The 143,317-nt window shown below is 44.9% G+C and overlaps 6 protein-coding genes and 1 long non-coding RNA gene across 15 annotated transcripts in view; 5 read left to right on the forward strand and 2 right to left on the reverse strand.

Moving 5' to 3' along the window:
- Window positions 1-3,617: 3,617 nt before the first annotated feature.
- Window positions 3,618-17,530, reverse strand: LOC147142912 (cathepsin K-like). Its single transcript, XM_086037902.1, has 9 exons — window positions 17,395-17,530; window positions 10,923-11,162; window positions 8,818-8,944; window positions 7,202-7,324; window positions 6,931-7,083; window positions 5,556-5,774; window positions 5,154-5,319; window positions 4,265-4,373; window positions 3,618-4,180 (listed from the first exon to the last, which is right to left on the reverse strand). Exons 3-9 carry the CDS (start codon window positions 8,941-8,943, stop codon window positions 4,081-4,083), a joined length of 996 nt encoding a protein of 331 aa, XP_085894028.1. The 5' UTR covers window position 8,944; window positions 10,923-11,162; window positions 17,395-17,530; the 3' UTR covers window positions 3,618-4,080.
- Window positions 17,531-19,957: 2,427 nt separating this feature from the next.
- lingo4b (leucine rich repeat and Ig domain containing 4b) lies at window positions 19,958-32,147 on the forward strand. Its single transcript, XM_086037901.1, has 3 exons — window positions 19,958-20,170; window positions 28,468-28,579; window positions 28,662-32,147. The coding sequence occupies exon 3, from the start codon at window positions 28,674-28,676 to the stop codon at window positions 30,483-30,485; it is 1,812 nt and encodes a 603-aa protein (XP_085894027.1). The 5' UTR covers window positions 19,958-20,170; window positions 28,468-28,579; window positions 28,662-28,673; the 3' UTR covers window positions 30,486-32,147.
- A 3,713-nt stretch (window positions 32,148-35,860) lies between these two features.
- On the forward strand, window positions 35,861-56,995 carry LOC147142914 (semaphorin-7A). Its single transcript, XM_086037900.1, has 14 exons — window positions 35,861-36,197; window positions 38,598-38,737; window positions 39,140-39,202; window positions 41,054-41,149; window positions 41,952-42,057; window positions 43,324-43,431; window positions 43,871-44,010; window positions 44,514-44,692; window positions 44,813-44,921; window positions 45,640-45,841; window positions 48,974-49,089; window positions 49,336-49,508; window positions 50,407-50,462; window positions 52,381-56,995. Exons 1-14 carry the CDS (start codon window positions 36,080-36,082, stop codon window positions 52,725-52,727), a joined length of 1,953 nt encoding a protein of 650 aa, XP_085894026.1. The 5' UTR covers window positions 35,861-36,079; the 3' UTR covers window positions 52,728-56,995.
- On the reverse strand, window positions 38,114-85,431 carry LOC147142915 (uncharacterized). 4 transcript variants are annotated; one of them, XR_015087832.1, is made up of 11 exons: window positions 80,124-80,695; window positions 78,792-79,048; window positions 76,990-77,116; window positions 76,653-76,778; window positions 74,701-74,900; window positions 74,404-74,607; window positions 70,688-71,858; window positions 68,466-68,619; window positions 43,300-43,403; window positions 39,128-39,326; window positions 38,114-38,211 (listed from the first exon to the last, which is right to left on the reverse strand). It is a non-coding gene; the product is annotated as an uncharacterized LOC147142915 (long non-coding RNA). The 4 variants fall into 4 exon arrangements; XR_015087831.1 differs by lacking the exons at window positions 76,653-76,778; window positions 80,124-80,695 and adding an exon at window positions 85,285-85,431; XR_015087830.1 differs by lacking the exon at window positions 76,653-76,778 and having other exon boundaries at window positions 80,124-80,608.
- Window positions 59,811-69,557, forward strand: tlr18 (toll-like receptor 18). Its single transcript, XM_086037899.1, has 4 exons — window positions 59,811-59,940; window positions 64,735-65,733; window positions 66,200-67,382; window positions 68,277-69,557. Exons 2-4 carry the CDS (start codon window positions 64,745-64,747, stop codon window positions 68,685-68,687), a joined length of 2,583 nt encoding a protein of 860 aa, XP_085894025.1. The 5' UTR covers window positions 59,811-59,940; window positions 64,735-64,744; the 3' UTR covers window positions 68,688-69,557.
- Window positions 70,905-74,573, forward strand: s100a1 (S100 calcium binding protein A1). 6 transcript variants are annotated; one of them, XM_086037906.1, is made up of 4 exons: window positions 70,905-71,082; window positions 72,873-72,941; window positions 73,887-74,047; window positions 74,362-74,573. In XM_086037906.1, exons 3-4 carry the CDS (start codon window positions 73,907-73,909, stop codon window positions 74,509-74,511), a joined length of 291 nt encoding a protein of 96 aa, XP_085894032.1. In that variant the 5' UTR covers window positions 70,905-71,082; window positions 72,873-72,941; window positions 73,887-73,906; the 3' UTR covers window positions 74,512-74,573. The 6 variants fall into 6 exon arrangements, with proteins under 6 accessions (XP_085894032.1, XP_085894030.1, XP_085894033.1 ...); XM_086037904.1 differs by having other exon boundaries at window positions 70,908-71,082; window positions 72,873-72,907; XM_086037905.1 differs by lacking the exon at window positions 70,905-71,082 and adding an exon at window positions 71,128-71,247 and having other exon boundaries at window positions 72,873-72,907.
- A 55,034-nt stretch (window positions 85,432-140,465) lies between the features above and the next one.
- prdm1a (PR domain containing 1a, with ZNF domain) overlaps window positions 140,466-143,317 on the forward strand; it is a 10,399-nt gene continuing 7,547 nt past the window's right edge. Inside the window, exon 1 of the mRNA XM_086039029.1 lies at window positions 140,466-140,796. Coding sequence (XP_085895155.1) covers window positions 140,770-140,796 — 27 coding nt within the window. The 5' untranslated portion in view covers window positions 140,466-140,769. The remainder of the gene's footprint in view (window positions 140,797-143,317) is intronic.

The following is a 143,317-nucleotide window of genomic DNA, read 5'->3' on the forward strand; positions in this document are numbered from 1 at the left end:
TGGAGCACTCAGAGGATTGATGAAGCACCACGAGTATCCATCGTTGTGGGAATGCTGAAGAGCAGATCTTATTATGCAACTTCATTCTTTACATTTGTTAGGATTATTGTTTTGCTTTTTTGACAGACTAGTCACTTCTCCACTGATTCAAACCATTCCAACTTTAAAATAGTCACAAAATTCAGCGCATCTTGGGAATCACTATTTCCACCTTTCCCAAATTCCTACTTTTGACACCCACTATTCCGCGTTTTCCATGACAATTCATTAAACATTTTATAAATTCAAATCATCCTTGCACATTTCTCAACCAATTCCAACCATTTCAACTTTGAAATGTTCAACACACTTTGGGAGACATTTTTCCAAATCACCAAAATTCCTACTTAACAATTGCACATTTTCCACTGAAATGAACCCCCCCCCCCAGACGAAAAAGACATTTTACAAATTGAACTCATCCTTCCACATTTTCCCGCCGAATCATTTTTTCCATATTTCCTCAATTACTACTTTTCCCACAATCCCGCATTTTCCATAAAAACAAACTCCATCAAGATCAAAAAGACATTTTACAAGTTGAATAGCCTTCCACACTTTTTCACTGATTCAAACCTTTCCAACTTAAAAATATTCAAAAAAAATTCAGCAAATGTTGGAATTTTTTTTCTACCTTTCCCAATTTCTTACTTTTCCTACAGTGAGGCATTTACATGGCAATAAATCCCATTAAAATGAATGAACATTTTTCGAAAGATTGAAGTCATCCTTCCACATTTCTTAACTAATTCAAACCATTCCAACTTCAAAATATTCAAAAGATTCAGCACACTTTGGGAGACATTTTTGCACATCACCAAAATTCCGACTTTACACTTCCACTTTTTCTACTGAAATGAACCTCATTTGGATGAAAAAGACATTTTACAAATTTAACTTAGCCTTCCACATTTTTTCATTGATTCAAACCTTTCCAACTTCAAAATATTCCCCAAATCTCGGCACATGTGGGAAACACTTTTCCATATTTCCCAAATTCCTACTTTATAATTCCACATTTCCATTGAAATGAAGCCCATATAGATGAAAAAAAAAAAGACTTTTACGAATTGAAGTCAACCTTCCACATCTTTCAACCGATTCAAACCATTCCAATGTCGAAATATTCACACGATTCAGGCCATCTTGGGAAACGCTCACCCAAATTTCCACATTTTTCAGTAGTCCAAATTTCCATGACAACATTTTGAAATGAATGTTTGCCTCCTCTTTCCACATTTGTCGACAGATGAAACCCATTCCAACTTCACACTATTCAGCTCAACCATCTTGGTTGGGGAGCATTTTTCACATCCACAAAATTCCCTTTTTTCACAGCATTGCCAAAATGATACGAACATTTTAAACACTTCTCAAGCAATTTCACCAACTTGACACTATTCGGCTTATCCAGCTCATCTTCCGAAGTGTTTTTCACATCCCTCAAATTCCTGTATTTTTGAAATATTTCACATTTTCCATGGAATGATTCCCAGATCAATGGATACTTTTGAAAAGTATACCTCTTATCTTTTCCTTCCAGTCTCACATTCGGACCGGATGAATTTCAGTTCAGCATCAGCTCTTCAGTATTCACACGCAATTTCGACACAAATTGCCGTCTGTAGTATTGATATGAGACAGTGTTATTGTGTTGAAATGGAACTGAGACATTGACTCTTTTGACTGTGTCGCCCCCGAAACGGCACCCAAACCCCCCACTTGCTATTGTGTACACAAAGACTTGACCATCTACCTCAACTGTGTGAGAAGATATTCTGTAACCAAAGAATTCCATGCTGTCAGGGTGTCCGTCTGTCCGTCTCATCCGTCTCTTCTTCTACTTCATGCCTTTATGTCCCAAAACACTAAAAAAAAAAAAAAAAACAAACAAAAAAAAAAAAAAAAACACCACAAAAAAAAAAAATAGCTGGAATCAATCTGTAGCGGCGCCCTAGTGGGCCTGCATCCAGCCAAAGCTTCCGTCCCGTCCATCCGTGTTGTGTGTGTGTAAATAAATTCCTTGTCAAGACCAAAAATAAAGAAAGAAGGAGGTGACAATCCAAGCAAGGAGGTTCTTGCTGTAATCAACGTTGCCTGTTCCTTGTTTCCCCCCCAAAAAGCCGGAATCACGGGACTTTTCCCCAGTAAGTCATCCCGGAATCAAAGTAGGAGACAGAAGCTATTTTTCCACGTTTGTAAGAAGAAGCCAGCCTCGCTCTCTCGTTGGCAGTCCAAAGGAAAAACTTGGACGGACGGGGGAAGGAACGTTCCTACTTGACTGAGTGCGTTTCCTGGGCTCCCGGCCCCGAGTCGGACCAACGTGGCGGCCATTTTCTTTGCTTTTCTTCTTTCTTTTCTATCAGCAACTCAAGAGAATCCCTTTGAATACCTCATGTGAAACTTGTTTGTTGTGATGTTGCACTAAAAAAGTAGAAAAAATAAAAACACTCATTTGTAACCCAACACACTCTCTCTCTCGCTCGCTCAGCTTCTTACGTTGAACGTCATAAAATGGCGGCATCTGTTCCAGTCATCTGAAATAGGGTGAAGTCTTTTCTTGCCGCTTTCAACACATTCCAACTTAGGAAGAGACCAAATAGTCCCAGGTTCCCCCAAATTCGACATTTTTCAACCAAAAATTCGTTCCCAACAGCACGTTCAACAAATCGGATCATTCTCAATTAAAATTCAAAACATTCAGCTAATTAAACTGACCTTGGGGACGATTTTCAACATGGCAAAAATTACCATTCAACAGCAATTCAACGTTTTCACCATTAAAATACCCATTAAAAAAAAATCATTCATTCATTCATTCCCACTGACACATTCAACCAAACAGATTCACATCGTTTGCATTTGAAATTCTAAACCGTCAGATCGTGCAATTCCAAAATTTTGACTGACCATTAGTTAAACAGTTCCCCTACTAAAATCCCCCGAAAAAATCCCTAGGCAGTCTCAGTGACATATTTAACAAAACAGATTCACTTCGTCCCCTTTTCAAATTCAAAAGATTGAGCTCATTCAATTCACCTTGGCGCTGATTTTCAACATGACAAAAATGACCACTGACCAAAATTCCGCCAATTGTTTGTGAAAGTTGATTCAACTTGCCTGCGTGAATCATCTCCGAGTTTGAGGATGAGTTGCTCAAGTTCCTCATCGACCAACGGAATACATTCAGCTTCAAATATTCTTGAAACAATTTTAAGACGCCACCACCCAAATCCAACAAAAACGATCAGCACGTGCAAGACGTGTAAAAACAATTTCAGACTTCCGAAAGGTGACGTCCCCTTTTGAGGGAGTCCAAAACACGATCAACAGCAGCCTCCAGTGGACACCGTGTGTACTACACTCCACAAGTCCCAGATATGACGTCACTAAAACTGTCTTTAGAACTTTAATTTCATTTCATACAAAACAAAAACATGATTTTTACACATTCATAACAATAATGATCACAACAAAGTGCTGAACTGTACGGAGCCCCACACATGACAAGGGGGGAAGTGAAATTGTGACCACAATCTACAAATTTGTACGTTTAATGAAACCCCCCCCCCCCCCCCCCCCCAAAAAAGACACTCACTTCCTCATCTGAAACACTGATTCAGGATTTTTTTTTTTTTTTTTTTAATGAAGATATACTTGACCCAGTTCAAAATGGATCCAGATCATACCAATGTGCCCACGAATAATAGTAGTATTGGTCATTTGTATTTTCTGAAGACATGATACCTACTTCATGGGCACAAACGAGTATTTTGTGGCCACAAATGAGCATTATGTGCGCATGTGATTCTCGTATCGTGTCCACAACGACATCCTTATGTTCCATCTGGGGTTCGGTAGTACTGCGTCGGCCAGCGACGCCGCATAAGTGCGCGCTTTCGAGTCAAAAACATTTCAGCTCACAACAGCTAACAGCCACAAAGACACGAAAACAGGAGTCTGGTCGCCACGGAGACGGAAAAACATCTGGGATGGAGTCGAGGGGCAGGAAGTAGACGAGGAAGAAGAGGCGCCGGGCGCTCACGCGATGGGGTAACTGGCCAGGTTGGCGATGCCGCACAAGTTGCCACGGTTACGCGCCATCTTGATGTAGCCTTTGTTGCCCCAGCTCTCGCTCCAGCTGGCGGGAATAAAAATGTGACATTTTTTTTGGAAAGTGTTTCCATATCGACGTTGTCCATGTCGCACGATGACGGCGTCACACCTGTTTTTGATGAGCCAGTACTTCTTGCCCCTGGCCGTCACGCCGTAGCCCACCGCCAGCACGGCGTGGTTGACGTCGTCTTTGTTGCAGTTGGGGTCGAAGTAAATGCCTGCTCATGTGACAAGGAGAGGCACCAAGTGGCAAGAGGTGACGTGACGGGTGACGTGACAGAGATTGCTGCGGCGCCATGTGGCGCGGCGTGGCACCACGTAACTTTGCGTGACGTGACGTGACGTGAAACGGCTCGGCATGATGTGGTCTAATGCAGGGGCGGAGCCTGTAGTCTAGTCAGTCAATGTAGTCAAATTTACAGACTGCCCACCCAGTGAGATTCACGAAAAAATATATACTTTTACATTTTTATGAAATTGTGTGTGTGTTTTTTTTCTTTTAAATTGAATATTAAGAATGGCATAATTGTGGTTGTCTATGGAAGATCTGAACTTCATATTATTCGGTTTGTCATTTTATTTGAATATACGATGTGTCATGACGCGGCTCGTCATGACACCACGATGTGCCGTGACGCGGCGCGAAACCGAGGAACGTGGCGCGCGGTGGCATGACGTGACTTGGCGGCACGGCATAAGTCGTAAGCACCGGCATGCCGTCGTGGCGTGAGCGAATGCGACTCTGTGATTTGACGTGGTGACGTGATGCGACATGACGTGAAATGCCGTGACATAATGTGGCGCGATGTGAGGTGGCGTGGCATGAGGTGTTGTAATGTAGCGTGACACGATGTCGCGCCCAAAAAAAAAAAAAAAAAAACCATCCGAAAAATTCGTCGATCGTTAGCAAAACGAGCGGTCCGTCACTCTGACGGGATGCCCACCTCTGGCACAACGCGGCACGACACGGTGTGATGTTCCGTGCCGTGTTCACTGACCTCGCTGGTAGAACTGGAAGGTCCCCTGGGAGGCGTCGATGCCAACAGAGATCGGGCCAACCTTGAAGAGCGCCACGGCCAAGGCGTGCTCGTCGCCTTCGGGAATTTCCTTGTAGCTGCGGCACTCGGCGGCTGTACCGGATGAATTGTAGCGGCACATCTGCGCCTGCAGGGGGCGGCACAGGGGAAAAACAATTTCAAAAAAGAATTCAAGATCGGTTTTCTATGGTTTTCACTCGATTTTGAGTAAAGTGTAGCCACAGTTGGCTACAATTTGTACTGGTTGCCGGGGCACATAAAGAAACAAAGGATTCACACATTCACACCGATGGACAATTTCGGGTCCCATCGGGGGCCTATCCCAATGGACTTTTGGCAAAAGAGGTCCACGGTGGGGCTCACCTGTCCCACGTAAGGGTAGGCCTCCTCGGAGTCGATGCCTCCGTTGTCCCTGACGTACTTGAAGGCGTTGGTCATGTATCCTCCTCCGCAGCCGCTGTTCTCCGTCACGCAGTCCACCAGGTTCTGAGGACTAAGATTTCTCAGCTTACCCGTGGTCTTGGCCAGCTGACCCTCCAGGGCCCCCGCCGAGCTGAAGGCCCAGCACGAGCCGCATGAACCCTGAGCGAGAAAACAAACATCTTCCTCTTATTTATTACCCGGATTAGTAGTTCAGTTTGCGACTGCTACACTCAGATGTAGCGTCGTTTTGTTAGGGCGAAGGTGCATTCTTCACCATTTGTCCACTAGAGGCCAGCATTTCATCCCTTTAAATATTGTTCTTGAGTATGGAACGCCTTTTGACTTTTGCTTATTCAGAAAGGTTTTTGCACATGGATCATTAAATAGGCTATGAAATTGAACATATTCTTGGGAAAAAAAAAAATCCCCAAACAAAATTAATACTTCTCTAATCAAACGTATCATTGAGTCAGTCTGGTAAAGGTGCATTCTTCAGTTTCTTCACTTGATGGCAGAATTTCACCACCTTAAAATGTCCATCCATCAATTCGGTATACGGTCGTTGCAGTAGTGTGTGAACAAAACAAATGCAAGCAAAATTACTACGATAGTATCCGCTCGCTACTTTATGTATATTTGATAGTATTGTAAGCCACTTTAACATAATGCGCATTTTAACACTGTGCTTAAATATAGGAACGCAAAAAAACTGCACTTAAACAATGATTCAATTAAAATGTGTTAAAAGTTAAATTGTGTATCCAAATAAAAGCTAAATAACATTGTACATTACAAAAATAAATAGTTCCCGAAGATTACATGGACATGTAGCGATTTGACAAACAAAAAGGTCAACATAACTGAATTGTACTTGGGCAGTGATTCTTTGAAGCATCATAGAGGGAGCTTGCGTGTCAAACAATTCGAGAATGACAATAAATCTCATTCGTTCTGATCAAATCTTTCAGACTATTTTCTCCAATCTCCACGAACGTCAAGATGCACTCTTCCATTTCTCCAGTAGATGGCACAATTTCACCACTATAAATGTTCAATTTACCTTTAGAGTCATCCTTTTGGAATATCTTCATAGAAAATACGGGACTTTATTAGCCCACGTGTTTTGAATTTATCGCGCAATACTTTGGTCAGCCCTTTTTTAAAAGTGCTCGACAAATACATTTGAATTGTAATATTTCAACATTTATCGAGAAACTATTTGACTTTCTAATGTAGAAATATCAACTTTCAAAAATTCTTTCTGAGTGACTTGTCAGTTCCCGCTTGGGTGAGATGACACGTGAGGATGACGCACCTGGTCTTTGACAGGCGTCACCATGCCCATCTTGCGGTAGTCCACCGTCTTGGGCAGCGGGTAGGCCCGCTCCTCGGGACTGACGGCGAAGCCCCGTTCGCGCGTCATGGGCATCTCCAAGCCCATCATCTTCTCCGCCACTTCCTCCGACGTCTGCGGCCGCGCACAGCAAATTCCATCGTGACCAAGACGGCGCGGCGGCGTCATTCGCGGCGGCGTCATTCGCGGCGTCGTCATTCGCGGCGTCGTCATTCGCGGCCGCGTTTCTCACCATGTCGCCCAGGTGGTTCATGCCCAGCTCGTACGAGTGCAGGCCCAGCGCCGCCTCCTGGTTGTGGGCCTCGATCATCAGCGCGTTCTTCTCCCAGATGGCCCGCCGGATGCCCTCCTCGTCCTGCTCCACACAGACCGGGGTTATATACTCTCAGCAGTTTTATTTCGTGTGGACTTTTGTTTCGGAAATGCAGTTCATTTTCATTCGATTTTAGAGCAGGTTTGTTCGTTTTGATTCATTGTTTTCTTTTGGGGAAAATGCATGGTCTGGGTTTAGTGGTTGCTAGTTTTATTTATTTATTTTTTTAATATACGGAGCATTGGTTGAGTGCAAGATTGGGAAAAAAAGGTCACTAAGTATTGTCTCATAGAGTAAAGTAAAGTACAATTCTCAAAGGACTTCTTCTCCTTCTGTGCGGATGCAAAGCAACACCGAATTAAAACATTACAAATGAACCCTGAAAGCCGTTTCTAATATTTTGACCACATTATATTACCAGAGGTGAGGATTATTATTTCCACTCTATTGCGATCGCTGCTTATGATACTTCTTCCACCATTTATTGATTTATTTATTTGAGGGGACCCCACCATGAAATCCAAAACTCACTCAGTTTGTTGGCGATGTCTGGTGCATTCGTTTTCGCCATCTCATGTGGGCGGAGCACGGGGTCAAAGTTTGATCATCGTATTGAGGATTCACCATGCAAAAGGGGGGCGTTCAGTCGTTCGATGGCGTACCCAATAAAGCGAGGTTGTCATAGGAGCGGCGCAAAAAGTCGTGCGGCAACTTGCGCAAAGCGCACAAAGAGAAGCAGACAAATTGAAAGTCATCCATCTGGGCAAATGGGTCAAATTGACATTTTAATTAGCCACAAATGGCCGCTTGATGCGCAGCCTGGATTCTTTAATCAGGGCGATGAAATGCCGATCACATTAGCAGTCCGGGGACGCCCTGGCGCTTTAGTAGCACAAAACGCAGCAAATAAAGACGACGCGCCTGTGACATTGTCACTGCGCTAAACTACAAGCACAGCAAACGCTCGCCAGTAGACCGAAAGGCAATTTTTGGAAGTGAATTCAAAGGTTTGTTTGCATGCAAGTGTTCCCAAACGGATCCCAGGTGGATCATCCTGCAATATCAACGTCTAATTTACAATCAGTGACGGCAACCGACATGGCCCGAAAACCGAGTAGGGTGCAATGGACGGCCAAGAGGTGGCCTAACCTCTGCATGCCCCTGATTTGAAACCCTAATTTGAGACCCTATTAGTCACTGAACTGTTATCAATTGTGACCCTAGTTTGAAAGCATCCCTTACACTAGTTTAAAACCCTACTTTGAAACCCTAACCCTAGTTTGAAACCCTAAGTGGAAACCTTAACCCTAATTAAAACCCTACTTTGAAACCCCACCCTTATTTTAGAGCCCTACCTTACTATGAAACCTGAGGTACCACCGTGTTTCAATTGTCCCCAGCCTCCCAGGAATTTCCTCCACTTGTGTGGAGTTTGAAAGTTTGAAGTTTGAAAGTCGAACATTGGGATCTATTTGCATCCTCACCAAGGAAGCCATGCTAGACGCGCAAAACATAGGAGATAGAAAAACACTGACCATGGCGTTGTATTCCCGCGCGTGCGTGATCTTCCACTGCTCCCATTGGCTGTCCAGGGTCACCTGATCCAGGCGGGCCACGGCCGACACGGCCAGCAGAAACACGGCGAGGCAACGTTGCCACATCCTGGGCAAGCGCAAGCACAAGCACGCTCACCACCACATCAGATTTGACATTTTCCTTCAGTGAATAAAGTTCATTCTGTCGTCGGTCTCCCGATTGTAATTTGAACGGTTGCTTCTTATTCCTCAGACAGGTGGTTTTCTCGGTTCGGATTGACCTGACATGTTACGACTGGGCATCGTTCGGTTCATCCCGCAGCGCCAGTTCTGCTTACCAAAAGTGGAAACCTTCGCCCGCTTCCTGTCCCAGACGTAAGAACCGACCATTCAAATCCCATTTCCCCCTTACCACCATTTGCATTTCATCCGTCCTTTTCTTGCCAGCGTACTTTCGGTCCGTCCGGGTCTGCTTCTAAGCACCGTGTGCAAACGAGATTTCATTCCTTGTTTTTGTCTTTCTGCCTTGGGTAGGTTCCAGTTTCATATTCTTTACTTGTGCCTAGTCAAGGTTCGATCCTGTTTTGTTTGTTGCGACACCTTCCTTCCGCTGCGACCCGATGCACCTCCTTTACTTCCTTATCGTACGTCATTATATTGCTCGTATAGTTCATGTAGACTTTTCAGTTTTCGTGTTTGTCCCACTTTGTATTCTTTTGTTTTGCATTTCTCCTTTGCACGCTCCCACGGTGTGATTAAAAACGACAAAAATGGTTGTGTCTGCTTTGGCATCCGCGTGAGGGCTGAAGCCAACGCTTACACTTTTAATACGTTCAATCATGTGGAAGGGAAGACTAAATAAAAAAATAAAATGAAAAAAATATATATATATATAAAATATATTTGTATCTATATCGTGTTTTTTCCCCATGCGTCTGGACTTTATTACTCATCTAATCAGGGCTTCCCTGAACATGGTTACCGTAACCATGGCAATCAGCAAGGAGGATTGACTCCCGCTTTTGAGGTCCCGCTTTTGCGACAGACGTGGAAGCGAGAACTATTTCCGTTAGCCAATCTGCTGTTGAGTGACGGTGTCAGTTGCCGCTCCCGGCAGGTGTGCTAAGAATGCGCCGCTACGTCCTGCTTTCGCTTTGCGTTTGTTAGCTGAAGCAACTGAAAGATCAGCGGCCCGCTGTTTTGATCTTTCCTCGACCCGAAACATCCGTTGCCATAACCATGTTTACTTTAGCGGAGACATGCAGCAGAGTCACTAACTGGACTGTAGTGTCTGCAAGAAAAAAGAAATAAAACTGTGACGCATTGAGCTCGCAAAACGTGAACTATAGCGAGCGACGTTTGGATCAGAAAATGGAGGAAAAGAATCAGAATCAGGCATCTGAAAGAAAACGCACTGACTACATGTTTCGATGATTCATTTGGAATGAATGCTTGGCACAAACATGCGGTGGTGGAAGATCATGAAGTATTGCTGTACTTAAGTATATTTTTCAGCTATCCGTACTTTTACTTGAATTCATTTTTTGGATGTCCCTGGCTTTGTCTAAATAGGCTTGCTACTTTTTTTTTTTTGGTACACAAAAACACCGAAATAGAGGAAAGGCAAAGTGAACCATGGTTGAGATTGTCATTGAGTGAATGGGCGTAAAAACCAGGGACAGCAGCAACATGTGAACCAGTGACAACAGTTTCGGCTTCTCTTATTCAAAAATGGATGTCCAATCTGAAAAAAGACAGAGTTAAGGTACATTTTTCCATGCAAATTTTTGCAATTTTTGCACATTCGACGTGCCTTTTTTTTTTTTTCTTCTTTCACTATGTAACTTAAGCGGGAAACCCTTTTTTTTGGTATAATTCTTAAAAAAAAAATCTTCTGTACTAAAGTCAGAGTCTTCACATTTTTACGGTCATTTGTCTACAGAACCTGAATCAGCACTTCTACTTGAACTTTTTTTTTTTTTTTTTTTTCACGCAGGTATCTGCACTTCTACGTAAGCACTTTTGAGATCTTTGGTGCTAAGCAAGCGGGAAAAGAACACTTGTGGAGCAGGAAGGCAAACATATGAACATAAAAGTCAGCGTACCTTCAAAGTCCAGAAGTCCGTCAGATTGTGTTCAAGTGGTCCTGTTTGGGTGGCGGGCGGGTCCAATGCGCAAGTAGGTCAGTGTCTGCTTTATATGTAGTGGAATTTTCAGGAAGTCAAAAAGGACTTTGGGCTCCGGGGCGGAGTTGCGCAGAGGAAGGCCGAGGAGGACATCTGGTTTCATTCTGAGAGCCGGCGCGCATGATGTCACTTTGTGATGCAGAAAGTCTGCTGACACGGCTGGAAAAACACAAGCAGGACTGAAATAAGACAACATCGCTGTCGTTCCTCTTCCGAGTGGCTATACTTTGGTCTTTGAGGATGCTTGTCATTTATGATGCATCGCGGCGTCCCGAAAACAACCGAACAAACTCGACATTACAATTAGAATAACCCAAAAAAAAATAATCCAACTACACTGTCGCCTGGTTAAATCGCAATTTATTGTTCACAGATTCACATCAGCGATTTTAAGCGATTGTTTGTTTTTTTTCAGGTTACGGGAAAGTCTAATTTCAGAGTTGTGCACCTTCAGTGTTCCACCACATTGGCAGCACTGAGATCCAATGGAAGTGATGTCACAGAATAAATAGCAAGAGGCAGATGAGGAATGTGCCCGCTTCAAACCAAAATGGATCCAACTTGCTGTTTAGTTTCGGGCATGGGCCCAAGAGACTTGTTTTGTGCCTCTCTTCTAATAGGCATCGGTAAAAACGGTATGATGGGATGTGATCTTTCCATAAATTCAAGAAAAGACTCATTTAAACACACAAACGAACCAACCAACCAACCCTTCACAGCTCCATGTCGCCTACCTATCTCGGATACCTGCTTCCAAATGGGGCTCATTTGGGCAAGTTACATAAGTAGGACTTCATTTAATGAATATTTCTCGGACTTTTCCAGCATTATTGTCTTCATGAAAGCTGAACTTTTGCAAAGAATCTCAATAGATGGTGTTCCTAACCAACTGTCCATTGAGTGTTTCCGTGACTACTGACAATCTATTTGAGAAGAGAAAAAAAAAAAAAAAAAAAAAAAAAAAAACAGCTAATGACACATTTCCTCAGGTGGTCGTCACGTAATGGAAACACGCACATTTATAGAAGCGAGACAAAATGGAGGCCGCACGCTAGCGCTAGCGCTTCCTCGTGGCGTTAGTCACACGCCTGATTTGCACATGAACAACATGAACATGTCTAAATATACAGAAGAACGCTCATGCGTGAGCTGACACGCTGGCCAACGGGAAACTGGGGCAGGGGACATTTTTTTGGGGTGAACCTGCTAATGCAGACATGTTCTTTCATGGCTCACATGTGCTAAATAAATAAATAAATACCTTAAATAAATAAATAAATACCTTAAAAATAACTTCATTCTCTTAATACCTTCATTTATTGTTGGAAAGACACGTTTTCTCCTTTTTTTTTTTTTTCAAAAGATTTTGAAACAGAAAAAGAAAGCTTTTTGGTAAGATGGCAGTTTTGGGGCCAACTGAGGCTTTTAGTGTAAAAAAACGATGACGAAGCTTCCTGCCTTTCAAGGTCGCAAATGATCTCAGCAGCGCGCTAAGTGGCGCCCAAGGGACCGCCGCCGCGTCGCCGCGCTCGTCGCGCTCGTTGCGGCTCTTGATTGATCACGCCTCATCTTCATCTTCTTTGACTCTTCTGCGTCCTCCAAGATGGCGCCAGCACTTTAGATAATGAGATGACGGACGCCGCCACTGATCGGCCGCTAGAGGCGACGGGGTCAGAGGCTTGGTGTGAATGCGTCTGCGGATGATGAAGGGGGCGTGGCTACGGTGCCGATTTATCAGCCAATCAGCCGACGTCGTCTTTGCGCGTGCAGAAGGTTGATTTCGAGGGCCACATAAAACAAAAATACATCGAAAACATTTTGTCATTCTTGTCATATTCTGACTTTTCCTTCTAAAACTATGGGGTCATGTTCCAGAGCCAAATTGAACGTCATTTTCAAAAATGTCCTTTTTTCTCTTGAAAATATATCTAATCTATTAATAATGCACAGCTACTGTACTTTTACGATAAAAATATGAGTATTCACAAAAAAAATTTATAAATTATTCTTGGACAGTATCCTCGAAAATTCCAACTTTGTGCTCCAAATATTGTGGCTTTATTTTGCCCCCAACAACAAAAAAAAAAAATTATTTGAAACTCAGGCTTTATCCTTCAGAAATGTATTTTTTTTAAATGACAAATATATATATATATATATATATATATATATATATATATATTATATAAAAAAATAAGACTTTTCGAAACAACACCAATTTTTCTTCCCTCCCACAAATATGCCCTTTGTCCAATGATAAATTGCGGCCTCATGGTAAAACACCCCCCAAAACATTTATTTGGGTGTTTTGATGTTTCATCTGACTGCCCTGTCCAAATTGAAGGTCAGGCGTAATTCCTCATCCTGCTCATTTTGTCGGGCCGTATCCGCTTCCTGTTCCTGACCGACCCTTGCTGGACTCGCTTTCCACGAGGATCAGGAATTCTCTCCCGTGACCCAAAAGTCATCCATACGGTATCCTGATCCATAGGAGCCGTCGCCGGGGACCTTCCGTAAGCCGAGCGACGTTGTCGCTGAGAAGCTTTTGCGACGGCACTTTTCACCGGCTGCCCGCTCGCCAGATTAACGACGGCCGCAGACACCAAAGAGGGTTTAAGGCTTGTTTCGACCTCGGCGGATTACAAGCGCTCGCCTTTTTTACCTCCTGACCTCTGATTGTGTGCGATGGGACATTCCACAAAAACACAAACGCAAAACAATCCAATGACTTTTTGTCTGATCCCAAAAGTCCCATTACAAATCTCTTTCCAAACAATCCAGTTTGGATTTGTCATGAAGTCATGGACAGAAGGCCGTCAAGTGGGCCAGTCACAGAAAATGTAGACAATTGTGGATTCATTTCCGTGCATTCTTACATAACTGAGCCTTATAAACACAAAGTATGACTTGCTCAATACTGACTACTGTTGGGGATTTGCGGTTGGGGGGGGCCACTTCACGTTGATTCAATCTGAGGACGAAAAAGTCCGACATGACCTTCCTGGGAAGGTCCACGTCCAGGCTGAAGTCGAAAAATTCTTGGACTCCTTGAATTTATTCTTTGGATTTGAAATTGTCCGGTAAAGTTGAGGAGTTGTTCGGCTCTTGTAAGACCGATTTGGGCGCTAAAGCCGCGGAATACCTCCGACTCCCGCAGGAACTCCAAATTGAGATCGTCCAAGTATGTGGGGTCAGCGTCCCAGCGAGCAACCGTCGGTATGTTCGTCTTTCATCGATTTCACCTCGGAGACAAATGTCCTTCCACTTTCCTCCGGACACCTTGATCTGGTGAGGTGATTCCGGTGGCGAACGTCCCAGACAAATTTGTATATGCACGTTTGAACTGTTTTGGTCTCGAAGACAAAATTCCGACACACATACGAGGTGGATCTACTCTGTGACCGATCCAGATGAGGATTATTTTTGTCTATTGTTTCGATTGCTTTTTTTGGGGTTCAAATTGTTATTCCCAATTTGGAGGAATTGCAAATCAGGTGGACATCTCCTGTTCTGTGTTTGATTGGTAATGGAGAATGATCAAAAATGGTTTTGCGTTTCACAGCTTTGAGGGAGATCCACAAGTCTCGGAGCAAATTAATCATACCGCCGTCATTCCCGATGGAACTGATTTGGTTTTGTTTTTTTAAATAGCATCCCAAATTGTGTGTTGAGCCTTCCTCAGCATCTCTTCCGCTTCATGAGAGGAACAAAGCGACTCCTTTCCAGAACACCGGCGAGTTCCATTTCCCAAATGGAACTTTTTAATTGGTGTTTTGCAGCCAGCAGGCAGGCTGCGAGTGAGGCACCATCCATGAGGGTTCTTCAGCCAACCCGTTCGAGTCCTGGCAGCCTTCCGAATGGGTCCGCCGGAGCCGCTGGAGCCGCTGGAGCCCAGCCCGAGGTGTCCGGAGCGTCTCAGATCTTTTGCGATAAGTTTGAATGGGGATTCGAGTGGGCGTAGGGAAACAATGATTGAATCCTAATGTTTGCAGTCGGATCAGAATGAATTTTGGAATCCTAGAGTCCATTTAAAAGAGCTCAATATGCAGTATATGACGTCGCTATTTGGAAAGTGAGCGGTGCGCGTTAGGCGGGGGCAGGCGGGTTTGCCGAGATTGTGGGTTCCTTTGCCCAAAAGTGGATGTGAATACTGAGTTAGCCAGCTAATGGGCTATAAATCAAGTGTTCAGCAGTACGGTCAACGAAGCCCACCTCGGGTGCGTGGCATCAACACCTCTGTGATTAACAAGGAATCACGGCGTCACGCATGGCAAAGGACGAACGGCGTTTGACAAGAAAGAACGTCGCCTCAGCTAGTTAGCTTAGCTTTAGGATGACGTTGATCAACGCGGGCAACGAGGATTTATTTTGGATGACACCAAAAGGTGCGATAGCAGAATAGCACATTCTAGATTTGGCCACAACGTGGATCCGCGTTAAAGTAAGCCGTTTTAAACAAAAAAGTCCAACTTTGGGATGTTTTAGGAGTCCAAACAGCGGCCGGTGGCTGCTTTTTAATCAAAGTGGATTTTTTCGTCTGTTGGACGGTGACGTGTTTTTTGAATATCGCTCGCTGATGTAAACAGGAATGGCAACTGGAGATTTTGGGTGCAAATCCGAACTCTAAGAATGAAGTGACACCCTACATCCTCATAGGTAGCTTCCCAATGCTAGCATTCACATGTCCATTGGATTGTTCCATTTGACCAAATCTTCTTGACGGAAGGTCGAATAAATCGGAAATGATGTTTTCAACCACTTTTTACGGATGAGCTTTCCGTATCCAAAGCGTCCTTCGGCGGCATCGAGAAGCACCGTAAACGGGTTATGTGGCTAGCGGGCGGTGGATCATTGCCGTTCTGCCAGGAACATGAATGTCGCTTGGAGAAAAAGCGCACGAGAGCATGGCGGAAGAAAGACAAAAAGTCAGTCAGGCTCCCCGGCTTCTAATCGCTTCTTGTCGGTGAGCACATGCGCCGCCGTGTTCGCCGGGATTACTTGGGATTCGGAGGCGGGCGAGAGAGAACCCCCCCCCCCCCCCAACCCCCCTAATCACGCACGGCCAAGCCACACAACATGCCGCCGACACACATTCATCATTTTCCTGACGCTTGATCCGCCACATGCTGATTCGCCTCCGACTCGGCCGCGCGTGCGGATTAGCCGTCGGCGTGCCCCGGCGACGCTACGCTCCTGGCCTTCGATTCATATTTTTAGATCGGCGAAAGCGCAGGAGTGAAACACGCGTGCGAGCGTGCGCGCGTGCGTGTACGTGTGGCGGTCGGCATTATATGCACCCTCATTAGAGACGGCAGCAGCTGTGGCCTGAGCATGGATTTAAAACGTAAAAGGTCCATTTCTTGGCGTATTAGCGCCGCGACTTTGAAACGTGGCCCGGCCTCCATTCATGGTGACGGGATTTACATGAAGGTCGCACGCTTCACCGTCAAAGAGGAACGCCGCACATTGGGGGGGCGGCAACTAAGCCGCAGTTACTTCACAGCACCTGCGAGTTCCTAAATGTGTCCTCGGTCATCTCCACTTGCTGAAAAGTCATTCAATTCATCGGTTGATTATTTTTCCCCCCATTTTGGGGGGGGCGGGGGGAAATGATTATTTAGTTCAAAGGCTGCTGATGTGCTCTGCTTACACTAAAAACATGGCTGCAAACAGAGTCGAGCTACTTTACGAAAGCAAAGTCGGTGTTGCCAACTTAGCCATTTGGCTAACGTAGCCATCCATCCATTTCCCATCGTAGACCAATTTAGTGACTTGTCCGACCCGCTAACAAATTTGTGAATTTGATTGCTGCGAAGAAATTAGACAACAGGCGGAATAACTTTGACGTTGTTTTGCATCATGTCAAGAAGGGAGCAGAGTCAGTGGCCTTGAATATTGCCAAAGACATGGTGACACAATCAGTTGAAAAAGCAGTCACAGATTCATTCTTCCTACAAGCAAATCGCCCAAAAAAAAAAGGGCACATCAAATCATGAATCTGAGATTTGTTTTCAAGACCGTATTGGCGAGTCCAAGCGAAAGGTTGAAATGAAAGACTGGAGGACGAGCCAGGAGCTAATCCCCGCATATCATTCATCTTTCTTTAGGGAGGCGGAGCCTGCGGATGGCAGCAGGATGGCCAGATGTTGCTGGCCGCCATCACCTCCTTGCGCACAACCCAACCCTAACCCACTCGCAATAAATCCGCAATATAACACTGACCATATAAAAACACATTTGAAAAATAGTTTCCCCCCTCCCACAGTTTTCAACGCATCCTAACGAAACTTAAAACACTTTGAAGCACATTTGAAATGTACATGAACTAAAAAAAAAAAAAAAACCAACAACACATTGCAAGGATGTCATGTATAGAAAATACTGTACATACTTGTGCCTTGAAGAGGCGGGGCTTGCCGGGCTGCCCCGAGTCCGCATGCGAGTGCGTGGCTGCGAGCCGTGGCCGACAGCGGCTTCTGCGTGTGTTTTTGCTGGAAAGCGCATTGGTGACTGTGGCTCTCCTTTCCCCCATGCGAGGGCATCAGCGAGAGAAGAGGAAAACACAAAGACAATGTCAACAATGGAAACGCTTGAAAAAGAAAATGGGCCCGCGGGTCATACTTTGCCCATCCTTGCATTAGTTGAGAGTTGGCAAAAAAAAAAAAAAAAAAAAAGCCTCTTTCACTGGTCCTGAGGCTCAAACAATGGACAAGTTTTGCTTTTCAAGTGGAGATTTTTTTTTTTTTTTTCCCCCACGAAGCACAATGCTGACGTGCGCACAATGTGTGTGCGCATTGCGTGCTGACTTTTGAGACTAATTGGCTCCCTATTGAGCCCTCATGTCTTTGGCGGGCTGCTGTTTGTTTGAACATCCGGCCGCAAAGGTGAAAGATCACCGTTGGGTTGCTCACTCTTAATTGTGCCCAGTCTAATTGAGCCCCTCTGGATTTGTTGCAGAGAAAAATGGAGAACCACAAGTGAGCGTTTGGACTCGATGCGCCCCGACTGCATGGGAACACTTATTCAATATTTTTTTATCACTCACTCGTACCTGTAAGGCTAGCATCATTTTCTCTTCGAGCGTTACCGTTGGAATAATCAATCACACGAATAAACATAAATAATTCAACTCAGTGTCTCATTTCACACTGGATTTCTTTGTTGTGTTAAAAGGCCCTCTTGAAATCACCGTTTTTTTTCTTCTCGTGATAAATTAATCGCTTTTTTTGGTGGTCATCCTGGTGAAAATAAAATACATATACAGTATTTTAGGGGTTCTGGTCGGAAGCCCCTCCCACAACCTAATCAGTAGAATCGACTTGAAAATCACAAAAGAAAAGTTTCACTGATTGACACAAAAGTTGGCGGGATATCCTCAAAATATTTCTGCCTCTTCCCTCTCGCTACTCTGGTAGTAGGAGATGATAAAATGAGCCCATACATGCGGGATCATATTTACTTCCATGAACACTACGCCACGTGACATTATTTTTTTGGGGGGGGGGGGGGGGGGGTGCACGTCACTCCACGTCCTGCTTTGTGCGCATGCGTGTCACATCGCAGACGCGTTGGGTTCACATTTAAGGTCACATTTGTTTCCGTAACGTGAACGAGTACATAAAAGGAAGGGAGTTGACAAAAAAAAAAAAATCCAAATCGGGCATCACGCCCCTGCAGTGTGAGCGTATACGCATAACGGGCGAGATCTTATTTCTAGCCGACCACGTCGCTCCGGATGGCACCAAGCCGTGATCCAATCCCGAGACTTGGCCGTCCCGACTCTCGCCGCGGGCCGACAAGCTCGTGTAGCATCCGGGCGGCTCGCCAGTGCAGAGAGTGAAAACATCCACACCAAAAAAAAAAAAAAAAAAAAAAAAAAAAGTCACAAATCCTCTCGGAGCTGACAGCTTGGCAATTTTTCCGCCCATATTCTGATTATCTGTGTCACCATCACGGAGGTGTGTGAGGCTCAGAGAGGCTTGAAAGATGGGGGTGGGGGGGGTGTCTCTTTCACGCAAAAACACCCAAAATAACTAATCTGGCATCCGTACAAGAGGTGTGGACAGTTGCCACGATTGTTTGCACATTCCCAAAACAACACGGCGTCATCGATGTCGGAATTGCTTTCAACACAACAGGGCGGGAGAAGTCTGTGATTGTTTTCCACTTTGCTGTCTGTCCTTTAAAGGGGAAGTCAAGCCCAAAAAGGTCTTTGCAAGAATATGTTCAATGGCGGCCCACTAGTCGAAACACGGCATTCTGATGAAGATCGCATTTGTGGAACATGAGCTAAATCGTAAAATCCAGTGGGCGGCCATTGTCACTTCTGAAAAATGACATCACAGTTGCTCAGGTAACGCCCAACCACAGCTCACCTGTTTTCTGAAGCTGAGAATGATTAAAGAAATCATTGTTTTGTAAAAAAAAACCAAAAAAACAAAAAAAAAACCCCAACATTTTTGCAAAACTCTTTGCAAAATACCTTCTTCGTCTTTCTTGCCACGCGCGACGATGACGGCCAAGACTGAGATGCTTTGAGCAGCCTCACCAGCAACACAACCCTGGTCAATAAAAGTGCCGCTTCTCTTCTTTTTCTCCGAGAGGAATTGATAAGCAGAATCGCCGGGCAAGCTGACAAACGATTCCCAGGAATGGAATCGCTGGGCTTTTTCGATTTCCATTCGTAGCAGGCGCAACGCTTTGAAAAATGGTAAATGTAATGTCATTCACTTTCTCAAAAAAGGGATTGATGGGTGAAATCAATTGAGTCATCATAAGCAATCATTCCACTCGCCGGAAGTTTTCGAGCCGTGTCGTCTGATTCCAAAGCGTGCTGTTGCGTTGCGTGTGCCCGACATGCCTCCGTTGTGATTGGCGGATGGACGGGCTCACGTGCTTCCCGCCTCAAACGGGGGGAGGCGGAGGGAGGGAGGGAGGGAGGGAGCGGGCGGGCGAGCGAGCGAGAGAGAGGCAGCAACTTTCTCTCTCTCTCGCACGCGCGCAAAGTCGACCTGAATTCTTGCGGCGCTCCGATCATGACAACTCTCGGCGGTTGTGAGAAGTAAACCAGGACGAGGAGCGCGCGCGCGCGGAGCGGGACGTGACGCCTCACAGACGAGAGGCCGGCCGGAGCCCAACGTAGCTGCCATGGACGCTTGTCCAAAGTGGTAGGTTGGCGCACTTTTTCTCACGCGGCCTCGCTGTGGTTTTCCCGCAGCCGATGCAGCAGCAGCAGCAGCCAGACAGCTTTGTGGCGGGTTTTTGGGTCTTTCGACTAAATCAGCTTTATGGTCATGTTTACGCTTGATTGAGTCAGAACTGGGACAGCACTTGATCTACTTTGGGTTTAATCCAAATAGTTCTTCTCAAGGTTGAGTGAACAATGAAATCATCGCTCGCGTTCATCTTGACTAAAGTCAATCACTTCAAACTTACAGCACGAGTTTTTTTTTTTTAATCAGCAAGCAACCATAATAAAACATAATCTCTTAAATAGTGTCGTTTCAGGTGTTCAAAAGTCTTTGTGCTACTTTTTTTTTTTTGTTAAATAATGAAAGGGTTAATCCTGCAAGCAAATTCTTACTGCGGTGATTCTACTACACTTATTTGAGTTGAAAGGAGACCTGGTGGTGAGTACAAACAAAATGAGGGGGGGAGAAATAACAAACCAAAAAAAAACAATTAATTCCTTTGAATCCATTTTTTTTTTTTTAAGAATCCTTTTGTGTCACACTAAACGTTTGCCATAAAAAGCGCAGCATTACTTGATGACATCCACGTCGTTGGCAGTCACTACACGTCCACAATTTGTCATTTGGCTCACAAAACCATGTTGTATCAACATCGGGGAAGCGATGCTTTGTTATTTGACAGGAAGTCATAAACGGAGTGACAGATTGGAATATTTGTGCCGTTTGATAGCCATGAAGTTGAAATCAGTCCACAGCGAGAGACAGATGTGTGAATTTTAAACCGCGTCAGCGTCCTCACGCAGCGCCACGTTGACCTCCGAGCAGAACTTGTTCCGTGAGCCTAACTCATGTTACTCAAATCATATCAAATTGTTTTGTTCGAAGTGAATATTTGCGTATTTGACTCTGTCGACAAATGCGCCGGCAGCGTCGGAGGCATTGATATGGTACGTTATGTGAATATTTGTGTTACTCTTTACTTCCATGTCGTTATTCACTTGCAATTCGCGCGCCTGTCTTTTACGTGCTCCGTGAATGGAAACACGGTCCTATCGTTTGAAAAAAAAAGATGTAAATATAAAAATATACGGCGTATATTGTTTGGTCCCATGGTGGTTTATTGAGCAGTCACATCAACTATTTGGTGCTAATTTATTGAGCGCAACGGCTAAATTATGGACCGCGTGCTAAAAGTGTCATAAAACTGTGTGATTATACTGCTTTTATTTGCAAAGTCTGACTTTAGACAGGATGTTATGCCCGTGTTTCCTTACTATGCCGCCATTGAACCCTTTTTACACATCTTACAAAATTCTTCGGATGAACATGCATCGATTTTGTGAAATGAATGGCAGAGTTTCATGAAAACTAGGACAAAATTTACACGGAAAAATGTGTCCAACGCTGAATTGTGGGGGGCAGGCAAAAACTGAGGTTCCACCGTATATGGAAATTGACAGCTAACTAAATTGGACACATGTCAAGTCCGGCCCAGTTGTCGCGCTGGTGTGAGTCCAAAGAGAATTTCTGCTGGAGCTAATGTCGCCTGGTTTCGGAGCATGTGACGTGCCGTGACGCATGTGAGCTGGCAAAGTTGTCGCCATTTGTCTGCCGCTGATCGAAGCCTGTTAGCCCCCCCCCCCCCAAATGTACACCTTAATGCTCAAAATGAATCATGCAAACACTTCCTGCTCATAAAAGGCCCCCTGATTAAATGGAGTATTTGGCTGGCTTCCAAGCATCACCACCCGGCCTCGGTGCTTAGGAGATGAAGAGGGTGACCAAGTGCTCTCCGCCGTTAGCTTTCTCCAACAAACTGAGCGGCCAGAAGTGCCGTTGGAGCACTACGAAAAAGACTTAGGACATCCAAGAGTCTTTCCTGATGGATTCACGCCACATTTCAAGTGGCACGTACGCTATCCTTGTGTGACTGTGTTTACATTCACGGAACGTAGCCAAATAACACTGCGATGGGCTGGCCACGTGTCCGCGCTGCACGTTGCCGCTCACCCGTAGCCAGCTGGAATATATTGGCTCCCAAGTGAGAATAACTCTTATAGACTGAATTGAATTTACTTAAAGAGGAAGTCGTTTTTTTCCCAAGAATATGTTCTATGCAAGCCCACGCGTTGAAACGGGGCATTCTGATCAATTTTGCATTTGTGGAGTAAGAGCCAATAAGAGATCAATCACGGCTGACCTGTTTTCTCAAGATGATCCGCGATTGGTCGTTGTGAGCAGTTGTGATGTCATTTTCACAGAAATGACAAAATGAGATGGCTAAAAACGGGTGCATTTTGCTGCTTCACTCATATTCCACAAACTGAATTGTCATGTTCCAACTTGTGAAGCTGCTGGGAACATATTCTGGAAAAAATGTGTTTGGGTTGATTGTCTGCTAGCTTAATGTTGAAGTATAATGTAAAACATCGTGGACGAGCTAATGGAAATTGGCACTGACGTTACGGTAATTATAAACCGAAGAAGAAGAAGAAGTGTTCCTTAACACACGCGGTGCGGCAACACATACAAACAGGATACGACAGGCATAACATTCTCTCTGCTTTCGCGGGAGCAAGAAATTATTTGTATTGTATTAATTCAGCGCTGATGTCATCGGCGTACGGCGGCGAGGAGGTGCCGAGAGTTGGGCGCACAAATAACGAGGAGCTAAGCGGATTATGAAGGGCTCTCCAAAAAGCAATACGCTGAAATGATTAAACAATAGATTATAAAAGATCCTGGCAAAAGCACGTTGGAGTAATCTGTTTTTAAAAGGGATTGGAGCGAGCCGTGGACTTCACGCGTTGCCGCGGCGACACCGACGCGCTCCCACTGTGATCGACAGCACACCAAAAGCGATCGAAACAGCTTTTTGTCTCTTAGCTTTTGGGTCAGACGGCTTCTTTGCCCTGCTCGCGCCGTGTTGACAACAGAGCCTTTGTCTTCTTTTGGTTATTTGTTACATTAAAATTGCACTTTTGAAAGAGCGATTGCTGGAAAGCTTCCTCAAAGAAGAACACTTCAAACTGTCTCAAAGCGCCACTAAAAACATCACTCAAAGAAGAAGAATAGACCGATTATCGGCTCTGATATTCAATGTTTTGACGAATTATCGGCATCGGCCTTTTTTAAAAAAATCTGACGGCCGATAATAAATCAATTTAAAACTGTGTTAACTTTAAGAAACTGTTTATTTACAATTTCAGGTTGCTTTATAAGTGATTCTACTGACCCTGGGAACAGGCTGCGCTTTTTGTTTTCGTTTCAAATCGAAACAAAAGATACGTGAAATTTGAACATTTCTGTCGTTTTGAAATTTGGGAGGACTTCATTTGCCGTAGAAAACTATATGGATTTATTGTTTAAGTTTTTATTTCACTTTTGAAGACAAGATGATGACTCTGGGAGTTCTCTTTTTGTAAGGATTTTACAACAAAGGATTTTAAAAAATGATGCGAATATGAAAAAATTTTCAATAAACACGCTTAAACGCGTTTTAACAAAGTTAAGAGTTTTCGTTTTTTTTTAGATTTTCACGCCAATCCTGAAAAAAACATATCGGTCTATGTCTACTTGAAAGCTTCCTTAAAGCACACTTCCATGAATGACTTTCCTCAAACAAGAAGCACGAGAAACCATCCTCAAGAAACGATCACTGAATCCTGTCTCAGAGAGCTCCTAGAAACGTTCCTCAAAGAAACACCAGAAAAAAAAAAGAACCACTGGAAACCTTCTTCAAATAATCCCAGCAGGTGCGCAAATGATGAACAGCAACATAACAGAGAAATCCTTTACTTGTTTGACTAATGAGCGCACGAATCCAACTTGTGCTTCCCAGAATTACTTTTTGAACTCCAACCTCTGCAGGGTTAAGAGCCAAGGAGCGCCCTGTCGATCAGCGTTAGCCCGCCCGCCTCCCCACACATGGCCGGCGTCGACCTAATTTGGGAGGTGCTGCTGCGCTGAGACTAATTCCCTCGCCTCATTTATGGCTGCTATTCTTAATATTGCCGACACAGCGCTTTGTGCTTTCGGCAATGTTCGGGCGAGTATGAGTCGTTGAGGCAAGCGGATCCATCCAGGAACTGCCTCCAATGCGTTCGCGTCACTCACTGTGTACTTTTTCTTCTTCTAAAGGAGTCATCAGGACGAGAGCAAGTCAAGTGTAGAATTTGGAGGTGAAAACCATTTTAGATCCAGACCGCTATATATATATATATATTTTTTTTTTCATTTATTGAAACAGTATACAGTATATATAATCTTTGACCTTGACATTATTTTCCCCCATGTCATTTCTGGGGTGCTGCAGTCCTGTCTTTTAAAGGGGTACTCACCCCCCTAGCAAACTTTAGCTCCACCCCTCACTAATATTTGCGAACGGTGCTCCAAGGGGGCGTTGCCTGGAGGAGCGCTGGGCTTGTGGGGCTTGGGGGGTGGGGTGGGGTTGTGGATCGTGTTGGGCGTGGTCTGGCTGCGATTGACAGCAGCAAGCAACCTAAATAATTTTTATACTATGACAAGCTATGCTAAATAAACGAAGCAAATGCTATGCTAATAAATCACTCACCGGAAAATGGTTATAAAGTTGTTGGCAAACTCCAACTGGCTACGGAGGCGTGCACGAGACCGAGCCGCTTGTATACCCCGCGGTGGCAGAGTGACGACGTCAAGATTCCGGAAGTGACGTCGGTATTGGCTGCTGGTCCAATCAGAGGACAGAAAGCAAAATCCGCATGCAGTGCGGTGTTGAACCTCAAGATGGCTCCACACAAACGTTTTTTAGCTGCAAATGTAAGATTTCAACAAACATGCGCCAAAATGGCAAAATAATGAGCAGGGCGTGTAGACAGCATTAGTAGACACCCGTTTATCAGCAAAAAAACAAAACAACAACAAAACAGTTGACTGGGGATGAGTACCTCTAAGCTTTTTATGGATGGGCGGGGTAAAAAAAGACTTTTGTTGCAGTTTTGTAACGTCAAGCAGCAGGCTGGTAAAAATCAGTCCCCGGGGAATGGACTTTTGTGGCGCTCATAAAGCAGCTGCTCACTTCTGCAGTGTTCAGCTCGTGTTCTGCAGGCAACCCTTTATTTCGGAATGTTTTTTTTTTTTCTCAAATTTGCTGCTTGCGTGCACCAGGCCTCCGGGGGCCGCCACACTGCGGCAGGTGCCACGAGCTCATAAAGAGAGGCACGCAAACGCGCGCAGCGTTCCAGCCATTTTAATTGGCGATTTGAGGCTCTTGTCGCTCTCACCGCGCCCAGCTAAATATAGCGCGCCGGCGACAAGTGTCACAAGACCCGAGCGGGCCGGGCCGCGTTCCGGGGCCCTGGAAGACGGACGGACGGCTACGTTGCGGCGCACCTGTTGCACTTTTGCTCATCGACAAAATCAGAGGAAGTCATAAAGCGGAGGAGGAGCCGGATTTGAGGAAACGTGAGCAAATGCTGGCTCGGGCAAGACGATGCCTTTTGCTCGCGCTGATCCGACTCGGACGTGAACGGGCATCGAGGCCAAACGAGGCGGTGCGTATTCTATTCGATTGCAAGGGGAGAGGTCAATTAGGGAAAGCGTATTGAGCATCACGTCTTGTGGCACGACGTCGTACACGGACACTTGAAATGCTGTCACTGTATTGTCCTAGAAAGTAGATTTCATAATAGGACGGGCGGCAGGGCATTGTTTTGAACATTGATGTCACATTCAAAACATTTCGTGTTAACGTCACAGTGGGCCTCGTGACCTGATCACAGAATTTTCAAGTTTGTTCAACAAGCCGGACGATGTCAGCACGCATTTAAGTGTTCGTGCCAATACGTAGAACATGCCGGCTGATGGATGCCGTGTTGTGTATTTAAAGTTTAGTCCATAATAGAACATGTCAAATGACATTGAGTTTATGTAATATTAGAACGCTGACATTGTGACATTAAGCAATTCAAGTTGATTTAACAATAGAACCTGTCTTGTGACATGAGGGATGAAGACTTCATCCAACAATAGAACATTGCGAATGACTTGTATTTAGATTGATCACAGATCACAATGACGTTATCGCCTTACGCGTGATTTAATTCTGTGTGATGACAGAGTGCCGCTTATAACAACAACCTGCCGCGTGCGTGCGTGCGCGCGCGCGCGCGGTCATTGTGGCACCTCTGGAACTCGACACTGCGAAACTGACACCAAGGTAGAGTTGAATCTGCTTCGGCTAACGACGCTTTTCACACTTCCAAACAACAGAGTGCCGTGATTTGCAAACATGTCCAACTGGTCAACCAACTGCGGTGAAGCGAAGTGTTACGTCACATTTTGCAGGACGCAGCGCAGTTTGACACTTTTTACTTTTCATTCACCGCGGAGTATTGCGGTTCTCAAATTACATTTGGTATTTAACTCAAGTGGTGCCTTGAGACACTGAAATCTCACTTCGCAACAAGCAACGGCTGAAGTTTAATGTCAAACTAAACATCGGACGAAGAGAATGACACACGGTGTGATGAAAACAACCACATGGCTTTGTCTTAGTCGAGTCCGTTTAGCTTGATGCTAATTAGCAACGCACAACGCCATAGATGTGCTTACGAAAAGAATTGCAGTCACTGTGTTATAACCCTTGTGCAGTATGTCTGTATATCTGATTATACTGCCCCCAGGTGGCCAAGAGCACGAGCAGCGCAATGTCCATTGAACTGAAGCAAAACGCGTGGCCGAAACGGCGTTCATTCTTTACATTTCATTTCACGATGTAATTGCTGTATGTGTTTATAAAGGACAATATTATGTAGTGCTATTCTTCCTTATTAACAAACTTTCTTTTTTTTTTTTAGTTTTTTTTAGTGGGAGGCCGGGATGGATTAATATCATTTCCATTCATTTAAGTGACGGAAAGAGTCGCGGAGATGTTGCAGTGACGAGCTGACTCGACTTGGGTGAAATTTTGCGGGGACTTGACTTGCTTGATTTTTGCCACAGTAACTTGGGACTTGCTTGAAACGTCAATTGAAGACTTGCGACTTGCACATATGTAACATGCACCCTCCAGTACATGGACTTTATGCTGGATTTCGAGGATCAAAAAAAAAAAAACAAATGCACAAAAGGATTTCCATAAAAGGGGCAAAATAAATAAATAAATAACCTCATGCATGCAAAAGTTGCTTTGAACTCTTTCCAACTGCAAATAGATGGCACACATAGGCAGTGGCACTCTCCAGATGCCGGCCTCCAAGCGCCGCGCGGAAGCCTCATGTGCGCGCTTGCAGGCGACACTTGCGGCTTTTAGCGTCAGGGCGGGTTCTGTCTCACGTGGACGCCTCCGAGGATCTTAAGTGCTTCTTAAGCCTCTTTTTGGCGGGATGAAGTGACCTCAAACAAGAAAAGAAAAAAGGAAAAAGTGAGAAATGGTCTTTGATCGTCAGCCGTGCGTTGGCTTGGTTGTTGGCTTGTCCTGAAATTGTGCGGAATTCTCTCATTTGCCTAACATCTGCTTCGCACTCGACCTACATACATGCGCATCTTGCGTTCTTTATTTTCACTCAGCACGAAGCAGGCTCGCCATGTAGCCTTTACTGACTTCATACACAGCAATGTGGAGCAATATGGCGATTTTTTTTTTTCTCTCGATATCCTTCACCTCCAGTAAGCTCTTTGTCCTCACTAGTAAGACAATTCAGCGTACTAGTGCAACGATACTAGTTCCTTTGCTCACACACTCGTAGCCCACCGGACCCTACTAGAAGCACCGAAATGCCCGCTGGTCATTTTGTCCCACTGGTACCATGTAGTTGTCTTCCAAGTATTCTAAATTTGTTGCCATTGAATAAATGTCAAACAATTTTGTGGAAATCCATTTGATTATGTCACGGATGCCCTTGATAGTCATCTTAAGGTCCAAATACTAGTATAAGCTTTGTCATCCACTTTGGCAAAACTACAAGTGGACACTAGTAGGGTCCAATAAAACAGTGCAGTAATTGCTAACTGCGGACAAATAGCACTAATAATAAGATTTGTACAAGTAAAAGATGAAGCGATTGGCACAGTGCATAAAAACGGAAAAACTGCATTCGAGAAGAGGCCACTTGCAAGCGATATGGTTCATCTCGTGGCTGTCATTCAAGCGAGTCAAGAAAACCTGTGGCCAGATGTCAAGGGAAATGATTTCACAGTGAAGTGAAGTCACTGACAAAACGTCAATGTTGTCATTCCCACTTCAGTGTTTCATGCAGGAACTGAAGACACACCTCTCTCTTTGTTTGCTCCAGGCAACGCTAACGGCGATGCCAATGACCAGGATCACTCAAGCCGACCAGACCCAAGACCGAGTCCGACTTGACTGGTGCTGGTTATGATCCTCTGCACCCCGGCGCTGACGCGGTACTTTTGTTCGCAAGAACCACTCAAGAATCGTACGTCCGGATCAGCATCCGCCTGACGTCCTGTCTTTGTGTCTTTTCAGAAAGGGGGAAAGATGTTTGTGGAGTCTGTGGGTCGATGGGTGGCATGGGGCATCCTGCTCCAGGTGGCACTGGGCGTCTCCGCAGGAAGTTGCCCGCTTCGCTGTTCGTGTCGGCCCGAGACCAAGGAAGTCATCTGCTCCGGCAAACACTTGAACTCCATCCCAGAGGGCTTTTCCGGCGACTGGAGGCGTGCGGATTTGTCCTACAACAAGATTCGGACGGTGGGGCGCCGCCAGTTCTCCGGCCTCCACGAGCTTCAAGATCTGGACCTCGGCGACAATATGATCTCCATGATTGAGGTGGAAGCGTTCCAGGGACTGCAGAATCTCAGGACGCTTCGGATTAAGAATAATCGTCTCAAGATCCTCCCCGTGGGTGTTTTTTCAGGCTTGTCCGGTCTACGGTTTCTAGATCTAAGCCAGAACGAGATTCTGGTCTTCCTGGACTACACCTTCAGAGAGACGGTGAATCTGCAGACGCTGGACGCCGATGAGAATGACCTGGTGTTCATTTCCCAGCGAGCTTTCTTTGGTTTGCGGAGTTTGCAGGAGCTCCACATCAATCGCAGTAATTTGACGTCCATTCCCACTGAGGCGTTGTCTCAGCTGCAGAGCCTGACGTACCTTCGCATGCTGCGCCTCACCATTTCGACGCTGCCTAACAATGCTTTCCGCCGCCTGCACCGGCTGCGCAGCCTCATTCTGGCCAACTGGCCCTCACTGGACACGGTGGCCAGCAACAGCCTGATTGGACTCAACCTGACCGCTCTGGTCATCAGCAGCTGCAACCTCAGCGCGGTGCCATACTCCGCACTGCGTCACCTGGCGCACCTGCGCTTCCTGGACTTGTCCTACAACCCCATCACTCTTATTCAAGGTAATCTGTTGCGGGACCTCCTGAGACTCCAAGAGTTGCACCTAGCCGGTGGGAACCTGCTGCGAATAGAGCCGGGGGCCTTCAAGGGCCTCGCCTCGCTCCGCATGCTCAACTTGACATCAAACCAGCTCACGACTTTGGAGGAGAGCACCTTGCACTCGGTGGGCAACCTTCAGGTGCTGAGGTTGGACGGGAATCCGCTGTCCTGCGACTGCCGTCTGCTCTGGGTGGTCCGTCTGCGATTGCGCTTGAACTTCGACGGCCGCCAACCCGCGTGCTCGTCCCCCGACACGGCGAGGCAGCGAGAATTCAGGGACTTTTCCGAAAAGGAGCTGCCAAGGGCGTTCACTTGCCGGCCCGCTCGCATCCTGGACCGTCGGCCGCAGGAGGCCAGGGTGGAAGACGGCACCACCGTTCTCTTCTCCTGCAAGGCGGACGGGGATCCGGCGCCATCCATCACCTGGGTCTCCTCCCACAGGAATGTGGTCTCTCCAGCAGGAAGAATCAGAGTTTTACCCAACGGTACCCTGGAGGTGCGGTTTGCGCAGGTCCATGACAGCGGCACCTACCAGTGCCTTGCGGGCAACGCCGCCGGCAACGACAGCATTACGGTGGGCCTCTTTGTAAAAGGGGGCCCACGCAACCGAACCATCCCCTTCTTCACGGAGGAGGACTGGTTAGAGCCCCCGATTCCTCAAGCCACCAACTCCTCGGCCCAACTGGCAAAGCCGTACCCCTTTGACGCCAAGACGCTGATCATCGCCACCACCATGGGCTTCCTGTCTTTCCTCAGCTCGGTGGCCATCTGCTTCATCTTCATGTTCTTCTGGAGCCAGAGCAAAGGCCAGATCAAGCACACGGCCACCATCGACTTTGTCCCTCGCTCCTCCGTGGGCGGAGGAGGGGACGGTGGAGACGGCGGCAGGTTCACCATGAAACTGATTTAAAGCCGACCAAGCGCCGCCGTTTCCAGGACGATCTTTCGGAGATACTTTTTGGGACTTGTTCGAACTTTAGAGCAGGGGTTCTCAAACTTTTAGGGTCTAGCCTCGTAAGGCAAATTAGGGAGATTAAAGTTGACTGTTTGAGAAAAAAGTCACGATTACAAATTCACATTTTTTCGACCCCCCAAAAAAAGCGCGGTAGGGTTATAAGCATAATGAATCGAAAAGTGAATCGTTTACAAAAAGCCTAGTTTTGTCAAGATAAAAAGTTGGATTCTTACGATAATAAAGCAACTAGTGACCTAGCTCGTAAATCAACATACTCATTGAAAGAAAATGAAATGCTACTGAATTAATCCATTCCAGCCCCCCCCCAAAAAAATCCAAACTTAAAAAAAAAATTTTCTTTTTTATTTTTAATTGCACTGTTTTGTAAAATATTAACACCACACAAAACATAATAAAAGTGACTACAAAGACAAACTGGTTTTAAGTGTAATTAGTCACACACACAAACACACAGTAGTACATTTGTGTGTTGATGTGTGCAATAAGGGGCGTGGCCTTGTAAGCGACATCAGGACCTACAGTCACGCCATTAGTACAGTTTTTAGCTGCGGTCTCCATAATCCTTGAGAGTGTTTTCATTTTGTATTGGTTTATTTGACAGTTTCTCTGTTCAGTAAAATGGGACAATTACGATATTAAGTTTAACAAGGAGTCAAAGTTTTAACAAGTGAATTTCAAAAATACAACTTTATTCTCATAATATTACGCCTTTGATTGCGGAAAAGACACCTTTACTGTATTGTCAAAATAGATCCCAAGCAAAGGTAAGGAGCCTAAGTTGGTGGTGCACACTTTGATTTTCGTCAATGAAAGGACTTCATGATGCATTGCGAATCATTTTGCCAAGTGACGTTTGAAAGACCCCAGTTTGAGAACCGCTGCTTTTGAGCCATGTTTCCTGCTCTCACCATTCAAACACGTTCAGATGCTAATTTTTTGGGCTCCCCCAAACCTTTCAAGTGCTTGTTTCAGCGTCCATGTTGTAACGTTTTCATTGCCAACACGAGTAGCCACGCTCACTGTGAACACCAGTCCGAAAAAAAAAAAGCAATAAATAGAGTAGGTGGAGTAGATTAGCTCTTGAGTAGCAGCTCTGATGCTTCGCGTTGATAGCAATGTGCCCTTTAGCATTTGAAGCTTAGGCAGGCTTGTCAGGATCGTTTCTGACTTTATGATGACACTTGTTTTGTTTTTGATAAGTAATAAACCAACCAAATGTTGTTTTGTACCTGCGCCACACTCGAGAATATGTGCCTCACTAACTTCTTTTTGCATGGGAATACGCTCCCAAGCATCACCGTTTTGTAAATATTTAGGTCTTTAGTGTGTGTGTGTGTGTGTGTGCTGGGTAACTTTTCGTTAGCCTAATAGCATAATTGCACGCGTAATTTACTTACTAGCGCAATAGCAATAAAATAACATCAATTTGCTTGCTATAAATTGTTTTTTGTCGGAGTAGATTCTCAGTTATTCTAATCGGCACACGTTTGTTGTTTTTCAAAAATGACTTGGGCCTTTATGCTATTAGACTAACATTGTGTCATTAGTCTGACAATTACTTTTGATGTGTGACAACAATTAAATGCTTTAACAATGCACAGGTGTAGTGTTTTTCTTATGTTGACAACCTGTTCAAGAACACGTATCCAGCTTTGGAATAAAAGCTCTTACACGCTTGTGGTCAAAATCCACACGAAACATCCGCTTGACGCTGCTTGAAATGTTGCTACGCTTGGCCACTTTTCCTACACTTCAAGTGAATACTTTTTGGAAAAGCGACTAGCAACACATCTAGCCCCTTTTCTGGCGTAATTGGAGACTTGTGTAAACTCTGACACTGCCTGAGCAGGAAAGGTTCAACCCAATGACACAAAAGTTTAATTAAACAATTTCCCTCGCATAGGTGAGCACCTATTGGATCATATTTTCACTGTGGTCGTTACTGTTTAGAATAGCCAAGGAGTCAAATCAGAAGAAATTCGAGTGACCCGACTAACTAAGATGCGAGTAGTTGTTCAACCGATTTTTTTATGGCAGTGACTCAACTCACTTCATAACAATCAGCACTTTGGCACATAGAATTAGTAAATATTCTTCAAAAAAGAGGCTTCAGGCTTCAGTTTAGGTTTATTGTCAACCCAAAAACGTAAAACAGAGCGAATGGAAGGTGTATATAAAACAACCACTAGCTATATGCTAACACATAATGGGAAAAAACATATGCACGGGCTAACGATTAGCATTTATGTGGCGATGTTATAACCCTTTAAGCAAATTAAGATTTGAACACAAATGGTGCAGCAACACATCTGGACAGAGTATTAAAAAAAAAAAAAAATCACACCGGCATCTATTCTTTATCCTCTGTGAAGAACAACTAATATAGCCGTATGTATGTCGGTCTTATACGGCCCCCAGATGGCCAAGGTGTACCAGAATGAGCAAGAAAATGCGCATTGAAATGAGGGAGAACGTGTGACAAAAAAATGTTGAATTCCTTGTAACTCTACTCATGTCATTACTGCAAGTTTTATTACGTGTACTATTAAAGAGAGCTCTATCTCAAGGAACCACTGTACTTGCTTGCTTTCACACTCATCAATTTCACACTTGATGGATGGCAAGCCACCCCAGAGACACAATCATTTGTTTACAAAACATTAAAAAGTCACTTTTGCCTAATAAATCCTCTTTACGGCGATTAAAGACTGCAGTTTCATTCTGCCACGTGTGTTTCCTGCCTTGCCTTCTTCTTACCCAACAGCAAAAAAAAAAAAAAGAAAAAGAAAGATGAAAAAAAAAAGAATCAGATCTAATCATCTTAAAAGCAAATCTTCCTGCGGTGAGATCGTTCTGTTGTTAGTGACAAAGGGAAGCACACATGCTTACATAACCAAAGCACTTAATCTGCACTCGGAGGACTTGGAACGGACCCCAAAGTGGCCCGCTTGTAAGGCAACACAACGGCGAGGATTACGTCCGCACCTGCGCACACAAATGCAAATCCATTTGCGGATGTTTACGGGACTTGTACTTTTAAGGGGATACGTGATGTCAAATGGACTTTTTAATGTTTTGTATACAAATATTTGTGTGTCTGCACTCCCTGCCCTCCGGTCAAGGGAGAAATGAATTGTTAGCACAGATTAGCATGAGCCAACAGTGTTACCAGCATTAGTTTGTGAAAATGGGTTAACGTGGCCCCCAGTGTATTTGAGGTTCACCATTTGCAAATTCATCCGTTTTTTTTCTGTGGCATCTATTTGTGCAAATACTCCCCTATTCTCAGATATCAGCGTATTTTTGTGCTCTTCCTGTAATACCGCCATTTTCCACAAGTTGCTATTAAACACCTAGGAACAGTTTTGAACAGTTAAAAAAATGCATACTACAGCGGCGCCTTGGGATACAAGTGACCCATCTTAAGAGTTTTTTTCGAGAAACGATCCATCGGGCGAACAATTTTTTTTTTTTTGTTGGCTTGCAAGCAGAAAATTTGAGATACAAGCAGTTAATTTGTCAGCAGCACAAATTCCATTGAAATGAAGCACAATATGTGGGAAAAAAACTTTAACTATTTACATTTTATTTAACTGAGTACAATATAATAGAGTACTATTTTTCCGATTAAAAACACATTACAAAACCAGTTTTGGTGGTGAGGCTGGAACGTATTCGTGGCATTTCTGCTCATTTCAGTGGGGAAAGAAGATTTGACGCGCAAGTGTTTTGAGTTGCAAGTGTGGCCAGGGAAAGAACGAAACTTATATCTCAAGGCACCACTGTATATGTCTCCTTTGAGACCACCACGATACGGCGGACGGAGATCACATTCATGCGCCGGGCGTGCGGGAATAATCCCGAAAAAGTGAAAACATCCCATGATCACGTGCACGAGTGCAGATTTAAAGCCTTTTGGATTACCTCTCAACTGTCTCAATCTGCTATGTAGGTCCGTCTGCCGGCCCACGCAGGTCGCCTATTTTAATACTAACTGGATGCTACGCCCGAGGCTTGGATTAAAGTGGCCTTGTCCCCCACCTCCGAGTGGCAACACACTTGACCTCGTGGCTTGATGGCATCCCTGTTGGGTGATGCTCAGGTCGCGAGGACAATTTATTGACGAAACACCGGCGCAGGGAGCAAAATTACAGGCAACGAAGAGAAATGAAAGGATACAGGAGTTTAGTACGAAAAAGTACAGACGGAGATGAATAGGAAGCATTAGTGCACGATCCGCGTCGTGGAACAGTAGACAGCTGCATGAGGAGTGTATATTTTGTGGTCATACAAATGACAAATTCGGTCAGGGTATAGAAAGTTAGCAGCAAAAACAGTTACTCAAGTACTCATTCGGTATAGGCAGACTCAAATTCCCCAAATGCAGCGTTCAAAAAGTTGATGCTGCTGCCATCTGGTGGCTAAAATTCTCACGTTCAATCACATGATCCTAAATGACGTCATCGATTTTTTTTTTTCTTTTTACATGAACGGATATGCACTTATAGATTCACTCCAATTATTGACAACATGGCTGGTCTGGTGACGAAGCGCTGCCTCCATCAGTGAAAATACAATTGAATCTTTATTATTAACCTTGATTTTGTCACCGCACCAATAGCAAAGTACATATTAATTCAGATTAGGATGCGTTTGCTGAGGCATTAAATGGATGACGATGCATTTGATACCTGGGCCGTCAGTGGGGACGTCATCAAGCTTTTAGTACCGCCGCTATCACGTCACAGTTCAAGAGAGCGCCAATATGCACACGAACGCACCTATGCTCGTTATTAATTTAAATTTATTCATGTGTGCAAATTACAGATTGGTTTCGCTTGTCCAACAGTTTTGCTCTGACAAGATCAATCAAGGATTGGACTGACATGGAAACACAGAGGGGCTGAAAGCTGACTGGACCAAAAAAAAAAAAAAAAAAAAAAAACTACTGCATGGAAGCAGTGCAGCCAGGAGAAAATGCAGCAAAATGACGACGACAGAATTTAAGGAATCAATGAGACAAAATTAGTTTGTTAAATGAGGTCAGTAAAGGTATTTCTTGCCCTGAACGCTCACCAAACCACAGATTATATTCCTGCTTTCATCATCCAAATCAATATTAGCAAAAGCTTGCATGATCTTCAAAAAGCAACCAAGAATGGAGATTACAAATGGCATGAGAGCGCACTAGCAGTGTTACCACAATGTGTTCAAAGATCACCAACAGGTGGTGTGGGTCTCTAATGTGCGTGCGTGCGTGCGTGCGTTGCAGCCAATTGTTGCCAGGCTCCTGCGAGGTGGAGCTTCTTCTTCTTCTTCTTCTTCTCGGCGCGACTCATCCAAGTCCGGCCGGTAGCGCGCAAGCATCGTGCACTGAGAACGCGACAGACGCGCGAACAAGGAAGCAACACGGAGGAGCGTCAAGCAGAGGATTCTTTTCTTCTCATTCTTATTTTTTAATCATTCATCTCATTTTTTTTTTTTTTTTTTTTTTTTTTTGCGGGGGCGGGTTTTTTTTTTCGGCGACGATGAGCATGAAGATGAACGCGCTCCATCATCACCTCCTCCTCCTCCTCCTCCTCCTCGCGGGGCTTTTTGCCGCCGCTGTGATGGCAAAGCCCGCCAGGCTGAAATTCGTGGTGCACGGTAAGCACAGCTGCATTGTCCTTATTCAATCATTAATCCCACTTTTGAAGAACATTTCATCCACGCGTTCAAATGAGTTTGGACGCCTGCAGGGCGCAAATGGATTAGTCCTTAAAACGCCCCCCTCCCCTCCCCCAGCTACCGCTTAAGATAATTACATTAATTAAATCTCCGGTGGAAAAATGAATAAGGAAAGACAATATTGACTGAAATAATCCATCAGATTATGAAGATTTGCTTCAGGTTGACGCGAACCTCAAGAGGCGTGCAGGCTGTTTCGTGCGCGCTTTTACAATTAGCGCACTGAGACGCCTGTCAATCACGCGCGCACAACACACGCACACAAGCTTCATTCTCCACGCACACACACGAGCGAGGCTGCACCCTTGACGTGAAATACGGCCGCGTGGAGGCGGTGCGCTGCTCCCCACGTCCTTGCGGGGCTGCAATGCGGGGACGAGCGAGGCTGCAGCAGCAGCAGCAGCAGCAGCCAACACGAGCCATCAAATAACACCAAATGCACGTGCACGCCAACGTGTGTGTATGTATGCGCGCGTGTACGCGCGCGCCCGCGCGTGTGTGTGTATGGAGGAGAGGAGGAGGGGAGGAAGATTGCGTGGAAAATCCCCCCCTCCCCCCTTGTCGTTATTTATTCCACTCACACATTTTTACACCTCACACATCCCGTTAATGTATGCGGGGGGGGGGGGGGGGGGGGGGGGGGGGGGCGGGGCGGTGTAATGGAGGAGAGGTGGGGGTGACGTGAGCGTGTGTGGGCCTGATCTGGATTTTCTGAGACCCCCACCCCCAATAATAAAAGAAGCCTGGACAAACACGCTACTAAAGATGACGTACAAGCTAAGTCAACATTCATTGCAATGCAGAGCACGCACGCGCTCGCGCACGCGCTCGCGCACGCACACGCACGCACTGCACAATTTGGCCAGACAGGCAGACAACAAGGTGAAGCATTCAGAAGCAGGCGATGTTTCGAGTCGGCACTGTCCTCACTTGACCAGCTGAGGAGGCGACCATGCGCAGAGAATTTAAGGAAAATTTGCATACCTTGACAATATAGAGAAAATGAAAAGAAACCCGCCGTTTAACGGCTAATTTTCACCAAGGGGCGGACTCACTTTTGTTGCCAGCTGTTTTGATATTAATAGCAGGATGAGTTATTTTGAGGGGGTTATACACTGAGTTTACTTTCCATTGTGGCAATGTGTCATTTGAACCCAAGAAAAGAGTGGCCACAATTATTTGCCCCCGCATATTACCAAAAAAAATCGTTCTTTTCTTTGCCGGCCTCCCCTTACGCGTTTTTCTTGAGAATCTCATTAGCAGCTGAAACGCTCCTGTGAGGACCTTGTACATTTTTAATGAATACAATAACAATCATAGCTCACGACGCTCATTTCCTGCTGATCTCTTTGAAGTGTTCATTTCCAAAGGCAGGGACAATTCAACAGGTAAATCACAAAACATCTTATGGTCATCTTTTAGAGTGCTGCTAAAAGTACTCGTAGTTACATTTGAGTACATATGTCAATGAGTCTTAGCAGACGAGGTCCGCCAAAACCAAAAAGTTAAAAAAAACAACAACATTTTGGGGCTGACCTTTAAAGCTGAATTGTACGGGTGTGCACCTCTGGATACATGCGATGTGATGTGATTCAAGGGCGGTTCATTTGAAAGTAGAACGATTCAAGGGGATTACCATTCAATACGGTACGGAAAAATTTGAGAATAGATCCCTCCAATAAAAGCCAATTCGATACATATCTCCATATATTTTAAAGTGGAAGTAGTAGCAAACACTAGTCTGCGAATGCGATAAACCAAATGCAGCTCTGCTTACCTTTGGCATGTCAAGTGATAGAGAGAGTGTAGTCACTTGGCTTGACATCTTGGCTTGACATCTTCCAGGTCATAGGGGGCAGAAGCTCAGTGTGACATCTTTGCTGACAAGATGTGAGTGACGGTTTGGGATGGGTCTTACTTTCTCTTGGATGAGCTAAATGAAAGGAAGCGGAAAAATGAAATATTTTGTAGTAACTCTAACCGAACCCCCCCTTCCCCAAAAGATTGTAATCACTCACTAGGCCACGCCCCTTCAAGGCACACATCCAACACACGAATACGACAGTATTTAGAGTAATTACGCTTTAAAAAACCAGCTCCCTTCACGTTGTATTTGATTGTTTTTAAATGTGGAGGTTTTTGGGGGCGCCGCAATGGATGAATGGCATTTCAATTCATTTCAATGAGATTATTGAACTAAAACCGTGTAATGTTTCTGGAGTGTATTTTCTGTCCATCGGTACAATGAATCTTGAATAATGTTGGACCTGCGCAGAAACCTTCGTCTGACGCGTCGTTTTCCCGCCCCCCCCGCCCCAGAACCATCTCGCTTCCACTTTGACAAACCCGAGAACTACATCAGCATGTACCACCAGGAGGGCAGCGACACGCTCTACGTGGGCGGCCAGGCTGTCATCTACGTGCTCACCTTCGGCAACCGAGGCGTACGCGACGTGCAGGTAGGACACTCGCGTTCAATGAGCAAACCTTTCTTTTATTCATTCACTTATTTCAGATTTATTCACTTTCACTATCACGGTTCATCGTTCGCGTGCCCCGCTACAGCACAGATGTTGTCAGCGACTACATTTTGATGGATATCATCTTATGGCCATCCATCGGACGATTGCTGATAAGTGCCAGCATTCTCTAATATGGCCAAGCTATGCTAAGTAGCCTGTCAATGGCAGTCTAATGAAGTCGTTTTTTTTTAATGAGAATCCCATTACTAGCTGAAAATGCTCCTGGCCGTCATTAAACAAAACTAAATGGTTTGAGTAGTCGTGAAGGTAGACAGGTTTGTGCAGTATAGTACACGCTAGTAGCGCACAGATGTGAAAAGAGCCCACCTCTTCCAACAGATCCCGGCACCGTCGGACCAGACCGCCATCGACACCTGCAAGGCCAAACCGGCGCCCCTCGAGGTAGAAGCGCTCTCTCGTGTCCGTCTGTCCTCCAGCCTTCAAAGGGCAATCTTCATCATCTCCGATCATCTTCACCGTCATCATCATCATCTTTATGGGTCTGTGAGGTTGGTGCCACGTTTCACTGTCACAACGATGGAAATTGATAAAGATCTCAAACAACGTTATCAGTTGCTGACCCCTGCAGTGGCGATGTTGACATCAGCACGTTTTTTGGGGGCAGCATTCTGTCATACATTTTTCATGACGGGCAGGGATTCTTCCACGGATGCATTCATCCACCATCTTCTTTACCGCTAGTGCCTCATTCACACCTATGGACAATTTAGTGGTGTTGTGTGATGAGGGTCGAACGACTTTTTCCAAGCTTTCAATTTGCTGTACACACAATTGTCTGCATTTGGCCTCATATACAAGATGACTTCGCCCCCTTCATAGACATTCACGTCATAAACGGGTCGCTACTTGCCACAGTACAGGAGGACGGAATGCTTTGCAACAGCGGATTGAAGTGACCCTAGCTGCTACCGACCGTGTTAGTCGGATTCTTGCTCGAGTTAAATACATTTGGACTGTCTATGAGGCGGTGAAGGTGTCTGAGCGTGATTTGTGATGTTGTGATTTGATGAGTGGGGAGGTGGTGCGACTAAATGGAGGACAGGAGCGTGCCGGTGTCTGTCTGCAGGATGACGGCTGGAGTGAAACACCAAGTGGATGTTTTGTTTATGGCGTCGTTAAGACGGCATTCAACGTTCATTTTCATAATGAATAGGTCGTTGATCAACCACAGCTCATCTTAGTCTCTTTATCTGTGTATTTGCAACGGTAAATTCTTTTCACTGATAGAGGAGTGCGTTTGGTAAATTTGTTGCCGGCTGACGTGAGGATTGAGGCAGTTTGTCAGTTAGCGTTACCGGTTGCCTTTTCAGATGAGCGTTTACAGCACTTGTGCTTTGGTGAGATAAGAGCGGAAGTGGGCATTTTTCAAAAGTTCCTGGTTCGTCATTCGCCATCCATCATGGCCTGGGTACCCCTTCGTCCTTCGTCAGTCCGTCATTTTTCATGACAAACCAAATTGCGATCATCAGTTAGTCAGTCCGTCTGTCAGTTCATCAGTTAAGTCCGTTAGTTAAGTCCAACGGTTAGCCCGTCAGATGTCCGTCGGTCCCCACCACCACCAAAATTGTCAGCAAAACGGGCGTCTGTTGGTGACGGACTGACGGACGCGGATAGTGACCATTACATTGACTGATGAAAACCCACTCCCGTCATTTGTCAGTCCGTCATTTTATAAGGTGTCCCGTCATTCGTCAGCAAAATGGGCCTCTGTCTGTGACGGACTGACGGAGCGGTGCGTCAGTCTGAAGGAACGCCCACCTCGGTATATGAGGATGGACCTGCACGTTTTGCAGATAACTGCGGTCTCATTTTTAGTCAAATAAGTCAATTACTTGCGTCACACGCTTGAGCCACATTTTTGATTCCAGCGCAACGTTTATGTAATTAAAGACATGATTGTTAAGTAGTCATTGCAGAAGTGGTAAAGTAGACCGTTGACGATAATCTGTTCAACCCCAAAATGTGATTACAATCCCAGTTTACTTTTGAGGAGAGAAGTGGAGTACACCCTAGACTGGCCACCAACCAAAGCAAAAAGGTTTGGGACAAGCCACATTGAAAATGGATAGATGGACGAGTGAATGAAAAGTCATCACGCCACAGTGTTCGGGCTCCTCTTCACTGCATCCATCCCTCGGCGGATCTCATCTTCATGTTTGCATCCTCACATCTCTTCCGACGTATCCTCGGCCGTGACGTCCTCATCTCACTTGTTGTGTCTTTGCCTCGCAGCTGGAGTGCGACAACTTCATCACGGTCATTGAGAAAGTCAACGACACCTTTATCGTGTGTGGGACAAATGCCGGCAGTCCTCGATGCTGGATGCTGGTAAGCGGCTCACAAAACATGCAGGCGGGCTGAACGTCCGCCTGGCCAAATTTTGTGGTTGAAACAAAATACACACTACATTTCCAAGGATCAAAAAAGACCTAGGTTTTTATTAGGATTCATAGCCAAGGTAAATGTTTCAGGTTAGGGTTTGAAAATAAGGTTTAAAGCCTTGGTTCGTGTTTCTAACAATGGTTGCCCTTTTCAGTTGGGGTTGGCGCCTGGGTTGGGTTTTGAAGTTTTCAGGAGGTTTTCAGGGTAAGGGTTAGGGGTAAGTGAAAGCCAGTCTTATGGTTTCAATCAAGCATTAGTGTTTCAAATGAGTGTTTCAAGCCTGAGGTAGGGTTTCAAGTGAGGGTATCAAGCCTGGGTTAGGGTTTAAAAAATGGTTTCAAAATATGTTTTCAAGTCTGGGTTAGTCTTCCAAAATAGGGTTAGGGTTAAAGTAGGTTTTAAAGCAGGGCTCTTCAATTATGTTCCCCAAGGTCCGGTTTCCAGGTTGTTTTCGCTGGAAACTGGTCCTTGAGGATCAGGACTGAAGATCCCTGGCTTAAAGCTTGATTTAGGCTTTGAAGTTAGGGTTTCAGAGTAGGGCTTAAAGACTGGTTTAGGCTTTGAAGTTTTGGTTTCAAATTTGGGTTTAAAGCCTGTGTTAATGTTTCAAGCCTGGTTTATGGTTTGAATGTAGGGTGTAAAGCCTGGGAGAAGGTTACACATAGAGGTTTCAAGGATGTCCTGGGGTTTCAAGGATGTCCTGCGCAAAAAGGGCTCCTGACCGAGTGTCAAACATGTGCACGTGCAGGTAAACGACACAGTGCTGACCGACATCCAGGGCGTTGGGCAGATCGCGTCGCCCTCCGACATATCCCCGCCGTACCCTTCGCAGAAGTCCATCAGCCTGCCCGCAGGTAAACCAGCATGTGTGCGCCGTACCGGCACCAAAGGCCATTGGCGGCAAAGTCAGCCTGCGCAGCCTCATATAAAAACGTTTATGTTCATCCACTGGAGCCAATAAAGCGCAGTTGTTCCTCATCAGTCTCACAAGGTCAACACATTTTCGGTGCTCGGTGCTCCAGGCGGATCATTTTCACACATTAACTGAACAATATCATGGAACAAGGTTTAAATGGTCTTTTTCAGAAGTATACCATTAAGGTTTCTATGTATACAAGCGCGTACAACGGATTTAATTGACCTGATATGTTTCGGCAAATTGCCTACGAAGGCAACAGCAGCTTGCAGGAACATGGCCGCTAAATTAGAAATGTAGTCAACAAGATCATGTTCGGAAAAGAAAGCCACCTTCTTGGTTCCACTTTTAGATAAAGATTTTGTTTGTATGACATCACTCATCATGTGACTGATTGACCACCAATGCGGGGTGTACTCTGGGGCATTGCACCAGAAGTCAGCTTCCAAACGCTCCAATTTCGGAGTTTTTTTGAGTTACAACTTATTGCACATGCTTGTAGCACCCATACGGCAACGGAGTATTGTCGTCGTCAGTGTCATACGGCGACGCAAGTGCGTCACGATGACGGTGTGTGGTTTATCACACAACTTCAATGACGAATCAACTTCGCATTAACACACGAATATTGGCTGGGCATTTTTAGCCATAAGATTTGGGCGACGAAGATGGAGTTCCACTTCGCACCGCTGCCCTTGTTCCTTGCCACCAGTCCCGAGGTACCACCGGTATGAATATTTTAAGATTAGCCAGACACTAGCGACATTTATTTCAAGACATTTATTTCCACTCTACGGGGACCTTAATGAGTTTCAGAGGTAACCTTCGCTCTTTGACAACCATTCAGGTCAAATTCAGTGAGATTGAACCTTTCTGGCATGTAAATATATATATGAGATCTTACCACATACCGCAGAGCAGAGGCTGAGTTAATTGGGTCTTAATTATTCCAGGTTTAATGCCGATTGCTATGGAAACAAATCTGAAAAAGGAGGCTGATGCGTGTTGGTGGCTGTCAGCCTCCTGCCTTCATCCTGGCTCTGTTTCTCCTCTACTTCATCTTTATTGCGTTAAGCCCCCGGCCGGGGCTTCTGCCTTGGTTCTGTGTTTAATGTTCTCTCTCTGCATCCACATCTTCCCTCAGTCATCCATCAGTGCTCCATTTTTGGCCTTTTCTTACCCGCTGCTGTTGTTCTCCTCTCAGATGGGAGCCTGTATTCGGCCATGTCAGCGGTGGGCGGTCATGTCGGCTCCATCCGACGCACTTTTGGGCCCCAGAAGCTCCTGAAGACGGAAAACATTTGGTTGCTGAGTAAGTAGGAGGAGTCGCACGGAAACAAAAGAGTGTTGAACTCGTCATTGGGTTTATGGTTTGGGTAAAAATCCCGCTCAGCAGCATTAGTCAATGGTGAAGTGAAATGTGTGTGATCCAAATGAAAATGCCAATGTTATGTCACATCACAAGTCGCCCCAAGAGAATGTGAAAATGTCAGCGGTTCAAACTAGAGTTAGGTTGTCCAAATACTGTTCCAAGATCAAGTTAGTGTAAAGATTTAAAACGAGGATCAGGGTTTTGAGACAGCATTTGGGTTTCAAACAAAGGTTGCAGTTTTTAATAAGGGCTTCAAACCACAGTTAGGATCTCAAGTTAGGGTTCAAAGCCTCGGAAATAGTTTCAAACTGGTGCTCAAACCCAAACAGTTTCTGTTTTGGTTCCGGTCAGCATCTCATGTTTACATCTCGCCACTCAGACCCTCAGTTTGCTGGAGCCGCCATCATCCCGTCTACCCTCAAGTATAAGGAGGAGATCTATTTCTTCTTCAGTGAGATCAACAAGACCGCCCGAGTGGACGAGGAGCCATACCGGGCCCGCATCGGCCGGATCTGCACGGTAACGGATCCCAGCGCCCAGTCAGAACTTCTGTTGCATGATTTTATTGGATAATTCTGGAATGGGGTTCTCAAACCTTTTGGATCAAGAGGAGACATTTTTCTAAGGACCCCCCCCGTGATCCTCACGCCAGTCAAACAAAGCTGCCATGTGTTACCCTACATGTCAGAGGAATTGACTAGTTTTGAGACATAAATTGTAATGTTTGGATAAGAAATTCATAGAAATATTTTTGACAGAAAAACATCTGTAATGTCATGAGAATAAAGTTGTATTCTTTTCAGAAAAGGACAGATTCTTTTCAAGGACAAAGACCCAACTTGCCACAATAAGTTGCAATCTTAACGAGTCGGAGATAAAGTCATAGTGAGCTCCCACATTTCTGGTTCGGCATCTGCAGATTTGCGTAGTAGCAGTATTTCCAGTTGGAGAAGCACTCTTCTACATATTGGTCACCTCTGGAATTTAATGTTTGCCACACGTCAATCTTTCTGGTTGCACAGGTGGACGAGGGCGGGATCAAGAACCTGCTGGCCGACTCGTGGACCACCTTCATGAAGGCGCGGGTCATGTGCGGTGCCGGGAACACTCAGCAGCAGTACAACAGCATGAAGCAGGCAGTGGTTCTGACCGCGCAGGACAAGCGGGCTGGCGTAATGTACGGCCTCTTTTCCAACGCCTGGTGAGCTGAAAGGCCAACGTAATCTCTTGCATGTTTGATCATCTGTCAATCAGTCCGTTTTTACCAGCGGTAGAACCGTAATCTGTGCCAACAATTTATCTTGTGGGTCTTCAATTCCAGGGGCAGAACTGTGATCTGCGCCTACTCCATAGAAGACATCGACCAGGCCTTCTCCACGTCCAAGCTGAAAGGCTACAGCAACTCCTTCATTGGAAATCGACCTGGAATGGTAAATTATCCTTCCATTCCAACTGGTCTCGATTCCGTCCCTTTTCTCACAGTATGCTCAACAGAATTCCTTGTCAGGGTGTCACAACTACATGGCAAGGGTTAGGGTTTTAAAATAGTGTTTCAAGCCTGGGTAAGAGTTTCAATCCAGGTTTGGGGTTTCAATGTAGGGTTTAAAGATTGGGTTAGGGTTTCAACAAGGATTAAGGGATTCAGATTAGAGAGAACATTTTGGATTAGGGCTCCTAACAAGGATTAAGGGTTTCAAACCAAGGCTAGTGTTACAAGTTACGTGTTCATATTAGGGATTAATGGCTGGGTTAGGGTTGAAACAACGGTTTGAAGACAGTGTTTGGGTTTCAAATTATGGTTTACAGTACAGTGGACCTGCGCTATTCGTGGGGGATAGGGACCGGGCCCAACCACCAATAGGGAAAATCCGCAAACACATTTTGACCATTTAGAATTGAACAGACAATTTTTTTAACCCCCAAAATACTTGAATACAGTAATAAGGCATATTTCACTAGTAAATGTTTTCCACGAAACACGGGGGTTGATTCCCTACCCCAAATTTTTTTTTAATTAATATGTTTTGAGTTTTTTTATCCTGCGAATACAGGAATCCGCAGTGACAAACCCCAAATATGCAGGGGTCCACAGTATACTAGGTATCCTTCCACTCTCGCTGGTTCTGATTCCGTCGCTTCTCCACACAGTGCGGTCGAAAGAATTCCTCGGCAGGAAATGACCTCAAAAACCTAGGCGTGATCCGATATCACCCGGAAATCGAGGACGTGATCCGGCCGGTGGGCGTAGCCCCGCTGGACCTGCCCACAGATGACCAAATCACACACACAGTTGCGGACATCGTCCTGGCCGTCAACGACGAGCACTACAGCGTCCTTTACCTCGGAACAGGTAATGTCGCCATTGTGCAAGTGGTTGGGTTTTGGGAAAATAATCGACTTTTCACACAGAGCTGGTGCAAGGGCTGGTTTAAAGCTTGAGCCAAAATCAAATCACATCCTTGAATGTTTTACCACAAAAGCAGCCACATGGGTGTGGCAAAACTGACAAAAACTCTTCGGTTGTCCAGAAAGGAAGGCTCTTGTCGAGGTTCTTGACATTCAACCGCCATTTTACTTGAAAAAGACAGTAAACTCAAGTCTCTGGGTTGTGAATCTGCCAGTGCGAACACAAATGCAGCCAAACAGAGCCCTGAGACTAATACCAGTAACCAACCACCACCACCACCAGCTCGATGAGAAAGTGAATACAGTGCCTGGCAGTGATTCAAAATTGCTTTATTTTGTGTGCAACAAAGAACAAAAGCCACACAAAGGTTCACGTATTGACAACAGCACGGATTGAATGTTGGAAGAACAGTGCAGTTCTCTTGATTAATAAGTCATCTTTTGTCCATGATATCGTTAATAAACCTTCCACATCAATTGGGCCATGAGCACTCAGAGATTTGATTTCTATGTGATCAAATATGCACGCCGCGCAGCTGCCGTCGCTCTTAGAAGGTCCTCCAAAAATTGCCTAGTGCCTAAGGGAGATCACCATGGCAACCATCACAAGTCATATGTGTGCACGACTCTCTCGCCGCTCTCGTGTTCACGGGAGATGTCACATCTATTGGCTTAGAGTCTCTGCAAGCAAATTGGCAGTGTCGTCAGTTCGGTATGATCGACTCGGTTGAAGCTAAAAATAGCAAAAGAGAAAACAAACGAGAGAGAGCCACGCAACGGCCTCTCGCTGTCGGCGGAATGAAGTGTGACGGCAACAGGAGGGACGCAACCTGATGGCCTAAAAGAAAGTGGAGCACATTGACGTCTGACGGAGGATGCGAGCGCTCTCCCGTCGCCTTCTCGACTCTCGGCATGGATGACATCGCTGCGCCTTGCGCAGCAGCTCTCCAACACTCGCGTCTGCGAGGTTGACTATGCAGCAAGTAACAAATTGAATAAAGCAGCAAGCAGTCACCATCAGAAGCAGGCTAACAGTCGGAGACCATTTGTGTCCCTCTGATTTCATTGGACAGTGATGGGGCTAATCATTGGACTCCAAGGCAACTGGTTATACCTTTTCCAGATTTAAAACGTCACAGATGGAATCCAAAGCGTAAACCCACGTACGACGCCCAAATCTGCTACCCGTCGGAGTGCTGCTTGACAGTAATAACCACGCACGAAGAAACGGAAAAATAAAAGCAGCAGCATGGCTCCACATTATAGCTGGCAAGGACAGAAGAATTTCATGAGTCGGCCAACAATGGGAAACATGCTTGAAACTGGTGAAAATTTCCAAAAACCACCACTGTAATTTGCGTCGAAATGAAATGCTGAGATTAGAGAGAGATCTTGCTTTTATACTGTTAGAGCAGAGTGATTAAAAAACGTGTTTTTACTGGCAGCCAGTGAGGTCATTTGGGCCAAATTGAGAAGATTTAGAACCATATAAAAATTCTAAGAAATGTTGCTCATGTTTCCAAGGCTCCAATCGCAAACAAAGCTCTGTTGCGCTACTGGCGGTGTCTTTGAAGGTGCATGAAGATGTTGGATGTGATTTGGGGATGTTTTTGTGAAGCACTTGGGGCAAAAAGATCGGAGTCTTTTCAACTACGTAATCTCGATGAGTAGCCGACCTAAAAAGAGCTTGGAGGGTCTGCAGATTCAGTGTTATTAGTCGCACTCAGCACGTTTGTTTTTCTCTGGTCTGCTTTCCTCGTTTAGCTGGCCAGAAACTAGCATCAGTGCTAGCCGCAGTTTTGCTCACTCTATTCACATGAACGTTACCGGAAAAAGTAGTCACATTACACACAGTCGCCGAAGGCTTGCTGAAGAATTTTTTTCGTCAATATGGGATAATGTTTTTTTTGTTTTTTTTAATGAACTTAAAATACTAATATTACATTTGGTAGCACTGTGAGCTTTTATGGCTGTATCTGGATTAGAGGCGCAAACTCTGGGGCGTGGCGGTTACGCCATGTCAAGGGTTTGTGTTTTATTGCGATTTTCAGTTTCAATACTGTCGTTGCAGGCTTCATAGAGACTATGGAAAATAATTCACTTTGGCCTTTTCTCCAAGTGTGCAAGCTTTCAAATAAAGACTGTTGTTCGACCAAAACAAATGTGTCCACTCAGCAGCTGAAGTTCTGCACCGTCACCCGTTTTCACCCCGCAGTGCCGTCTGCTGCTGCTGCCGCTTCTTTTGCCGTGTTGGTGCTGATCCACCGTCTTGATAACAGAGCTGGAAATAGACCATCTCATAGAATAAACTAGATGAAATGAGTCACGTTATCTTTGACAAAAGAGGGTTTGAAGTTTGAGGAAAAGACGTTAGGACAGCAAAATGAAGAACTGTGCTGGGAATGTGATAAAAGGCTTCATTGGACTACACAAATATTCCCTCTGGGATTATTTGTCAGACCGCTCCAAATCAGCAAGGGGAAAATCCATGGATATGAAATGCTTCACCACTAATCTTCATTCTTGTCATCAGGGCCGTGAGAAACTGGGTCGGTTTCTGTCCCTGTGGCGGCATTTCAGGCAGGCTAAACCCAAACCGGCTACAATGTATGCCAGCTGTACCGTAATTCATCGTTCTCACAGTTGGTATATCAACGATTTTCATTATGGGGTTTTAGAGTATAAAACTAAGTCCGACTTTAAACTCCAGTAACGGAGCAGAGAGAATATATGCCCGTGAGCAGGGACGGTGTGGTCATCGGAAATTTCAGGAAAAAAAAAATGCACATTTTCCCAAAACGGCCGGTGAATTTCCGGGCCAGTCCGGACAATTGTAGTCTTATGTATATCAGGAATTTTCACCAGCGATAAACTGGCTTCACCATACACCCTGAAAAGATAAATTGACATCTTGATGGCAAATAGAATCCTGTTTGTGCAACCATAGGCAGAATTTGCATCAACCAAAGCTCAGTTTCTACCTTTCTGTGGTTTATTCGTTTTGAGCCAGCGGCCCACCTACGAATGGAAGCGGTCCAAAGACTTCAGGTTGTGTCTGCTTTCTCTTTGCCAACAGAACAAGGAAAAGTCCTCAAAGTTCTTCACAGCAGCGAAGGGGTGTTTATCATCTCCCAGTACTCCATGTTCCGCAACGAGGGGCCTGTCCTCAATATGGCCATCAACCCCCAAAAGGTACGCAGTACACCAGGGCCCTCTCATGTCTTGTGAATCAATAATTTACGCTCTTATGGAGATGGATGAGGCTACTTGGTATTCCATTCTAGATTTCACAAAGCAACCATTAAAAAGCAGGCTAATAATGGAGGCAGGATTCTCGTCTGAAAACAAGACCGCTCCCTCCGTATCTTGATTGGAAAGCTGATGAATTGCAAAGTCATTGGCCGCTGCTTGTAAAAGGAGGCTGCCGTTTTGCCGTAGGGTCACTTGTACGTCGCCACGGCGATGGAGGTCCAGCGGCTGCCGCTGGCCGACTGTGGTCGCTATGGCGACACGTGCCGCGAGTGCATCCTCTCCCGGGACCCGTATTGCGGCTGGGACAAGGCCAGGAGGCGGTGCGTCGCCATCCCGCCGGGATATAACGTCACGTCCGGGTAAGTCTGTCACTCTCAAACCAAGAGATCAGTCACGACAAGTGAAAGATAAAATACACATACTATACACGTTTCATTGCCACCGCACTTGTTTTTTTTCATTGGATTGTTTTATCCTCATGGCAAACAAATGTTTTACATACAAATGTTTCCTCGAGTTATGATTTATTTATTTTTTACTGCGCTAGCTAAAGCTGGGCAATATGGCTTTAAAATAAAATATCCAATTTTTTTTTTCCTCACCAAAACCAATTTCCAATTTTAAGCGATTTTGTCCTCTTCCCTTCACTTCACACAAGCAGATGACAATTATTTCATTTGAAACAAGTTTTGCTTTTTGTTTTTCTTCCCTTATGGGATTTACTTTATTTTTCTTGAGACTGGACAAGCTTTAAAACAAGTCTTTATCCCCAACATCAGCATCAACTTTCATCAAAATTCTGTTCAGAACCTTTATGGACAGATTTTCTAGGCTACTTTTAGGCTACTTACAGTACTTCTTACCTTCTGGGAGGGATGGTTAAGAACAGATTTTTGGGGGGGTCGGGAACAAGCTGAAAAGATAGTAAAATCTTTGATTTCTAGCCCTTACGTTTTTAAATGTTGACTAAATGTCGAGTAGGATTCATTCAAATCAAAATAACCTTTTACTCCACCAGTACTCCTCAACTCTTTAGCTACCATTTCGTCTGCTCTCCTTATAATAGTCCAGATTTAAAATGTACATGCAGCACTTTAAGAGTGTTTTCCTGCGACGAAAGACAGTACTCAGCAACATTTGGACGCAGTGGTATCGTTTGCATGTTTTATTGTACATCTAAAGTACACTTGCAGGCTCCTAATTGCTTGCTGAGAGTGTTTAAGAGCAATCTGTCCTCTGTGTCTTCCCTCCTTACAGGATGCTCACTCAGAATCTGGACCAATCCAATTCGTCGGTTTGCGGGGAGGCTGCTGGTGAGCCCTTTATCTGTTCTCGACCGCTCTCCGCATCTTAATTAAACCAGCGGCCCAAAGATGACTATCACTTAATTGAGCCGGGTCCTAAAAACCTGCAGGCGGGATCGTTTCTTACATGGAAGCCAACTTCAGAGTCCAGAATGCAACAGTAACCTCCAATGGTGGTGACAAGCGTCACCCGCCTCACGTCATTATTTCCGCATCGAGAAAAGAGACGTTGGACTCTTTTACAGTAATGACGCCTGGTGTCACTTCTGCGAAATCAGTCTTTACCTGACCGCAAGTTTGTCGCATAAACACCGCGTTATCCTTATTTTACAGTTTAACAGCACATTTTATTGACGGCATCCAGTCCTCCTGTCGTAAATTGATGCAGTGCAGCCTCTGTGACTGGGAGAGTCTCTGTATTTATGCAGCCAAGGCGCTTTAATTGCTTTACAGCCTTTTCTTCAACTCAATGACTTCACTATGCCCGAAAAGCCTGTTCGGAGCAGGCAAAGCAATTAATGAGCTGTCCTTACAAATAGGAGACCATTGTTCAAGCAAAAGGGAAAAATATTTGAGGTTTTGAGGTGATAAGTGTTAAACATTTTTAAAAAGCATTTAGTTGCTGTTCTGTCGCTTTAGTCGAGCTGTCAGTCATGAGAAACGAGTCGGTAGAGTACCGGTAACATCAACCATTAAGGGAGATCGTGTAGAGCTTATTTTTAAAGAATTTAAAACAGTTCCCAGGTGTCTTAATAACCTGACTGCGTAGTGTCCAAATACCCCAAGGACAAAGATTTACAGCACATATGATGACCTACATTTTTAACCTTGTAAAAATGAGCAAAATAACGCCCACCCCGCTGCCCCCAACGGCTTTTATTGTCATGACCGCCGGTGGGGGGATAGGGTTTTTTTTTTTTTTTGCTTTGCCATCACAGAAATATTTGTGCAGTCAGACCGCAGCTTGAAAATGGCAGCTCTTCATTCATCTTAACTGCAAAGTCACGGCCGAAAAAACCTCAGTGCCGGGGTGATAATTATGTAAACTAGCCACAGTATTATGTGGCTTGCTAACAGACATTTTGGCAGATCTCAAAAGGCATAATTCCCAGGCGTAAGGGACTCAAGTCACATGACTTGACTCGAGTCAGACTTCGCTAAAGTCGCGTAGCTAAAATTTATGAAAGACTCGACTCGATTTTGACTTGGTATTCATCAGATTGCACTTGACTTAGAACTTGAGCAACATGACTTGAAACTTGAATTTTGAAAAGCTATATTTTGAATATTTGAGTTTTTGAAAGAAACGTTTTTTGTGCAGTGTGAGCATACCTCTTGAAGCAAATTTCATGGCGGGAGCTCTGAAGATGATTACATTTGGATTCAAGGATGATGCTTTAGATGAAATCGGGAAAAAGGAAACGGCAACACGCAAAGTTCAGAACTTCTCGATGAGACAACAACTACAACATTGGACCTCATCATTGGACGCTAACTTCACAGTTTCGCTAACCGGTAGCCGGTCAAGATTAACTAAGGTTCATGCTAGTTATGCGTTCAATCAAGGGGACCGCATAGCGATGGATAATACAGGCACTGTCTGCTTTGGGAAAAATGTGAATGTGACATGACAGCTAGGTAAGGCAAGCACCATGCGGAGATTGAGTCAAAGTGGCTAATGTACAAATATATACCTGTACGTTACGACTGAGCAAGATTGTATGCCTTGATATATGACCTGCTTAACCCAAGTCGTGACTGACCACGACTTGCTTAAAATTTAGCGGGGACTGATCAGATTTTTGAAAGGTTAAGCCTGGAAATTTGTGACTTACTCCCACCTCTGGTGAATTCACACCCAATGACTCATTGGTTAATCCGTGGCTAGTGTCACAAGAAGCCCTTTTCTCCAACTGTTCTTCAACAGCCCTCAAGCTGCGTCGCACCTCCCCCAGGGAAGTGTCGGTGCCGTCCAACACCTCCATTTTCCTGCCCTGCCCGGTGCGTTCCTTCCACGCCACCTACCGCTGGGAAAAGGACAACTGCGTCAAGAACTACCCCTGCCTCTTCTCCGGCGACTTCTGCGTCCTGGGCCCGGCGCTGGACGCTCCCCTGAGGGAGGGCGTCTTCCGCTGCATGGCCACCGAGGACGGGTTCAAGGTGGAGGTCATCTCATTCAAGCTGGTCAACCACGGCCGGCTGCTGGCCGCCTCGCTGGCTTCTACCATGGGGCCGTCGCTGCTGCTCGCCATAGCCGCCCTTTGGCTCCATTAACTGCAGCTAGCGCTAACCACGTATCCTTAATGACTCCCAGTAACAGGATATGCGGGAGGTTTGGTTCACAAAGCATTTGAGGTATCGCTTAAAATGTTCTCAATTTTCTCCGTTTCTAAAACCTGGGTCACTCGATGGAATCATTTGCAATGAATTATGTCGTACCGTATCACGGAGTGATCATTTGAATAATTTTACAAGAATAAAGTTGTATTTTTTTTATGTATTTGTTAAAATGCGGCTTATTTCCCACGGTAAACTTTGACTTTAAGATCAAAACAATTCCAATTATCTTGGAAAAATATGCCTTGCTGGAAATATGATTTTTTACGTGGACAAAATATTTCCCTTCTTGCAAAGATCGCCAATTTTCTCTCTTGAAAAAATACAAATTTATCCTCAGAATAGTGTAACCTTTTTCTAAAAAATTAAAAAAAAAACGTTTTTGTTCTCATAAGATTCCGACTTTTGTATTGAAAATGCTCATCTTTTTAATTCGTATGGCATTAGGCATGGTCGTTACGTTTAATTGCTATTCGGATTATGAGAGGAACCTTGGTGCAAACCTTTTCCTTGTAAGGAGTCCCTGGACACAAAGGGCCCTATTTTCCTCTGACTGTGCGAGCGGGTCGAGTTTTCTTTCTTGTTGTATGTTGCTAGACTTTGCGATGGTAGAATTGGCCCTAACGGAGCCTTTGAACTAGACCACTGCATGCAAATGAAGATGCGCCCATTTTTACACCGACTACTTTCTGACACCAAATTAGCAGATGCGTCGGGGGCGAGGCTGCTTTGTGCCCAGACAGGCGCAACGCGGCTTGAAACATGCTAGACTCGATTTGTGCTGGCACAAAAATCAAGTTACGCCCGTTTATACGCCGAGCGCCAGTCTAATAAAATTGGGCCCAAATTAAATCATGGAATTTTTTTCAAAGGGGATGGGGGACAGAGCCCTAGCATGAATAGCTAAAAAAAAAAAAAAAAGAAAAAAAAAGCAATTGACGCCCCTCCTAAAAATATTCATAATTGCCAGGACATATTCATCGTTTCAACTGTAAATATACCACAAACTAGGACCCCAAAACACTTTGATTTCCACCGATGATGACGACTCTTTGTGAACCATCCCTCCCGCACTGTCAAAGCGAAACATATCCAATGGGTTGGAAACAAACATCAATACCAGGCCGATTCTTTATGACCATTTCTTTCGATATTTTGACTTAGATTGTGCTTCTTTGTGGATATGTGCAGCTTTACCACTGCTCTTACATCAGACATCTTGCATCACTTCTGACATCTCATTGGTAGTTTTTGAAGAGGAAAAAAAAAAAAAAAAAAAAGAAAAAAGTCTGGTATTGAGATTTTCAAAGCCTTAATACTTCTGGGACATCAACTCCTAAGCACAATTTTGCAGTCCACGCAGAATAGCGCGCGATCGCTGGGACTCGGGCAACATCGCTGGGAGGAAGAGTCATCTATTTTTTGAACAGGAAGTAATGAGGATGAGCAAGAGCTCGTTGCCGACCACCACTGTGTCTCAGCACCTCCTCCTCAGACAAGAAAGTTTTTTCTTGCATCTTTTTAACAAGACGCCATCTGCCATGACACCTTGTTCACAGCTTTGCCGTTTCTCCTCGTCCTTCTAAAAAGGTCAACGCCAACAAGTGCAGTAACACCTTTGCAAAGTTAGCGGGACCAGAAAGGCTCAAATTAAGAGTGGCCTTATATCGGCCTTACTTTGCAGTCTTTGGTGAAGGTCAACTTGTTTGGTGCGGAGCAAACGCAATTAAGTGGTCCTCGCGACAATGTGGATGACGCTGACTGAAAGTCCATTTTTCTGTTTTTACAAACAGCAGCTAATCAACAAGTCTTGGCTTGTCTTGACATTGGGCTGGGCGATATGGCCTGAAAATCAAAATCTTACATTTTTTTTCCCCACTAAACTTCCATTTCCTATTTTCAATGATTTTTCCCTTTCCTTAAAAGAATAACAAATGACAATGACAAAATTCAATATAAGTTTTGCTTTTTGGCTTGTTGTACCTTCTGGGATTTGCTTTCTTTCTCCTGATAAAAAAAGAGAGCTTTGAAACCGTTTTTTTTTTTCTGTGAAGCCCCCTCCCCCCTCCCCGAGTAAGAATTTTCACCAATTCCAAAGAAATTGAGATAAGCATAAACACCGTCAAAGCATGTATGTTAAGACGATCTTTCATAAATGAATGCCGATGATGAATGACTTTTGAAAGCCGCGGTAAAATATTTGTGGCTTTGGAGCACATACCTCGGGGTCAAACTTTCCCGACATGAGGTGAAAGTTATTCTGCTCATGTTGTCTGCTTCTTAGCAGGAATCAAAGCTGAAAATCAGTTGTTTGAAAAATCGTCACTCGAGGGATTTCAAAATAAAAAAGCTTGGCTATGCTTTTGTAAACGAGCTCCTCTGTGTTCGCAGCCAAGTTGTTGCGAGGAACTTGAATTAAGTCGATCAAATCTATTCGTCGCCCAGCCCCGGTAAACTAAGATGAAGCGTTCCGCTCTATCGAACCACGCAAATTGCGTCGGACAGAGCGCAGAGTCGTGATCAAGGTGTCGCAATAGCAACTTTGCGCAGACCTCGTCATAAGGGCAACATTTTTACCAGGAGAGAAAAAAAGGCTTGTGTTTAGACTTGTGATGTTCTGTATTTTATTGCTGCCAGTGCTGATTTCCTACCATTGCTGCCTCTTTACGTCAACATTTGTCTCGACGCTTTGGGGTTTTTAAACGCCATAGTTGGAATGTGATATGTACTGTAACTGTTAGTTTCTCTTACCCAGTTTCAAAACTGTCATACCAATAAAGTTGCCGGTCCCCGGACAAAATCTTCACGTACGTTCGGCGCTAACCGGCTGACGAAGGAAAGCTCTCGTTTCACGTTTCGCTCGAAAGAACATTAAGTCTCCGACTGGAGAGTCGTGTAGCGGATTAGAATGTTCTCCGGAGCGCCGACAAACGATCATTCGGTCGTGTCGAGCCGTCCGCTGCGGCCCGGCTGTCATTAATAGCTAATTAGGAGTCGGCTCACTGCGCTCTACATTTATTTGAGTTTACGGGCGGTGCGGATTGAGACGTCCACGTTTCCTTTCTCGCTCGCCCGCCGCTGGCAGAGCTCACTTGCGGCGTGGCGACAACATCAAAAAGCAATTCAAAAATAGTCCGAATAGCAAAAATGTTTCAAAAGAAAAAAAAAAAACAACAAGAAAAAAACAAGCTGCATTGAGCCAAGATCGTCTTTCCTGCCTTTTAATGCACGTACAGGACAAGCGAGTTGATCCAATCAACTTCATATGACTTGACTGGAGTTGAACCTAAAGACCCTGTAAAGTCAATTCAGACATCTCTTTCATGGGAACAGAGCGTGAAACTCTTTTCACCATTTTAGTATTGCAGGTTTATTTTCGGCGCAGCTAAAATAGGGCCCATGTGACACACTTTGCATCCGGCATTAAGTCCAGATACTGAACAGAGCGAAGGCACGCATGGCCTGAAGTGTGACTTGCTTGACCCGAGACACGGCTCAACTCGTCTTGCCTGTAAATTTAGTCGGAATTCAACTTGGTTTTGCCACTTGAGATTTGCTTAAAATGAGAAGGTTAAGACTTAAGAGCTAGTTATGACTTGCGCCGGATGTAAGCCACTTACTCCCACCTCGACCGCTACGTCATCGCCCGTGTCACGATTTTGCCCGTCGACTCAGTTGACGTACAAAAAAACGACGCTTTTTGATACAAGCTCCTTTATAGCTACGAAGCCTCAGGGCTCCTTTCCAGCATATCGCAACCAAGCAACCAGAAAGCAGTCGGGTCAGGACCCGCGCGTGGTCGAAATACAAACCTTCACTCAACAAACAGGTTGGATAAACAGTCTGCGGCAGAATCGGATTCCGAGCGTGTGAAGTGTGCGCCTTTAAACGGGCGCCTCCCAGGAACTGGTCCGCCAATTTTGTCACGTTGCCTTCAGGGACGCGTTTACGCGGACGAGGTGGCTCGCTGTCGTTTTGCTCTGAGGTCTCGAGTGATGTACATGATATGTGCGCGCTGTCATTGTGTCTTGTTTTTTGTGTCAAACTCTTTCTACCGTACTCATATTATTCATGATATATTAATAATGCTATTCTTTTGGAAAAAGGTCATATTTGGTGCAATAGATATTCATGTAACAAATCCATATTGACGTGTTAACCTCGACATGTGCGGTGAAAACCAATAAAATGTGAATACAAACAAACGGACGCTGTCTTTAATTGACAACAAGAGCAAATTGTCAGTTCCATCCCCGATTAAAATGACTCAGCATAAGTAGTAATTGTAGTAAATTTATTGTAATCAATTTATGATAATATATACAGGTATTTATAATAAAGACAATTTAAAGTTGTGGGCCAACATTTGCCCCGTGTCTTCTCCATTCTTCGCCAATTATCAACAATTTAGAATATTTCGACGTGTATGCAGTAAATGAATTGTATTGTAGAAAGGTGTCAATGTTTTTGCAAGTGAAGATGGCGGCCAAAGTGAACACGATGTGAGAGAGAAGTGTGTGACGACATGTCGGGTCACAAAATGGTTGAAGCTGGCCGTCAGTGTGCCGGAGGCGTGACATCACCATCTGCTGGCAACAAGCAGGTCGACCCGGCAGGAGTTTGCCAAAGGAGGTTCAAGATCCTGTCAAGGCACGTCTCGCACAACTTCTTAACTCTTCCTCCTCCGAGTTGGATCTGAATTTCTGGTCATGAGACTGAAACCGGCAATCTAAGACAGAAAAGCTCGCTCATGCTCATCAACACTTGAGAAGACTTTAGAAAGCCGTCGGGCCGTTCATTGATTTTTTAATCGATGAAGTGTGTCGATTCTGGGTCATCCACAAGTTTGTAACAAGGCGACTGGACTCTTCTTTTCTGTCTGAATACGTTTGACCTTTGATCCGAAAGGCTTCTTGAGTGCTAAATTGTAGACGTGTAGCCTTCCGATGACCAGTATCGTCTCTGTTGGGTGTGTCGCCCGCGGGTGGTCACAATAGGGTTGTTGGCGCTGCCAGGGGTGGCTGGAAAATGGCCGTTTTGCATACCAAGATGTTGTTCAAGTGTCTGGTACGTGGCCACTCTACCCACGGAAGGAGACAATCTTCGGGGGAGAGCTTTCAGGGCATTGCTGGAGGCAAATGACAAGCGATGGCTTCAACCGCATTCGTGTTTGGAGAGGGCCTTTCGAGTTTGACATTCATAGCTTCTCTAATGCACCTTTCCAGAATTTGGACATTCTTACACTGCAAGGAATGTGCCTTCTTTTTGAAATGCAAATGCAGCTCAAGGTCACTTAAGGTGAAATGTCTTCAACAAACATGAAGCAGCCACTTACCTCATTCCAGTCGTTTTGTTTTTTTTTTGTCAGGGTGATTTTGGTCTTTCAAAAATAGAATCGTGCTGCACAATCAATTTCAATCCAAATACGGATTTTTGTAAAAAAACAAAAAAAAAAACAGTTTTCATTTTTATGGCCACAGAGTCCTGTATTAAGTAGTATTTTTTTCCCTCACAAGAGCTTGTCTGAAGTGAACAAGTCTGGAGGAAAAGGCTAATGAAGGTCAGACGTCTCAGACCAAAGAACACGTTGCCCTTTAAGCGCTGCTTGTTAATGATCCAACCTTTCCCTCAATACCTGCCCCCAAATATTTGATTCCTGAACTGAGTACAGAATATTTGCAAAAGAAACCTAACAAGTGTACACGCTCAGACCGTTGATGCTTGTCTTCCAATCTCAAATACAAGCAGATGCCTCGTGACCGACGCCGACGCCAACGTTTGGCAGCCGTTCACAAAAAGCAACGCAAATGATCACCAAGTTATTCATGGATAAAAAGGTGAGGACAAAAGGATACACAAGTCGAGCTGTCATGATTCAAAACTGATCAAGATCAGATGAGCCGGATGTCAAAACGAGTCAGTGTGTCACAACAGGAGGAAACAAAAAAAAATGAATCCGAGGCTGCCGTCAAAACTAAAATATCTAGAAGCCAAAACAGGACGCCTACATCATCAAGGCTGGATTCACACTCCATGCTTTGAGCGACCCCCTCCCCCCCTCCCCTGTTCGTATATGAATCAGCGTAAAGAAAAAATGAAGCAGTAGAAGAAGTAACATTAGGCAACAGGAAGGATGGAAGTAAGGAAGAACAAGTTGCGGCTTTATGGCACATCCTATCATTAACTTGGATAGTTTTCAGTTCGGTTGAGGCCGGAGTCAGTAGACAACGCTGCTGACTAGTCTTGCTGCTTTCCGTTTACATCTGCCAGTACAGGGCTCATCCATCATTTTAAAAAGGAAAGCTCCTTCTTCGGGACTGATTCATGTAAAGAGCTCCCGGTTTCACACACACTTCTGCAATAACAAATTTGCTCAGCTTATTTTCAAGTCGATGGCAATATATATATACATATTAAAAAACAATGTAGCATTCCGTTTGTGCAATACTTGTGTATAATTCTCACTCACCTGCTGATGGGTTTGTTTTACTGTCAACGGATTACAAATACCGGAGACCATTTATTGATCCATACATGCGACATACAATGCAGCTGACTAGTCTGACTGCTGTTCACATCTGCGCAGATACTATAGTAGTCGCTAAATATGTACATTGATATTTTTATGCAGGTATTTTACTTGCATGCTGCTACCTGTCGCTGTAAAAACTGGAATTTCCCCGTTGTAGAAGCGATCAAGGCTTATTGGAGACTTTCCTATTCCGCCAATTAATCTATACCTTTTCTTCACCAAACACATTTCACTGGGAATGTTGCAAAGAAGAATTTTCCTCATGGTTTTGCGATTAAGGCGGTCAAAAATCAAGTCATGACAACAAAAATAAATAAAGCACATGTTGCGCTCCAAGGCGCTAGTTCCACTTTCAAATAGTCTGAGTAAAGTCAGCCGAGGCAAAGAAAACAAGTCAAGTTTTGGAGGCCGTTCCACATTCCTCAACATCACACACATGCGCGCGCGCACAACACACACACACACACACACACACACACACACACGCCCCGGGGAGGGAGAGTGAGCACACAAGGGAAGCTCGGCCAATGGAGACAAACTGGTCCGACACACTGCCCCGATTCAAACGTGTGGCCACGCTGAGGGAAGGAGGAAGTGCCTGACCGCTCTTCTGAGGAGGTGAGTTGAAAATACGAAAGATCACAACAAAATGACTGCAACTCGATCCACAGCAAACATGATCATTTGCGTTGTTGCTGAATGGATGCTCGTGTGATTCAAAGCAGTGTTGCTCAACTGGGGGCTGCGGGCCAAAAGGTGGCTCACAGATAAGACCCTTTTTGGGTGAGTTATGGGAGGGAAGGAAGCTAGTCCAAAATCAGCGACGAATGACGCATGTGCATTCCTATTACTTTTTCCACGAGTGCAGTGTTCTTTTTTAACTTAACTGCTGGTAAAATACATTTTTCTATTAGTAGAAAAAAAATCTACTGAACTGGACTCCCGATGAAAATAATACAAAATCATTTTATAATATAATTTTAAAAGCAGAATACAGCATAACATAAAACGGACCATAAAATACGACGATATTTTTTGGGTGTGTATTTTAGTTTTCAATGAAATCATTTTCAGTGTATCATTTTGTAAATGGCAAAACACAATGCCAGTGGTCTGTCTCCATATTGCACTTGTCATGTTCCTCACCTGGTCTTGCTCAATCTAGATTTAGAAGTTCATTAAAGGACGGCTGTGACCGGGTGAGCTCATCTTTACGGTAATTATTTTTTGCGTGACATTTGGATTGAGCAACAGGCACAACTCACACGGCCCAAAAAAAAAAAAAAGCTGACGTTAACCTCAAGGCCAGACAAGAGCTGACTGCAGCTGCTTTGACTCCAACGAGACTGACTGCGCTAATCAGTACCCGTCGTAACGACATCCGACAACACCGTGTTGCGAATTTGCGTCTGCTAAGAGATGGTGCTAACGATATTAGCGGCCAAAAAGTAACAGGATGCTGTTTGTAATCGCATGCTGCTTTAAAACAGGTTAGCTCATGACTCACTGCTGCTTGCGCAAGAAGACAACAACGCATTGCAATAGTCCTCTGCAATATTGCGGATTTTTAAGCGATTGTTTTTGGAGGGTTTTAGAGTACTCGAGTACGCTCAGTTTGTATGTGCTGCTGCTCTTGTTTGTTAGATCAAAGCTAAATTCCATTAGCACATCCATATCGTTTTAAATGACATATTAGCATCAAGATAGCAGATTTTTGTTGGACCAAAATAATATCTTTTGGTTGACCATTTTGTTATTTAAATATACAATGCTAACCTTATAAAACAAAGTGTTACCCTACATAGAAAATAACCACCATTTACTTTATTTTGCTTTATTTTTTCCCGACATCAAACAAGCTTTGAAACGTTTTTTTTTTTCCACTCCGAGCTCATCCAAAGTTTCCAATGCGGAAAAATCTACGTACACGTGCCACATATGTAAATATATCGCAAACGATTTTAGATTTACATACCGTATCCAATATCCAATCTTTGCATCACCATGAGAGGTTTACCGCCTCGCTTTGGCCAACATCAATGCCACAAGGAAGGAGTCTCCGCCATAGAAGGAGCAGGCCGTTTTAGCGCCCTCTGGTGGTGTTACAGTAAGACCACAAAAGGAGGTAAAATAGGCGTGGTTTGTCAGTGAAACGGTTTTGTCATGCTGTACGGACAAATTTGCGGTTTGTCGAGTTCACAAATGCCAATTTGCAAATTGGCGTGGGTTTATTGTAAATGATTTCTTCAGAAGCATTTTTTAGCTGCCTGAACCTCTTGACTGGCCTCTAGCCACGGTGCGCGAGCCAATTGACTGGAAGAAATAACAATAGTTCACGTGACCCAGTTTCTTGCAAGTTGCCCGTCCATTGAATGAGGCGCAGCAATGTCAATGTGTCACACATAAAGCCTAATGATGACTCTTTCTGATAAACGACGTAGGGAGGCATATAATTTAACTTCCTCCATGTGACTCAGTCTTGCCGCTGCTGCCGTGCAGATTAATAACAAACCAGGCCAAGGCCACAACGTAGAGACTCTTTTCCAGACAGGACAGACTTTCAAAGACCCCTTTCAAAGTATGAATACTTCACAAAACGTCACTCCACATGCACAACACTATCCAACGTTGACTAACGAGAGGGTGACACGGGAGTGGATTTTCACTCCCGTCCAATTCCACTTCCACAGAAAAAAATCCCGACTGGTGCCAGTACCGGACCATCGTAAAAAAAATACAAATAATCCAAATCCTGTCACGTCCTGCTCACATTCAGAATACCTACTCCCGTACCGCTCCCATTTTGGAGGTCTGCTACATTCGCATCTGCGCTTCTAATTTTTTTTTTTTCCTTCCTACTGGATAATCCCGCTCCCGTCTGATCCTGTGAATTTTTTATACTGTACTATCCCGATCCCGTGATTAAAGGTAAAGTTGACTCCCATCCCGTGGAAATCCTGCGGGATTCCTGGAAAAAAAATACCACCCTCTACTACCTACATTCTACTAAGTAGTTATTACTACAATGTGTGTTTTTTCACTACTAGGGTAATACGCAGAGCTGGGCATTTTAGTAAAAAATTGAGCATCCATTATTCGTCATCCATCTGCAGCGTGGGTCCCCTTCCGTCATTCGCTTTTTTTTTTTCCGGGGGGGGGGGGGGGGGGGGGGAATAGCACCCGCCTATAGGCCGATCTGCCTCTATTTTTAAACGGGTGTCTGTCGGCAAGTCCGACTAAACCTTCACTCGCAAAGCCATCATACCAGCTACGCGACATCAAATAGTTGGATAGATGTATGCAAGCTAGAAAACCGTCCAAAAATGCTTGATGTAAAAACAGAAAGTGGTTGGAAAGAAACTGGATACACAAGAGCTCAGTTATAGCCAGCGGGCTCTGTACGCACGAGGCAAGTTACCATGGCAATTCAAGATGGTTCAAAATCGACAGAGAAAACGCATAGCAAAACATTCATTCGTCCAAATTTCTCGATCCAAATTTGTTCCTGCATCACACTCTGATGCGCCTGATTTACAAAGATCACATATATGTAGCAGGCGCACACACTGATGGTGAGTGTTTTGCACATGATCTCCTACGCAGTTGGAAGAGGCCGTCATCCGTCACGTTACACGATTCTTGACAGTGTTACGTGGGGGGAAAAAAAAAACCATTAAATCCATGCGCACACCAATGCACACGCGCGCAGGCACACACACGCACACACATTTCAAGGGGAAAGCTGTAAAACTTCCTGCACGTGAGTTCGGCCAACACGCAGGCCAACAATATCAAGAAGGTATGAGGAAATGTTTCAAGTTCGAGTGTGTTTACAGTCTGGAGCGGGGAACCAGAAGGTACGTGTGCATCAATGTAACAATGTAACAATGTGGACCTTTTTTTCCAGCAGAAAAGTATGGAATGACATTGTTTTCTCTGACTGCTAGGTTTGTCACCTACTGTTCGTGTCAGTGTGTTTTTAAACTGATTTGACAAAAGCCTAAAGACTATTAACTATGCAAATGACTATTAGAGGAATATGAATATACTGTATATCAAACAAAATATGAAAATGTAGTCCAAAAAAAATATGTGAAAATTGAGAAAAAAGGGGGAGTTCATAGCTAGCTATTGTGCATGATTTGGGGAGATTTTAATTGATGATGGGTGAGATGAATGCTTGGAAGCAAAAACCGTGTTGAAAAAGAGTCAAAAGAAAAATAAAACGAAGCAGAAACAAAAAGGGAGACAAATAAAAAGAACAGTGAAATGAAACAAAAAGAAAGAGGGAAAAGACCACGGAATGAAATGATGCAAAGCCCGCAGGACGCTGAGGCACGGCGATTCATTATTGGAGTGGGCTGAACAAGCACTTAAGAAATCAAATAAAAAAGGAGTCTTCTCAAAAACAACCTGAGCAAACGAGACGCAAGCGCAGGCATTATGACGCTAGACCAAGTTAATTAGTTGTTCACGTAATGGATGAATGATAACGCTCAGTGCGGTCATAATATTTTGCCATGACTACTTTATTGCGGTTTCAACAGCAACAAACTCAAATTGTCGACTGTAAACACTGTTGCCAGGGCCGGATTTCCTGTAAATTGCACTTGTAATCTTACAATAACAGTGCTTTAGAACCTGCGCTATAGTTGTCAAAACGTTTTCTGAAATGTTATACGAGTGCGTGTTCCTTTACTACTGAATGTTGCCAGAGTGACAGACAGAGAAATATTTCCATTTCATATCAATGCAATGGGCAATAAAGTCAATCATTTCCATTGAGCTGTTCTATTGTATCAACAATCAATTGCCCCGAGAGTCAACTAGCTGGTGCTCTATGGAAAGCTTTTGGGGCATTAGTGTGCTGAATTGTCGTACAAGTGAGAAGAAAGAGAGTACGTTCATCTCAAGCTGGATGTCAAGGGCACTGGCCGACTTTTCCACAGCGCCGTGCTGTCAAAAACCACCGCAAATGGCTCCATCCAAAACAATCACATTTTATAGCGTGAAAGTTACGAGTCAAGCGTCATCAAATGTTGCGCAATGGGCCCAACCTGGCCCAGCCTTCATTTCAAGGTCTTAAATAGTCTCGCTCATCAGCGCGCCAGCATCAGGTGCAGGCGGTCTTAGAAATCGCCGATTAGGATTCTTCACACCAATGAACGGTCTTTTGGGGACTTGCCGCAAAACTGACCAATTATTGCAAGCGTGTGTTATTTTGAACATGGCGCTCCAAACAAATTTCAAGGCTTGTAATTTGTCAAACGCCGACTAGAAAATGTGACCAAATCTACCGCAATCCGAAGCAGGCGTACCAGACGGATGGGTGAAGCCAAAGTCCAAAGCTTTTGTGGCTATGCTCTCCAACGCGGGCGGAACATAAAATCTCCTGCTTCTTTGTCTTGACAGGTGAGTCGCAATGCTGTGGACCCTCATCATCCTCGGTGCCGTCTCCAACGGAGGGCACGCGTCGCCAACCCAGAGCCCGTCAACCCCAAGCGGCACGGTGAAAGACATCCCCTGTCACTTCTCCGACGCGGGCCGCGTAGCAAATTGCCTGGGCGGGCAGCTGGAGAGCGTGCCGTGGAAATACTTCCCATCCACACTGGAGGACATCGACCTGTCCTTCAATAAACTCCAAGCAATCCGTTCGGAGGACTTCCAGCGCCTCCCTCGCCTCCGCGTGCTCATGCTGCAGTACAACAACATCTCGCGCATCGACGACGACGCCTTCAGAAACAACCGTCTGTTGGAGCATCTCAACATCTTCAACAACTCCCTGCGAGAGATTCCTGCCTCGGTTCTGACGCCCCTGTCGAACTTAAAGTACCTCTACATGTCCAACAACCTCTACCGGCGTGCGACATTGTCGGACGGTTTCTCAAGGCTCGCCAAACTGCAGGTTCTGTCCTTGGGTGGCCCTCTGGTGGAGGGTCTGAAGAGGGAAGACTTTCGCCCACTGCAGAACATCAAGTTACAAGGTTTCGCCGTCAAATGCTCCAGCAATTTAAGTTACTATGAGCCGGGAAGCCTACGCATTGTCCAAACGCAAGCGATGGGCTTCGACGTGGCCATCGACCAGCGGCCTGGCACTCTCCTCCACATGCTGCAAGACCTCGCCAACAAGACCTTCAGCGCCATCCAGTTCCGCAACCTCTTTGAGTTCGCGTACTACATGGGAGACGAGGACATCTTCCGGGGTTTGGCGGATATCACAGCCTACCAGTTAGTCTTCCACAGAGGAAAGTTCAACGAGAACCTCTTGAGAATGGCCCTGACCAACCTGCAAGCCGCCCCCATAAAGCGGGTGCGCTTCCAGTACATTGATTTTGCGCGCTCGCCAACATTCACCGACAGCGGGGCCAAATCCAGCATCACCGACCTGAAGCTGGAAAAGCTGGATCTCTGGTAAGCCGTGCTGCTTTAGTTCCGGTACGCGGCGGTACCTCGGCTGAAAAGTGCCCCAACTTAGCGCAAGCCACGAGGCGTCCATGAGTCGACTTTGTTGTTGGTGTTGCCAGCCACAATTTTCATGACAGGCAAGCTTCCTGTACACCGCCACTCCAGTTAGAGTAAATGAAACGATATCAAAGTACTGCAATACCTCAATCTGATGTGCAGTATGATTATCATTGAAAATGAAAATTGAGTTGATTCGAGCGATTTGTGTTGTGGGCTCGGTCACGGGACAAATCAAGTCAGTCAAGCGTATCGCTGAAGTTGCGGAACCACGCGCACCGCGTGTGACCACTAAATAGTCCAGTTCTGTTTTTCCGTGTCACCCGATGAGTGGTCTGGTTGAAGGCCGGTAAATCTTGATTTTTTTGGTTTCAAAAAAAAAAAAAAGGTACCCGTGTGGGCTCCTGTTTTTCAGGTACATCAGCAATCCCGACATACTTCGCTTTGACTGGCGCTTCACTTGGTTCAACAAGATCAAGCAGCTGTCCATCGGTTACGTCTACTTCAACTCCGTCCCTTGCGACGCCTGGGTGGAGATGAGCGGTGTGGAAATCCTGGACGTCTCCAACAACCGCCTGCGGGACGACTACGTCTTCAACCAGCGGTGCGACTACAGGGGCTCCATGACAAGTCTTCACACCTTCAACATGAGCACCAACGAGCTGACCAGCTTGAGAGACTTGTCGGCGCTGACCAGGCAGTTCCACCGGCTGCAAGTGTTGGACCTGAGTCACAACCAGCTGGGATCCGCTGAAAGCAGCCGAGGCTGCGCCTGGCAAGGGAACATCACCAGAGTCATTGCTCACCACAACCAGTTCACCACAGAAGCCCTCGCCTGTCTGCCCATCACCGTGCGCTTCTTGGACCTGTCCTCGTGCAACCTAGACCAGCTCAATGTCACATACTTCGAGAAGGCCATAAACCTGAAGGAACTTCTTCTAAGCGACAACAAAATCAAGTTCATCCCGTCCAGGTGGGAGAGTCCCTCGCTGTTCAAGCTGACTCTGGATGGGAATTCCTTTGGTCTCATCAGCAAGGAATCCTTCCAGCACATGCCCGGACTCTCTCACTTGACGGCTGGGAACAACCCGTACCACTGTACCTGCGAGCTTCACGCATTCATTGAGGACACCAAGACCAAAGGGCGGATCAACCTAACAGACTGGCCGGGGAACTACAAGTGCTACCACCCGGAGCAATTCCTCAACACCGTCATATCCAGATACCTCCCAAGCGAGGTGGCGTGCGACGTGCGATTGGTCATCATCATCAGCGTGGCCACCACCACGGGGGTCATCCTCATCCTCATGCTCATCTGCTACATTTTCGACCTGCCCTGGTACACCAAGGCCACTTATCAGATCATCAGGGCCAAATACAGAGCGCACAAGGAGCGAGCTGCCGGAGAAGCCGGACCTTTTGCCTATCACGCCTTCATATCCTACAGCCACTGGGACGCCGACTGGGTCAGGGATCAGCTGCTGCCGTGTCTGGAGAACAACCGCAACCCTTACCGGCTGTGCATACACGAGAGGGACTTCATGCCCGGACGCTGGATCATCGACAACATCATCGAGAACATTGAGAGCAGTCACAAGGTAACGCAGTCGCGCAAGCTAACCATGGCGTGCGTGCGCCGCCCTTAGCTGTGTGGGGAAATTGGCAAACCAAGAAGTATTTTTGCGGAAGTGGCCTTTTCTGTCCTCAAGGCGGGAACAGCTTTGGCATTTGAGGCAAAAAAAAATAAAAAAATAAAAAAAACGTGGAGCTCTCAAAATACAACCGGCACTTTTGGTGTTTCGAATATTAGGTTCTTTGCTGGCTCCTGAGATGTCATGAAAAGTCGCACATCTCAAAAGACATCAAGTGGCCACTTGTCAAGTTCCCACCGAGCATTTCAGTCCAGTTCGGACTGATAATATTTGGCTTCACCGCGATTGACGATGATTTGGCTTGCGCATACGGGTGCCGAAAAGGGGAGGGAGAAAAAAAGCCCTCAAAAGAAACTAAAGTGAACCCAAGTATAGGCCCAAAAGGTTGTTGACACAAGTACTCACATGCTGTGCTGACTTCACAGAAAAGGAATGAGAAGCTGGCACCGTGGTCAGTTTCTCTTTCTCGCTTGAAACTAAACGAGGGCAGCCACGGGGCAGTTTCATTGTGCCCTGTCTGTAAGTGGCGTGACATCCATCCATCCATCCATATCATAACATATTATCATAGAATGCTATTTTCTCTATTAAAAAGACTTTAGGGTACAAATGTGGAGTTTTGAGGGGGTTGGCTGCAACGGATGAATGGCATTTTGATTCATTTCAATTGTGAAAGATGATTTGAGTCTTTCGAGGTACAAGCGTGCTCACGCAACCAATTGAGCTCGTATCTCAAGGCGCCGCCGTATGTCTAGGCGCACAACACAGGACGCCTGCTCCAGAGATAAGCAAACAAAAGCTTTCATGAATTCTAAACTTTGCGCTCGTTTCCCTGCGCAGGTCATATTCGTGCTGTCACGCCACTTTGTCAACAGCGAGTGGTGCAACTACGAGCTGTACTTTGCCCAGCAGCGGGCCATGGGCAAAACGTTCAGCGACGTCATCCTGGTGGTGAAGGAGCCCATCGACCCGGGCTCCTTGCCCAGCAAGTACTGCAAGCTGAAGAAGATGCTGAGCACCAAGACTTACCTGGAGTGGCCTCAGCAGGCCAACCAGCAGGCTTTCTTCTGGGCCCAGCTGAGGAGCGTCTTGGGCAAACCCGGCAGGCAAAGCGTCCGGAGCAGGAACTCGTCCGCGGGGGGCCACTCGCTGAAGGAGGCCGCCGGCCCGGAAGCGGCCCGGCCTGACGAAGGAGCGGAATACGTTAAAGACCAAGTCTTCAATGCGAGACAAATCCCTGTGGTGGCGTGAGGCCCTTTGGTAAACCCAAACGTGTGCGCACAAAAGGGCCCGTGTGAACACGATACATGGACGCTGAAAAGATTTGCCCCCCCCCCCCACCCAGCTGCGCACTTGCCTGAAGCCGCCAGTACGGAAAGCTGGTCGGGCATTCGTTCGATGAGGTCCAGTTTAAGAGCTGCTACACTCTTTGCCCTTGCTGGTTAAAACCCCCTCGACTATTTCAGTACTTCACTAGTAGCGCATAGTTGCCAACCGGTGTGCAGTTTTGCCTCACTAGTAGCATGTTGTACAACTAATGAGGACAAAGAGTACTAGGACGGGGGCCTTAGGCTGGATATGAAGCAACATGAATAAAAAGATTGGATCCTTGAAATCAAGAAAGCATAAATACTCAAGTCACTTTATAATTAGGATGAAAACAATGAATCGCCCAGCCCCGGTTGAAGTATTGTGTACAAAATCACAGACCTGTTCGTAATTGTCAGTTGCATCAAGCGGAAGTCAACCCAAGCATACTTTTTTTCAAAAATATGTTGCCCGCAGGCCCACGAGTTAAAACACGGCATTCCGATTAATTTTGCCTTTGTGGAATATGAGTTAAGCAGTTGCGACTGCTCGTTGTGAGCAGTGATTAACGCTTATTCCACAAACGCAATAGTTATCAGAATGCCCTGTTTCAACTAGTGGGCTTGCACAGAACATATTCTTGAAAAAAAAAAAAAAAGTTTCTGTTGACTTCAGTTTTAAGGATCACAAAAGAAGCGCAATATGCACATACATGTTTTAATATTTGGAAAATGCTGGACATTTGGTTTTCGTTTTTTTTTTTTCACTGTCTTCTTGAATAAAAATGTGTATTAAACAATGTGGTTAGTTGTATGACTGAAGCAGAAATTCCCAAAAAGAAAAATGGGAAATGGTGATATGAACATTTTTTAAAAATTCAAAGTTGGACATATGTGTTTTTCACAGGACAGCGCCGATATGTACGTAGTGCATACAGTAGACCTGTGTGTGAATCCACTGCTGTTGGCTGTCTGCAATAACAATCAAAATACTGTATTCCGTAGTTTTTTTTTAGTTTCCACTTTCCCTTTACAACAATACGGATGACGTAGAACACATTTCCTAATTTATTCTCAATTTCGAAATGTTTGCGTCAATCAAGTACACGTGCTACAAATCTGAGACATTTGCCAAAATTGGCCGATGACGACCCTCAAAAACATCAAAGCCGAGTAAAATGTTCTTTCAAATCCCTATCATAGTCTGAATGACACATTTTTCTGTGATTCTGCCAAATATGATGTGGAAGTGATTGCACTCATTTTTTTGGCCTGCTAGCTTGTGCTTCAGCCAGCATGACAGCTCAGGTTCGATTAGTTTTTCTGTGTTTTGAAGGCCACATTTTCTAATTTCACTCTGGATTTAATTCATTTGGAAAAATCAACATTGTTATGCTGAATGTTGTCACTTTCTGTGGTTAGCAAGCTTTCTAGTGATAACAACCTTTTAGAAATGATTAAGAAAGGGAATGACTGGGAAATGTATTGACTGACACTTAGATTAAAAAACAAACAAACACTTGGATTAAAAAAAAAAAAAGGTCATGCCTAAAATCTTGACCCCTATTGACTTATTAAGAAGTTGGTCAGAAATTAAGAAGTTGGTCAGAAATTTTCACCAGTTTTAAAATTCATCACTTTCTTCATGGCATATGTCAAGTAAAAAATTGAATCCTTTGAATTTCATACGCATACTGTCCCTGTCACCAAATGCACCATGGCGGGCACTGGGCCGTACCAACAATTTCGCAATGTGTGTCAAAATCAAGTTTCATGTCAGCTGAAAGTTGAAATTCAAAGTTTTGTGCTAGTAACAATGGCTAAATTGCTAACATGGTTGTCTTAATTAGCGCAGAGGTGGAGCTAATAGTTAATCAATCAATAAATAAAAAATCTACATCCAGCACTCGCGCAATACTTGCACTATTGATGCTCACACGGTACCTGGTTGAAGGTGTCCTACTTTCATGGTCGAATGTTGCAAATAATACAATCCTATGAAAATGTGCAGCAGGTCTTCACTCTTGGTCAAAGTACAGTTGATGACATCATAGGCAACCGGGAAGCACAGCTGTGTAATCAGAATAAATGCTTTAAAAACTTTCTCGACGTGTTTTCAAGGAGAAAAAAAAAACACTCCAAGGTCGTCCGAAACGGAAATGTCCAGGCTCTCACTTTCATTCACCTGTGCTGCTGCTTGGCTGACGTGTCATACCAGCAGTGGCCAAAGGGGTCGCCGTCGTCACTCAGACGATTAATCAGTTAAGCAGAGCAGAGCCGAGCTCACAAGTGGTGAGATGCCAGCTGGACACACTTGAGTTTGTTAACTTCGCGGTCAGGTGAGTTTGTGTCTCTTTGTTTTTCAAGCAACATGACCAAATAAGACTCTTACAAAACACTGAGAGAGTGTTGCCAAGCGGGAATTTGTTTCATTTGGGCTGGCGTGTGAGCAAGAAGATTTCAAAGACATCAAATGAAGTGAGAACTTGTGTGAGGTGGAAAAGGTTTGTGTTCTTAGGGAATGGCTCTCAAAACCTTGGGGCTAGGACGCCCTTATAATGCTCAAAAATGTGAAAAGCTGCCATTTAAATGGCAAAACAATTTCCATTTTTCTACCTGTAAGTGTCGATTTGTTTCATTTGAGCTGCTTGGTGTGCAGGTTGACAGCTTGTGTTAAGTGGAAAAAGGTTCTTCTTCAAGTCAGTTACCTAAACTTCCTGAGAGACATTTATGAGGGAGAATATTTCCCCGCGACCCCCCTTGTGATACCCCAAAATCTGTCAACCTGCCATTTATTGCAATTTATGTACATGTTAATTTAATCCTTTTTTTCGGTGGTGCAGGCAGGATGAATGTGGGCGCGGAGGCGGCATGAGCCCCTTCATATATTTGTTAAAAGTCATTATGACAGGGGGGGGAGCAGGGGTGTCCAAACTCAGTCCTCAAGGGCCGCTGTGCTCAGCGGATCATTCCAATCGGGTGTGTTGCAGCGAGGACAGCTGGAGAACAGGCAGGACAGCGGCAGTTGCAAATGCTTCGTGGCTCATATCTGTCCTTGTCGCTTCACCCCAAAGAAGTCAAGCTCTCACCTGTGGTTTTACGTCTTTGTCGGCATCTACGGAGGTTGCAAAAAAAAAAAATAATAAAAAAAATAAGCGAAGACGACAGACTACAACTATCTGTTTTCAAATGTCTGTAGTAAAAGCAAAACATGAAAAATGAAGCACTGAAAAGTGCCGATAACGGAGAAAATCTCAAGTACACGACAAGTGTTTGTTCTTGACTTCCCACCAGCGCTCTGCGCCTTCATGAAATATTTAGGGAGCGGAAAGTGGATTCAAATCTTCAGGGGGTGTCCAGGCTGCTCAGCATGGGGCTCCCTTTGCCCTTCTTTTATTCTGAGGTGATATGACTCCTCACCACCGTAGCTTCTCAGGTGTCCCTCAGTGGCAACCGGTGGAGAAATTTGGAAACACGTTGCTGTGAGAAGATTGCACCGATACCACGGGGGTTTTTTTTTTTTGCCGTACACTTTGGAGTACTTGAGAAACTTGATACCGCCTTTACGTCACGAAGCATTTTAAGCAAGTGCCGTTCAAAAAGGTTAACCTCTCCGAAACCCCGCATACGATTCAATGTTTTCATCGCAGTCTTGTCACTCATTTCAAATAAATGTAGCCTGGAGCGGAGCACGAGGGATTTCAGTTTTCATTTAGGCCCTTCAGACATCATCAAAAAGGCAGTGATGTCATCCCTGTGGACCTTGGTACATCTCCGCACAGCTGACATGGATCCTCGTCCAGCTGCCTGCAAGGTGTCAGGCCGGTGAATTGGTATCGGTGTCATAGTATCGGAGCATTTGGCATCCGTGCATCCCTAGTGAGGACAGAAGCATCTGACTGGAAGCGTCAGCCTCTTTGGCACTGTCCGTCAAAGCCTTGCTTTTCCCTCAGCTGCGTTTCTGTGTGAAAGGGAACAAATGCATTCAAGGCAGTACGGCGCCGGTCTCGAAGCGAATGGCGGAGAGCCAGGAAATGGGCGTGGCCTTTAACACCCGACGTTAGCCTGGAAGCAATTGAACTCGCAGTCGGATGCCGGCGCTGACGTCATGTCAATTATCTGATTGCAGGATGCTGTGTTGCTGTGCCAAAGCATGCAGTCGCGGTAATATTCCACTTCGTTGGATTCTGTGTGAAAGGTAGCGACACGGAATTGGGGGAGTGAATGGCGGCCCGGCAATTTCCCAGCTTTGAAGGCTGGGTGCTGCCAACATGTGTGAAAGGGAGCGCAGCGTTTGACTCTGGGGACACGTTCCAGATCAATCTGTGAAAAGCTGCCATAGATCATGTCACTAAAAAAATTAAAAAATAAAAGTTTTATCCCTCCCCCACGCATGAATGTATTAAAACGGGTTTTTAACATTTTCTTTGGTGATTGTTCTCACTGTCAAAACATGGGAGCGTCATGATGAGGGAAGAACAAGATGACTTCAAATTAGACTCTTCAAAGAGGTCCAGCGTGCATGCTTCAGCTGTTTTAAAATGTACTGTTAAGTCCACTAAAATCGACTTCATGTTTCTTGCTAAAATACCCAAATTGTACATTTCCACTACATGTTGAGAAACTGATTATTTTTTTTTGTTAGCAACCCCCCTTTTAAAATAAATTGACCTGATTAAACAAACCATTTTTACTGGCCTCTGATTTCCAAACTAGTTATTCATCATTTTGCTGTGAGGCAATCGCGCATTTATTTGGGCTGACAGTCGGAACGGCCCTCCGATGGGAAAGCGCAACTACACGACGACCTTCTGTCTGTTCTTGCCAGGAAGTTTCCCGTTTTTGTGTCAAAGGCAGAACGGAACCTGTGTGAAAGCTCGGACAGGGGTGTGAAATTTAACACCCGACACTCACTTGGAAACAATCGAATGCTCGGCACCGGACGGCGGTGCCGATGTCATCTGATCGCATGATGTTGCCGTGTTGCAGTGTGGAAAAGGCGCAGCGCGTTGACAGTGGCTGCTTGTCCTCATTTTTGGGGTTGCAAGTTTTGGATTAAATGGCATCTGCAGCTTGAAGATTGCACTGACAGTCCCCCCCCCCCCCACCCTGCCCGTCCTCTCTTCCTGTTTGTGTGTTGCAGGTACGGAGCGTGTTGAGAAAATGAGCCGTCAGCTGGAAAAGGCCATCGAGGGCCTCATCACCATCTTCCACTCGTACTCGTCCAAAGAGGGCGACAAACACAAGCTGAGCAAAGCCGAGCTCAAGACGCTCCTGCAGGAGGAGCTCACTGACTTCATGGCCGTAAGTGACAACGTATTTTTTTTTTTTTTTGGGGGGGGGGGGGGGGGTTGTTTTTCTCTCCCCCAATCAGACTCATCAGCTGTTTATATTCTGTGGTGGTAGGAAGCAACCAAATACAAATTCTTAATTACTCTACTGAAGTAAAATTTTCAGGTATCTGTAGTTGGGCCAAGATATTGTTGTATGTGATTGACGGTAAAATTAGAAAGTTTCATTTTTACCCACAGCGGAGTTGAAATGTCTACTTTAACCCCCCCTCCCCAATGCAAATGTTGTACTTTTAGGACAGTGTTTTGTCTCATGTGTTTTTTCAGGGCTGCAGCGACGCGTCCGCCGTGGACAAGATCATGACTGACCTGGACGAGAACGGTGACCAGCAACTCGACTTTCAGGAATTTGTGGTTCTGGTGGCGGCGCTCACCGTGGCCTGTAATGAATTCTTTGAAGGCTCCTGCAAGAATTGAAACCCAAGGAAATTGTTTGTCTGTGTTTTCTGCATCCTAATCATAAAGATGTTGAAACTGTCTATGCGGCTGTGCTTCTCCTGAACTCAAAACTGCCTATGAGGAGGACAAAAAACGAGTGGAAAAGCATGAGAAATATATTAGGAGTGTAACGGTGAATGAAGATGGTAGAGAAGTACATCAACTGACCAGCAGATGGCGACAAAGACTTCAAGATGACCTGGTAGAGTTTTGCACACACACAGTTTACCAAGAAGCAAAGTTCTTTGCTCTGTATTCGGCATCCAGGTGATGTCCAGTGTGTCCCTTCGTCTGTTTGCCAACATGGCGGCAGGCTCACACGCCAAACACAGCAACCACAGCACAGTGATGACGCGGACAGGATGTCGCTGCAAAGTGCGCACAAAGACCAGATAATGACGTTAACGGCAACGCAGCGGGTCTTGGTGGCAGCGATTTGCGGCACATTTCAAACTTATTTTCTTGTTAAAGTTGTTTTGGAAACACCAAACGCTGACTTTGATTCCCGCAAACATTTTTTAACAAAATTCGGCGCGCACACAAAGGTGAATTTGTGACATTACAGTGCAGCTATTTAGAAACTGACCACCCCATACTTAGTTTCTCTGCCCATAACGTGGAGGATAGGCTGGGTGAAGATCAAGAGCTACTTTCGCGTGGCAGCCAACAGTGTGAGCAGAGTTGCGTAGAGTTTGCTTGGATGCAAAAACTTGCATTAGCTTCTGTTTATCACAATTTGAAGTTGTGATGCTGTAGGAGGTGTTGGTGTTTTCATTTGGTGATCTGTCCACTGCATGCGCCATACCGACAGATCTTCTACACTCATTGGGAAGCATATGACATGAAGTGTATGAAGTGCTGCCTACACCTGTGAAAATGTGTTTTTGTCTTTACGGGCGCTCCCATTTTTATTCACATTCTGGGCCCTGCTTCCGCAAGTAGAAGCCGCTCAAGTCACAAGATTGAGGCTTTGCCCCCGGTCGTCATGGTAACGAACGATTGCAGGCATGCAAACCGGCTAACGCCACACGCTGCTTCCTTTTCAAATTGTGAAAAGATACTGTCTCCTTGAAATGTTTTATGTGTTGTGACTTTATCATCACAATATTGATACAATCTTTTACTTTGTTGGAAAGAAAAAACGGTGTGTAAGAATACCAAAACGAGTCGGGCCTGGAGGGCTGTGGCCGTTATCAGACGATACTGCGCCGCGTGAAAAAGAGTTATCAGCGCATCCGAGCTGTTTGCACAGTTTTCGCCTCGCCGTGAAAGATGGGACGCGGACAAGCGTGCGATAGCGCTCGGGTCAATGTTTACCTCGCGCCTTCCTTATCCGAGGGTCCCGTTTGCTCTCCGCCCAAACGCAAATCCCCCTCGCAGGACGGCGAAAAACCGCAGCAACTCCAAACACAGGTGAGGCTGCGTCAAAGTCCGCCTCGTCGGAATGCGGCCGGCCGGTGTGGACCATTAACCTTCCCCTGAGGGGTGAACGCTAATCCCGAGCGTAAGACAACATTGACTTCTTATCGCAGACTTCAACCTCCTTCCTGTTTCCTCAGCCGGCAGCTGGAGTCCTTCGCCAAGAGAACCTCCATCCGTCCGTCAAAATCATCAACATAAGAGCCACTGACACACGCCTTCACAGTAGAGTTGGCCTTTGCGCTTCAAAACTGTATTTATGTAACCACAAAAAAAAACAAAAACGTTTCGTTTTAGTGCGAGGATAAGAAAGTTGACCTTGTTGCTCTCTCGCTCTGATCTTGCGTGAGAAAAAGCGAGATATCTGTGGTTGGGGCTGGGCCGCCCGCGTGAGGCTAATGATAACTGCCTGCCCGTGTGCGGTTTTTGTCGGTCGGTTGTCACGACTCCAAAATAGCAAAAAAAAAAAATGCTGTCATACATTGTTGCGCACACGCAGCCACCCCAAAATCATGTTCAACCGCTTACTTGATGCACGGAAACAAAATGCTAATTGACTCATTTAACGCCAATAATGAAGTCTTTCCAATCAAAACATTCAACGGCAAAATCAAGTTAGGTTTTTTGATGTTTTTCATTGAGTGTGATGCGCTGGCCCTTTAAATTGCAAGCACTTTGAGGCGTGGCAATGATGAGCTTACCTTATGATGACCATCATGAGCCAAACCTTGAGCAGAGGGTAGCGGTGCACCATTTGATCATGAAAATATCCTCTGTTTGCCAACTGTTTACAGTGAGTTGGGATGGGCCCTTGATTCTCATGGCAACTTTCAGTGGGACAAACATTCCAACATTTATTATTATTATTATTATTATTGTTAGGATTTAACGATGTTTGTGCATCACAAAGTATGCGTTATGAATCGCAGAAGTACGTGTGTGTCATGAAAGAAAAAAAGCACAGCGACAGACTTGACAGACGCCAGGACACCAGAAAGGCTTCAAAGCGTGCGTTTTCGTCACTTCAACATCGCTCACCTTTACGATTTCCACTTTGAGCAAGTCTTTGACGTCGAGGGTATGACGGCACACTGTGACCCGGACGCACGTCCAATGTATGTTCACTTCAAGGCTCATCAAAGTGTCAAACGTATTGCGGCAAATCCTGTTTGAAACAAACATTGAGAAGGATTTGAGACAAAGATGAGCCGGAGCAAGAAGACACAACAAATGAACCCACGAAAGGACTTGAGAATTTAGCCAAAGAGCATCCACATGAGTACGAGAAGAACTAACCTGACAAATACGCCATACATTTCAAATAAATAAATGTAACTAATACAAACTAAAGCAAAACAAAAGCGTCCCCCCCCCACCCCAACATAAATAAATACATAAAAACCAACAAAAACGAACAAACTTGCTCTAAAAACAAATTCAAACAATCTGAATTCAAATAAATACATAAATCAAAGTCCAGACGAATTAAAACTATCAAACAAATCCGAAGCTATTGTGACCCTGAGATGAAATGTATTTACATTGAGTAGAGATGAAATGATTGATTGAGTGTTTGAATGAAACTGAGCAGCCTCACTTCTCTGTCATCAGCGCGACCGCTGCCAGGACGGGCCAACGTGAGGACAACCAAGCCCCTGAGGCTCCACAAAGTGTGTGTGCGCGTGCGGGCGTGTGTGTAATTGTGTATGCGCATGTGTGTGCGTGCGGGCAAAGACTGATGGTGGCTGTCAGGCCTCTCAACCCCTGCTGACAGTGCATGGGTTCGAACCCACACACACACACACACATGCCACCCCCCCTTCACACACACACACACACTTACAAGACACACACATGGAGCGTATGCATTATCAGGCACCGAGTGGCATCCTAATGGGTGAACTGTGACCCCCAGAAAGGGGATCCGGGCAGGGGAAGTTGACGAGGGGACACGGAGGCTAAGCGGGCGCCACATTACGCCGCCTGTCACTCAAAGTCGCACCCTCTCATCGGCCTCATCTTCCTCCATAGTGTCAAATGAAAGCAAGTCTCATTTGCGATCATAAAATCTTAAAAGATGTCTTTGCACATGCGCGTGCTGAAATTTGTAATGGGAAGTACATACGTGTCAGTTTTCAACAGTACAAATCCATCGAGCATCTTGAGACACACACACGCGCTCACACACCAATCGTGCACACGCATGCACTCACACTCTACCAGTTGAGTGAAACAAACTTTTGGGGATAAAATGCAAATACATCCAAATAAAATGGTGGTACAGGCCGTATTTTGGATACATATTAAAACACTTGGAGTTCCTTGTTTTTTTCCTAATGCTAACCAAAACTTTGGACATACGTGCATTTTCAGATTAAAAAGAAGTATGTGAAAAATGTTACATATACATAAAAATATATCTTTTTCATACAAAACCAAAATATATAAATTATGTGATGCATGTTTGCAAAGTAAAAATATACAAAACTTGAGATTTTTCGAATAAAAGCCACTAAACATAAAATCATGTCAATGCATTTTTTTTTATAATATTAATGAAAAATTATTTTAAAGAAATTTGAAAAACAAATTCTAAATATTGGGGATGCATGTTTTTTCACATTAAAACAACAATTTAATTCAAAATCATTGGATCCTGGCTAATTATGAAAGCAAAACTAAACAAAAGTTGGAGATAAATGCTCAAATACTCCCATTTTTTTTTTGTTTTTAAGTTTTGCTGGGAGAAGCTTTTTTGTGCAATGAAATCGAAAAGCACGCAATGAGTAATTTTTCACATTTGTCATCTCCATCCTCATCTTTCCCGCGTTCGGGGTTACCTGCTGGTCATCGGACGGCGCGCTCTCATTCATCACCACACGTCTCGTCTTTATTGGGATGGGAGGAAGTCGTTGAGGCCTGTGAGGTGACCCGGCCGTGACCCGGCCACCGCGCCGTTGAAAACGCCAGCGATAAAGGGGGCGGGGCCTCCTGACAGCTCCGGCCAATCGCCGATGACCTCCACGCGCTTCCAAGGTTTGCCAAGTATCGGTGGAAAGTCTTTTTGTCCTCATGTGGTCGATATAGGAGAGGACGACTGTGTGAAAGGGGTTAGTGGAAAAGCCAGGACAGGGACGTCAACTTTTAATATTCGCTATGTTGTTTTCTGTTGCGTTGAAAGCAGTTGTCACCGTGTTGCCGTGTTAAAGGCACAGGCAAATAAATGGCAGCTGGAGCTAACTGCTGCAGCTCTGATGCAGCAAAAACAGTCTCTGGAGATGCCCTGCGATTGGCTGGCAACCAGTTCAGGGTGTCCCCCGCCTACTGCCCAAAGACAGCTGGGATAGGCTCCAGCACGCCCCGCGACCCTTGTGAGGAGAAGCGGTACAGATAATGGATGGATGGACAGTCTCTGGAGAGAGATGTGACATTTGAAAAAAAAAAAAAGACAAACTTAACATTTCATGCTTTTTTTGGCTGGAAACAACGAGGCGATTTATTTATTTATTTATTTATCAAGGTCAAGGTAATTTCCCCGAGGGGCAATTCGCTTTGCAGTCAGCAGTTTATTTATTTATTATTTTGGGGGGTGAATGTGAAACAATATCAATAGAATAAATGGTCCATATTTTTTAAACGAAAAAGAAAGGGAAATTAGTTTGGCCATGCAGACTCATTTTTCTGTCAAAAAATTATCCAAATTTGGCGACACAAGCTTTCTTTTCAAAATTTTGTAATGCATGCATAAACATTATTATGATTACATACTTTGCTTATTTGTTGAACATAAAAAAATATATATATTGATGAGGGACGACTTGCATTATATGCTTTTTATTTATTAATTTCTTATTCTGGCAAATTAAACCAAATTGGGTAATACCTGATTTTTTTTAATTTTTTTTTTATCAGTTTAAAACGAAACACCGCTTGTTTGGTTAAAGGCTAGTAAACTTAGAAAAATTATCCAAATTTGGCCCATATATGCTTTTCCGTCATGTTGCAGGAGCTTTTTTTATTTTTTATTTTTTTGTAAAGCCTACTTTTTATGAGTTTCAAGCTATCAAAAAACATCGGAAAAAATGGCTTCTGTAGGACAAGAGCTGATAATAATAATAATAATAACAATAACAATGATAATAATAATAATAATAATAATAATAATACGTTACCGTTTTGACCACTAGGCGGGGACATACTCTGTTCCACAGCTACACATTGACCACATGGCTTTTCTTCCGTTGACTAAGCATCACGTTGACGCTCAACTTATATTCTTCCCCTTCACTTATTTAGTCTGACCTTGTCACTATATTAGGAACCCCTGAGTTAACATCCAAAGCCCAGAAGAAGTGCACAACAGAAAGGCGGCCGGAAAGAGGGGGAAACGCAAGTTTTGTCTTCCAACGGAACAAAAGGGAGAAAGATGGCGAGAAAAGGAGGAAGAGGAGAGAATGAAGGGGGAAAAGGAGGGAGGTGGTGGGGGGAGAAATCATGGAAGAACGATGCTGTGAGCATCTGTTTCCTGCCTGCTCGGCAGCTGCGCTCTGGAACAAACGACAAAAGAAGAACAAGGCGAAGAAGAAGAAGAAGAAGAAGAAGAAGAAGAGGAGGAAGTACCGGCGGGCCTGAGAACCTGCTTCCTCACACACGCGCACACACGCGCGCACGCACGCACGCACGCACACACTCGTTCAGAGGATGAGGAAGTAGGATTCTTTTTTTCCTAGGAGGAAGTGTGTGCGCAGACGTGTGAGTAGATGTGTGAGTGTGTGCGCGATGTTGTACCCGACGAAGTACTGACCTACATTTACAAGCGAAATTCTAATATTTTTTTTCGATGAAATGATTCTCTTCATTCCGTAGCGTTTCTCTTGGCTGCACTGCTTCCACGACAAATAAGTGGAGGTTCGATTTTTTTTTTTTTTTTTTTTTTGGTCCGATCAGATTTCAGCCTCTACCTGTTGCCATGTCACTCTTATGTGCCTTGAGAATCAGCTGTGCCAATGGAACTTGGTATTGGCTCTGGCAGTGTTTCTTTCACCAATCAGATTTCAAATTCCCCCTGAGCATTTTCTGATTGGTCGGTCGGAGCAAAACTTTTCAAAACAAGCTGCACACATGAATGGATTTGAATGGATCAGAGGGCTGTGATGCATATGACTTTTTTTTTTTTCATAGGTTTGTCATTTGATGAGCTACATATTGATTGTGAACTGCTACTGATGTCGTACGTGTCACTGTTGCATCCAAAAAGATTTGAAATACCTCCAAAAAAGCCCAACCCAATTTTTTGTCATGTTTTTTTTTTTAAATGTAATATTGTACTTTTTAATAGCATAATTAAGAAGATAAGAAGATAAGATAAGAATGCCTTTATTGATCCCACAGTGGGGAAATTTTCATTGTTACAGTAGCAAAGATATAGAATTACTCCAAATATATAATTGTAAAAGTGTTGTTGCATAATATTTTAATGCAAATTTAATGTTTGTCTATTTGGACTATTCCCATTGACTCAGTCAACTTGTGTTCAAATCTCAGAAAGGGTTCCAAAACTGCAAATGCTTACCGTGAACATGTCATTGGCGTATTCCATTATATGTTAGCATTAAGCTAAGCTTAGCCCTTCCTTCGGGCTCTTGTTTGCTTGTTTTATACACACAATGTATATAATTCTTTTAATTTGATGTTTAGTTTTTGACAGTAAATGTCAACAAGCGTTAAACAGCTTGAAGCCTCTTTTTTTTTTTTTTTAGCTAAACGATTCATCCTTTGCCAAAGTGCTGCTTATTGTGAGATGAGTTCTCGACACCCATGCAAACACTCGTATCTCAAGTATGCACTCGCAAGTCAAAGCCAAAAACGTCTCACTCGTATCTCGAGGCACAATAACACCAAACTGCAATGAAGGCTCAGTAAAAGTGTGTGGAAACAGACTGATAGCCCCACCGGCTGCATTTCCGTGACTGTGTGTGTGTGTGTGAAACTGTGTGATGTGTAAGGGGGGTTGGATGGAGGATTTCCTGATTTGTTTGTTCCTCTCACACACTTTTCTTCCTAGTCTCGGCTGGATTTAGACTTCCTGTTCCAGAGTTATTCTCAGATCACTGACACACTAACACAAACTCACACACACGCTCACACACACTCTCCATATGCCCAAAACAGACAACAACTATGCTCAAACATATGAACAAATGAACAACATCCACCCACACACAAATTGGATTTAAGAGTGTCGTTGACATAGTGTTTTGTTTTGGACACGCACACACATACACACACACACGTACGGCAGCGCCATGAAAGACTTTCACATGACCCACAAACGGCCACATTGGCACCTGACTGCCATCTGATATGCGCACAAACTACATTTTCATCAGAGTGTCTCTTGTGTGTTTGGCGCCATATGCGACGCACAACATTTTCCCGCACGGACGTGCTTGGTGAAGCATTTGCTTTTCACCCGACTGTCATCTGATACGTGACACGTCGGAGGAAGATTGGTGTGAAACACCACGTTGTCACCCGATTGATGCGAGACACGACATACGGCCTCGTTGTTCCCCGACTGTCATGTGATACCCAAAAGACGCCATTTTCATCCGAGTGACTTTTTGTCTGTTACGTCACACACTACAACACTTTCAGACTGGTGTGAAAGCAGTAATCAGTCATGTCTTCCCAATTGACGACCGTTACGTGAGCCACTGCAACATTTTAACCTGTGTGATATGTGACACACTACAATATATGACGTGTGAAACACTAGATTTTAACTTGACTGACGTCAAAATGCTTCATATTATTTCAAATGTGCATCTGTGATGTTTGAGACACTTCACCCAACTAACTAACATCACAACTATGTGAAAGGCTACAGCGTTTTCACTTGACGTCTGACGCGTGACGAGCTACAACGATTTTATGTGACCGCCGTCTGTAACGCGCAACATTTTCACTGGAGCAACATCTGTTTTGTGAAACGCTACAACATTTTCACTTGATTAATGTCGGATACGTGACACACTAGCATTTTTCATGTGACGGACATCAGTAGTGTCACACACTAAAACCTGCGTTGTATGGCTTGACCACATTTTCACATGATTGAGTCGTGACATGTGAAACGCTATATTGTCACCTCACCCGACTGATGTGCGACATGACATACTACCGCATTTTCACCCGACTGGCATGTGATCTACAAAAGACTACATTTGCATCCGACTGAATTGTGCTCCGCGAAATATTACATTTTTGTCAGTTATGTCACACACTACAACACTTTCGGACTGACGTGATAGCAGTGCTGCAACAACCACTACAACATTTGAACTTGGTTGATGTCTGATATGTGGCACTCAACAACATTTTATAGCGCCACACACTCAAATGTGTTGCATAACACGGGACATTTTCACCGGACCAACATCTGCTATGCGAAACGCTGCAACATTTTCACTTGATTGATGTCAGGCTATGTGACACACTAGCGTGTTTCATGTGACACACATTTGTAGTGTCACATACAAAAACCCGTGCACACTCCATTTGCACCTGACCGGCATCTGTTATGTGAAGCACTACGCCGTTGTCAAGCGATGACACACATGTACAACGCGTTTTTTTTTTTGTTGTTGTTTTTTTTTGACTCTGTGACTACTTTGCGTGTGAGTGCGTGTGTCTTTGTGCAGTAGCGCAGGTGCTGGATTCATTGATGAAAACAAGCCGCTGTCGGAAAAACCCGAGGAAGGATGTGGCACTTGCGCGCACAAAAGAATGGACGCATTGTGTTGCGCAAGTGTCGCACTGTTCTCACACTCTGCACGTGAAAGTCCAAAGCTCACAATGTTGGGAAATGATTGGTCGCCTCATTTCCACGCCGGGGGACGCGCACACACACACACAGCAGCTTGCGTTTGCTCACACGGCACACATGTCGGACAACGCGTATGACAGCCAACAAGGGGACCTTGAAGGGCCACGGCGCTCGTGGCTGGGGCCAGGATGTCATTCGGGCCAATGCATGCCAATCAATTTGCGACACATATGGCAGTCCAACGCATACGCACGCTCTTGCGTGGTGTGCGTGTGTGTGCCTAATAAACAGTCCTATAAATAACAGGAGAGGAGACAGTCACTTAGCGTTTCTGTTGTGGTTTTCATGTTTTGTCGCTGGAAGATCCTGCAGACACACAAACATCCTCACACTAATTGCCGCCTACGTGCTGCCCGATAACTGACAATCTTTTTGGGTTGTTTCATCGTCCGTTTTGTTTTTGCCTTTTGGCACCTGAACGCATCGCCAACGCGGTTACGTTTTCATCAAGACCACTTCGGGAGCCTTTGCGAAGTTCGAGGGCGGGGCTGAGGGGGTCCCCTTGGCCACCAGGAAGCCGTGTTGTGTTTACTGACCTCGTTGTTTGTGAGCGTAAACAGGAAATATGCACAGTGAAAAGGATTCATGGCTTTGACGGTCAAGGCTGCCTGAAAATGGACTTGAAAGCTGCAAGCGCGGGTGTTTGTCTGTATGTGTGCGTGCATTTGTGTGTGTGCTAGTGAGTCACGTGAATCACATGTCAGTCTGGTGAAAACGCAGTAGTGTATGAAACTTCGGACAACAATCGGGGGAAACTGTTGTACTTTGTTGCATATGAAAGTCAGGTAAAAAAATCTTGCGGTGTTTCACACTTCATTGAGGTCAAAATATTGTCGTACGTTGTGTATCATGTCAATCAGTTCAAAATTCCTGGCTCACTCACTCTCCTTTCACATAACACACATCTGTCAGGTAAAAGCGATGTAGTGAGTCACATGTCAGATGTCTGTCAGGTGACAATGTTGTACACTAGTGTTTCACTTGTCACATCTAACATCGCACACCATTTACGGGAGGCACAAGTGGACAAGGCCCCCGCTGGTTGCTTTTATGCTCGCAATTGGCATTAAGCGCGGTCGCTAAGAAGGAAAGTGGTCCACGCTTGGATGTCATCGTCATCACGGTGAACTTGGCTAATGCAATTATGGATGTCCACATTGGGAGTTGATTTCCTTATTGAATAGCTAGCTACCTAGCTAGCAATCTAGCTAGCTAGTCACAAAGCTAGATAGATAGCTAGAGAGATATCAGCAATCTAGCTAGCTAGTCACATAGCTAGCTAGCTAGCTAGCTAGTCACATTGATAGATAGACAGATAGATAGATAGATGCTATGTTAACAGTGGCACTGTCACTAGTTAAACAATTGCATAAACAGTTGTTGGTCAACTTCCTGTGTGTGTGCGTGTGTGTGTGTGTGTGTGTGCGCCATGTGGCATCACGCACCATCTTGTGGTCACATGACCAAAGTCCCGCTGCTCTCGTGTTGTTTTCCCTCCTAACTTCCTGTCTGATTTTCACATGTCTGCCATGCCCGCCGCTGCTGCTGCTGCTGCTGATGATGATGATGATGATGAAGAAGCAGCGTCTTCCTCAGAGATGGCAAAGCAAGGCGATGCTCACTCACGCTTCAAAGGTTTAGGGTTACATGTTGTACCAGTATTTTTCCTGTTCACGACACGTAACGAAAACGTGGTGTCGGATCACACACACAAACGAAACGAAATGCAAATGGTGTGAAAACTGGAATAACACTTGCGATGGAGCAGCGGCAAGAAGAGGAAAAGACTTGATAAGGCATGGTTAGGTGTTTTTCTTGTTTCATTTTTTTTACACAATTTTTTTTGATCCAGCGATGACGTCATCATCATCATCACCTTCATCATTGTCTTGACAACTCGAGGAAGCAAGCGTTTTAAGTTCATTGAAGCCTCACTGACACTTTCAGGCTTCGGGCCTGAGGATGATTTTAGAGTGACATCACTTGTGAGGCTGACATTGTGTGTTCCACTGTGTGTGCGTGTAAGTGCGTGTGTTTGCGAGTGTGTGTTCCGGTGGCGTGAGTGCAAAGGAAGCTGATCAGTCAGTGGCGCTGAAGGTAAACTGTACTTCAAGTCTCCTTGCAGTCTGCCCTGTAGTCAGGATGCTTTGAAGATTGTGTGTGTCCGTGTGTGCTTCCGTGCGTGCGTGCGTGCGTGTGAGCGTGTTTTTCACAAGAGCGTCCATTTGTGTGTGTCCACCAGCTTCGGGACAGACACCACCATCAAATGTCCAGCAAAAGACGAAAGGACTGGAGAAGTTGGGTTGGCGGCTGTCAAGATTTGATGCCAAAAATGGACTTTTGGAATTGAAAGGAAAGTCGGACTTAAAGCGGTCAAAATGTGATGTCATGGTGGTGCCATGACAGCTTTGTTATGGTCCGAGCATCGATTTGGAATTTTTTGATGATGATAGTCTTTGACGTTTTTTTTTTTTTTTTTATGCTTTTGAAAATCCAAAGCTGCAAGCGGCTTCCATGAAATTTGGCGTCTGATATCTATCATAAGTAGACCAACAAAAATTTCTCAACAAGCCAAAACCTTTTTTGTTTTTTTTATGCTTTTGAAAATCCAGAGCTGCAAGCTGCTTCCATGAAATTTGGTGTCTGATATCTATCATATGTAGACCAACAAAAATTTCTCAACAAGCCAAAACCTTTTTTGTTTTTTTGTCTGGATTGGCTAAGGTACGCCCAACATATTTTAAAAACAGTTTTGCCGCCAGGTTCACTTGTCAACAAGAAATTTAGTTAACATGCCTATTGCAAATCGACCCACCCCCAAAAAACGTGGAAGAAGCCGTGACTGTAGACACAGTAAGTCAGCCATTTTGTTTTGACGTGGCCATTTTAGCATAAATTGGCGATGGGACGCCCAACTGTAGTTTTAAAATACTTCAGCTGCCAACGCCAGTTTCACTTGAAATTTGGTAGACGTGTTCATCACGAGTAGACCCACAAAAAGGTCACATGGGGCCACTTCTAAAAAATGATTTACTGGTCATTGGGGCCATTTCCAAGCGTCCTGAAAGACAAGCTTGTTCTAGAACTTTTGGCTCCTAAATTTGAAAAACATAACGCCAAAATAGGCCATTTTGTCATTACCTTTGGGCCGAGCATGGCATTGAAGTCGAATTGCCTTCCAACACAAAACTCGAATCACTCAACTTTTTGAAACGGAAGCGCCTGGAGCCACTTTGACTCCGCAACACTAAATTGAGTAGATACGTCTATTTGGAGTAGACCCGCCAAAAAGTATTCCAAGTCATTCGGGAAAAGACACAGGGAGGGAGTCTGCCGATTCTCTTTGAAGCATCCATTTTAGGCTCATTATGGCTGTTTTTTAGGAGTCCTTCAAGGATGAACTCATCTGACAGATTTTATAAAGTTACCACCAAATTAGACGCATTTCGGCTCGACAAATGGAAACTGCTCAAGTGTGACAATGTTGAAAATGTTTTCATTGTGTGTACGTGGTGATGAGTCACCTTAAAATGTCGGCTTTACGTAATAATTGTCATTGAGTCCTCTGTCTGGCATATGTCCCAACTTTTGTGTACCCGGCCCAGTTGAATAATAATAATTCCTACAATTTGGATTTATTTTGGTTGTGTAGCCTCTGACAGACATCACATCACGCCCATGAGGAATTGTTCATTCGCTCGCATGACATCTCACACACCCATACGCCCAAACTCCCACGCATACCTTTAATTTTGGGCTATCAAGTTCCCTCTATTGCAAACATATCAAGCGGTATGAAATTGTTATTCATTGAAGTGGTTTTGGTAACGTGTCGTCAACCTTGGAATTAACAAGGACTATGGAAATAAGCCTTTGTGATTGCCAAATCAATAGGTCCGCTGATAGTGTAGTGGTACACACGCCTGAGTTGTGTGCGGGCAGCGTGGGATCGATTCCCGCTCAGTGACAGTGTCTATGTGTGCCCTGCGACTGGCTGGCGACCAGTTCGGGGTGTAGTCTGCCTTCGCCCATAGACGGCTGGGATAGGCTCCAGCAACTCCCCGCGACCCTATATATAGGATAAGCGGTTTGGAAGATGACATGACATGATTGCCAAATCAGAGCTCATTTGTGCCATGAAGCAAGTACTTGCTTCCACCACTTGGCGTCAGTAAAGCGATGTAGTTAATGCATACGCATTTTTCGTCGTCCCCGAGCCGAGTCAGACCAGGATAAAACGCGTCGCATCGAGTTGGCTGCCGCACCGTCTGGAAACCCCGCCCGCAACCCCGCCTCACCTTTGGCCGCCAAAGCCTGTTAGCCAACGTCAGTTTTGCCGGGCGCTAATCACGCTTAATTCAGCCTCCCATTTAGTCGAGCGCGGCGCCTCAGCGTGAGTCACCCTCAGGCAGATACGATCAAAAGTTGCCGCGCCCCACTCATTGCTGAATGACAAGCTCAGAATTCCTAAATTAGAATTTGGGTGATAAGGATGTGCCGTTTCAGAGTTGGCATTCATTTTCCCCAAGCCTATTGTGCTGAAAACAATTGTCGCCGCCCAAAGTCGCACGTAAACTTATTGAAACACAATTTAAAAAATATTCCTGTTCGCACTCTCTCGCTGTTGAGAAATGACAGACCGATTGCACAACACCACTTAGCGGAAACAAAAGGAAAACTCGCTCGCACAGTCTTCCAAATAAGAAGCAAAGCGTCCTTAAATCAACCTGGATTTTTTCCACTCCCAGTCGACTTTGCAGTTTTCAAGTGACACCTCAAACAAAGGAGAATGAAACGTTGACGCATAAATGTAAACATTCTTCAAACAGACCGCATCATTTCATGTGCGCGAAGGTTAGCTAGCTTAATGCTATCATGTGAGGCTTTATGGAAAGGCCTTTCGAGCCTTGCACTTGTAGTACTAGTCATGCTGAGATTTGTTGAGTTGTTGAGTTTTGCCTTAGTCTTGTCTCGGTCTCGATAATGTCTTGGTCTCGGTTGGTGTGGTCTTTACTACAACGCTAACGAAAATACCAGAACAAAGAAAACTCCACCCATGCGCCCAGTTCGACGAAAATAGGGCCCAAAGGCCTCGACATACCAATCCGGCGTCGGCCATCGGAAAGTCGGTACGAGCCGTCCGTTTGGTGTGCCGGGCAACGTCGTGAAGTCGGAGCCGTTGCCGGGGCGCCTGGGTGGGCGTGTTTGGCCGATTCAACATGGAGAATCGGGTCGGTCAGGCTGTCGGGACAAACAATCACTGTGATTGGCTGTTAGCTAGCGAATCAGGGCGCTGGACAAAAACGGGACGTGACGAATGCGGACAAACGGTGAAAATCGAAGGTTTTTCCTCAAGAATGAAATCATTGGCTCACTTTTCACAACTTTGTGGACATAATGGCTGGCTGGACAAAAGTGTGCAAGAAAAATTGGAACGCCGATCGAGTGATGCAAGGCAGCCATTGAGACACAGCTGGTTATACCAGGTAGGATTCATTTTTATACTTGAGTTTATTTTCGTACGGAAACCGTTCGGAATTGTTTGGTAAATCTGCAAACTCTCGTGGCACGGAAGCGGGAGGGGGGTACTACTTCTCACGCATGCGCAGAAGGTCCAGAGTAGTTAGGCGTCTCCGTCGGCTTTGGTGCTGTCTTCTTCGGTTTCATTCTTCATTCTTCATTTCCCGCTCTGACATGCCGACTTCTGGTCCGACGCGACAGTTGTCCACGACGGCCGATTTGGTGAGTGGAGGCCTTAAGAGCGCTCCGGGTCATGAATTTTTACGCGGTAGACCAAGGAGAACGACGAATGCTCAACCAGCTCAGTGTCGAATGATCATGACTCATGATGAGTGCTGCGCACTACTGGCATGTCCCCGGTACACTTGTGGGAGACCTCAAAATTGGCGTGGCGAAGGAGTAGACTTGAACGCGTGATCAAAGAGCCAATGGCGCGACAAAGGCTCCTCCGGAAGACATGAGCTAGGAGGGCGTCCGCGCCGCCACTTTGGTGTCCCGCGAGGAAAGAAAGCCTCACTGATGTTGCCTTTCATTTGGGGAACAATGGCGGTTTGTGTGCCTGTTTTCACTCTCTGACATTCCGTCTCGGCGCTTTCATTTGCGAGCAGCTCGCACGGGACAAACATTCCTCGCCTTGTCGCCTTAATGCGACCAAGACGTTGTCATGTCAGCGTGACACGCGCCCGTCGTTAGCAGGCGACGCGGGGGCCGAGCGCCGCCGCCTGTCACTCGACTTGGAGACGTTCCGGCTCGCGTGACGCTGTCCGTAGAAAAAGCGTTGGGGACGCCACCGTTGCAGGACGCTGGAGAATGGAAAGGCCGGCTGCTATTTGAGAAGGCCGCTGCGTTTGTTGCTTTCACGTGGGGCTGCGTCAACAACCGCGACCCGCTGACTCAGCTGACTGCCGTCCTTACTCGGGGGGTGGGCGAGCGGCGGAAAGTCCCCTGAATGCGTCCGCACCGTTACTTCCACATGTCCGTCCGTCTGTCCGCGCTGCCGTCTCACAACGTCCCATCGGGCCGCGCGGGCAACAGTCTGATGACCTGAGAGACCCTTGTAGCCTTAAGTCAGCCTCTTTTTTCCATTGTCTTTGTGTCTATCGGTTACTAACTTGCCAAGGTCTTCGGATGTTTCCTTTATCCAATTTCACTTCATGTGTCAACACATACTGGTCAACACATTTTTTACAATTTTTTTCAATCAGACTTCCAAGTGAACTTTTCTAGATGACTCTTTTGCGCTGATTCCAATCTGCTCTCGTGTTTTCTCTAGTACCTCAGGCTTTCATAAGGATAATACTAATAATAATTATAGAGATTAATATAGTAATATAGTTAGTCACATTTATGACTTAAAGCCCACTGAGGGGCAAACATTTGCAAATGCGAGTTCGCGTCTGGGTTCGTTCAAGGACGCAAATGTTTATCAAACGTTCGCCTGGCCTTTCTGGGAATTTTCAACCACAATTTTTCAAAAAGCTGCTGGCCAACGTCCGGCCAACCTTTTTGCGACGTTGACTACTTTGACGTGAACGCAACATTCGCTGCCTTCGAAAACACTCGCAATCGTTCGCCGCTCGGGCTTGAGGGTTCGCCTCAGCAACGGGTAGAATTTGTTTTTTTCTGAAACCTCTTCGCTAGAAATGACACCACGTGATAAAATCCGTATTGCGCAACCTTTTGGTGATCAAAAGTTCAACAAAAAAATGGAAAATATCTCATGAGCTTTATCTAATTGGAAAAAAGGAAATCATCATTGAAATCACATTTAGGGGAACATAACGCCATCTCTGATTAAAATTGTCTGTTGAGCAGTGTTATTAATTGATTCCCAAAAGTCGAGCGTTTTCATTTTGTCTCCTGGCCGCGCTGCGTTTTGTTTTGTTTTTTCGTCCAATCCGATTTCGGCTTCCATGTGTTGCCACGCTAAGATAATCTGCCCAGGACCTTCGCAATCAGTACACTGTAAACAACAACAACAAAAATGTTGGATGAACGCCAAATTTTGAGGCAACAAAGCGATAACATTCGAAGTTGGGCACTTCAACTACGTGTTTGAAGTTTTGCAGTTGTGAAAATTGGCTTTCCTGTATTTCACAACAAAGAAATAAGAGTTTACAGAACCGATATTATGGAACCCCGGCTTCAAGTAAAAACAACTTGCTTGCTTTGTTGCGCAAAGAATGCCAGGAATGAAATTTGTAGCGTTTTTCCAACAAGGCCCCAAAATACATGTTAGTTAGTTTAAAACATTTTTTTTACAGCGTGGTCCTCACAGGGCCAGAGCGCGAGCTCTCGATGAGCATTGATCGATTGGTCACGGCGAAACTGACTGCCGAGCAACATGTTTGTGGCACCCTGCGCACATGACTGCATTACGAGGCGTTTGCAAGTCCGCATCCCTCTCCGCTCACTCTTTCCATTGTTTACGTTTTGTCATGTTAGAAGATTTAGTAAATATTGATTGTGAACTTTTTGCACCGCTGAAGTCTGTCAAGGGACCTATTGATGTTTGCTGAACATGACATCTGTAATTTGTGTGTCACATTGGGTCAACAATAAAAGTGACACGAGGTTTCTTGTGTGTGTGCGCGCGCGCGTGTGTGTGTGCGCGCGGTTTCCTTGACTATTGTGAGTGATGGTCACATGACATGAGTGTGGTCTCCGTCTGTCTCCGTCTGTCATGAAACAAGAGTTTGGTTCCGCTCTTGGTCTCTAATTTGCGTCGCGCTGATTCTTTCCAGCTCCGATCAGTTTTCCCTGCCGCCCATGATCCCGGCCCCCAGTTGTGTTTTCCAGTCCAAGCCACACACACACACACACACACACACACACCCAAAGTCCGAACAACATGGAAGAGTGGGTGACATGACGCTGTGTCACTCCGCCCGAGTCCCCAGCGAGGAAGATATTCCGTAGCAAAATGAGGTAGTTGACGTCCAAAATCCATCACCGCAACATGCGTGCTTGCGGGATGTGAACCGAGAGAACACCCGGGACAAAGTTGCGGTCCAAACCCGGAGCCTCAGACCTCACACCTGGGACGTTGACGGAACAAAAGCACACCACCTCCAATTTTGAGCGTTCCCTTTGTCACGTCCAAATCAAGGCCGCTTTTTCATCTGGCATCTGAGCCTTCCAATTTTGGTCCGTCCCCATGTTGGCGTCTCTCTGGGTGGTCCTGCAGCCCCCTCTTCACCCTGCAGTGGTGTGAGGGTGCTATCAAGAGACGGGGGGGAGCGGTGGGGAAAGGTGCTGAGAAGTGTGTGTGTGGGGGGGGGCATTCCTCCTGTAACTCCCGCCCCTTCACACTTCCTGCCGGCCTGTCCCGGGCCTGTGAGGTACAAAATGGTCACACATCAGATGCCCACGGTGAGGACCCCTGTTGGGCAACATGCAAGTCGCACGCACATCAGTACACACTCATGAAGACGCAAGTTCTCGCTTCCTAATCAACCAGTTCAGTCAGTCTTGCGCTCGCTCTGCTTCTGCTGGCTTGCGGGAAGAACACAAACGCGCATAATGACGTCGCAGACATGCGCGGTTTTTCTTCCTTCAAGAAATAGTTTTCAAGAAAGTGTAATCCTCTTACTGCACTGGCACATGACTTCACTCGTTTTTAGTCGGAATCCTGTCAAAAACAATGATTTAGTTCTTAAATGTAGACAGTTGATTTGAGCAGTGGGCCCAGGACGCACGCGCGCGCGCTTGGAATGGCGAGCCGGCTGCAAAGGAGCTCCGAGACGTCCTGTCCTCCGTCAGCCGTCTCCCGCTCGTGTTGTCTGGCAGCCATTTCACATCAAGAGCGGCCTTCAAAGTGCTGCTAAGCCTCAAATGTGCCCACCGCAACAGTCTGGGACGGCAGGACTTGGCGTGTGCGTGGGAGTGGGCGGCGGTGCCGAGGGGGGCCCGAGGCGGAAAGTGGCGGCTCGTTGCTGTCCGGCATGTGCAATGTGGTCAACTTGAAGACCCACGTGACTTCCAAAACATGAGCGAGGCGACAATCGGCAGATGCCCGACAATATTAAGTGGCAACATTTTGCCTCGTAAAAGTAAGCCCTTGTTTACGGTGGAGTCTGAATTGCGAACTAGCTTAGCAACCTGTTGACCGGAGAGCCTTAGAAGCCGACTGGCTTGAGTCCAAAAGATTCCCGGGAAAGTCCTGCCGTGTTTCATCACGCCGCCTCTGACGAGCGCTGCGCACGCACATTAACTCTGAAAATGACTCCCACGAGTCACGCCGAGCCGACGTGCGTCGCTAATCTGCGTTGATCATTTCCCAATACGCTCCTCAAACAATCTCACACACACACGCGCACCCCCACGCACACACAGCAGCTGCAGAAAGCTTTCCCGATTTGTTCGGCACAGATTAGCCAAAGCTAACCTAGCGCAGTGACTCACCACGGGGGGGATTATGATGTTAGCCTTGAGCTCAGCTTAGCTAGCTAATTTTTTGCGCTGCACCAGTAGCTCATAATGTCAGCATTACTAAAGCAGTACATACTGTTTAGCGTAGCGGTAGCACAGTGCGCTAGGGGTTAGCACGTCTGCCTCACAGCTGTGAGGTTCTGTGTTTGCGTGAAAAAAATGTTAGCACGTTGACTTCAGTCCACAGGTGCGAAGGTATGTGAATGCCTGTTGGTGTGTGTGCGCGGCCGCCGCTACTTTGGCCAAAATTCGGCTAAGCACGTTGGCAACAACAACAACAGAAAGAGGAGCGACATGCCGGCGTGACTCACCAAAATCTTTTGGCGCACACTTCTGCTTTTTTAGGTTGAGAGAAAACGTCAAAAAATACAAGCTGAAGGTTATTTCAGTTTGTCTGTGGGACAAATAACGTCACCCCCGAAAAGCACTTCCTCCTTTTTCGCACGCGATAGGCGGCGAGGGGGCCCACTCCCCGACGCCGCTCGCCGTTTTTTTGTAAGTCTGTGTCAACGAGGCCCCCCACCCCAAAAAAAAAAAAAAAAAAAAAAAAAAAAACAAACAAACATGGAAAACTGTTTTTCTTTCAACTTTTTCATTTTGGGACTTTTTATTGTTTTTATTTTTTATTTCTTATTTGTTCTTGATATGTTTTTTGACTACTGCATGACAAGGATTTTGTTTTTGGGTCAATATTTATCAGTCTGGTTTTGACTGGTTTTTTTGACATGGTTTTTGTCATTTTGAAACATTTTTTAAAGCTTGACTTGGTTTACCACTGCTTCTTTTGTCACAACAGTTTTGAACTTTTTTGGAATATTCTTTCCTTGTTTTTGGTCGGCTCTCGGTGGGGTTTTGAGTGGTTTATGACAAAGATTTGGACTTTTGGAGCTGTTTTTACACTTAGTTCTTGACTGTTTTAACCTTGGTTTTGACTTGGTTTTTGCACATTTTCAACATGTTTTTTAAACTGGTCCCTTGACTTTGTTTTTTGACTGCTTTTTCATTTTTTTTACTTGTTTATCACAGTTTTTGTTTTTTGCTCTTATTTGATTGGTTGTTGGTGTGTTATTGCCTGCTTCATAACAAGTTTTGGGCCTGTTTTTGAAGTTTATGATTAGTTCTTCATTTGTTCTTGACTGTTTTTGACATGTTTTTTGATTGATTATTCATTTGATTCTGATCATTTTGACATTGTTTAGGTAAAAGTTTTTTCATGACCGTCTTTGTAAGAAGATAAATATATTAGGATATTAAATGAATGGACAAAAATGTAAATAAATATATGTACATTTGAAATGGTTGTTTTTGTTGATTTTACTTGATTCTTGGACTGCTTTTACTTGTTGCGACATTTCACACACGCACACGCACGCACACTGCGCCGTGTCTTCACTTGCTTTCAACACTTTTCACTTTTCACAGCGTTTGCCAATCATTTCCTCATCAGATCATTTAAACTTCTCGTTAATTCTCCACTTTTCTCCCGAATTTTGCTACGTCTGTCCAGCGGCTTCTCGTTTCCCACCATCATCACTTTCTCATTCTCCAAGCCAGGCAGGCCAGGTTTCGCTTTTAATCAGCGGGGTTTTATCTTTTTCATCATTTCTAGGTAGTCTTACAAGTGCACAGAGGATGTGCGCAATTACAACGCAGTTGATGACACGGTCGAAACAAAGTCTTACATGCACGATGGATAGAAAAAGTCGACACACCCCGGTCCAAATGCCAGGTTTCTGTGATAGGAAAGGAAAAACTGAGACAAAAATAAATCATTTCAAAGATTTTCCACCATTACTGTGACGTGTAACCTGCACAACTCAATGGATGAAAAAATAAAATAAAAACATTTTAAAAATCTTTTCCAGAGCGATAATGTGCACACCCTCCTACCACTGGAATGTGGCTGTGTTCAGATTGAACCAATCCCATTCAAAGGCATGTTGCATACCTGCCACCGTTGAAAGTGCCTCTGAACAACCCCAAGTAAAGTTCAGGTGTTCTAGTCGGCTTTTTCTGATCATTTCTTGCTTACTTGCTTTAGCTCCAAGTCTAATTAGTCACAGTTTCTTTGTTACGATTGCTTAGATGCATCAGTACAGTTACAGCTGCTGTTACTCATCGACAGTTACTTAGTTACGGTTGACTTAGCTACAGTTACTTAGTTCCAGTGACTTACATCCTGGGAATGTGGCTGTGTTCAGAATGAACCAATCACATTCCAACTCATGTGAACTGGGAGGCAGCACACACCTGCCACCATTTACAATGCTTCTGATTAACCTCAAATAAAGTTGAAATGTTCTAGCAGGCTTTTCCTTGCATAACAATTTTTTATTTTTATTTCTACTTCCCCTTTAGAAAAGATTTCTTTTTTCAAAAAAAAAAAAAAAAAAAAAGCTGTACAATTCAATTGGGAAAGAATGTGCAAATGTTTTTGCGAGGATCGCTTTTGGGCCTTCGACAAGATGGAGGGAATGATGTTCCAAATGTTCCAAGTCGCTGACAGTCTTCAAGCAAAAAGGATGTCAGGAGGAATCGTACGAGAACGCCTGAACTTCATTTGGGGATAATTTAAATGGTGCTAACTCTAACGGGGACAGGAACATGGATGGATGATTTTTGTTACTGTGACTGCAATGATGGGTTTTTTTTTTGTCTGTGTGCGTTCTTTTGTTTTGTTGTGATGGTTTGGTGTCTGCCTGCAGGAAGGCGAAGTGAAAGTGTGTTGAAAGTGAAGGTTTTTGCTAATTCAGTCAGACGGGCAGGAAGGAAGTCCCGTGCGTGCGCGCGCACGTGCGTGCATGCGTGTGGTCTGTCTGCGTGTCGATTAGCCACACTCGAGCAGACGGCAGACTTGTGTGAGAATGAATTGTTTGTGTGTTTTCTGGGAAACAGTCATTCAGCAGTGCTAATAAGAAAATGCCGTAAGTTACAAATGACACTTTCAGTTGTGTTTGTCACTTTGCATCTTTTTTTTTTTCTTATGACGCAAATTCTGATCATTTTGACTTTACTTAGTTCCTTACTTCCTTGACTAGAATTTCATTCACTGTACTGGCCTAGACATTTCACTTTGCTGAGGAACTTACATGTCACTTTATTTTGACTTTTTTTTTACTTTACCCGTTACTGTCTTACTTGACTTTTTATTTATGTTTTACTTGAATTTACTTAACTTGAATGTACTGTCATCCTTTTTTTCCTTTATGTCTCTTTACATCTCACTTTCCTGTTTTCCGTACTTCTTTTTATTTACTTGACTTCTGACTTCAGTGTATTGTCCTGTGCATTTGACTCTATTTGTTACTTTACTTTTCACTTCACTTTGCACTTTATTTACTGTTACGCCTTCCTTGACTGTTTACGTGTCTTCTTTCTTCACATATTTTGCTTGGCTTCTCGCTTCCCTAGTCTCGTTTTTCTGTCATTCGCTTTGAGTGTGAAGGCCGAGAGACGCGTGGGGGTGCGCGCGTGCGTGAAGTCCAAGAAAGGAGCGTGTAAATGAGAGAGGAAAGCAGCTCTGACTTCCGACTACTGCACGCCCTCCCTCTCATTTGTCCTCCTACACACTTTACCGGATATGCTCGCCACATCATACGGGACCCCCAAATCGCACACACGCGCACACACACACACACGCGTTCTGTATATATACCGGTATATACAGTGTACAGTGGATAATTACATCCAGTATATGTCTGTATACGCAACGAGAAGTGATGTTGTTGATAATGAGTTGGGGTAGAGTACACAAACATTTGTGTTTTTGTGTAAATGCTGACTCAGTGTGAAAAAAAAAAAAAAGCGTGGGACATTTTGGGGCCAATAAAGGCATCAGCTCACACACAGTCAATGTCAGTGTGGCGACACAAGGACGAGGAAGAGGAGGAGGAGGAAGTGGGATAATTGGAGCAAAACGGTCAAGCCAATAAAAGAAAGTTATGAATAGCAGCAGACTTGAAGATGAAAAAAAAAGGAAAAACTTCAAAAGAAATCCTTTGGCTCTTTTCACTTTTCTAAAGTCACCTCAACAAAACAAGCGTGCATGAGCGCACGCATTAACATCTACAAATGTTTACAACATTTATAGCACTTTAGACAAGTTGTACTGGAAACACATCGTGAAAAACAAACATCCCTTCCGAAATGTTCCAAACCATGAGAGAAGCAGGAGAAAAGCTGTTTAATTCTGATAAGACCAACATTATGTCACATCGTTGCTTTGTTGCAATGATTAGCATTTTGATCCGTTTTCGACTGTTGTTTATTAGCAAACTTTATTGTCAATACGGGATTTAAATGGCAAGAAGTTGGAAAAAAACAAAACACAAGTGTGCTACTTGGGTACGCCGTAAAATGAAAGTAAGATCAAGTCCAAATCTGTTTTCAAAAAAAGTAAAGGTAACGTACAGAACAGCAAAAACGACAAATTAAACTGTAAAGTAATAAGCAGAGTCAGCAGTCGTTATAGTAAAATTCATGTCAATTTGATGTGAAGGGCAACACTGTAAAAAGTCAAGTAAAACATCAAATACTACTTGATCACATGCAAAATAATAATATAAGTGAAATAAAGATTAAAGTAACCAGTCTGGAATAAATGTATAGATGAAATAAAGTCAAGTATCGCACAGTACAAAGTAACGTAAAGGTAAATGAAAGGTATGCAAAAAAATGAAGTAAAAGGGAATGTCAAATGTAAAGTGCGGTGCTGTACAGCAAAAAGTATGTAGTAGAGGGTAAAACATATCATTGTAAAAGTTAACGATAATGCAAGGTGGCGTGAGGCAACAACTTGTCAAAAAAAGTGACAAAACTGTAAAAATGAAGAAAAGGAAAAGAAATTGCAAAGCACAGCACAGCTAAAAGTGTAACCCAAAGACAAGTCAGGGGTAAAGTAAATGAAATAAAAAGTGCAAAAATGAAAAGTCAAGTAAAAAGTACAAAGTCGAGCTCAATGTAGAGTAAAATAAAGCTCAAAGCGAAGGGTAAAGTGCAAAGCTCAGTAAAAAGGACAACATGAAACAAAGTAAATGGCAAAGTTTAACCTAAAGCCAAACGTAAAGTAGCGAGTCAAGAAAATAATGGACGGACCATTCTGGCAACAAGGAAACATAAAAGTGTACATTTTATCGCCGACGGACGGACATTTAAAATTGGGCATGTTTCGACGGACGGACGTTTAAAATTAGAGGCGGAAAATTAGACGCCTACTATTTTTTTTTCTCCAGGGGAAAAAAGGCGGATGACGGACCACGGAAGGGTACCCGCGCTGCAGACCAATAACCGACGCTCAATTTGCCGTCAAATGCCCAGCTCTGCTAAGAAATCTTATTGTCGTCGACGTCAAAGAACCTTTGAGTGTTGTCAGTGGCGTTGCCAGGAAAAAAGTCACACTTGACCTTTGAGTCATCACGCACCCTTTCAAATGTTTTTCACTTCATTATTTGCATCGCCGCAGCCATGATTATTACATCCGGGAGTTTTTCACTCACCTCTTTCCATGGCAACGCCTTGGAGCCACCTTGAGACACCACACGCACATATATTATTTATGTCGATATTTTTGAACGCATGTCTCACAGCCTTTTCTTGTTTTGGTTCTACTTATTGCATTGTTTGTAAAGTGCTTTCTTACAGCTCTAGCTGTTATGTAATGCGCTGTATAAATAAAATTGTATTGTATTGTTTTGTACTCACACACTCCCGCGCACTCAGACGCACGCACGCACCGTCACACACTTCTCCTTTCACTCTGAGGCGCTGACGTACTTTGTTCATGGGCAGACGCAGGCGCCGCATGCGCTCATTCAACCAACAAATCGTTCAAATCCAAACGCAAAGTCTTCGTCCAGCCCTTGGTCGCGTCTTACGCCGCTTCCACCTTAACTTGTCATCACGTTTGAATTCATCTTTATGCATCGCTTTTTATGTGTGTGTGTGTGTGTGTGTCCCCGAAAAAGCGCAGTTGAATGGCCCCTTTCGCACGAGAAACCGTCACACAGCGTAACAGAACATGACCACGTCGTGCACGCGCGCGCGTGTGTGCGTGCGTGCGTGCACGCGTGTCGCTGTGTGTGTTCCAACTCATATTTGAACTTTATACTGATGATTTATTGTGTTTTTCAGGCTGTGTGTGGTGTCCCCCGGGGTCCAAAACGGCGCATTTGGGCAACGCTACTTTGAAACAAACATTTAACAGACCAACAAATGAGTTGTGCGCGCGCGCGCGTGCGCATGACTTCAAAGTGTTACATGCCTCAGTCTTCACTCGGTGATTTCACATGAGATACCTGTCGGTGTCGTGACAAAGATACCCTTTAACGGGAACTGTGTGTGCGTGTGCGCGGGCGTGCGTGTGCGTGTCTTTAGTTCCTTAGGTTACCTGAAGCCTTTTATCTGTGACCCGGAGAGGGAGAGGGAGAGTATCGGCACCATCGTCCTGCTAACAGACAGAAAAGATGACAGCAGTGTGTGTGTGTGTGAGTGTGTGTGGACGTGAGTGAGCGGCGACGGGTGTGTGCGTTACTGTGTCGATATGTGTCGGTCTGCGTGTGTGTTTGCATGGAGGTCAAAGAGTTTCACAATTAGCATATTTTAAACCCAATTAAAAGGGGAAAAAAAAACATCATGCAATCTCTACGAAAGCTGATGGTGTGTTTTGATTGGCTAACAGCGTATTGTCGCCATGCCGTGTGTGTGTTGGGGGGGGGGGGGGCTTTTGACTTGTTTACCTTGAACATTGCTCGAATTTGAATTATTGCCCCACATGTAAAGAAAGAAAAAAATCAGCATTTTGCAAGTCTCTACATTTTTGATGCCAATATTTTCCCTTTTACTGAAATCCAAATATTGACTGCTTATGATCAGTATGGCATCAGCCTTGAAAAAAAACAGCATCATATATGATGATTTCCATTCAATGACACACACAACCGCGCACACACAACACTTGCCTCCGTTTCCTAAACAGTCAAAGAAGCGGCATCACCCTTTTCACTCCTTCCTCTGTTGCTGTTCCTGCTCTTCAGCTGCTGGCATCTTGTCAGCCTGCGCAGGACAATGCTGCTGGATTCAGGTTGCCGCGTGTGTGCGCGCGCGCGCGTGTGCGTTACTGTATTTGACCCGCTGACTTTTTGAATGCAGGGCCTGCTGCGCCCTGCTTATTCAGGCTGCAGCTTCAGACTGTGTGTGGGATTACAATGAGTGCGTGTGTGTGTGTGTGTGTGATGTCTGGGCCTGAGACACACACACACACACACCACATATGATAACACAACACTGGTTATTTGAACACACGGGTGTGTATTTCAACTCCCAAAACAGATGAGTCCAGGTGGAACAGCAAAACGAGGAGACACTTGAGTGTGTATTGTGTGTGTGTGCGCGCGCGCGCGCGCGTGTGTGTGTTTGGACAGTGGCATATGCCTTGGACATCCGCGCAATGCGGAGAATGCGGGCCGCGCGATCCGCGAGCGCAGTTGTCGGCCGCGAGGAGAGCGGCGCGGCCGTCGGAAGATTTGCGCGCCGGCCCTTGAAGACCCTTCGAGGTGTCGCGGGGCCCCGCCCGGGCGGCGCCGAGCCAAAGGGAAGCCAAAGGAAAGCCAGCCACAACGGCACAACGGCAAACATTTGGCCTTCATTCTTTCAAAATAATCCTCGCGCGTGTCTGCCAGCAAAATAAAAGCACACTCAAAGGCGCGTTTCTTGAGCAAAGGGCCAAGTGGACTATACAAATAATTATGCGGAAGCCGTTCGCCTCATTGGTAGAACATTTAAAGTGCGAAGAGGAATAGAGGTGGGCTGCAAAAATAGTCGACATCAGCAGTTCGCGCGGGACCCAAAGAGAGGGAGCAGTCGGCGCTTTGCTCAAACGCCCCACAGGAGCACTCGGAAATGTCAGTCTCGCCTTTTAGATTTTGGTCGCCATCAAGAAGAGATGAGAGGAAAGATGGTAGAATTGAGCCCATATCGGCACGATACAAGGTGATACGCAGCGCCAGGACCGAACAGGACAAAACAAGACGCGACAAGTCGACACCATAAAGACGATACAAGAGGACACGCATTGCGCCATCATTCCTACAAGACTTCAGCCTCGAGCCGATATAAGTTGACTCAGTTGGAAACAAGGTGATACACGGCGCAATCAAGACGATACCAGTCGATATTTGGCATCATTAAGACGATACAAGTCCATACGTGGCGGCATTAAAATGAGTCAAGACGATACACGGCGGGACACAGCGGCACCGAAACTACAGAAGATGACACAAGATTACACAAGACTACACAGGACAATGTAATGATGCGATACAAGGTGATACAAGATGATACAGGACAACACGAGTCAATGCACAGCATCGCCGTCAACGATACCGGACAGTATAAGTCGGTACACGGCGCCATCAAGAGGGCCGAAGGCGATAGACAGCGGCATCAACTTGTTGCACACGGAAACCACAAAACGATACAAGCCGATGCATGTCAACATCAAGGCGATACAAACCAAGACATGGTGATACAAGACAATACAAGTCGATACATGGCACCGTCAAGACAGTCAAAGTAGATTTTGCGAGAACGCAAAAGGACAACAACAACTACTATTCCTTGAGGGAGGCCTTCTTTCTTGGTCTCGTGTTGATGGATTCCACGCACTCACGGCATTAAGCAGTTTGGGTCGTGATGTCATGTGACCTGAATGTTGCTGTCAGCCCACCCGGCAGCTCGGGTGCATGTGTGTGTGTGTGTGTGTGTGTGTGCGTGCGCGTGTGGCAGGACAGTAACGGCGTTTGTCCTGCAGCAACTGTCGCGGCCGTTGTTTTTCCACTCAGGCAACCCGGAGCGGACAACAAAATGGCGACGGGTCGCGTGTCGGAAATAAAAGTGGAAGCTTCGGAGGCAAGCCCGGCGAATGAGAGCGCATCAGTGAGAGCTGTCAATCAAAGCCCGTTTGGACGCAGACGGCGCTGCCGGCCCACCCAGCCAGTTGACAGACACATAAAAAGTTTGGGGATTCTCCTCATGCTGTTTCCAAGCCACACAGAAGTCGTCAACTTGCAGAAAGTGAAAGAGACACACATGTGGGACATGGCGCTTCTTTCTCTCTTAACCTCAAAAAGCAGCGTGAAGACGATACGAGCCGACGGAAGACGATACAAGGCGGCCGACGTCACCGTGCAGCAAATTGATGCAAGATGTTACAAGACAATAGCAGACAATACGCAGCAGCGGCATCGAGCTGACACAAGCCAGTACAAAAAGATACAAGACAGATATATGGACAATAAGATGCACGGCATCATGAAGGCGGCGTGAAACAAAAGGCGATACAAGATGATATAGAGCAGTACCAATCTGATACAAGATGCAGCATGTTGTAAAGACAATCCAAGGGTGACACGCAGCCCTTTTAAGATGCGGCGACAAGATGATGCTACGCAGCACCTTGAAGCCGATAAAAGGCGATACGTAAGACTCGAGCGGCAACGTTTCATTGATTAATCGACAAATAATCGATTATCAAATTAGTAGACAATTCTTTTCTTTTATCATCGATTCATTGCGTAGGAAACTTGTTCAACTTAACAATGTCCAAATCTTCCAGCCTCCCAACAGTAACTATGATCGGATTTGTGTAGTCCTCCGGTAAAGCAGACGGATTATGCCTGCGTTTTGGTCTTGTGCTTTTCAAGCATTTGCAAGAGGCTGCGTTTACTTTGGCAACAATCACCAACATTTCGACTGATTTTCTGTCGGACGCTACCTTAATCAAGATCCATTCACATTTTCTACACTGCCGATTTGAAATGTCCCGTTTTTTAATCCATGGATGGAAATTTAAAAAAAAAAATCAAAATAAAATCCGATTCCTTGACAAAACAATGAGCAGATTAATCGATCATCAAGATGATCGTCAGTTGCAGCCCTCATCAAGTCGACAATCGTACGTTTCTAGCATCATTGCAAAGGCAAAATACAGTAGCAAGCCCGTAAGGCAGATCGATACAAGCCAATGAAAGAAACGACGCAACGCGTTGCATAGCAGCGTCAATCCCGTATCGGACGATGAAAGACGACGCGAGTGGGAACGAGACCATACAAGACAATATACAGCGCGGATGATGAAGATGAAGCTTTGGTTGCTAGCGCAGAGCATGTGCAGGGACACCAAACGCGGGACGCGCACATGCATGCGTGAGCTTGTGTGTGTGCGCGCGCGCGCGCGAGTCCTGACAGATTTGCAGATTTACTGCACGTTTGGCCTTGAAAGGGCTGATGCCTGCGAGCAGGTGTGCGCGTACGCGCGTGTGAGCGTGCGCGCGCGCGTGCGTGCGTGTCCATGTGCGTATATGTGTGTGTGTTGGCCAGGTGAATAGTTCATGCGTTCACCTCGAGGGGAAAGTTAGCTTGTGGCTTGTAACGCCGCCAGCAGGCCAAAAAGTCACCAAATGGGAGATGACACGAGCGCCAATTCACGCGTCTTACAATTTGCCGCTCGTCGCGCCGCTGTGGCCGAGCGGTTAAGGCCATGGATTCTCCCCGCCCGGGTTCGAATCCTGCTTTTTGTTTGTTGATGAAGCACTAACCAAGATGACATAAGGCCATCCGACAACACGAGATGAGCAAAGACAATACGGTAAAAAATGATACAAGACAATCGCCGCCCCGTCCAACGAATTCCAGGTCACCCTGCCCTGCCCGTCTGCCAATTTTTGGGCGGAACGCATTTACTGATTACACTTGTAATCAGATTAAAGTAATCTGATTACTGTCAGTAAACACACAAATACACTGTGTTTGCGTCTCTCTTAGCAACCTGTGAAAAGAGTCCTTGGAAACTACAGGTGGCTAAAAACCTTTGCACACTACAGCTTGGTTATTACGTTTTTTGTCATTTTTTGTAGCTTGCGCCAACAACACTCTGGACACACGCTGGCGGCATGTCCTTATGTGTGTGGTCAACATTGAGTTAAGGTGAGTCGCTAGCTCGGCGAGTGGGACGTGAAATGTGATCGGGACGATTTTGGGGCCAAATTCCCTACTTCAGATTAAAGTCTCCAAAAGACTGATTATCGGAAGTCTACAAAAATAATCCCCGGTGATTTTAAGACTCATTTTTTTTCTCCACGATCTACTCGGACAACTGTAAGAGCTGACAATCCTAAATGTTGATCATGTTCAATCCGATACTAAATGACGGTCAACACCAAGTTGTTGAAAATCGTCACGAGAGTAGCCCGACGAAAACAGTCAAAGTGCACGTCCTCATGAGGGAGCAAGTCGCATATTTGGTGGAGGAAGGAATTGAAGTCAATGATCAGGCACTCGATGGGGTAAAGGATGAAATGTAATGGATTACAAGCAGCACACCCTCCTCCTCCTCCTCCTCCTTCCCGCCCTCCTCTGGAGCCTCCAGTCGGACTCGGAAGATGTGCAAGTGCTCCTCTCCGAGACAACCGCCATAAATAATCCCGCACACACACGCGGGCGCACACTCACTGTGGTGGTGGGCGAGACAGGACAGGTTAAGATGAAAGCTTCCCGTCAACTGGCGTCTTATTCCAGAGCTTTTAACACGGAAACACAGTGCAAATGCTCGCACACGTTGCCACACACACACACACACACACACACCCACACACACACACACACACGCACACACGGTGTAAACACACTATCCCAGCGACGATGTGTGTATGCGCGTGTGCTTGTCAGGCCCCACTCTGTCATCGCCGCATTTTGGTAACCAAGGCAACGTCTAACGGTGAAACCCCAAAATGGAAAGCGAAAATGAAGGGGAGACGTCAAAGTGCAGCAGCACTTCATTGTGTGTGTGTGTGTGTGTGTGTGTGTGTGTGTGTGTGTGATGCATTTTCTCGGATGACCAATTACAGGTTTGGCGTGTGCGCGTGTGCGTGTGTGTGTTTTGTGCGCATGTGCTCAAGGCTGAGGTGTGCCGCTGTAGCATTGCGATGCTAACGGGGATTAGCGCCGTGTCCTCCCTGCCGGCGCTCCATTGTGAGCGAGCCGAGCCACAGCGGGGTTGTGTCTACGCCGCCCAGCAGGGCCGACCCACTCTCCCGCTCGCTCGCTCGCTCGCTCGCTCTTTCCCTCCCTCGCTCGCTCTGCGTGTGTGCGTGTGTGCTACCTGCCCTACTGGACTGGACTGTCTGGAATGCGTGTGTATTTGTGCACACTAACTTGTGTATGCTAAATTTCCCCCAAGTGTCTGCGTGTGTGAGTTACCTGTCGCGTTGATTGTGCCAGTGTGTGTGTGTGTGTGAGTTACTTGTTGCACTTAGCGTGCATGTGTGTGTCATACACTTATACGTACTATACCACACCAAACTATTCTGATGTATTGAGGCGAGTTCCTGGTGAATCACCCCAGTGTGTGTTTTTTTTTTGTGTGACTGAGTCACTTTCTAGACGACTAAAGTGGACGCATTACTTCTTCATTCTTTATTTGTCTTTTGGTAGTTCTTGTCTTTTAGTCTTGGCCCATGTTTTCTTCTCTTTTTCTTGGTTCCTCTTTGTGTCTTTCTGCCTTTTATGAGTGCTTGTGTTGTCTCCTTTACCTGGTTCGGATTCGAGGGACTTGGTTCTGTTGTTTCTGACATTTGTACTTTTCTCCGCGAAAGAAAAAATGAGCATCTTGCCACGTTAGCAACATCTTTGTCACACTCTGTAATCAGATCAGAAAGTTTCTTTCCATCTAGCAGAGTTGTTTTTTGTTTTTTTTTTTACAGTAATTTTCACATTTGTAATTTGAAAATGTTAAATTTTATTCAGCCTGTGCGTACATAGTATCAACATGCCCCGATGCCCTTTCCGATTCCTGATGACGTCATCTTTGTTTACAAACTTGGAAGTGGGTCTATACAGTAGGAAATAAAGTTTAATGGCGGAAACACACTCACACATGGCCACACAAATACTATTTGCTTTGACAAAAGCTGAGATAACATCTGAATTGCTTGCAGGGATGTCTTACCCACACGCACACTCGCACACGCACACACACTAAAGGGGCCTTCACTTCCATGCCAGTTTAATTAAGCAGGAACAATGGCGAGCCAACACCTGAGGCCAAATATATGACAAACCTTTACTCTCTCTCACACACACACACAGAGGAGGCTGTGAGTTCAAAGCGTGGCCCGGGGCCGCCGTTGGAGGGAAGCAGAAGAAAAAGAGGGGCGAGTGAGCAAAAAGAGTGAATGAATGAAAAGAAGCCCACATACCTGCAGGGGTCAGAACAGGTGAGCTTTAATGGAGCCTTTCCCTTTCACACACGCACATGCGCACGCGCATAGCTACACCGACACCTGACATCTGAAAATCTGAGTCAATTCAATCAACTTTTTGTCGGTGCACGGGTAAGACTTGGGGCCCACCGTTAGAACCCCTCAAGCAACGTGGTCAGTGAATTGAGAAAGTCAAAAAAATAAGCACGGAAAGATGCGTTGCGCTCACCGTGGGACAGGACCAGACTTCTCTCCTCACCTTCCACTCCGGGGAGGAGGTGGAATTGCAGGTACTCGTCGCCATCCTCACCCCGGGGGTGAGGGGGGGTGGGGGTCCCGGCCGGCTCTTCCCCGGGGGCTCCGGCAGCTGTGAACCTCCCCGGGTGACCGTTAAGCTTACCTCGGGGACAGTGCAGGGAGTTGATGCTTGTTCCTGGGCCAAAATGCGTCGTCACATTCATCCGATCTCACCATCGTGCGCTTCAAGTAGCGCTTCAAAGTGGGGCTCAGGTTGGAAAGCAGCGTTTCAAAGGAAGGGCAGGGTTGCACAGTAGGGTTATGGTTTGAAAGTAAGCTTTGGATTTCAAAACAGGTAGGGTTTGAAAGTGGGGTTGGGGATTCAAAGTAGGGTTTCAAACTAGTCCCAAAGAAAGGTTTGAAAGTAGGGTGAGCCATTTAAAGCCGGCTTTTGAACTTGATTTGGTGTGTTGATTTATTTACAAACTGGCAATTTACTTCAAAGAATGTGTGTGGATGCCAGCTGTGGGCAATTTTTCTTCATCATCGTGATGATGCAAGCAAAGGCGCTCAATTTCTTATACAGTCCGCGAGGGGCGACTCATTTTTAGCCGTTTTAGCCACGTCCCCAAAAATCAGCAAAACTGAAGAAGAGTTGAACGCTATAGCGCACAACTGACTACCACATAGTTGTCCATTTTTACACATTTTTATCAGCATCTTGAAGAATGTGTAACATAGAAAGGACCCACTCACGTTTTTGGGGGCCGGGGGGTTGTTATATTGAGTTTGAGTTCACATTCCTTGTTTATGTCCTGTCTTCAGTTGTCGTCAGCCCTCTCCCTTGTGTCAACCAATCGGCTCCCTCCAGCCACTTATGCCTTGTCCAGGTGTACCTCGTTGTCTCATCAGTTTGTCATTTTGTTTTGAAATCTTTTTTTTTTTTTTTTCATCATCCTACTTTGTGCCTGGGCCCACGTTTTGCCACCATCACCAACACCTTCTGGCAATTGATGCTGTACCCTCATCAATGCAACTGAATGGCAGTCAATTATTTGCAAATTTTGGCTCTTTTTCACCTGCATTTTTTTTCCCCCCTCACAATTTCTTTGTGAAAATATTTCGGGACGGTCAAGTGGGGAGGCGGGGCGGGGTGGGGGGTGGACGGTTACTGGGGCGCACACACACACACACACACACACACACACACACAAACCTCCTCATTGTGCGACAACAACAAAGCAAAGCGGGAGGAAAAAAAGGCTTCTATTTACCTGGAGCACGTCCCCGTAAAGAATGAGGGATCAACACCATATTTTTCTCCCCCCGGCCCCCCTCTTTTACAGCCCCTTCCCTCACCCTCATTCGGCCCTCCTCCACCCACTCCCCCACCTTGACGTCCACATTGTCGGGAGGACAAAGGCCAGGAGGCGGCGAGCGGGGAAGCTAAAAGAGTCACGGGGGTGAAGACTCACCTGATAAGAACGTGAATGATCCCATTGATGGGGAAAAGACTTCCCACCAAAATTCGTCCTCTTCTTCACGGACTTCATAATTCACTGCATGGATGGATGCTTGTCGCTCAGTCGTTCTTTTTGTGAAGACAATCATGTGCTTCCGACATTGCGGCAACTTTTTTTTATCTTTGCAGTGGAAAAGCGGGCTAATTAAGGAGACATGTTTGGCTGGGTTTGGTGTGGGACGAACTGGGCGGGTGGGGGCGAGGGCGACCAACATGCAACATCCCCACAGGTGCACTTTTCATAGTCAACGAAAAGTCACCAAATAGCTCAAACTAAAGTTGGAAAAAAAGACATAAAATAAAGAGGATTTTGAAAAAAGAAAAAAATAATGAAACTACAATTTCCATTTATGAACTAATTAAAACAACAATTATAGCGAAAATGTCTCTTGTCTTCACCTTTGTCAATTTTTTTTTTTTCAATTAAAAATATTTCTTTTTGGTGGGTTGTTTTTTTCTCCAAAATGGATTCATTGAGGACTAATCACTTAATTTTGACAACTCTTAAATGCACCTTGTAGGTCATGATGGTAGAAGGATGAGAACCACTGGCCTAATGTCACTATTTTTTGAGCATGTGAAATGAAATCAGTCCTGCCAAAATGGATCATTTGCATTTTGTGCCAACCTGTAAAATATTTTGCCTCATTTTGCTTTGTGTAGGTGTCCCAATACTTTTATTGTTGTGGTGTGATGCAGGTAGTAAAGTGAAGATATTGGATGAGTGTAAAGAAAAGGAAAGGGGGGGGGGCGGTAAATAAGGGTGAAGTGGGGGGGGGGGGATGCTTACAGGTTAGGAATTTATACGGCGGTGTTGTATGTTCTGCTGAATTATCCCGAATTAACAGTTTGTTTACTTTAGCTGCGAGGCTGCCGAGTGAAGTGGGTCCATTCGGGCCGTCAGGTGACCGCCTTCTTTGTCATGGAAAGAGGCGGTGGTAGGGGGGGACTTGGGGGGGCTGGATGGATCCTGGAGGGGGCGGCCCCAAATGACCGTCAGGAATGTCACCTGGAACAATGACGCCATTCTCTGCCACAGCAGCGTCCATCATCATTAGAGGTCAGCCGCCAGCGCGGGGACGGGCGGGGGGGTGTACTTACGGTCGGGGGCCGCCGACTTTGACTCGTCACCTCGCCGCTGGAGGAAGTACAGTGACAGCAAGTTTGCATGCACTTCATTGTTAGTACAGCGCTACCTTGACTTCATACGTTCCGGGACCAATCAATATTTCCCATTGAGAGGATTTTAACGGCCATTAATCTGTTCCAGTCGCCAAAAAACGTTATTGATGGATAAAAGCAGAATAAAACAATGTAGAGGAATAATCTTGTTCACCAATTATTACATCATGTAATTAAGATGGAATGCATTTGTCCGCTTTAATAAAGGCCTAAAAGTGCATCAGTGACTGTTTTTTTCCACTTCACTTGAGCACTGGTTTATTTGAAGCTTGGTCAAAATTAAAAATTTGGGCCAAAAAATAAATCAACAAGTCATGGCTCATACCTGGAAAAACTCATAAATTGGGGCACGCGTAATATTCTCCATTGAAATGAGAAAGTCACAAATCCATTCCGGTCTCCAAAAAAAATGTTTGTTTTCTTTGGTCTTGGAAAAAAAAGAGGACTGCATTGTGTAAAAACAGAATCAACGTGTTAACGTTCTTGTGTGTGCGCGCATGTGTCTTTGTGTGCGTGCGTTTGTGCAAGTGTTCACAGTTGAAAAGTGTCACTTTTTCAGTGAAACACACAAGAGTTCAAATTTGCAAGTAAAAGACTTTTAAAATGAGGTCAAGGGGACACAGAAGAAAGGGAAAAAGATTACACTTAATGATCCTGTTTGATCACATAACTTGGTCATGTTTGATGTAATCAAAGTCTCGCTGTTTCCATGCAAATGTTTTCCTTTGAACCGCTCCTTCATTTGCGTGGCGCAGCACACTTTTTCTTCAATTTGGGAAACTCCGGAGCAGTGCGTTAAAATATACCAATATTGATTTTCATAACAGGTCTTTAAAGGCCATTTGAATGCTGCAAATGAAAATATGCAAAACCTTCATAATGAAAGCACATGCCGTGGATATTACACGCCGTTGAAATAAAGCACTCTGAGCAATTTCCTAAATGATTTGAATCATTTTCTCATCTTTCGCCGGCAGCACAACTACTACTTCACTTTGTTTCGGTAAGCATCTTAAGAAAGTGTTGTCCTGAACACACACGCATATGCACGTCCATGGGGTCAAGACGATTGTGATTTTAACCCAAAATATTGACAATGTGTGTCCAGTGATCTAGGTGTCACACACACGCACGCACGCATTCAAACAACGTGGGTCCATCCAATCCACACCATTCTGTGCTTTGTTTACGTAGCCGCTGTGGGCAAACAGCTAGCATTAGCATTAATGAGCGGCGGGACAATGGAAGCCGACGGGCTGCTGTCAGCGTTTGCTCAAACTTCCTTTCAGGCCTCACACCTCAAAGTCAACGTTATTGGCATCATTAGCAGCATCAGCATTGTCATTTAGCAGCCGTCTTTCATCTTTTTAAACAACTTTAATAAGACTTTTGACTTCATTTAGTAGCCATCGTTTTGACTTTGACAAAGAGCTAAGTTACATTCAAGAAAGTTTCCCTAACTGCTTAAATGACTCAGGTGATCATTCAACAGTTAGCCTGCTAAATTTAAATTTTCAATGTGGCCAACATGTCTTTTTCACATGATGAAAGACTACTATAAAGTCTGAACTTTGCATGGTATAGTGTTACTGCGCAGACAGACAGACGGACAGCGTCTGTGAGCAGATTACACTTTGGGGGTCTTTTGTCAGGGGCAGGGGCTGCCGATCAAGCTAATTAATCCGGTCTGCGCGTGGAGGAACTAGCGAGACTAGGATTACAAATACGGGGAGCAAAACAAGCACAACACGCCTTGTTTGTCGGCCTCTTTTAAGCTGCTCAAATGGCGCGAAAGGACTAACGAGACAATATCGACCGCAGCCCAAAATCCGTCGGGTGCGACCCGGTGACGTTTAGCGTAAGCAGACGACCAGCTACACCTAGCTAATCTTTTTGCCGCAATGACAACGGCCTCCTTCAGACAACAGTAGCCCGTAAAAGCTGTCCGGGTTTTTACAACTAGTTTACATCCACAATTACTTTTATCTTGCTTTAACTCTTCTACAATGTAACCGAATTATGTGGAAGGCTCATTACATGTCAAGCTACAAATGATACGTAATGGTAGCTCCTGTTTTGTAATTATGCCACTGCAATTTGCGTCAGAAATTTAGCCATAATTGCTACTTAACATTGGCGTTTAATGTTAGCAATAGTTTCTCTAGGACCTTAGATACTTTACTAGAAGCTTGAAATATTTTTTCACATTGAGGACGCTAGGTTGCTTATTTCAACCTAACATTAGCCACGGCTCTATAACATTATTTTTTCGTTCTGTCATCTGCATTCAGAACATTTGACAAAATTGTTTCTTAATGTTTGGGGCCAATGTTAGCAAGAGTCGCTGCTTAACTTTACATTCCTTAGCCATGTTTGTCGCCAACATGAGCAACACTTGCTTTGTCACAGCACAACCATAAATATTCCCATTTGCTGCCAATGTTCGCAAGAGTTAAACCTACACTCGGAAAGGTGGTTCGCTTCAGAACACTAGTTGTAATTATTCATGTTTTGCTGTTAATGTTAACAAGTTACCGCAGGACTTCAAAACTTGCTTCTCTATACAACCTTTGCTGCATTTGAAACTCACATAAGCTACACTGGCGACACAGAGTAGCTTGAAGTACTTTGGAACACTGGCCACTGGAATGGAAGTTAACTTGGCATTAACTCTATCATGTCAGCTACAGTTACGACAGAATGTTTCCTAATGTTACTGTGTGACCACAATGGCTATTTAGCTAGCCACCAGTTTAGCGTATTCTTCTATGAAATCAAACGTGACACAAGGGATTGCTTCACCTGTTCCAGATGGTTTGTTAGTGCCTTCATTGATCCACTGCCGCTAATGATTGACCTCATTAAGGCCCGCATCTTGGCCCGCATACGAAGCGGCTAATGGTGCTAACGCATTGTGTGAGAGTGACACGCCCCATTTTGCCATTTTCAGTTTCCACTTGTTCCACAAATGTTTCAAACTAAATGCACCGTTTTTGACTGGCAAATGAGGAAACAAATGCACACCAAAATTTGACTTTCAATACTAAATTACGACTTTTGCTGAGCCACCACTTATTTTCTTATTTATCTTATTTATCAATCTTGTTTGAACTTTTCTGCAGGTGCTTCCTGTGAGCATAATTAGCTTTCATGTAAAAAAAAAATAAATAAATAAAAGCTTAAATGGATGTGTTGAATGTAACAGACAACACGTTTTTTTTAAATGTACACGTAGGTGAGTTAATAAGAAAAAAAGAAAAATAATAATTAAAATGTGTTTCTAAAATGTTTTATTGTAACGAATCGATAAAAAAAATATTATTTGTTTAGATAAGGATTTAAAAAAATATATATATAATTCGAGTTTAATAATGACATAAAATTGTCTTTTTTTTTTCAAATATAATTGATTAATGAACCCAGATCTTGAGAAACACTTTTCAGATTTTCTTTTAAATTTTACAATTTAGAATAAATTCATTTACAAATTATTTGGTTGTATAAATGACTAGAAACTTTAATTAAGACGTTTTAAGGAGGAAAAAAAAACTATATACATCAATGCAACAAATATTACAGGAGAGGGTTTAAATGACCATTAAGGAATGTACACGCACACACAAACACACACGCACACAGTGAGTGGCGTGCTCACTGCCACCCCACCTTACCCCCCGCGAGGCGGCTGCAGGCCAGATTTGAAAGGGATTTGTTTGACCTGAGGAGGTGTTGGCAGGAGGCCCGTGTGTGCGTGGTCATGTGTGCGTGTGTGTGTGTGTGTGTGTGTGTAATGCTCAGACAGACAGTAAAACATATGTCGCAGGCCGGGAGGGGCCATGCGGCGTATGTTGCGCTCTCTCTCTGGAAAGTCCTCCAACCCACTGCTGCTTTACGGCCGGCCAGAGGCACGGCGCCAATATGGAGGAGGAGGAGGACCCCCGAGAACCCCCGAGGAGGCACGTAAATTCTCCCCGCTGCCAGGCGGAAAAGACGGCGGGAGGCATCAACCCTTCGGCCGCGGTCGTCTGCCAGCCCGTCTCGCATTCCAACCTCTTTGAGGGAAATGTTACGCTCCCAAGAGAGGAGTTGACGTTTGCTGAGAAACGTGCGCGGCCGGACCGGTTGCCAGCCAATCGCAGGGCACAAATAGACAAACTAGTATTCGCGCGCACATTCGCACCTGCATGGACGATTTGCTGGTCAATGAATAGAGACTAGAGATTTGTGACTGATTCAAATGATGGACCAACTCATAGCTTCATCCATAATCTACATTTGTCACTTTTGTCCGGCTTTTCAAATAGCAAACCAAAATGGATTTAAAAAGCCCTGAAATGTATCACCGGAAGGGACAAATTGCTCCCGTCAGACCACAGTTCTTTACTGCGTCATGATTGGCCTGTTTGCATTTAGAGGTGTGGCTTAGTGAAACAATAAGGAAAACAATCTGCTGTGTTTTTATGCTCTTTACTGCTCGACTAGCTCTGTAGCATCCCAGGTGGATTGCAACAGATTAACCCCCCCCCCCCCCCTTCCAGAGTGGGTTTCTAGGACTCAACGGGGGGTACACACACACACACACACGCACGCACACACACAGCCCCGGAATTCCTAACCTGTACACATACTCGGAAAGTGCCGGCATTTTTTTTTTTTTCTCTTTCACCTTGCGTGGCCTGCTAGCCAAAAAGAGTGAGCGGGGCTCGGCATTCAGGGTCACATGACACGTCCAAATGGCATTTCTTCTACCTTTAAGACTGCTTCACGCTTCGTTCACTGACACACGTACACGTGAGACTACCTGAGCACTGAGTCAAACAACAGGTTGGGCTAGGTGACCGGGGGGGTTTCCCGTCACTTTGAGAGATGAAAGAGAGAAGACTAAGCAAGGGGCGTGGCCCGGCCGGTGGCCCCGGCGAGTTGACGTCGCCGGCAGGAAAAGCCTGTCTCCGTGCAGCCAGGTAATGTTGGCCCTGCCGTCAAACCAACTAACGGCCGCCGCCAAATCCTGACTGTGAGGGATTGCGCACACATCAGCTGGCAATATAATAATTGCCTGTACGTGTGCGCAATTTTGAAAAAAAAAAGAAGCTGCCACCTACGTAAGGTCACACACACCCCCACACACACACACAAACACACGTAAAACAACCTGCTGTTGAACTGCCAACCTGTTAGCGTCTACAAGGATGACAGATGCGACCGTGTGTGTGCGTGTGTGTTTTAGAAGCAATGAATATTTGAAACCAAAAGATGCAGCAGCAGACAATAAAGGATAAAACAATGGTCACAAGCATATTCTTTATCCACTACAAAGCATGACTACTATCAAAGACTCTTCTGAGCCACTTTCAGTAGTTGTAGAAGTAACGCTCTTCTTTGTTTGTGTCTCCACAATGACATTAGACTGCCCCGAGTGGCCAAGGCAGGCACACCAGAGGAAGCAGCACAATCAATTGGATTGCAGTATTAAATCATGATTCACAAACTGTTCCCTGTAATGTGTTTGTTGACACCATGCATGTTTTTCCCCACAATTTTAAAGTCAATTTTGGGCTTCAAATGTGAAATTGCCCCACATTGGAAGTTGGTCGCGTAATGCTTTCACAACAGGTTCCTGGTGAAATCCCTAATGAGAAATAAATAAGAAATGTCCTTGAGCAAAAAAAAAAAAAAAAAAAAAAAAAGGAAACACAAGTGCAGCGATCCATCAACCTGTGAGCATGAGGCCATGTTTGATAAGAGTGCTTTGTAATTTAGCAACAAGGAAGGAGAGTGTGCGCCCGCCGGTGTATATTTGTGTGAACGTGTGTGCGGCTCTGGTTAACCTTGGCAGGTTTCATTAGTGGCCCAAGGCCGACAGCAGGGCCCGGGATGAATTAGGAGGCTGGGGGCCACAAATTTATCCCGGACAAGGCCTTCTCTGATTAAACCTGCCGGACACTCACACACGCGCACACTTGTACACAAACACACACAGAGCGTTTTTTTTTTTTTTTTTTTGCCAGGAGCTTTAGTGACGGGACGCGACTTCATCAGCGTTCGATAAGAGCGCGTGGCTCAACCTGATTCCAAAGTGACGCCTCGGTGATATCTCACCACTTTTTATAAATATAAAGCTAAAAATAAATAACAGCTATAAGGAGTCACTGGCTGCATTTTTTTTTTTCCCTCTGCGTTTGGAGGACAAAGCGAGGTGACTACGGGTTGACGAGGTTCATCCCTTGATCCCCTTTGAGCCCTCCGATCTTCTGGCCTGGCAACTTTTGAGAGATTATTGGCTAGAAAGGGGCCATTGCGCCGTTGTGGGACCGAACACAGCCGACTTAATTCAGCGCCAATCAAAGCGGCTCCTCTCGTTTCCTTGCAATTCAGCGCAGGTGAGGCGTACGTTCCCGCGTGAAAATGAAGATGCGCCCGTCTACGAAAATATAGGGCCCCAAATGTCAAGTGGGTAGGACTCCATCTTGGCTACCACTCTAAATTATCCATGCAATGAAAAAAAAAAAAATGCAACATTGGATGAATTTACTAAGATTGAAGTCATCCGTCACAGCTAATATCTGAGCTTTGATCCGTGTGAAGAGTTCATTTAGTGCAACTTGAAATTCTTAATTTTACAATTTTAAAGGAGACGCAAAGGGAAAATGAAATGATTACATTGGCTTATTACTTGAAGCAAATCGACTTTCTCCATCGTTGTAACAAAGAAATCCCAAATTTTCAGTTTTCCTTATCAGTCACACATTGTGGACACATTTCTGTCCTATTTCTTCACACGAGCTCGAGTGATGTTTCCAAAGGGTTCAGAGTTCATCACCTAGGTTCCGCCCACTGGGAGTAATCTAGCGAGGAGGGGGCGAGGGTCCGGGAGGGTCGTCAGGTTCACTGGACAGTTTGCAGGGTGACTGAGGTCGCGCTTCTCAACCTTACGGATGATATTAACCTGCTAATACTTGTCAGCCTACAAGGTCAACCACTATCTCTGTGCGCACACACACACACACACACACAGGCGCACACACACACGTACACACCTACACAAACACCTGCGTGCACTCAAAGAAACATCACGCTTAAGGGTCGCTTTCCCCCCTAGTTAAGCGGCTAACCAGGCCTGGTTCTGCTAAACTCTTGACGCGTTATGTCAGAGAAGATTCCAGAAACCCTCAAAGAAAGATTATCTTGACTCATGCTGGGGTGGGCAGTAGATTATCAAGGGTCCTGTAATATTTGTTGCATTCATTTAGTCTTTTCGCTCCAAATGGTTGCTGACAATGTTTTTATTCATTTTTATATTCATCTCAAACGGAACGTTGAGGGCGGCACGGTGGTCGACTGGTTAGCACGTCCGCCTCACAGTTCAGAGGTCGTGGGTTCGAGCCCGGCTCCGGCCTCCCTGTGTGGAGTTTGCATGTTCTCCCCGTGCCTGCGTGGGTTTTCTCCGGGTACTCCGGTTTCCTCCCACATTCCAAAAACATGCATGGTAAGTTGATTGGATACTCTAAATTGCCCCTAGGTGTGATTGTGAGTGCGGATGTTTGTCTCTGTGTGCCCTGCGATTGGCTGGCAACCAATTCAGGGTGTCCCCCGCCTACTGCCCAAAGACAGCTGGGATAGGCTCCAGCACGCCCCGCGACCCTTGTGAGGAGAAGCGGTACAGATAATGGATGGATGGACGGAACGTTGAGATGAATTGTCGTGGATTAATACGATGATGAATATCGGTAACATACAAAGGCGTTTCACATTTTAAATGAAATCATTTGTATTTATCCTGCGTCGATATTTTATCATTTAAAAGCTATTTTACATTTACATTCATACATTATCATCGAGTTACCTGACTAAGTTATTTAGCTTATTGATTTATAAATTCAAAGAATATATGCAATTGTTAATTTTTGCTTGAAAAAAAAATCTTGAAACCTCATCTACAAATGAGTATGTATAACGCTGGTGTATTTAGTTTTAGAAACCTAAATCCTCTAAGTCATTCCTTGGGCTAAATCGATGTGGCTAGCTAGCTAATGGCTAATGGCTAGCGAGCCAGTCACATACTGTAGATGGTCAACCATCAAACTGACAATCAATCTGATTGACTGTTTGGCAATCACGTGCACGGCTCCTCTTGTTCCCGGTGGAAGCATGCGCTTTACTTGCAAATGTGTTCTTCTCCGGGTTCTTCTTGTCATTTTGGACCACCCGTCTAATGGTGTGACACTAAAGAACTTAAGGAAAAAAAGGGAGGGAAAAAACACATCAGTCTGGCACACTTTCTTCTTTTTAGATTTCGTGTGGAGGGACTTGTACTTTAAAGGGTGCGTTTGATTTATCCTGCTGTGTTTCCTCCAATGGCTCATTTCTATAAATCACATGTCAGTGTGTTTGTAGCCGGGAGGACGTTAACAAGAGGCCGCGGTCCAAGCAGTCCAAACACTGAGCCCGTATAAACCTTCGGGGCGCGCCATCCATCAGCGGCTTTTTGCCGGCGAGGAAATGTTTTGTCATCCGCTGAAAGCCAACGTGCGTTTGAAGTGCGCTTTTACGTCCGCCACTTTCTCGAGTCGGACCACATGCGGCGCCGGCGGGGTGGCCAGGGGGGGGGGACGCTGGGGGCGGACGGCCCGGGCCTGCCGAGGCGTCCTCGTCAAGGGTAAAAAGTTCACTTGCGGCGGGGTGAGGGCGCGAGCGCCATTTCCATGGAAACGGCCACTTACGGCATCCTTCCTGTGTTGTCGTCCCAAAGGCGACTGACTGACTGACTAGCGTTATATATTTTTTTTTTCCCACGATGCAGCACTCCAGAGCGCCTCCAGATAACATCTACTGTCCGCCCAAGAACTTCCTCCCTGGCCTCGGGGCTTGGAGGGTGCGCTGGTGACTGGCTGGTGACTGGCCTTGAATTTCAACATCTTACAAGGGGACTTTTGGTCCAAAATAAACAGCCGTCGTAGCCGTCACTCAGCTCAATAAACAGGCGAGATGTTTTAGGTGGGCGCTTCACTTTAATTGCCGATTTGGCACCGTGTTTCTAACACTGAGAAAAATAAATGGGAAAAACAATGTCAGTTCCAAGGTCAGGATGAATTACAGTTCAGCATGCAAAGAAAATCACCTGACGATGTTGATGATGATGATGATGATGACGATGATGTTGATGAAGACAATAACGTCCGTGATTATGACGATGATGATCATTTTCACGATGACGTTGATTTCGCTAATGATGATTGTGACAAAAATGCCGACGATGCCGGTGATGAGTCCAGAATAATGATATTATTGATGATGATGATGTTGAGTGGGATGAGGATGATGATGAGGATGATGAGGATGATGAGGATGATGTCGTGGTTATGATGATGATAAAGATGATGATGAAGATGATGGTGATGGTGATGATTATCATCATTATCACGCCTAACATTCATGTATAGATGGACAGAGTACGAGTCAAAAGTTTGTGAGCGCCCTCAAATTGAGTGTTTTTTTCATGATTTAAAAACGATGATGATGATGATTTAGGCACTACTTGCACATCTTGGCATTTTCTCAGTCTCCGTTTATGATGTGGATGATGCTTTATGACTTTCAGCTCACAGCTGTGCATTCTCAAGAGTAAATAAAACAAATTGCTGATTGGCCGCCGCAGGGGGAGCAGAGCGGATGAGAACAGGCGGAGCCACAGACATAACAAGCAGAGAAACGCAGAGCCTCAAAAAGAAGAAGAAGAAGAAGAAGAAGAAGAAGAGGAATGGGAAACGATGCTTTCTCGGCTCAAAGTGAAGAACACAGAGCGGGACAGAAAAAGAGCGCCGTGGTGACATCGTGACTGGCCAGCCGGCCTGTGTCGGAACATCGCTGCGCTGCCCATGCGCGGGCCGGTCAAATAAAGTGTTTTTAATGGGACTGTAATGCGCCACTTACACACGCACACAATTTTTTGCCGGCACAAACGCACACACGTGCACTTTGGTCAGTTGTCTTGTGGGTCGGCTCGGATCTCAGATGAGACTCCAAATAGAGCATAATGCCGCGAGCACACTTACACACACACACACACCCGCACACTTTCATGTTTCCAACATTTACATCACACACACACACACACACACACACACATGTCCGAGCAGCAGCTGCCCTGAGAGCCGATCCGGAGCGTGGCGAGGATGAGCACATCACAAGTCTGTTTGTGTGTGTGTGTGTGTTTTGTCTTTTCTCGCTTGAAACTCACACTGGACTGGCGCAATTGTGATTTGATTGTTGACACGCACATTCGTGTCACGTAATCACAATGGGACACACTCAGATAAAATAAATAGAATAAATGGGGACACATCAGGCACACACGCGCACATGCACGCACACACACACACACACACACCACCCCCAGGCCCCCCACTTCACCTTGACTTGTGTATTCAGTTGCAGCTTGTAAATGCTGTCACCTTTGAACCCTGCCAGAGGACAGGAATAGAGGCAGGGGTCGCACACACGCACACACATGCATGCACGTACATGCAAAAAAGACAGAAGTAGATGGCTAGAACTGGATGGATGTGTGCGTGGGTGTGCGTGTGAAAGCTGATCTACACTGTGGCTGATCAAGGGAAAGAGGGGAAGGGGTTAAGGATGGACAGCAGCAGCTTTCACTGCTACGTAACACAGCCGTGTGTGTGTGTGTGCGCGCGTGCGTGCGTGCGTGTGCCCACGTGCGTGCGTGTGTGTGGCAAAAGAGCACCTATAAAAAGGCTAGAGTTACCAAACGCGGGGAATAGGTCTCGGAAGAGGAGAAAAAAAAATAACAATAGATGACACCAGCACACTCGCATTAAACAGGCTCACGCACATGCACACACACACACCGTGAGATGCACTTTGACCCGTTCAGCTGCCACCCTGCTTGCTTTGGGCTTCATGCCGCGCGACAGGTGAACTCGCTGATGACCGGCCGCTTGGGATAGCTCAGACGCCTTGAATTTCACGCACACGCGCGCACGCGCACACTCACAGACACATTCGGCAACAAAGAGGCTTGAAAGCATTCATACGAACAACACGGAGGCACAAGGTCGGGGCCGGGTCACTGCCCGGTTAACAAAAACACATACACGCATATACAGCGTTTAGATATTTATATATATATATATATATATATGCACAAACACACACACACCCACACACAAACGCACACACACCACTCCTTGCATTCCTCCATGTGTGAGAGGTGTCATTAAAAAGCTCGCACCTCTTTTGTCACTCTCACTCTGAACTCAACTCCATCATCTATCTACATCATCTATCTATCTATCTATCTATCTATCTATCTATCTATCTATCTATCTATCTATCTAGCTAGCTAGCTAGCTAGCTAGCTAGCTAGCTAGCTACCTATCCATCTATCTATCTATCTATCTATCTATCTACCTATCTAGCTAGCTAGCTAGCTAGATAGATAGCTATCTATTTAGCTATCTATCTAGCTATCTATTTATGTAGATTGCTAGCTAGCTAGCTAGCTAGCTAGCTAGATACATAGAAGAATTGTTTTTTCATTCATTCAAGTGCTGCTTAATGTTCGGGCTTTTGTTTTTAAAGCCACGGTCTCACATCATGTGAGAGTTTTGCGCTGGCTACCGGAAGAGTAAAAAAAGTTCTGGTCCTTCCATTCGTTTGTAAAATGCGTGTGTTTGGAGTACAACTTTCTGAACTTTTGAACAAGCTGTAAGCAAAAGCGTAATAGTGAATATTGCCGTGTACACAGTATGCAACCGTGGCATGTGGAAGGAAAAAAAAAATGGCACATTACATGTATCATTTTTTTTTTCAATCTTGTTCATTAGGTCTATTTTCCTTTGTTTTTCCGGGTTGAAGATTTTGTTACAATACGAACAAAAAAAAAGTGTTTTTTCTTGTTCTCCCAAAATACTGCTAAATGACTTTGGCAGTTACGCCGTGTGGCCGACGATGTCCTTATGCAACAGCAAAGGACGGTCAGCCCGCAAGAGACCTCGACTCGGTCCGGGACCGGGGCCGCCTTCCACCGTGTCAACATTCAGGCGCTGGTGTGCATCTTTGAAAATAGAAAATCGTCCTCGACGAGAGTTGGAATGGCCGTAGCGCTCGGCTCCTTGCGGGGATAAACAGCAGAGCGATAAAGACGAGGGAAACGCAAAGACAAACACGGCCAGTTTAAATACCCAGCCAGACTTTGTGTCTCCTCTCTTATTTCTACTGTGTGTGTGTGTGTGTGCGCTCGTGTGCGTGTGTGGGCGTGGGTGTTGTTTTTACCTGCACTTGTGTGTGGTGGGTGGGTCGTGTTCCCACCCAATCTGTGTGTCCTTTGTGTCAATTAGAATCAATTTGGCCTCTCAGCTGTTTGCTCCCCCATACGCACAGCATGCGCACACACACACACACACACACACACAACCCACACACAGTGACCAAAGGGAGTCGCCAGCAGTGTAACAACAACAACAAAACGAGGTGCCAGACACACACCACCGGGATGATGGCCAACGGCTTGCGTGTGTTTGAGTGCGTGTGTGTGACCCGCTGACTTATTTTATGAAAGTGTAACAGGACACAAGCCCTTGGCCTTCATACTTTCTGTTTCACAAACCGCGCGTGCGCGCGTGTGCGCAAACAGAGCTCACCTTGTCCCAACACCATAAAGTGTGTGTATTTTGTCAGTGATTGACTGCTTGTGTCCCAACTGAGTTATTAACAGTGTTTGAATGCGTGTGCGCGCGTTGCGTTTGGTATCACACACGCACACACGCCTTTTCATCGGGTTTAAACTCATCGGTCTTGTTTCTGATCACATGAGCGACTAAATATTGACCAGCTAAAAGTGTGCGTTTGTGCGTGTGTTCACGTGAGTCACTTTTGCTTTGTGTGTGTGTGTGTGTGTGTGTGTGTGTTAGTTGCACTTATCGCTTTTTCGTGGACTTTGATGACACGCCTCCTGTGGCCCTATAGTAGGTGTGTGTGTGTGTTTGTGTGTGCATTTGTTGTGTGTGTGTGTGCTCCTCTGTCATTTGTCTGAGCCTGGAATTACCCTCCTGGTATGAACACACATTCACTCAAACACTTTAACCCGCAGTGTTGCTTCACACTCAGAGCGATAAGAACTTATAACACAACACACCCACGCGCAGGCGCACACACACTCTGTCTCAATCTTGATACAGGGCCGTGGAAAAGACAATCAGTCAGAATTTCATTCATGCAAAGTGAGAAGCACAATTTGTGATTGATTTCATTTTTGAATGTTGGCCGTTTGCCGTTAAGCTTCCGGTTGGGGCTCATTTGGACAAATTGTTCGAGCCCAACAAAACTGCTTCAAACCGAAATGGCCGATTTCCTGCTCAGGACATAGACAAGCCCAAAAAAATTCATGCTGAATAGTAAAACTGGTCTTAGGGGCTGTTTTTTTTTCTTTTTTCTTTTATCTGTCAAACCAAAATGGCTGACTTCCTGTTTAATGCCAGGATGGGTGCTGAAATTTTTTTCACGCGTCCCACTTTGATAGACACCCAATTCCTGTCGATCGGTGAAGTTGGTGTCAGGGCAGATTTTATTTTCTTTTAGCGTTCCAAAAAATCTTTAAAATGATTGAACTTTGTCGCCGTGCTCTGTATCGCATTAGATTTCATAGCCAAAACGGTCTCGGCAGTTTGCCGTCGTCCAGTCGTCTCGGTCGGGATTAGAGCAAGGCTGCTCAAATCCGGTCCCCATCCAGACTGTTTTCGATGTTTCCCCCCTCCGACACACGTGATTCAAATGATCGGGATGGTTATCAGGCTTGATCGTTGATCATCGATTTCCATCCGTGCTCTTGTATACTAATAAAGCTGTGTTTTTTCAAAGGTCACATGACCGAGCTTGTTCAGCGGAAAGAGGTGCGAATGCTAACAGCGCTAACCGTCACCTGAGGCGTCTGCGTTTCCCGCTAAGTGACGTGTGTGAGTGTAAAGCCCGGCCGCTATCTGAGGCGATCATGGGTCAGAGTTCAGATAGGAGCTGCCTGCCGCTGTGGAAACGGGTGGGAGGGGGGTGGGCTTGTACCGGGGATGGGGGCTCCATGGTGTTGATGACAAGACAGGAGGACGAGGAAGCGAGAGGGGAAGTGGTTTGTGTGCGCTAGCTGCCGCTGTTGACGGAAGTGTTTGATAAGCTGAAATGCGGTTAAGCATTGACTTCAACGCCACATCGGATGCTTTCATGCAGTGACTGTGTGTGTGTGTGAGTGTGTATTGGGGAATGGGGCTGGGGGTGATTTGGGGGGCAAACAAGACGGGCAAACTTCAGGAGAGCTTCTTGTTTTGTCAGGCTATTGGCTATACAATGAAATAAACAAAGATGCTAGTCGACAGAACACATCAGTGCGTCTCTTGGCTTTTTGCCGTTGGAGTCAGACATGGATATGTGCAAGGTCCCAGTACTTTTGGGGACGGATGTGATGTCACTGTCCTCGTGGTGTGGTTAAGGCGTCAATGAAAAGATGTTTTGTGAAGTCATTTGTTACATTTGACCGTGTGACAAACATGACATGAAGAACCAGCTGCTACCTTGGGCCACAACATTCGGGCTCCTGGATGGTTCGCTCCAATGTAATCATTCCCGTGCAATGGACTTTTGGTGTTGACATTTGTGGAACAGCAACAGACCACTGGGGAACCAAAATGACTACGGGGTGTATTAAAGGTCCTTCACCCTTTCACCCCTTCACCCCTTTACCTTACCTCGGCTCAGTCTTGATTGACGAGTTCAGGAAGAAGTCTCCTTCCTTTGTTTTGTATGCTTTCATTTTGTTTTCCTTGTTATTTTACTTCATTTTGTTATTTTTAATATTTTTGTTTAAATTAAATGAAACTGCATTTTAATGTTATGAAATTATTTGCATTTGTATACATTTTTCATTAGTATTTTCGTCATCATTTTATTTTACTTTATTTGTTTTTTTATTCAATGCTATTTTATTGTAAAATTGTATTTCATCCATCCATCCATCCATTATCCAAAGCGCTTATTTTCTTTTGTTGTTTTTGTATACGTGTTTGGTATATAGTGTTTGTTATTTCATTTGATTTTGACTTTTTTATTGTCATTTTTACCCATGTTGTTTTATATTTTTCATTCCCATGTTCATTCTTGGTTTTTTTTTCCCCCCCCATTGCATTTTTATTTTTCTCCCTTTTTACTTTGAGAAGAATTCCTTTGTGTTTACCTCCTCGAGAGAACTGAACATTCTGTGGGTGTCCAACGAGCGAAAGCCCACATGAGAAGCACCCCAAAACCAGCGCCTGTGTTAATGATCTTCACAGTGTGTGATGTCCCGGCAGCACTGTCGTACGAGCGTGTTCAGAAAGGAGCGTCGGAAAAGCCTCTTGTGCCTCGTCGCCCTTTAATTAGCGCCGCGTTACGCCCGGGCTGACAGCGCCAAGGAATGCTGCGACACGCTTGTAAAAATGACATCAGGCTCCCCGGAGACGCCAGCGAGCAGGTAGGGCCGCCGGCCCGGTGCGGGGCGGAGGATCCAGCAGCCTTTTGTGTCAAAGTGAAATTAAAACAATTACTTGCGGTTGTTGTTTTCCTTGGCCCTAGACTGTCTACATAACTTTCGTGCCACCACAATCAATGGAAGATGAGTGTTCCGCTCTTCTGCCATGTTGGCACTGTTGTGACACTTGTGTAGAAAAGTTGTTTGCCTAAAGTGAACCCTGTGTTAATACGTTACAGACCCAGGTGAAAATACACGTTTCCATTGAGTTTTACCCCTCTCACATGTTATTAACACGTTTAAACTGATCGAAACGCAAAGTAGAGTGCCTCGTTGTCAGCCGTGAGTGTGCGCAGGTCACGCAGAGAAAAGAGAAAGAGTGAGAAGTTAGGCAAGAAAAAAAAAAAATGCAGTGAATAGCCAGCGTGTGGAAACTGGACTTTGGGCTATCGTGGTCATTTTAGAGCGCCTCGTTGTCAGCCGTGAGTGTGCGCAGGTCACGCAGAGAAAAGAGAAAGAGCGAGAAGTTAGGCAAGAAAAAAAAAAAATGCAGTGAATAGCCAGCGTGTGGAAACGGGACTTCGGGCTATCACGGTCACTTTAGAGAGCCTCGTTGTCAGCCGTGAGTGTGCGCACTTTTGTCTGTTGCGACGACTTTGATAAAAACCGGATCGCATTTGCGCAGAAGTGCAAGTCATTCCAAAGGCTTCACATCGTTTTTCTTGCATTTGGTGGCGTTGCACGTGTGCCGCTCAGGATACGGACCGCCGTAACCAGCGTGGAAGGAGACGATGAAGAGGAGGAGGAGGAGGAGGAAGAGTGGCCTGAGGTCGGAGCTGACGTCGGAGGTTGACGTGAGGTCAGCACGATGAAGCAGTCGTGGAAGTGTGTGCGCGTACGTTAATGTGTGTGCGTGCGCCGTGCCCTGATTGATTTCTCGGCGAGTCAAGCGAGCGCGCTCCGTTGCAACTTGAACAACGGTGTGTGAGCGTGTGAGCGTGTGTGTGTGACCTGCCAATGGCCGTAATCTCGGGGCTAAGGTCAAGGGTCATCCAGAGGGGCACCACATCAACGCCTTGTCCACTCTGTGTGTGCGCGTGTGTGTTCATGACTGATCCATCTAACCTGGTGGTACATCGGAAAGACCGGAGCGTGTGCGTGCGTCTAAATGTGTGTCGGGGGTTTTAACGTGTGTGTCCGGGGGGGTCCGACCACCATCCGACTCCCGTGACGACTGGCTGGCTACGCCGTGGACCCGTCTACTTCCTGTAAATATTTACAGAGTGTGAGCCAATCCCAAGTGTGCTGGTTCATGTATATGAGCTTTTCCGTGCGTGTGCGTGTTTTTGTGGCCGTGTGCGCGTGTGCGTGCGGTGTGTGTGTGTGTGTGTGTGTGTGCATGCGCGCATGTCTGTGTGTGTAGTGAAAGTGCTCTGTCGGCTTGAATGAATCCCAAATGAATAAAATGTGGAGGGGAAGTGCTGTGCATGTTGCGAGCAGCTGTTTGCGCATGTGTGTGCACTTCCATGCGCGCGCGCGCGCGTGTGCGCGTGCGCGCGTGTGAGAATGATTCAGCTCGATCCTGAGCTGCATGTGTTCATCCTGTCTGCGTTTTCATCTGTTTATCTCTTCCAGCGTATGTGCGCGTGTGTGTGCGTGTACCTACCTGAGTGTGTGTGTGTGTGTGTACGTGCACGTGAATGATTCAACGTGTTCATCCTGTCTGTGTTTTCATCTGCACTGTGCAATTGTATATGTCTTTACAGTGTGTGCGTGTGTTTACGGGGGGGGGGGGGGGTATTAATGTTGACCACTTGAGAGGAAACCACAGGCCAGACGGCGCGATGTGTCACCGGGCCGGTTGCCGTGGCAACGGGCCCCCGGCGCTGGGGCAGGAAGACAACAAATCAACAAGTTCGGTTTTGTTGACGTGCATTTTGGAATTTGATTTGCAGATCCAACATATCGTGCAGGTGGACAGATTTATTGGGGCCCTCTTTAGCCATTTAGCGGTTAGCCAGTCTGCCTCACATTGTCGAAATTTGGGTTTGAACGTGATCATGGGATTGGAAAATGGACGGATGCAGGGAACTGCAAGCGTTAGCGTGACGCGCTGCTAATCGGTGTCTTGATGCTAACGCACGTTAGCATGTTATTTCGTCACAAGTGCGGCCCTCTCCCTCTCCTGCTCAAGCTGTGTGGCTTCCACTTCCGTCGTGCCCACGAGCCCACTTGTCTGATCTTTACGCAAAACAGATCAGGGTAGACCCCCCCCCCCACACACACACACACCTCATCAAAGTAGTGGAAGTGTGTGTGGGACGATGGATGTGATGGAAATGGTTGGGGGGGGGGAGGTCGGAAGTGTTTTATTGTGCATGTGCCGGGGGTGGGGGCGTGTGCATGATAACGCGCACACATACGCATGCTCATATACAACACACACACACGCACGCACGCACAGCTGGGATTTATCAGTGTTTACTCTCTCCTGAAACTGAAACGTTAGCTCCTCGCTGACCACGCACGCACGCACGCACGCACGCAATCTCATCGTGCTGCAGCGCGTGTCGACTGCGGCAGCGAGAACGTGGCTTCTGTCCGATTCCGTTGGCGGCCTGCCAAGCCAAACACGCACGCACACATGCGCGCAGGCAGGCACACACGCACGCACGCACATGACCATTCGCGGTTTAGCGCCAATCCTCAAATCAAGGCTTCCCTCAATCCGACTGGGCGCTTTCGCATGTGTGCGTGCGGGGGCGGGGGGGGGGGAGGGGGGCGTGTGTGTCAGTGCTACCACGTTAGCTCCTCCACTCCGATTTGCGATTGACATCTCCAAAGGAGGTCGTCCAATCAGGGCGGAGCAGATGAGCTGATTGGAAGATTTGAATGCAACACAATAGTTCGGACGTGCTTTTTAAAGAAACGCTGCTTGTCGTTCACAATCTTTTCAATCGGTCCGGAGCAAACCAACCGGTCTGGTCTTGGATGTGTTCCAAAGAACTAAATCCGGGGAGTACGACAAACAAATGAAATGAATGCGGTTTGACCTTCATTGGTGGTCGCAGGTGAGCAGAGAAGCTAGCTTTAGCCTGGACTAGCTTTAGCCGTAGCATATTTACAACAATGGACAATTTTGGTCAAGTTGGGCATAGCGTACATATCGACAAAGAGCCATTCACATGGAAGGGCAATTTACGGTATCCCAGCTGATGCGACAACACAGTGGACCGCGTGCCAGTCAATGGCAGAACAAACAAACAAAGGATCGGTCGCCAATCAATGGCACGGCACATATAGACAAAAGATAGACCAGTCAATGTTTGTTTTTTGCCGTTGCTTTATTTCCAACATTTTACAAAATGATAAATAAATAATGGGAGCATATTGACAAACAATGGACTGGTTGACATATCATGCAGCATTATCCTCATACGTTACATTTTTGCAGCCACAAGAGAATCAAATGTCACAAATTTTGCTCGATGGCGTAAGCGGAAAATGGTAGCAATTTAGAGGCGCTCGGGGTTCGTTTCCGTCAAATCCTAAGCAGGAGATCGTCAAAGTACGAGTCCTGGATATTTGTATGAAAAACAGAATGGCTGACTTCCTGGTCAATTTCAGGCATTGGTCCTTGAGACCTTTTCAAAAGTCCTCTTGTGATAAACATGTCCACACAATTTCATGTCCATCGGTCAAATTGGTGTAAGGGGCTGTTTTTACCAATTTGTGTCAACGGCCAAATTGACCCTAAAATGGCTTCTTAAAACCCCAAAGATGAACTTTCTGTTCGATTTCAGGTAAGGGTTCTTGAGACTTTTTAAAAAAAAAAAGTCCTCTTGTGATAGACATGTTCACCCAATTTTGTGTTGATTTGTTAAACTGGTGTTTTTTTTTAATTCTCCCAACGAGCACTATGAAGGGAATCCACCCAAAATGGCTTCTTGAAACCAGAATGTCCAACTCCCTGTCTAATTTCAGTCATCGGTCCTTGAGACTTGTCCACGTGTTGCCATCCCCCAATTTCAAAGAATGACGAAATGAACGCTAAGTACATCCAAAATAACGCCAAAGTACTTTCGTAGCATTGCCAGCCTGCCTGACAGTCAAGAGATTATTTACACTTGGGCGGTGACATGTTCCAAGTGTGTGCGTGAGTCCATGCGCGCGTGCGTGTATTTGTGTGCTCAATGGACACACAAGTAGAATGTCTTTGCGCTCACAAGTGTCCCACTTCACATCTACACTTTCTTGTGTTGTTGTGTGTCATCTCCTGTTGTGTCTTTTTTTTGTTTTGTTATCAAGCTGGTGTATAGTGTGCGAGGGCCCCATGAGCAGCGTGTGCGCGTGTGCGCGTACGATGATTCTCTTTTGGGAATAGAAATAAGCCACGGCCTTGGTGAGAAGAGAGTCACGACCAACCAACCTTGTTGCGTAATCAACTACACGCGGTGTCGTACAAAGAGCGGTGATAAAGGCGAGGAAGCAACCTGAGGGTAAAAAGGCGAAAGAGTAGTAAATCCATTTCACTTTTCAAGGCTAGCGGGTCACTGGGTTACTTTTACCGAGCATGCGTGTGCGCGCGCTTGCGTGTGTGTCCTTGTGTGCTTCCTCTGACACACACGTACACGTGTTCAAAGGTCTTTCTGTCTTCATGGCAACTTTTGCAATATTTTTGGAGGTGTAAGCCCCCAAAGCCCCGCCCCTCCTCCCCAAGCAGGGCCCCCCACTGTCTTTTGTCCCGACTATGTCATCGAGTGAGCACATTTAATTTGTACATCTTGTTATGAATGCTTTTGTTAATCTGCCTTGTGTCTGACAGTTTGGGCTTGTGCTGGTGAGGATTTAGGGCTTGTCTGATTAGGTTGCCATTGATTTTTTTTTCTGGCCAATGTGTTTTGTCTGGTGCGCACGGCTTGATGCCAACGACATCAACGACGGGATGCTTGTTGGCGTGCCACGCGTGTGATGAATCCACATTTTTTCTTTATGTGTCATTAATCCCGTCGTACTGCATCGGAATCGGAGGTGGCAAAAGTACTCACGCGCTGTGCTTGGGTGTAAGTAACGTGTAAAACAAGACTGGTCAAAGTAGGAGGATTGCTTCAATTTCTGTACAAAAGTAAAACAAAAAAAATGTACGGTTACATACAAAAGTAAAAATGGACTTTTCACTGTCAATTATATGCAATAGTCGGGTGAAGATATCTGCATGCAAAATGGTTTCTCTCTTTTATTCACTCGGGATTTTTTTCATGTTTTTTCTGCTCCCAAAAAATGCTATAAAATTGTTAAGTAAAGTTAAAAAAAACCAATCATGTTTCTGTCCTTGCTTGATTATTTTTTTCCACACGGATGAAAACAGATATCAGTGCTTTCTACTCCTTATTTGGTCAAATCGTTGCGTTTTAACTTTGCCGTCAAAGGCGGTTGACGTATCTACTGATTGACTGATGAAGATCTTGACTTATTATAAGGTAGGGGCAGAAGCAAAATGGCAGACGGGAGCATTGCCTACCACGGCAACAGATTTCGACAACCAAACTATTCCAATGCATCATTTTTTGAAGGGAATTGATTGATGTCGTCGCAATAGCTCATTTGCATTTTTTAGCTTTGTAGCTAGCTAGCTCACCGGGTGAACGGACAGATTACATCGTCACAGACGTCACAGTGACGTCACAGTGTTTGTTCTCAACCTCATCAAGAAGAACAATAAACGCACATGTTAGACGTGATGTTTTCAAATGATAGTTGAGGTCCGGGTTGTCGTGCTCAGCGTTGCTCTTTTTTTTGTTTTCCCTCTGCTAAGTGGCGCCGAGGGGCAGGCCGCCCCTTGAGGTCGCTGGGTCATTGTGGATCTGGACCTGAAGGGTCGTGACCAGGGTGAGGGCCCTTGCTCCAACCGCAGAAGAAGTCGAGTACCAGGAAGTGATAAAGCTTCTTTGGAGGTTCATTGACAGTTTTTGGCTCCAACCGTTTCCATGGAAAAATGGCAGCACACCACAGGATAATCGCAATGGATCATCTTCAGAAAACTTCAATAATAATCAGGCCCCGGATGAATTTGACTGGAATGGGGCAAACGGGATCCAAATTAGCCCAATTATAAACAATCACAGATTGTGTGGCTTGGCCCGGCTCACTCACATGGTCCTCATTTTCAGCACCCGCGGAGTCAGTGGATCGGCCTAAGTCAGTCGGAAGGAGTCGCCGTCAGAAATATGAAACCGCTTGAACATTTTGTGATCGTCCCGAGGTAACGCCGAGGACGCACCCCACACAATTCACCGGATGACCGTGAAGACTCATCAGACGATCGGGCCTTTGCTGTGGCGCTCTTTCGGAATGCGTTGATGCTCACCGCTGAGATGATGAAGATTCGAAGGAGTCAACGTGTGATCGTTTGCTTCCTCCCCAAAACGGCAACAACAGCAACTTTTAACCCAATTTGGGTCATTTGTTGGGGTCACCAAACAAGGAGAGCCCAGTGTGGCTAATCCTGGCGCCAAGTGGACGGGACGGGCGGGGCTCTACTGCTGGGGGACGGCGTTGAAGCTTCGGGGGGGTTGGTAAGAGTACTGGTCACTTCCTGGGTGGGTGAAGGAGCGTCCGGGCCCCCCCGAGGGCACGCTTGCTATCCGGGGATGGTTGGCAGGGGCGGGGGAAGGCGGCGGGGGGGGGGGGGGGTCAGGGGGGCTCGGCCGCTGTGGCCGGGGGGTCAGCGCTGATGGATGAGACCCGGGCCCTTTGTGGCAGGTGCCCGGCAGCCCCGACCCCATCCCAGCCTAATCAGCACGCCGCCCGGACAACGGGCCCCATTTAACCTCCTAATGAGCACTCACTCAATCTGCACGCACACACGCACACGCGGGCGCACACGCGCAGGAAGAGCACTTAATGCGGCGGAACACGAGCAACGTAAATAAAGTGACAAAGACGAATCATCGCGAAAGACAAATCCGAATATGAAATATCGCAACAAAGGAGTGCGACCTCTTTATTGAGCTCATGATCTGTTCAGGTATGAAAAATGGGATGTATGAATATATACAAGCCTATGAAGGAAACGCTAATTTTGTTCAGTCACTGGATTCATTCTCGTTTGTGTATATTTTTTTTTAAATATGTGTGTGTGTGTGTGTGTGTGTGATATTCAGTAGCACACACACACAAATACACATAAAAATTGTGTGGGAAACGTGTGTTACAGTTATTGCACACACAAACACACATAGATATTACACATTTGTCAGTTGAGTTGACTGAAGTTCGCCTTGGTGACCCACTTTCTGCCCGACCGTAACATGCACAAAAACATCGCAGCTTGATGTTTATGCCTTTAATTCCTTCCCAAAAAACAACTTCTTTCAATGTTTTAAAAGGAGTTTAAAGAAGTTTATTATTGTTCAAATAATCGGGAAAATCAACACATCCTCCCCAAATTCAAGATGGCCAGCATGCCCCTGGTTGTCATTTATGTAACAATTACGTCAGAAGCATACAACAACAACACATACCTACGCACACACACATGCCCGCAAGGATGAAAACGCAGTGGTACCTTGGCTGATTTTGTTTTTTTGCTTTGTGTTACGAGCCAAGATTTTAGTTTCAGATACTCAGCCACTCATATGAAGTGAAAAAAATGGAGCAGCTAAGGTACTGTAATGCCCTCGCATGTGGGCAAAGTGATATTTTGCTTGATTACAATTTATAACCCCCGTTTGTTTCTTTACGTTCCCTTTGATCAGTTTTCATAATATTTTTAGATTTGCATTTTATAATACAGTGCGAATGAATGAATAGCGATAAATCTGTGTATAATTGAGGCCTATTACAACTGCTCTGAAAAAAGAAACTTGCTGTGTGTGTGTGTGTGTGTGTGCCTGTGCGATGAGTCATTGCAGGTTATTTACTGGAACATGTTTACGTGCTTGTGGTGTGCGTGTGTGTGTGGGAAGTGTCTGTTTTGTCTGCGCTAAAGTGTGGAAAGAGGAGCATTGGCGCATCCTTGTTTGGATCTACGCGCCGGCACGTACATGTGACGTAGCGCCGACATGAATGCCCGCGATGACAGCCGTGATGATCCGGTTGCATGACGACAGCCTAAAAAAGAAAAAAAGGAATATGTGATACATGACTTCGCTGACTTCAAAAGTCTGGCCCGCTCCGCTATAGTCGCATTTTGGGCTTTTTATCGTATACAGGCATTTCAGAATTTACAGTCGCATGCGTTCAGTGTAGCACCAGGTTGCGCCCCAACATAACGTAAACGTGGATGTTTGCCATCTGATGGCTAACATTAGTTTGTTAACCCGTGTACAATCATTTACAAGTCCATTAGCTTGGGTGCCAGCTAATGGCTAACCTTGTTCACTGTATACAATTATTAACAATGTGTTAGCATATGTGCCAGCTAATAGCTCACATCAGTGTGTTAACCAGTGTACTGTCATTTACAAGTTCACTAGCTTGTGTGCCAGCTAATGGCTAACATCAGCGTTAACACCAGTCATTTTCAACTTCATTAGAATGTGTTCCAGCTAATGGCTAGCCACTGCGCGCTCGCAAGCATGTGATTGTTAAGAGATTCATTAGCAAGTTTGCCAGCTAACGGCTAACGCGTATCGGGCATGTTAACGTAACATGGTGACGTTCATAAGCTTGCTTGGCGGCTAATAGTCAACATGACAGGTTTATCATTAGCATTTTATTATTTTGTTCACTCTATGGGGATAATGTTCATTAGCATGATGTTGTCAACTATGAACAAATCACCTGGCTCGACCCTCACACGTGAAGTGTGCTATGTTGCTTTTTAACGAAGTACGTGTGTGTATGTGGTTGCGTGCTGAGGACGCCGATTAGCTCGAGACCTAATTGGGGAGTTGAATCAGTGAGGTGGGGGTTGGGGGGGGGGGGGGGTCTGTTTGTGTCTGCTGTGCGTCTTGCTCAAGTTTACTCGGCCTTTGTGCCATCTGTTGACTGCGCCCGATGTGTGTATGTGATGCGTGCGTGTGTGTGTGTCTTCTCCCAGCAGGGGTGGATTGGCCAGATTAGGCAGGGGGGCGGCTTCCTTAAACTCCCCCCTTCCTCCTTCCTCAATCTACACAACGCCATTGGTTTTCGGGAAGTCCCGATTCGGGCGCTCGCCACGAGGCTGAGAGGGAGGAGGAAGGCGGGTGGTGCGTGTGTGTGTGTGGGGGGGGGGGGATCATGGTCGCTCTAACCTGCTTAATTCTCTCTAATGGCTTCTCCATTGAGGGATTAACGGCTTGTGTCCACACACTCGAAGGGTCCGGCGCACACCAAGTGAATTTGCCCCTCACTCATACACAAACACACAAAGGAAGAAGTGCACAATGGCTGATCCTTCGCAGTGATTGGAGAGGCATCAAATGGCCTGTGGGCTGCAATTAACATGTTTGGGACTCAGCAGATCACCTGGGGGGGTGGGGGGTGGGGGTGCACGATGTGGTGGAGGCGAAAGGGGGAGAAAGGAGACTAGAGGACGAAAGTTGCGCTTTGGGTTCCTTTTACAAGGCTTTCGCTCTCTTGCAGAGTGTTTTTTAAACGTGATTCTATTGAATATCCTGTCGTTTATTTCATTCGTTTGCTATATTTTTTTTGACAAGTTGTGGTTTATTTGATTTCTTTTGAATTCCCAGTGTGAATTCTTATTGTTATTATGAAAGCCGGTAGTACTCTCTTTCGGCCAATTAAAACGTGTATACGTGCGCTTGTATGCGTGTGCGCGTGTGTATGCAGGCCATCTTTTGTGTGTCGTCGTCCTGGAGGCATGCGTCTCGAACAGAAAGAAACTTTCTGGGGGATTGTTTGTGTGCCCCCCAGCTACCTGGAACAGCCCCCTAAAGCCCCCATGGGCCCCTCAACAACTAACTGGCAGGCTATAGCTAGCCTATCGCTATTAATTGCGCACAATGCACTTGTCACCAGTCCTTTGATGGCTTATTATTAACAATGATTGATGGATGGCGTGCATAGTAACGTGGTAGCGAAAGGCTAACTTGTTTATTGGCATGTTAACGCTGTGTGGCCAAGGTCCAACGTTCATTAGCATGCTCAGTGGCTAATAGCTAACATGAGTAAGTTTATAATCATTTTCAAAGTGTATACAATACTTCGTTAGCAATGACAGCTAATGGCTAAAGTTATTTTCACTAGTAGACTGTTGTTTACAAGTTGGTTAGCTCCTAGCGTGTTTTCCAGCTCATGGCTAATACAGTATTTGCGTGTTTACCACTATACAGTTGTTAAAAGGTTTTTTCCAATGTTTCCAGGATAATGGCTAAAATGTTTATTGGGCATATTTATTCAGTGTGGCAGTATTCATGAGCTTTCATGGGGCTAACCCACAAAAAGTTCATTAGAATGTTTTACTAATACAATAGTTTGTTAGCACAATTGCTAATGGCTAACATGTAAATTTGTATGTTGACTCTTTTGTAGGCGACTTTGTATGTCAGTTAGCAGCTAAAGGCTATCATTTTTATTGGCATGATGGTCAACACTGTACAGTACGTTTTTTTGTAGCATATTTTCCAACTAATGGCTAATGTGCTTATTAGCATGTTCGCTTTATGAGGCTAACGTGTATAGATGTGTTAACTGTATGAGACGATTGTAATAAGTCCAAACTAAAGGCTAACACATTTATTGTTCAGCGGTATAACATAGTCTGTTAGCATGTATTCCAGCTAATGGCCAACACGTATTAGCATGCTTTTTCTGTGCGTTCATTAGCATGCCTGGTGGCTAATAGCTATAGATGGTCCTTTTTATGTATGTTTACGTGTGACTCAGGGTTATACTGTTTGTCCATTGGGAACCTAAGGCTAACATTAGCATGCTTGGTGACTTAAATGTAACATTTTGCCTACTGTTTATTTGCATGTTAATACTATGTGTTCATTCGACAAAAACAATCCCTTTGAAGAGTTGTGATATGATTGTATGTAGATGGCTGTGTACATGGCTTCAGAGTAATTTCAGACCAACAGATGAAATTGGTGAAGTAGCAACCAAATATCTATTTTATTATTTATATACGTTTTAACGTTTCATACTCACAATACCGCAATACAAGCACTGTAGTGTTTCATACATGCTATCGTTAGCTAACATGCTAGTAGCTTGGGTTCTTCCTGCTGGCTGACAGCTGTGGATACATCTGTCCTGTGTGTGTGTGTGTGTGTATGTGTGTGTTGGGGCAGGAAGCAGTAGGCAGCCACTGATGTGGTTAGACCCTCTGTCACCAGCCAGCCAGGGGGGGAAAAAAGCGAGGAAGAGGAGGAGGAAGAGGAAGAGGAGGAGGTTGACTGTGTCTCGCTGGTCTCGTTCGTCTTCCAAATTGTTTTGTTCTCCTGGTTCTCCCGCTCTTCATCACACACACATGCTGGTTAATTATGGGAATAATTTGTGATTCATCTCCCTTTCCTCATTCTGGAAGTCATCTGCATTTCTGTCGCCATTGTTTGTGTCTGTTTTGAATGTCTTTATTTATTTCGTGTTTGCCTGTAATTGAGTTGAGAATAATGTTGGAAATCGTTGGAAAGGCTTTCTATGTCATGTCATTTGTCACAAGTTGTTGGAGACTCGCAGGCACTTTCAGGGGTTCAAAATGGATGCATCAAGTGTTGGTCAATATTTCTTTCATAGTTTCATTATACAACAAATGCAATCTGTCAATCTTTGGAATTTCGATTCACATTTGTCTGTCATTTTTGGCTTTAGTTTTATTGAAGTAGTCGATCCTTTTTGTTGACTTCTGGTTTAATTTTGATTTAATATGTATATTTTTATGACACATTTGATAACCTCATTATTTTTATTCTTAGTTCTAGGTTTTATTTTATTAAAGGAGTTAATTGTTTTTATTTTATTTTTGTCAAGTTCTGCATTCTCTGTTTTTATTTCATTTGTTGACAGTTGAGCACATTCTGGTTACCTATTGTTATTATTTGTTACTTTTGTTTTTATTTTATTAAAGAAGTCTCGCTTTTGTTTTTGTCTGACAGTTTTTATTTTATTTTTCGCGTTTACCGTCACTTTTTACATTTACTATGACTATTAAGCGCATTCTTGGTTTGGTTACTTCATTAGTTTTAGTTTTTTTAATATAGTATTATCTTTTCATTCTTTTTATTCAATTCTGGTTTCTGATTTTATTTAGATTTAGTTTTTTAATTTTATTTATTTTTATGATGACTGACAAGCACATTCTGGTTACTTTGTCATTTTTGTTTGAATGTTCATTTTAATTTGATTTTTTTTCTAGTTTTAATTTTGTTGTTAGTTTTTATTTTTGCTCATTTGCACAAGTCTGTCCTTTCTATTTTTTGGGGGCAAGTTCTGGTTTCCATTTCCCTTTTCATTTTGTGCACTAATTTTCCGTGTGCCATGGCGTGTTCCATGTCATATGCTCTGAGGGGGAACATGCACCAAGCGTGTGTGTGCAGAAAAATTATGTACACTATTTTTTTAAGTGTCGATAAAAATGTTTATTTGATGTGAGATTTAAAAAAAAACGTTTTTAGAGAGCACAAGCAGGAGACGGACTGACTGTGTTGTAGTGCACTTTCATGTGACATTGAATGATCCTCATCATCAAAGTGTTGAGTTGAATCACTTGGATAGTGGCGAAGACGCAAGAAAAAAAATCAAATGTTCTTTCTTTCAACCTTTGATGATGATTTCAAATACTTTTGAATTATCCTTTTTTTTCAAAGGGACTTTTCTGAAGCTATGTCATTTTTTAAAAAATTGATTTTTAGTCGGCAAAAAAATAATGTATTTTAATACACTACAATGAGTAGCAGAATCACTTCTGTGTTTGTATTTTTGACTTCATGTATTGAAATTGTGATTTTGCAGGGTAACTTGCTTATTTTGCTCCCATTTCTCACCATGCATTCATTTAAAACACAATCAAAAATAGAAACCAGAAACAAGAAATGACACACTAATGAAGTCAAATGAAATAAAACTGAGTAAATTGCAACAATATACAATAAAACAAGACTATATCAAATAAAACCAGGAAAAAAATGGAAAAACAGACCAACTAAATGACATAAAGTGCAATAAAATAAAGAATGACACTGAATAAGAATATAAAAACAAAAACAAATGTAAGAGAACAATTTCAATACAATAAAATAAAACAAGGACTTAAGAAAAAATGGAAATGACACACTGATCAAATATAAAAAAACTACAAAAAAATAGTCCAATAAAATAAAAAACAGTAACAAGATAATTAAAAAGGCAAGACTAACAGAGTCAAATAAATGACAAGTAAATGCAATAAAATAAAACCAGCAAAACAATAAAACTGAATAACTATAAAGTTAAAGAAAACAAAGGAATACGTCAAGTAAAAAAATAAGGAAGTTTGAGTCCCATTTCCCTGTCTTTTAACAATAATAATAATAATAAAAACAATAATAATAATAATAATAACAATTACAACAACATACATTTTGGGGGGTCAAAAGGCAGCGTACTTTGCATGTCCTCATTTGTGTACCTTTTCTCCTTTTCAAGCCACATGACACATCCCATTAACACGCACACGCAAGAATATATTTGAGAACGTTATATTGCATTCAAAAAAGAAAGACAGAAAAGAAAAGAAGAAAAGCGGAGAAAGTGCACAAGACAAGACGAGCACACACCAAGACGATGTGGAAGGAAGAAAAGCCTCGAGGACCAGTGGCGCTCCCTACAGGCACCCTCTGAAACTGCGTGTGTGCGTGCGTGCACGCGCGCGTGCGTGTTCTTTCCTGGGCAAGAGAAGGACATCCTGTGACACCGCATGGGACTCACTGCTTTCCCCAAACAGACACGCACGCACACGCACTAACACGAACTGTTGGTCCTTTTGAAAATGACTCCCAACACACACACCAAATAAAATTGAATAAAATACAGCAGAGGTTTCCCCCCCCCAAAAAAACAACCAGAAAGAAAAAGACTGACATAAAATCTAAATGATAACAAAAATAAAGAAATAACTACAAAAAGTAAATAAATAAAAGCTGATCAGAACAAATCTAATACAATCATCTATGATGAAACACAATTAAAAATAATAATAAAAAAAAGGGGTCATAAAATGATTATAAAATAGACCCAATAAAATAAATCAATAAAATTAATGAAACGAGACAAAAGAACGTGACAAATAAAATGGTCGGAGTCGTTAAATAAAATAAAGTATGATAAATTGTAATAAAATGTGATTTTTATGTTTTTTTTAAGTTAAATAAAACCAGAATTGCAAATTAAAAGGACAGCTATATCTAAAGTAAAATAAGAAATTAATAAAGCCCAAAATATAACTTCATTTAAGAAAAAGGTCAAAATATGAATTACAATAAAAGGTCAAACTGGAAAAAAAATAAAACCAAGCCAGAAACAAAATGATAAATAATGATAAAAGAAATAATAATAAAAAGAGTGGGAACATTTTTTTTAAAATAATAAAACAAAAAACGCCCCAAAAAACATTAATAAAACCAGAAAATAGAACTTAATACACTCATGAAACAACATAAAAAGCAATTAAATAAAGTAAAATAGAATTAGGCAAAATAAAATAACACCAAACACAAAACACAACTTAATTTAAAAAATAGCAAGGGTAGATAAATTCAATAAAATAAACTACAATTAAAAAAATACAACACGATACAATACAATAAACTAAGAAAGTAAACTGAATGCAATGAAATTAAATCCATAAACTACATTTTGTAATGAACTAAAAAAAAACAAAAAAAACTACCACAAACGAAAAATAAACAAACAAATAAATAAATATCCTGACTAATAAACTACAGAAAATAACATGGCATTTTCAAAAATCAATCAAATAAACAATCAAGAATTCTAAAGAACTTTTCTCAAGTTGCTTCAAACAAGATTTTGTTGACGCGTGTGTCACCAAGGGGCGTGACCCAGGCTCCAAGAGGCGTGTCCTCTCCGCCGAGGGGGCGCGGCCCAGCTGGGACGAGCCGGCCCTCTTCGCGACATAGCAGGAGCCTCTCGCCTTGTGTCGCACACTCGGACGCGGCGCGCCGACGGCAGCACACACGCGCGTGCACGCACGCACACACACACACACGCGAGGACTAACCCGGAGCGTCACGGCCACGAGAGGACGGCGCGCACCTGTCCCACGCACACACGCACACACACACTACGCACACGCTCACGGACAGAGAGGCCCTGACCAGTCGTCCTTATGTGTGGATGGGACCAAAGCTACACGGTGACTACTTTTCCTTTTGAAATATTTCTGCGCTTTTGGGCAACTTTGACAAGTTTCAGGAACAATTAAAAGTTGAAAAGTAGCCTCGTGTACGTTGTTGTGTGGAGAGCTGCTGTGGTGGTTTTGGAGGCTTACATGACATTGTTGGTTCTTTCACAAATACTAGTTAGGTGCAATCTGTGCCGTTTGCTCATTTTTTTGTATTCCAAGTCGGTGTGCACTGATGACAATCTTGGGAAGTCAAAAATGGTATATTTAGTGTTTGCAGGCTTAAACGGAGCTTCTTTCCTCGTGGACGGGAAAAGTTGTGATATTGTAAGATGACATCAATTTAGGGAGTAAAAAGTCTATGAAAGTGGTTTTAAAGGTTTACACTCAATGTTTGTGGGTTTTTTTTATAGTTTGTTTAAAAAAATGCACAAAAAAAAATATTTAGTGTTTCAAGGATCCAACTGAACATTTTTCCTTGTGGATGAAAAAAGTTGTGATATTGTAAGATTAAATCATTTTAGGAAGTAAAAAATAAAATACGTTGAATGTCTTACGTTATGCTTCGGGTCATTTTCATAACTAGTCGACAAAATGCATGTAATGCTGAGAAAAGTCCAAAATATTGGATAAGTAACAAAAAAAGGAAATTTTGGTGTTTAGAGACTTAAATGTGACTTTTTGCAGTTTTTCAAAGTACTTTAACTCCCAAAGTGTGTACCACTGTGAAATGAAAAAGGCCTACTTCAGTGTTTTTGAAGTTCAAATTTGCCATTTGCGCTGCACTGCTTATTTTCGGCTAAGAGCAAAATTATAAAATAGCAAGTTAACAAAAAAAAAAAGAAAAGGGAGTACATTTGCGTTTTAAGTGTTAAAATGGACTTTTATTCTTGTTTAAAAATATGATTGCATTTCTAAAAAAAATATACTTTAGTGTTCAAGACACTCTTCCTCTGCATGTATTTCTTACACTGCATCGTTGTAACGTTTTTTTTGGGGGGGGGGGTGGGGAGGAACATATGTGATGGAGCTGTATTGGGTTTTGCAAAAATGGAAAATGGCCACTTTTAGTATTTGGAAGTTTTACAATTTGACGGCCTCATCTTTTAACTCAAGATCTGTGTGATGATTTCATGCAAAGACAAAAGTGTGCACCCCGACTGTAAAAACACACAAAATTAGAAAATCCTTTTGTGTGATTAAGGTTTGAATTTGAATGCGTGTGTGTGTGTGTGTGTGTGTGTGTGTGTGTTTTGTCAGCTTTTAATAGAGCGGCTGGTTTATTTGTATCTGTCATCATGTTTTTGAAGCGTCTTTCACTCATTCCATTTGGACACAAGAAAGAATTCACAACGCAGGCACAAAGTGACTTTCAAAACGTACAAATTGTATTTTGGCTGTGCTTGGTTCATTTAGTGTATTTTAAATATTTGCATCCCAACTTGCTTCATTTTCATAATGAATACATTTTTGACATTCATATGAAGCTTTTTGAATGCCATTTTCCTGCCTTTTTTTCCAAAACAACTTCACAAGCTCCTAGATAGATTCATTTAGTCAAACGTTGACATATTTGATGATTGTGTCCCATTTTGTCAAGCCCCCGTGATGGAAATGAGGGAAAAGGAAACAAGTGATTGTCAGTTTGTAGTTGTTTATTGTGTGAGGACTAATTGCTGTGTGTGTGTGTGTGTGTGTGTGTGAGTGTGTGCGCTCTGGATGGAGACCCCCCAATTGGAAAAGTTTTGTCGTTGTCTTTCTCCTCGGGCAAATCCACCGCGGCGGCGCCGCCGCTGCTGAATCTTCCAAATTTAGTCGGATTGCGTCACAGGAACTTCCTTTGGTCCTGACTTCCTTACTTCCTCCGTCCTTCCCGCGTGTGACTCACAGCAAACTCACTTGAAAGTCATCCGCAGCGTTGTCGTCATCGGACAAATAGATGTCAAAGACGCACGCAGTAGTCGCAAATGTTTGTTGGGAACCAAATGCGGGCAAATACTTTGTTTCCCCCCCCCCCCCCCCCATCTTAAAACGTGTTTTTCTTTCAAAAGAGGACTCCTTTTTAGATTCATTTAAGAGAAGTTTAGCCAAAGGTGACTGGAGGTCTGGAAAGTAGCAGCCATGTTGGTCGGGCCTTCTTTCGGGCATAAATGTAGACAACAAGCTGCTAGTCAAAGGTCCTTGAACGTCTCGAGGTACTCCACCCAGCCCGGTTCCAAAAGGTTCCTGGACTTCTTGAGCTATCATCCACCCCACCAAGGACTTCTGCTCGTCGTGATGACAGAACTCACTGAGATACTACACTCAAAGGTTGCCGGTTCTTGGGAAAGTACCAACCGCCATACATTTAGAAACCATCCATTCATCCATGATCCAATCCGCTTCTCCTCACAAGGCTCGCGGGCGTGCTGGAGCCTATCCCAGCTGTCTCCGGGCAGTAGGCGGGGGGACACCCTGAACCGGTTGCCAGCCAATCGCAGATTTAGAAACGAGTTCCCGCTCAAAGGTTCCTGAACTTCTTGAGATACTACGC

This window comes from Filicampus tigris, chromosome 8, assembly GCF_054856515.1.
Source record: "Filicampus tigris isolate MCC_2025a chromosome 8, RoL_Ftig_1.0, whole genome shotgun sequence".
NCBI lineage: Eukaryota > Metazoa > Chordata > Actinopteri > Syngnathiformes > Syngnathidae > Filicampus > Filicampus tigris.

Bases quoted from the DNA above. Each gene is read 5' to 3' on its own strand.
- LOC147142914 (XM_086037900.1), top strand. From the start codon at position 36,080: ATGAGCATGAAGATGAACGCGCTCCATCATCACCTCCTCCTCCTCCTC. The intron at 36,198-38,597 runs GTAAGCACAGCT...CCCCCGCCCCAG, and splicing joins GCTGAAATTCGTGGTGCACG to AACCATCTCGCTTCCACTTT. The intron at 50,463-52,380 runs GTGAGCCCTTTA...GTTCTTCAACAG, and splicing joins GGTTTGCGGGGAGGCTGCTG to CCCTCAAGCTGCGTCGCACC.
- LOC147142912 (XM_086037902.1), bottom strand. From the start codon at position 8,943: ATGTGGCAACGTTGCCTCGCCGTGTTTCTGCTGGCCGTGTCGGCCGTG. The intron at 7,325-8,817 runs GTCAGTGTTTTT...TGTGTGGAGCAG, and splicing joins CGCGGGAATACAACGCCATG to GACGAGGAGGGCATCCGGCG. The intron at 5,775-6,930 runs GTGCGTCATCCT...TTTCTCGCTCAG, and splicing joins TGACGCCTGTCAAAGACCAG to GGTTCATGCGGCTCGTGCTG.
- lingo4b (XM_086037901.1), top strand. From the start codon at position 28,674: ATGTTTGTGGAGTCTGTGGGTCGATGGGTGGCATGGGGCATCCTGCTC.
- s100a1 (XM_086037904.1), top strand. From the start codon at position 72,874: ATGCTGTGTTGCTGTGCCAAAGCATGCAGTCGCG. The intron at 72,908-73,886 runs GTAATATTCCAC...TGTGTGTTGCAG, and splicing joins TGCCAAAGCATGCAGTCGCG to GTACGGAGCGTGTTGAGAAA. The intron at 74,048-74,361 runs GTAAGTGACAAC...GTGTTTTTTCAG, and splicing joins AGCTCACTGACTTCATGGCC to GGCTGCAGCGACGCGTCCGC.
- tlr18 (XM_086037899.1), top strand. From the start codon at position 64,745: ATGCTGTGGACCCTCATCATCCTCGGTGCCGTCTCCAACGGAGGGCAC. The intron at 65,734-66,199 runs GTAAGCCGTGCT...CCTGTTTTTCAG, and splicing joins CTGGAAAAGCTGGATCTCTG to GTACATCAGCAATCCCGACA. The intron at 67,383-68,276 runs GTAACGCAGTCG...TTCCCTGCGCAG, and splicing joins ACATTGAGAGCAGTCACAAG to GTCATATTCGTGCTGTCACG.